The sequence below is a fragment of the Rhinolophus hipposideros genome (genome assembly GCF_964194185.1).
Source record: "Rhinolophus hipposideros genome assembly, chromosome: X".
Classification (NCBI taxonomy): domain Eukaryota; kingdom Metazoa; phylum Chordata; class Mammalia; order Chiroptera; family Rhinolophidae; genus Rhinolophus; species Rhinolophus hipposideros.
The window spans coordinates 89,062,984-89,184,879 of record NC_138046.1 but is presented as its reverse complement, the minus strand read 5'-3'; the positions used below and the strand labels follow the sequence as shown (position 1 = coordinate 89,184,879).

The following is a 121,896-nucleotide window of genomic DNA, read 5'->3' as shown; positions in this document are numbered from 1 at the left end:
GCCCCAAACAGAAAACTACCGAAATGCCCATCAACATTGGAACAAATGAAGTGTGGTCTGTTCATACAACGGAAAAGAGCACAGCTATGAGGATGGACAAACTACTGATCACATAAGAATGTGAACCTGTCTCATACCACCAAGCTGAATGAAAGAAGCCAGGTACTAAGTGAAATGAGTCAGACTGAGAAAGACTAATACCATATGATCTCACTTATATGTGGAATCTAAAGAACAGAATAAACAAGCAAACAAAACAGAAATAGACTCAGAGATACAGAGGAAAACTTAATGGTTGCTAGATAGGAGGGAGTGGGGATGGGGGAGAAGCTGGAAGGATTAGGAAGTACAGATATGTCGTCACAATATAGTCACGGGGATGTAAAATACAGTGTGGGGAATATAGTCAGTAATGTTGTAAGGTTCATGTAAGGTGCCAGATGGACACTGGACTTACCAGGGGGGGTCACATCATAGACTGTGTAGATGCCTGACCAATGCGCTATACACCTGACAGCTGAAGTAGAATAATATTGAATGTCAACTATAACTAAATATATAACTAAAACGGGATGTGAAGTACAACATAGGGAAGATAGTCGATGGTATTGTAACAGCTATATACAGTGTCAGAGGGGTAGTAGCTTGGGGGGTAGCTTACTACTTTGTGGGGTGTAAATGTGTAACTATTGCATTGTTTTGCACACCTGAAACTAATAACAACATATATTTAAAAAAGAAAGTCAGGTACAAAAATGTATGGATGCACTCATATTAAGTTCCAAACCAGACAAAACTAACCTATGTTGTTACAAGTCGAGAGAGGGGTTACCCTCGCAGCAAGGAGGGTGGACCTGAAGGGAGCTTTCCGGAGAGAGAGGCCACCTGGAAGACTGAAGTGCCAGGCATGTGAGTGAAGACGCCATCTTGGACGTCCATCCCAGTAGAGCTTTCAGGTGACTCAGTACCAGCCACTGTCTGACCTCAAGAACCACTTAGCTGAGCACAATCACAGGACCATGAAAGATGACACTAAATTGTCATATTAAGCCACTAAGTTTTCGGGTATTTGTTACACAGCAATAGATAATTGGAACACCCAGAAAAGGCGGTGGTGGACCTTTTAAGGCCTGACACCCCCACTCCCACATCCCCCTTACAACAAAATCAACACCAGCCAATCAAACTTTCAGTCCCTTTAATTAGGTGCTCTGAGGAGAAGGCAGAATGGCAGGCAGGGGGTGGAGAAGATGGTGTTTCTTGAGCCCCACTCAGCAACCAGTCAGTCCTCATCCTCTGGCAGCTGGATCTTGCTGGGGTCAAAGCAGTTGGATTCCATGATGGGGAGACCATTGGCCTCTCGGTATTTCACAAGCCTCTCAGCTTCCCGGCGGGCCCACTCCTGCATCCTGGAGGCAGCAGCGTGGGGGGAGACATGAGGGAGCCTCACTGGACACCAATCCCCACCTTAGCTCCCCATTCCTCAATGGTGTAGGACAGGATTCCTGGCAGAATTCCCTTCAACCTCCACCCCTGCCTTTGCCCACACCCCTCCCATTCTCTTAGACACCCCATGGACCTGTAGTCAGGCAGATAAGCCACAAAGGTGGTGCCAAGGACCAAGACGATGGAGAAGCCAAAGAAGAAGACGACTCGCATGTTCCAGACGTCCACAACAGGATCCTTGTCGTAGCCATGGGAGTCTGGGTTCTGCGGAAGGAGAAGTCAATGAGGTTTCCTGCTGCTCCACAAAGCCTTATGCTGGCCCTGCATAAGCTGGCTTCTGATTGGACCAATCTCCTCTCTGTCCCTAAATTCCTCTCATTCTGTTCTTGGGACTTGTCAAGCCCTTCCCACCACAGGACCTTTGCACTAGTTGTTCCCTCTGCCTGGAAAGCCTTTCCCCCCAGATTTCATGGCTGGATCTGCCTCTTCATTCCAAGTTTTGGCTTCATCATCACTTCCTTTAGGAGGCAGTCCCTGGTCACCTTGTTTATTAAGTTGAACTATAGGAAATTGTCATTTTCATAGGTCAAAAATGGTTGAATATTGGCAATATCCTACGGTTCAACCTAATAAAATTACTCCCTAACCCCAAGTCACTCTCAATCCACGTATCTTGCTTAACATTCTTTCTAGCATTTATTAGTTTATCAAAGTAGCATGCTCCTAGATCGTCTGTATCACATTATCTTATATGATCCATTACATACTCTATATTACTATTGTCAAATATTTTACATATTTATTTTCTGTGTTCTGCACTATCATATAAGAGCAAGGGCTTTATATGATTTCCACACTGCTGAACCCCTAGGGCCCTGAACTGTGCCTGGCACACAGGAGGCCCTCAATACGTATTTACAGAATGGATGAATGAGCATCCTATATATCCAAGCCCCTCAACCAAAGGTTGGTATTAATGAAGAACCTCTTATGTGCCAGGCCTTTTCACATATACAAACTTCACAATATCCCAGTGAGATGGAAAGTGGCAATAATAAACACCTTCTAATGCTGAGTACTTACTAAGTGCCAGATGCTGTTCTGAGCATTTTAATTCATTTAATTACACAAGGCAGGTGTAATATTTTATTTTTTTAGAAGGTGTCCTAATATTTTCCCCATTTTACAAAGAAACTGAGGCACCAACGGGTTGTTACTTGCTCAAGGTCATTCAGGTGAGTAATTGTCAGTGCCTGTATTCTAGCCCAGGTATTCTGATTTCAGAGGCTCTGCTATCAAGAGAGCACAGCAGACGTGGTAGATCCAAGTTCAAATACCGGTTCTGCCACACATTCAATTATGCGAACTTGGGCACGCCACTGGACATCTCTGTGCTTCAATTTTCTCGTCTGTACAATGGGTTTAGTAAGAGTTCCTGCTTCAAAATAGGGTTGTTTTGAGGATTTAGATGAATTAATGTATGTAAAGTGTTTAGAACACTGACACCAAAAAAAGTCCTATCAGTGTTTAGTATTATTATTATACTATATTGCTTCTAAGTGTTTTGAGCACTGCCCACTTCAGGCTTGGTACCTGTCTGCAACATAAGGCCAATCGAATCTCTGGCCCTGAACAGAAGATATCACCAGACAAAAGAGGAAAAGAAGCTAGGCAAAATTCCCAAGTCTTCAAGGATTTCACCAGCTGCGCAATCCTCAGCCACCTAACAACGTCCTCTATGGCGCCCCATCCGCTGGTCCCCGACTGACCCTTTTGGCGTCCCGTTTCCCCTCCCTCTCACCTTCTCATAGAGGTTTTCGTCCTCGACATCTGGGTCCTCCTGCCAGCGCATAGTAGGTTCTGGTGCCCGCTTTCCCACCACAGCGGACGGGGCGATCACAGCCCTGGAGGAGCTGGATTCCCAGCGAAGCCAAGCAGCCGGGCGCCCTCGCGTCGCGGCTGCTGCCAAAAGGCGGCGGGCGCACAAACCTAACAGCCCAGCCGCCATGACAGGTTGTTCTGCAGACTCTCAGGGGCGGGGACGGAAGTGCGACTCTGCGCAGCTGCAGTTGACCCCAGCGCGATAATTGTCGCTCTGCCCCCACCGCACTAAATAGGTCCCGAGTCTGGATTTTTTTCAAGCGAGTGAGGCGTTGAGCAGCCCCTTTCTCTCCCTCTGTCATGTCCTCAACGGAGCAACCATTTTCCAGTCCTCTCGATCGTGCTATGGCAGTTCTACCTGAGTGGTCCGCTCCTACCCTTGCTGAGAAGAAAGCAGTGACATTTGGGTGGATGCAGATCCCAGCCAAAGCACCGTAACTTCCCTTGCGCTCTGGGAGGAGGGGCGGAACTCTCATTTGTCTTTCATCTTCGAAGGAAACCAAGCTTCTAAAAAGCGGGCCTCGCCAGATTGGCCAATAGCTACTCCTTTTCTCGACTTGTGGGCGTTCACACAGGGAATGGGGAGGTGGCAGATGCTGGCCAATCAGAGCGGGCCAGGGCTGGCCGATGGCAGACGGCGACCAATAGACGAGGCCAGCCTGAGCGCGCTCCCTCGGTAGGTGGATGGTGGTCGAAGCGCCGGTTCCCTGCTCTTGGTCGCCATTTTGTGCTGCTGATTGCAGCCGACGGGGAGTAGGTGGCAGTTACTTTTGCGGGGAGGGCAGTGCGATTGGCGCTTCTCCCCTCCTCTCTCCCCCGCCTTTCTGTTTCCAGCCTCGGACTTGGTTGTCGCGCGGACCGGCTTCAGCTGAGTTGGGAGGGTTGGTGGCGGTGGCAGCGGGCCGAGGTGATGTCAGGGAGCCCTCCCTTGACAGCCCGGGCCGAAAAGGTGAGCGTCGACGCTGGTCGTGGGGGCGGAGGTAAGGGGCTGGGGGTGGTGCGTAGAAGAGGAGAGAGGGCGGACTGCGGGCTGCAACTGAGGGATGCATGCACTGTCTGAGCCCGGGATGGGTTGTCTTTTTTTAAAAAAATTTCCCCCTTTTGAGAGCCGTGGCGCGTGCGCGATCGGGACACTGGATAGGTGCACGCGGGTTGGGGGAAGGGAGGGACGGATGGGAGTGGGATACTGTGGCTTACTGTGTCTGAGACACCGAATTTTATCCGTGGAGAGGCGAGTGTCTGCGGCTTTGGTTTTTATCCACAGGAGACGGGCTGTGCTGTCTGTTCTGTGTGACTTTGTTACTTACCTGTTCGTGGGGGTGTTCTGTGGCTCGGGTCCTTAGTCTTGGAAGGAGGAGGAGTAAGAACGTTTGTATGACCCTTGTCTTTATCTTTGGAGTGTGTATCTAACTCTGGTCCCTATCCATAGGGAGAGTTCCATAGGGAGTCTTCTTGCGACTGGCTCTAACCGACTTAACTGGGTAGGGAGAGAATGCAAGGAATGTGTATGAGTTATTGCGCGTTCTTTGGGAAAGGGATTCCTATCTGTGATTCTGACGTTCATCTATTGAAAAGGGGCTTCGGTGTGTGTTTATGACCCATACTTATTGTGGGTTCCTGTCTGTGATTTTGGCCCAGAGTTATTTGGGGCACGTGTCTGTGACTTTGGTCCCTATCTGTTGTGGATACCAATGTGTGACTGGCCCCTTTGCCAGAGCCTACTGAGGGTTTTGTATCAGCTGTTATCCTCTGGGGCCCCTGGTTGTTCTAACTCTTACGCATCTGGGAGCAGGTAACTCTGGTTTCCTGTAGCTTGAGGAGGAAGAGAAAATTGGTGTGTGTGTATAAACGGAGGAAAGGTGTGGTGCTAACTTAGTGTGGGACAGATGGTGTTATCACCTGGACTTTCCTGATTCCTGTTCAGAGGACGAGACCTGAGGATTCTGGGATACTGTGTGGCGACCCCTGGCCAAGTCATGTGGCTTGGGAATTCCTTAGTTCTCATGGTAGCCCTGAGGGTTAGGTAAAATGACTGTCCTTGCATCCCAACAGAATAGGACAATGGTTTGGAACAGCCTCTGAAAGGGCTCCTTTTGCCCTGGGGAGAGAGCTGCCTTGGGACCTGGCTGCTCATAAGAGACAGGGTTCAGGGCTGAGCCAGTTGCCGTGTGAGGCCCAAAGCTGTGTTGGCCAGGAGCCCAGGGAGGCGGCAGCTGTCTCATTGCCAAGTTAGCCCCTTCACCCCCTAAGCCTTTCATGGTCTCCTGCTGTCTTATAGGGGGCAGCCAGCATCTTGTTGGGAGGATGAAATCACACCTTGGGGGTCCATGGAAGGAGACTGGTGGGTGTCTGGGACCCTTTTGTGAAGTCTCTCCTCTATGCCTAATGTGCCCGATCTGGAACAAGTCATTCAGCACCGAGAGCTCCCCCCTGGGCAGGTAGCTCCGGGCTTGAACTTGTCTACCAGTTTCAGATGGCAACGCCCTGATCACAGAATGGGTGGCACCACCAGTTCTCTCTGCAAGATGCTCCCTGTCTGCTGAAAGCCCTGCTCATTCTATTAGGGCAGTGGACTCCTATCTCACATTTGTGTGGGAAGGAAAGGAGCTGGCCAAGTAGTGGGGGGGGTTGGATGGGGGGGAGCAGCTGCCTTCCCGCTCTGGTCCTCAGGAGCACTAGGAGTTGGGAAGCAACGTCCTCAGGCTAAGGGACAGCAGGGAGCCTTAACAAGGAGGGTTTCTCAAGGAGGCCCTCTCTGCCCCAACTGCTTTGACCCCGTTTTTCCTTCCTCTCTCCCCAGAGTTCCTGCAGGAGGCATCACCCAGGCTGGCAGATCATGGTGGCAGCTGTGGGGGTGGCTGGGAAGTGAAACGGAGCCAGCGGCTGAGGAGGGGCCCCAGCAGCCCCCGAAGGCCCTATCAGGATATGGAGTATGAAAGACGGTGAGTTACCCACTCCCCCCCCCCCATCAGCAGCCTAGGCTTGTCCCCATCTCAGAACTGCTCCAGGAAGGTGGTAGGAAAGGGCTTCCAGGCAGAGCAAACAGTGCAGTAGATGATTGGTTTCTTTTCAGCAGCAGACATTTACTTGGCACCTGTTGTGAGCCAGGACCTGTGTGCTAGGCTTCTGGGAGTGCTACGATGAAGGAGACAGATAAGATTGCAGCCTTCTCCTTACTCAGGGTCTCACAAGGCAGGCCACACAGTTTACAGATGATTCCCAAACAGCTGGATGGGTGCCACGGCTGGTTGTGAGGGTGGGAAAGGATTAAAGAGAAAGGGGACAATAGAGGCTGATGCCCAGGTTTCCAATTTGGGTGACCCTGATAGGTATGTGGTGCTGTTCACCAAGGTTCACCAAGGTCCGGACAGCTACTGCAAGAAGAGAGGCAGAGACGGGTAGTGGGTTGTAAGTGCCTGTGGATTCTCAGGAGAGGTGTGCACTATAGCTTTGGGTTTAAGGGATGGAAGGGAGTGGTGCCTTCAGAGTTAGGAATTTGCCAGGCCAAGTGTGGGGCAAGCCAGGTCAGATAGTGGGAGATTTCAGGGGCAGGATGGGCTGAAGTGGGCATGATACTTGTCTTGGAATGGGACACTCTTGAACACTTATTTTTAAATTCTGGTCGAACAAGAAACAGTTGGGACACTTGATAAAATACAGAGATTCCAGACCATACCCTCACCATCAACTGGTGGATCTCCCCAGTTGATTCTAATGTTGGTGATCTGTTTCTGACATTTTAGGATTACATAGGAGAGCAGACCTAACTCTCCCAGAAAGCCTCTATTAAGAGTCAGTAGATTTTATAAAAGTCAGGGAGGAAATAATTTTTGTAATGTCTTACAAAGGGTTTCTTCTACCACCAGGCCCTTTTTAAAATGTAGAATTATAATACTTTCTTTTCTGAAAAGTGAGCCCAAATTTGAGATGTTGTCATAATCTAGTGTTATTCAGTCTTGACCTTCTTTAAAAATGTCTTTTGAAAGGCATTCAATTTTGGATGGTATTCACTAGAAGTACCCTGTGGCAGTTTCTGAGTTTGAGTAAGTGATATACTTTGCTTCAGACTTTATTATCAAATAAGGCCACTGGCTTTCTTTTGGCTTTTAAAGAACTTCAAGTGCAAAGGTTTAAGTTAATCATACTTTTCCAGTTCGTGGTGGGTTTCTATCATAGGTCAGTATAAAGGCCTTCTCTTGCCATATTTATTCTTTTCTTCTTTATTCCTAATTCCCATAGCCATAGGCAGTTTTTCTGTCATTTGAAATGTGTGCTTCTAAAATACGTAGTGTTGTTTTGAGCATCTGTGTTTTCACTTTACACAAATGACAGAGTGCTAGTCTTCATTCTGTTTCTTGAACTTTGTATTTCTAAGCCCTGCCTTTCCAAGATCTGTCTGTATGGCCGTGTATATTAGTGCTTTGCTTCTGATTGGTCCCAAGGACACCATGGGGTGTGCCTGTTGCCTTTGCTTAACAACTCTCCCAACGATGGATACTTGTTCTGAATTTGGGTGTGCTAAAATTCATCACTTCTCTGTCTTATAATCTGTGCTTTCAGAATTATCTCTGTTCCTATCTCTAAATCACAATGATCGTTTTCACTCTGTTGTTTTACCTTTCTCATTCAGGTCTTTAAACCCATCTAGAGTCCACTTTGGAATATGGTACAAGGTAGATTCTGGTTTTATTTTCCTCCATATAATGAGTATTTTCCCAGCACCATCTCCTAAATAAGTCTGTGCTTCTGTACTGATTCGTGGTGCGCCATCTCATTTGAAGTTCCCTCATGTATGTACATGGATCTGGCTTGAGTGATCTGATTTCTTCCATTGGTCTCTTTGCTCTTTCTTGTGCCAGAGCCTTAGTGCTTTTATTATTATGACTTCAGAGAATGTCTTAATTGCTCCTACTTTGCTCTTATTTTTCAAAGTTGACTTAGTTATTTGTGGAGCTTTATATAAAAAGTTTATCCAATCCCTCATAAACATTCTAGAATGTTTGTTGAGCTTGCATTGAATTTATAGGTTCATTTGGGGAGCATTGTCACCTTTGTAAGTGGTCTCACGTCTCCCAAGGCCTGTATGGAGAATATTTTTAAACTCATTTAAAGGACAGAAAAACCTGAATAAATAAAAGTATAGGTCTTGCGTATTCTTTGTTAAAGTAATTCCTAGGTACTCCAGTACTTTGCATTGACATCTTACTTTCCAAGCGGGTATTTGCTGGGGTAGAAGAAAGCTGTTAATTTTTATAAGTTATTTTATCCCTACTGCACTCTCTTGTTATTTCTAATCATTCATTGTTTTTTGTTTCGTTTTTTTTTTTTTAAGATTTTATTGGGGAAGGGGAACAGGACTTTATTGGGGAACAGTGTGTATTTCCAGGATTTTTCCCAAGTCAAGTTGTTGTCCTTTCAGTCTTAGTTGTGGAGGGCACAGCTCAGCTCTCAGTTGTGGAGGGCGCAGTTGCTGTTGCTAGTTGCAGGGGGCACAGCCCACCATCCCTTGCGGGAGTCGAACTGGCAACCGTGTGGTTGAGAGCCCACTGGCCCATGGAGTCAAACTGGCAGCCGGCAGCTCAGTGCAAGGTGCCGTGTTCCATCTTAGTTGCAGGGGGTGGAGCCCACCATCCCTTGAGGGAGTCGAACTGGCAACCTTGTGGTTGAGAGCCCACTGGCCCATGTGGGAGTTGAACTGGCAGCCTTCCGAGTTAGGAGCGTGGAGCTCCAACCACCTGAGCCACTGGGCCGGCCCTAATCATTCATTGTGATTCTGATGGTTTTTCTGAGTATTTTGTCATGTGGTATGCAAATCAATCCTGTCACTTCTCATTTCTTTTTCCTCACTTATAGTATTGTCTAGGACTGTTGGTACCATGTTAATTAGTATCAGAGATGCTGGGTGCGCAAATTAAGATACATTTTAGCAGGTTGTACTAGAACGAATAATGGCTTAAACAATGTAGTTTATTTTCTTTCACATAAAGGACACCTGCAGGTAGGCAGTCAGTCCAGGCCCCTTCTGCTTAGCTATCAAGTATGATGTGTGCTGTAGGCTTTTAGAAAGTAGGCTTTAATAAACCAAGAAAATTCTTTAATCTTAGTTTACTAATATTGTTCAGAAATGAGTATCGAATGTCATAATTACATGGTTTTTTTCTCCTTTTGTCCATTAATTTAATAAATCGCATTAAGTTATATTCTTGGCATTCTTGAGATATACCCTCCTTGATCATGGTATGAATATGTATGTTTATGAGTTCTTATTTTGAAAAAAAATTCAAATTTACAGAAAACGTGCAAGTACAATGAACTCCCATATATCCACTACCCAGAACCACTAATTGTAAACATTTTGCCACATTTGCTTAACCTAACCTACCCACCTACCCCGCTCCTCCTCTCCCTCTCCACTTCCCCTTCCCCTTCCCCTTTCCCCCTTCCCCTTCCTTTCTCTTTCTCTCCCTCTCCCCTCCTCCCTCTTCCCCTTCTGTCTCCCCTCCCCCCCAACATATAACATTCCCCCCCCAGTCATTTCAGTTAGTGGCAGACATGACCCTTAAGTACTACAGCATGTATGACCTAAGAACAAGGACCACAATACACTTATCAATATCAGGAAATTTAACACTGATACACTATTTTGTCTTATATAAAATCATGTTCAGATGCCATTAGTTGTCCCAATAATGTCCGTTATAGCTATTTTTCCCTAGTCCAGATCCAATCTAAGATCACACATTGCATTGGGCTGCTTTGTACTTTTAGTCTCCTTTAATCTGGAACAGTTAGTCAATCTTTTTTTTATCTTTTTTTTAATTGGGGAATATTGGGGAACAGTGTGTTTCTCCGGGGCTCATCAGCTCCAAGTCGTTGTCCTTCAATCTAGTTGTGGAGGGCGCAGCTCAGCTCCAAGCCCAGTCGCCGTTTTCAATCTTTAGTTGCAGGGGGCACAGCCCATCATCCCATGCGGGAATTGAACCAGCAACCTTGTTGTTGAGAGCCCGCGCTCTAACCACCTGAGCCATCCGGCCACCCCTTCAATCTTTTCTTATCTTATATGACCTTGATATGTTTTAAGAGTACAGGTCAGTTGCTCTGCAGATGATTCTCAATTTGTGTTTTTTTTTTTAATTGTAGTTGACATTCATTATTGTTCAGCTTCAGCTTCAGGTGTACAGTGCAGTGATCAGGCATCTACATCATCCCTGAGGTGGTCTCCCAAATGGGACAAATGTCCATCGGGTACCCTACACAGTCTTTACAACGTTATTGATTACATTTTCCAAACTGTGTTTTTTTAATGTTTACTCGAATTTTTGGCAGAAAAATTAAGCAATGTGTGTGTGTGTGTGTGTGTGTGTGTGTGTATGTGTGTGTGTGTTTTAGCAGGAGAAAATAACCAAATTTAATACATACATATGTATGGGAACCCTGCATACCTGAGAGCGTCAGAGACACCCACATGCACGAGAGATTCAGAGATGGAAAGGGAACAGGTATATAACAAGTATATTTTTAAAATACTTATATTTAATCAGATTCTGTATTATTTAAGATATTTGCATTCACTTCCATCAGTGAAGTGGTCTTATAATTTCCTTTTGTATTTATCTAGCACTGAATCAAGGCAGCCTCATGACATGAATTGGACAACTTTTTCTCTTTTTTTGGAGAAACTTGTATAAGAATTATCTGTCCTTTGAAACCTTGGTTAAACTCACCTTTTAAAGGGCAGAGTTTTTTATTATAATTGTGTCTACTTCTGCCAATTTTGGCATTTTATGTTTTTAGAAGTATATTCATTTTGTGGAGGTCCTCATATATTATGATTTAGTCCAGCTTCCTAGAAATGTATTATGAACAGGGTCTGCCTTTGGATGGTGTTTAGTCAAACAAAGTGCTCTGTGGCCAATGAAAAGTATGTATCCCTTACAATCTAAATATGTTCCCTTCCTGAATTTAGATAGCAAGAGTTCCGAATTTATTTGGTTTAGATGCTGAGTGGCAGAGAACTCAGGATTTCATCTGACCATTATTCAAATCTGTTTGGTTCGGGGCGGCCAGTAAGCTCAGTTGGTTAGAGCGCGGTGCTCTTACAAGGTTGCCAGTTCGATCCCCACATGGGTCACTGTGAGCTGCGCCCTCCACGACTAGATGGAAACAACCATTTGACCTGGAGCTGATGGGTCCTAGAAAAACACACTTAAAGTTTTTAAAAATAATGTTCAGTTCTTAAATTCTGATAACTAGAGTTCAAATGTTGAGGGATACCTATAGTAAGCAAACATGAAAAACATTGTTCATATCAAAAAGCAGTACTCGTGCAAGCCACCTCTTGTTGAGGCATTTATCATAAGGCAACAGTTTGGGTTCCAAAGCTGAGCTCACAAGGACGGATTTCATTTCAGTCACAGTGATATCCCCAGCACCTAGAACAGTGCCTGGCACATAGCAAATGTTCCCTTGCTATTTATTGAATAAATAAATGAATGAACAAACAACGATGAAAAATTAGAAACCGAGGTGGCCAGTTAGCTCAGTTCGTTAGAGCACGATGCTCGTAACACCAGGGTTGCCGGTTCGATCCCCACAGGGGCCACTGTGAGCTGCACCCTCCACTAGATTGAAACAGCTACTTGACTTGGAGCTGATGGGTCCTGGAGAAACACAAATAAATAAAAGTTTAAAAAAATAATAAAAGAAAAATTAGAAGCCAATGAAAATGACTGCAAACATTTTATTTTCTCTATTAATTATCTTTTAGCTTTCTGATTTTTCCAATATTATGAAATTTCAATCATACAGCAGAGTTGAAAGAATTTTACAGTGAACACCTCTAGACCCATCCACTAGATTCTACCATTAACATTTTACTCTACTTGCTTTATCACATGTTTATTTGTTTATGGTATTTTTTTTGCACTCGAGATATTTTTAAATTTTTACAAAGCCATATTTATGTTTTTTATTTTACGACTTCTGGGTTTTGTCTTGCTTAGAAAGCCCTGCCCCATTCTTGATCAATTTTTTTCTTATGTTTTCTTTCTAATATTTTTGTAGTTTCTATTCAGGGATTTAAATTTTTGATTCATCTAGAATTTACTTGGTTTAAGAAGTGAAGTAGATCAACAACTTCATTTTCTTAAAAGTCAAACTTTTTCTGTAAAGGATCAGATAGTAAATATTTTTGGCATTTGCAGACCATATCATGTCTGTCACGACTACCCACCTGAAAGCAGCCACAGACGATATGTAAATAAATGGGTATAGCTGTGTTCAAGAAAACTGTTTAGGTGACTGGATTTGGCCCACGGGCTGTAGTTTGCCAATGCCTGAGCCAGAAAGTTATCACAAGTAGTATTTATTGACTGATCGACTTTCCCCCTGTTCATTTGAAATCCAAGCTTTGGCTTATTCTAAATTTCCATGTTTTTTTTGTACTGTGGACTCTTCGGTTTCACTGATCTGTCCATTTGTGTTTCAAGGTCTAACCTTTATAACATGTTTTAATGTTTGGTGGGGCTCCTCTCCCCCTTGTTGGTCTTTTTTGAAATTTTTTATTACTTTTATGTACAGAAAACTCAACGGTGTACATTCAGCCCAATTTGGTAGCCAGTTATTTAGCCTTTGCCTTTTCTAGCTTGGCAGTGCGAGCCACCAGTTTTGGGCCCGGGACGTTGCCTCCCCAGTGATGGCAAATCTCATTGTTACCTATCGTTATGATTAGTCCAGATAGTTTCCACCAGCTTAGCCAGCACTCCTTAGCCTTCCGAGTTAACCTGTGTGAAGGCGACCGTGGTGCAGGTCTTCCTGTGGACTAGATGCCCCAGCCTGGCCTCACCCTTGATAATGCTGTAGGGAACCCCCATCATACGGCACAGGGCAGGCAGGAAGACAACCAGCCTGATGGGATCCACATCATGTGCAATCACTACCAGCTGAGCTTGTTCTCCACCAAAGAAGTGACAGTATTAACCCCTGCTCTTAAGGACAGGTGGCGTCTTGGTGGGAACATCCTTTTGCTGGCAGTTTTTTTCTTGGGCCAAGCCAACAATCTCTGCTGCTTCTCTGGCTTTGTCTCTGGTCTGTACTTGTGGGTCAGCTTAAGCAGTTGAGTAGCTGTCTGGCGTTCCAAGGCCTGGGTGAGCTGGTTAATGGCAGGAGGCACTTTCAGTCGCTTATAGAGAATAGCCCTTTGCTGCTGCAGCGGAATGTAGCAGGGCCATTTGACAAAGCAGGTGAAGTCCCTTTGGGCTGAATGTCCTGTCCAATGCCAAAGTTCTTGGCATTTTCTCAAACAGGAGATTTACCACCTTCTTGGCCTCCGTTTTCATGACAGCAGGGGCCGGCGCCACCTTCTTCCCCTTTGCCATCTTTCCTTTTGGCATCTTGGGCAGAAGGAGGAGAGCTCATTAGTCTTTTTTAAAAACAATTTTCCTGATCCTTCTAAGTTGTTTCTTGGCCTTTGCTGTTATACACAGTGCTGCAGTAAATAACGTTTTTGTACATGTGCAAGCGTATCAGTCCATTAAATTCCCAGAAGGAGAATTGGGGGTCAGAGGGCATATAGATTTTTAGTTCCCCTTCATGGGGATTGTTCCATTTTCGCTCCTACCCGCAATATGAGAGTGCCCATATAGTCTTGCCAACAGTTTGTTGTCAAACATTTGGACTCTTGCAGATCTGTTGAGTCAAAAATGTTCTATCTTTCATCAATGTCTTACAGTTTTCAGTGTAGAGAGCGTTCACCTCCTTAAACTTATACCTAATATGTTTTAGTTCTCCATGCGATAGTAACAGAATAGATTTCTTTATTTCTTTTTCAGAAGTTCTGTTGTTAGTATATAGAAATGCTACTGGTTTTTGTATATTAATTTTATACCCTGCAACTTTACTGAATTCATTTATTAGATCTTATATTTCTTGGTGGAGTCTTCAAGATTTTCTACATGTAAAATCATGCTATCTGCAAATAGAGAGATTTTTACTTCTTCCTTTCTGATTCTATTACTTTTTCTTTTCTTTTTCTTGCCTGTCTGTTCTAAGAATTGTAATACTATTGTGAAAAGAAGGGAGGAGAGTGGGCACCCTTGCCATGCCCCGGATCTAAGACAAAACGCTCTCATTCTTTTACCACTAAGTATGATGTTAGCTGTAAACTTGTTACATACTGCCTATATTATGTTGAGATCTGTATCCTTGATGCCTAATTCATTGAGTTTTTTATCATGGCAAATGTTCAATTTTGTCAAATGCTCAGTGTCAATAAACACTGAGGTGTTTATTGACATAATCATATTTTTTTTCTTTCATTCTATCATGTATCATATTGATTGATTTGCATATGTTGAAACATCCTTGTATCTCAAGAATAAATCCCACCTGATCATGGCGGATGGTCCCTTTAATGTGCTGCTGAATTGAGTTTGCTAGTATTTATTGAGACTTTTTTTGCATCTATATTTATCAGGGATGTTGGTCTGTAGTTTTCTTTTCTAGTAGTGACCTTTTCAGGTTTTGATGTCAGGATAATGCTGTTCATAAAATGAGTTTGGAAGTGTTCACTTCTCTTCAGTTTTTTGGAAGAGATTGAGAATGATTAGTGTTAATTCTTTAAATCTTTGGTAAAATTTTTAGGTGAAGTTATATAGTCCTGGGCGTTTCTTCATTGGTAGTTTTTGATTTCTGATTCAATCTCCTTACTAGTAATTGTTCCATTCAGAGATTTTGTTTCTTCCTGATTAAGTCTTTGTAAGTAGCCTCTTTTTACAATATTCCCCTTTCTTTTAAGTTGTTTGGCATATATCATAGTTGTTCATAGTAGTCTTTTATGATTTTTAAATTTCTGTGATTTCAGTTGTAATATCTTCTTTCTTATTTAAAATTTGGTTGATTTGGGTCCTATCTCTTTTTTCCTCGGTTAGTCTAGCTATCAGTTTCTCAATTTTGTTTATTTTTTTCAAAGAACCAACTCTTACTTCAGTTAATCTTTGCTGTTGTTTTTCAGTACTCTACTTCATATACTTCTGCTCTAATCTTCTTATTTCCTTTCTTCTGCTAATTTGAGCTCAGTTTGTTCTTCTTATTCTAGTTCCTTAAGCTATAGATTTAGGTTGTTTATTTGGGATCTTTCTTTCTTCTTAATATAGGTATTTATTGCCATAAACTTCCCTTTTACAACTGCCTTTGCTGCATCCCATATATTCTGGTATGTTGTGTTTCCAATTTCATTTATCTCAAGAAACTTATTATATTTTCATAAACTAATTTATTAACCTTTTCCATTACCACATTATAGAATTACTATATGATGCCAAATAATGTAAAGTTTCCCTAATGTTGTCTTTTTTAAATTGATATACTTATCCCTATAGCCATCCACTTTGATGTTGTCAGTTAAACAATGTTATATTTATATTATGTCCTCTGTTACATATAAAAATATGGGATTTTTTCTGGAATTTAACTTAAAGGAAAACTATATTAAGACAATATAAACCACAATAAAAATCACTCTAAATAAAAAAAAATGTTCTATCCCAAATCTTCCTTACAGAAGAATTCCAAATAATATATGTAGATACTCCCCACTCCAGGAGATAGAGCTTAATTCCTCTCCTCTTGAGTGTGGGCTGGTCTTAGTGACTCGCTTCTAAAGAATAGAGTAGAAAAAGAATAAAAAAAACTTTGTAGCAGAGAAACTTGGCAGACCCCACCATAACCAGATGATCAAGTTCAATATCACTAGTGCTAAGTCATGTTGCTGTCGTGCCCCTCGCCCCATACAGTGCGATCAGAAGGGCTTGTCTCTAATGTAGTCTTCTCCCAGAAACTCCATCACGTCAAGTCTAATCACAAGAACACATCAGACAAACCCAAGTTGAGATACAAAATATCTAACCAGTGCTCTTCAGAACTGCCACAGTCATAAAACAAGTCAAGACCAAGAAACTTGCACAGGCCAGAGGAGACTCCAAGGGGGCATGATGACTAAATGCAATGTGGGAGCCTGGATTCGATCTTGGAACAGAAAGAGACGATAGCAGTGGAAAAACTGGTGAAATCCTGGTAAAGTGTGTAGCTTAGTTCACTTCTTAGTTTTTTGCTACCCTGTTTCCCCGAAAATAAGCCCTAGCCGGACCATCAGCTCTAATGCGTCTTTTGGAGCAAAAATTAATATAAGACCCGGTCTTATTTTACTACAATATAAGACTGGGTCTTTATAATATAGTGTAGTATAATATAATACAATACAATACCTGGTCTTATTACTTTTTGCTCCAAAAGACGCATTAGAGCTGATGGTCCAGCTAGGGCTTATTTTGGGAGAAACACGGTAAAATGGAACACAGTTTGGCAGGTCCTCAGAAAATTAAATATGGAATTACCATATGATTCAGCAGTTTCACTCCTTGGGTATATACCCAAAAGAATTAAAAGCAGGAGTTCAAACAGATACTTGTACACCAGTGTTCATAGCAGCGTTATTCACAATAACCAAAATAATCAGTAGGTGGAAACAACGCAGGTGTCCATCAATGGATGAATGGATAAACAAAATGTGGCGTATATCATACATACATACATATTCAGCGGTAAAAAGGAATGAAATTCTGATACATTCTACAACATGGATGAACCTTGAAAACATTATGCTAAGTGAAATAAGTCAGACAAAGGGACATACATTTTATGATTCCACTTAAATGAGGTCCTTAGAATAGGCAAATTCATGGAGACAAAGTAGAATAGAGGGTGTGAGGTGGGAAGTTATTGTTCAGTGCCTGTGGAGTTTCTATTTGGGATGATGAAAAGGTTCTGGAAATAGTGGTGATGGTTGCACAACGTTGTGAGTGTACTTTGTGCCACTGAATTGAACACTTAAAAATGGTAAACTTTTACGTATATTTTTACCACAATAAAAATGATTTAGAAAAATGTACAAAAATAAATTTTAAACATTTATTTAAAAATGGTCTATCTAGTGTAGTTTTAAATTTCATCTTTCAAAAATAAATTCATCTTTCATTAGGATTGAGACAGAGCATCTTTATGTTTCCTTACTGTGAGTTCCGTTCCTTTCCTTTTACCTTTTCCTATATTTTTTCCCAGTTAATCATTTGTCTTGACTTACGGTGGGTTTTTTTTTCTTCCAAGCAGGTATGTTTTATTTTTATGTAGTCAAATTTAATAACCTTTTTTTCCATGGCTTTTGTATTTGGGTCATAGTTTTCCCCATTTCGAGATTATCAAGATTTAATCCCGTGTTTTCTTCTGCTTTTATGGTTTCATTTCTTCCATTTAAATCATTGACCCATTTCAAATGTATCCTGCTTTATATGTGCGATGTGTAGTCATAAGATCTTGCACATGTCCAGGTAATTATACTTGGGATGTTCCTATTTTCTAAACAGTGGCTCTCTAAATACAGGCAAGGTATTTATGTCTGAATATTAATTTTGTACCTAGCATCCCTACTGATTTATTATTTGTTATCATTTTTCAGTTGATTCTCTAAGCTTTTGTAAGTATATCCTCATATCATTTACAAATAATGGTAATTTTACCTTTTCCTTTCCAGCTTTTAACCTCTTTTCTTCATTCCTTTATTTAACTATTTCAGCCAGTGTCTTAAAATAATGTTCATAGTGGTGTCGATAATGGACATTCTAATGTCGTTCCTGCCAGGATTGGGCCCCTGCTAGTCGTAGTCTCGTATGGTGCCTGTTTTTCCTTGTTTTAAGTCAATGTGTATTAGTTGCTTTTAGAATACTTTTGTAATCACTATTTTATTACAAAATAATTATTGGGTACCTACTGAGTACTAGGCACTAAAGTAAGCTTTAGGGACTAGGGCAGTGAACCAAACAGCTGTGGTTTCTTCATTTCCCAGAACTCACGGTCTAGTAATTTTTTAAATCATTAAACAAATTGTTATGTTAAATCAACTTTAAGGTAATTATTTTACAATTGTTGCAATAGGAGACATTTTAACAAAACAGCTGCTAGTGCTAGCAAGGTAACCATGAGCCACAGGGGCAGGGTGGCACAGTACAGGGCGAGGCAGAGGGAGAGAGGTCAGCAGGGAACTTGGCCCGCAGGACCCAGCAGACCTTATAGGACCTTGGTGAGCTTTTCGGTGTTTCACCCTGAGACTAAGGGAGCCACTGAAGGGAGCTATACAGTTGGGCTTGATTGGCTTTGCCTTATAGAGCACTCGCTTACATTTGGGGTATAGAGAAGGAACTGGGGTGGGGGACCTGGGAAGAGGTCAGGAGGCCACACCCAAGGGCCCAGTGAAGGAAAATAGCATGGGCTGGAGGTGGGGGGGGCGGGAGAGGAGAGAAGTGGATTGGGTTTGCGAGAGAGGCGGGAGCCTGCTCACCGCACAGGGTCAGGATTTAGGGACCCGTCGGGGGTGGGGCTGAGGGTCTGGAAGGAGTGAGTGAGGGGAGTCAGCCTCACCTCTTGCAGCTTTCAGAAAGGACTGCGCTCTTCATGCCTCCCATCCTTCTTCCCCCAGAGGTGGTCGTGGAGACAGGACTGGCCGCTATGGAGCCGCTGACCGTTCGCAGGACGACGGTGGGGAAAACCGCAGCCGGGACCACGACTACCGGGACATGGACTACCGCTCATACCCCCGCGAGTACGGCAGCCAGGAAGGCAAGCACGACTATGACGACTCGTCCGAGGAGCAGAGTGCAGAGGTGAGGGCAGGAGGGCCAGTCAGACCTGGGTGGGGGGGGTGGCTCTTGCAGGGCCTCTGGCTGCAGGTAGCTCTCAGCTCCTGTGCCTTCGGACTGTGCTCAGTGGCTTTGCCTAACCTGGAGGGTCTGTCCCCACGCCCCCTCTGAGGGCGCTCCCAAATTGGGTCTCCCTGCTTGGCTCTGTATTTGTGAGGGCCCCTGGCCACCACCTCTCTCCCTCCTTCCCCAGTGTTCATTTTGGGTCCATGGTTCACTGCAAGCCCTGTAACTGCCTGCTCCCAGCCAATATGGGGCCCTTCAAGAGCCTCTGATATGACTCCCAGAGTCTGGGGTTGGGAAGGCAACTGGGAGACTGTATGTCACCAAGCAGAGCAGCTCTGCGAGTCCAACTCTGGGCATTCCTAGTGGTGGCAGAGCTCTTAGACAGAAGGCAAAGACCCTCTCAGGCCTCTCCTCTGAGTTCCATGTTGGGTGGTTAGCCCTAGCCTGAGGAGGGAGGCATGATGCTTACCAGCAGGGAGCCCCCGCTGAGGGGAAGAAGCAGCGTTGTCTTAGGAGAACCCTGCTTTGAAGTGGTGGTCAGGGCCATGGTCCAAGCAAGTCGGCAAGTCTCCTATCCAGTGGGGTGGGAAGGGGATTCTTGCAACCTCAGCCCTGGAGGGGCAGAATGTGGGCCCCTGGCCTCCCTTTGCGGGGTCCAGTGCAAAGACCCCGGTGGTAGACAGTTAAGCTTCCCCAGTGGCAGCTGGGTTGGGAAGAATAGGAGTGGAGCACTAAGTTATCTGGTCCCTGTAAGGGCGAGAGGGGTGTGGACCCAGGCCTGGCCTGCTTAGTCCTGGAAGAGTTGGTTGGGCAACAGCCAAGAAGCCAGCGACCACACCCTGTTAGGAGGGAGCCTGGTGCTAATGGAAGACTGGCCAGGCAAAGGACGAGGAGCCAGGGGGCAGTGCTGTTACCCTTGCACACTCACCGGTCCCTGCTGGCTGGCTCTAGCCAAGATCTTAAGCTATTCCTATACCCACAATTGGGTTGCAGGGCCCAGGCCCAGGCTGGGAAACATAAGCAATGTGTGTAGCCTTCTGTGGCACAAGGAACAATTGTACACATACTAGCTGAGCTGGCAAGGGAAGAGGGGAGAGAAACGGAGGGCAAGGTTTAGTGTGCCAACCCCAGACCGTCTCTTCCCAAGGTTTAAGCAGTATCTGCTCACCTGTCTGTGGGAGTTCCTCCCCAACACCAACACTGCCACTGGCTTATCCCCACTCTACCAAGGCAGCCCCCAAAAGCGTCCCAGGGAGAATTTCCAGCCCCAGAAGTGTTGCAGTCCAGGGCATACCCACCCTGCCTGCCCGAGCCTTTAGCCGGAGCCCGCCCAGCCCTGGCTTTCAGAGCCCACCCGCCTCAGAGAGCCAGCGGCCAGCCCCTAGGCCCGCCCCAGACTGACTGCCCGTCTGGTGTCTCTCGTCTCATTCTGTCGGCCAGGATTCCTACGAGGCCTCCCCGGGCTCCGAAACTCAGCGTAGGCGGCGGCGGCGGCACAGGCACAGCCCCACTGGCCCGCCAGGCTTCCCCCGAGACGGCGACTATCGGGACCAGGACTATCGGACCGAGCAAGGGGAGGAGGAGGAGGAGGAGGAGGAGGAGGAGGAGGAGGAGAAGGCCAGTAACATCGTCATGCTGAGGATGCTGCCACAGGCAGCCACTGAGGATGACGTACGTGCCCCCCATGGCCCCGGGCAGGTGGCAGAGCAGGAGGCCAGGCTGGGTCTCCTCCAGGGCCCTCAATTTCTCCCTCAGCCCTGACCTCAGCGCCTTTCATCCCTTCTCCCCACCGGCTCCTGTCCTCCAGCACTGATCTGTCCTCTGGGCACGCCTTGTCGCCTTCTGGTCTAGAAGGAAGGAGTGTCCAATAGGCTGGCTTGCCCAAGGGGCTGCCGGTGGCGGCTGTGGGAGGGACCAGAGCATTCCTCCTGCACGTGCCACATGCTGGCCAGGCCCAGTGCCAGCCCCAATGCTGGGCATGCTGATGGCGGAGATGGTGCGGGTGGGGAGAGTCCTCGTGGGATTTTCTGAGGTTTTATTCTCACCTCCCCTCACCCTCTTTTGTCACCAACATCAGATCTCCTCACTGGCCTGGCCACAGAGCCTTGGGTTTTTCTTCGACTTCCTTCGCTGCTGCTGACAGCCTCCCCACCCTATTTTCCTTCCTGGCATTCCTTTCCATCTTCCTTCCTTTTCTCCTCTTTCCTTCTCCTACAGACTTACCTTAAGGAGCCCCAGTAAAAGCCCAAAAGGGCCACTAGAGTAGCCTCCCTGATTATCCTCCTTCTCCTCCCCCCACCCCCATGAATTCTCTGCTCAGCTCTCCTCTGAAATCTGCCAGCTGCCCATTTTGTCACAGAGAAAAACCCACTTGTGTATTTGCAACCTTCTCAAGTCTGATCCACCTGCCGTGTTCAGGGTCAGACAGTAGCTGAGTGCTGACACTTCTTGAGGATTTATCATAGGGTGGGCCACACACCACGTCTGATTTAATCTTCACAGCCCCCCCCACAGGGAAGGTACTCTTTGTATTTCCATCCTATGGATGAGGAAGCCAGGCCCCAGCAGTGAAGCAACTTGCCCCAGGTCCCACGGCCAGTGAGTGGCAGAGCAGAGTTTGTGTGTGACACTGGACAGCTGGGCCCCACAGCCTGCATTCTTATTGTTTCCTGAGCCCTCCCTGTGTGTGTGGGCCTAATAAAACTCCTTTGGCTAACTTCGTCCAGGAAGCTTTCCAAACCCCACAACCACACTTTTCTGTCTCCACCCCAAGTTACTGCCCCACTCAGGGTCTGGGGCACATGGGTTGGGTTTGCTCAGACCCCAGTCCTTCCCAGTTTCGTATTTGTGTCATGGGTCTCTTGATGCAAGCAGAGGGCAGCCTCTTTGTGAAGGGCCAACATTGCTTCCCAGCTTTCCTCGCTTTGTGGCTGCACCAAACCTGTTGGCAGACCGCCCCTGCCCACCATTCTTGACGCGAGGGCTCGCTTGCTCTCTTACTGTTCTCCATCCCCGAGGGTCATCACGCCGCCATGCTTCACCTTACACCGTGCCCCTTTCTTTATTTGACTCGCTCTGCAAGTCTGGGGCCAAAAGCTGAGACTAGGTACTGGTGCGAGTCTGGGGCCGTGGTCGTTCGGCGAAAAGCCCTGAGAGAGAGAGGAGACAGTGTGTGCATGTCACCAATGGCCCCTTGGGGCCCTGGAGGCCTCTGGCCGGCTTCAGCTACTCAGCAGCCCCTTACGCTGAGCCTGCCCCACTCTGTATCTCCCCGTGCAGATCCGTGCCCAGCTGCAGTCCCATGGCGTCCAAGCCCGGGAGGTCCGGCTGATGCGGAACAAATCCTCAGGTGAGCTTTCGTTCCCAGTGCCCTCCCCTTCCGCTGGCCAGCCTCTGCTCCCAAGTCGCCCTCCTGCCTCAGTCTCCTCCACACCCTCCCTACCCTGCCTTCCTGCCACAGCTGGGAATGGGCAGCTTGGGGATACCCCTCTTTTTCTCTCCCCCGTCATCCCACTCTCCTCATAGCTCCAGCCAGCAGCCTCTTGTGCGGGGCTGTTGGGGAGGGGGTGCGGCTCTGAGCTGAGCTGAGCGCCTCCCGGGGGCAGGGCCAGGGCCAGGCTCCGGGGAACCTCCTCTCTGGGACTCTGAGTATCTGAGATGGTAACCCCCCATGTGCTCCCTTCCCTCTCCTTTCTTCTCCTTCCCCTGCCCTCACTCTCCCCTATATTTTTCTGGTAACAGCCTCTAATCAGAAAGTAGGTCTGACACAGCCCCCCATGTATCCCAAGAGGGGAGGCAGGTGATGGCTCTTGTCCCAGGGCTCATCCCAAGGAGCAGCCAGGACATCTGGCCTCACTTGTCACCTCCCTCCCTCCCTTTTGCAGGCTGCTTGGACCTGGCCTGAGGGTAGCAGGGGGGTGGGGGGAGAGCGGTCTCTGCAGGATCTCTGGCCCAGGCTCCCCAAGGCAGGCACAGTGGGGCCTCACTGCCTGGGCTTCTCTCTCCATTTCTCAGTCTCTCTCCTCCCCACGCCTCCACCTCTCTCTCTCTCTCTCTCTCTCTCTCTCTCTCTCTCTCTCTCTCTCTCTCTCTCTCTCTCTCCATAACATTTCATCCTCCTCTGCACCCTAACAGTTCTTTTAGAGATCAAGCATGCAGCCCTAAGCCCCGCCACATCTAAGCCCTCCCTGTGTACACCTCCCAAGGAAGATCTGCTTCCTGCAGCCTCAAAGCCCTAGGTCCCTTTCTCAGTCCTGGCCAGGCCTGGAGTCTCTCTTGGTAGCATGCAGGTCTTGCTCTGCTTCACCCTAGCCAAACCAAATGTTGCCAGGATTGTGGTCTCTCTCCCCAAAGCGGTATCCCAAGTGCAGCCCCCTCTGTGGCCCTGGGTGCTTCTCTTCTCCCAGACACCCACTGATTCTGTACTCTAAGGTCCTCCTGGCCCCATTCTCCTGCTGTGTAAGAGTATCTGGACTGTGGTTGGCTATACTCTTCCCAGCTTGGCCCTGAGGTGGCTCCCTTATGACGCCCGTCTCTCATGCACTGTGGTGAGGCTGAGGTGACATTGTGTCCCCAACTCCCCCTGTTCCTGATGGGCCTGGGGACTTCCTAGCCTCACTGAGCTGCCCAGCCCAGCTTCTTTTGCTTCATTGATAAAACTCCTGTTACAGGGCCCCTCCTGGGTGCTCCTGGGCTTTGTGCTGGGCCCCGCCCTTTGGCTATTTATTTTGGCCCATGTGGAGCCAGTGGACTGCCCATCTGCCCTCCTTCCTTCTCTGGAGATAGACCTCTATTTGTGCCCTTTCTGTCCCAGCTCCTTCTCTCTGTCTCTGTCACCCCAGGCTGGCCAGGCACATCTGCCCAAGCCCCATCTCTCTGTCTTTCTTCCCAGCTGGCGTGTACGTATCTCCCTCCACCCACCCACCTCCCTCCAGGTCTGTTTTCCTCCCTTCCCCTTCCCTTTCCTCCCTCTCCCGGCCATCTTCCTTGCTTCCCACTCCCTGGTCTTTCTCTCTGATTGCTTCTCTCTCTTCCTTTCTTCCTTTCTCCTCTCCCGCCTTCCCTCTCTGCCCCCATCCTCTCCCCTCGGGTCCCGCCCCCGGGAACGCCGTGTGTCCAAAGCTGTTGACTAACCCACTGCGTCTGTATCTGAATGCTGTCTCCAGGTCAGAGCCGGGGCTTCGCCTTCGTCGAGTTTAGTCACTTGCAGGACGCTACACGATGGATGGAAGCCAATCAGGTTGCTTTGCCGCACTTGAACCCCCCCCCAAACAAATACTACTTTGTAATCGAGCGCTCCCCATCGCCTGATTCTTATGGACACAGTTCCCTGCCCTGTGGCCCTGTGTCCCATCCCCCCGCCCTTATCTCTCCCCCTTCCTGACCCTCACTATCTCCTCTTCCCATCTCTCATTACCCACTGGGCCGCCCATCAAGAACCCACACTCACCACTAGCTCTGCCCCTCCACCTCTCCCGGCTGAGCTTTCAGAGAAAGGGCTACCAGGGGGGTCTTCCACCTAGGTTCCCACACCCCAGGGGACTTCCCTGCTCTGGGGTTAGGCAGAGTGAGTACGTCATTCCACTCTCAGGCACTGCTGGAAATCCAAGCACAGGGGAACTTAGCTGTTGGCATACTGACTAGCAAGTCCAATTTTGCCAGCTCGCCCTCGATGTGAGTTCGGCCCTTTGATTCCCACGTAAGAGGCCAGCACTGCTCTGTTGATCTCAGGTACCAGTCAAGTGTCATAGTTTCATTCACCAGGACTCACGTGATTGCCCCATCCCGCCCACTCCACTGCACCTACCCCCCGCTGGTATCACCACTCACCCTGCTCCACTGGGGGCATGCCTGCCCTCTCAGCAAGGAGCCATGCCACCCGGAAGGGCCCCTGCTCCCCCAGTCTGGCATGGTCTTTCAACCGAGCAGCTTTGGGACCTTCAGAGACCCAAGGACCTGGTCTGCTTGCCCACCCAGAGCCCCACGCACTGGTGTGTGGCACTAAAGGAAAGCCTCGGGAGGAGGGGCAGATGTGCTGGAAGGGGGCTCAGTAGGGCCGGCCCTGGAGCTGTCTCTGCCGGTCCGTCGGCTAGTGCCGTGGGCCAAGGACCCAGCCAGCCACAGGAAGACAGCCTCCCAGCAGGAACTTCCATCTTTTCAATATGGCTCTTTCTTTTTCCCCTTCTCCAGCACTAGTGTGCGTGCGCTCTCTCTCTTTCTCTCTGTCCCTTCCTCTCCCTCCCTTCCCATCCCCTCTCATCCCAAATGTCGCCTGTATAGTGCTGGCCTTGGGTGTGGCCTGGCAGTATCAGGGACGAGTGGGGGGTTTTCCCCACTGTCTGGCAAGCATCGGTCAGCCGAGCACTGTGTGCCTGGTGGCGTGTGTTCACGTGTGCGTGCGCGTGCCCTGAAAGGCAGCAAGCAGCTGCGCCCAAGGGCTGTGGCGCTTTCCCTCCCTCCTTCCCTTCCTTTTTCCCTTGTCAGTTCTCCGACCTCCCTCCGTTCCCTGTCCCTCATCCATCCAGCTGAAGGGCTCGCTCACTCTCTTCTCCTGTGCTGAAACGGTGCGTGGGGCACTGCTGCCTGGGCCTCACTCAGCTCTGCTTTTTCCCGCAGCACTCCCTCAACATCCTGGGCCAGAAGGTGTCCATGCACTACAGCGACCCCAAGCCCAAGATCAATGAGGACTGGCTATGTAATAAGGTACAGGGGCAGTGGGCAGCACTTACCATGAAGTGCGACAGCAGCAGTGATGGCAACATCTCTGTCTCCCTGGGGCCTCTGATGTGGCGTGGAGGACTGGCTCGGCTCCCGGAGCCATGGTTCCTTGCCACCCACCCACCTACCAATGTGCTCTGAGCTTCCGCTCGGTTGCAGTCTCTGTCCTCGTGAAGCACTGTCTTGCCTGAAGCCCCAGTAGACGGTCAACAAATACTTACGTAAAACTTACGTAAATGACTCGCTCTTGACAGTGGAGGCATGACGTGGTGTGCAAAATGCAGAGCTCAGAGGCAGACTGGTTGAAATTAGACTCCCCTAGATCTGCATTGATTTTCATCAGGGCCCTGAACCTCTCCCTGCCTCGCTTTCCCATTTCTAAAATGCAAATAGTAACGACACCTCTCCCCAAAGGTGGTTGGGAGGATTAAAATGTGGGGATGAGAGGGTGACGCTGCGAACAACAGCTGGCCCACACTTAGCACCATTTAATGGCAGCTGCTATTCTGAGGGAAAGCACAGGATGTTCTGCGAGCCTATGTCAGCTGGGCCAACCTTGAAGGCCATACTGACAAAGTTCTGTCCACCTGAGACAGGGTAGGAGCCTATAGGCTCTTACAATCATATTCCCAAAGAGGAAGCTGAGGCTCAAGGGAGGTGGAACCGTGGGGAGCCATGAGCCGTAACTTGCACCTGATCACAGGGGCCATGGGTGCCACCACCATGGGTTCAGGGCTCCCCTGGGGCACGGCCCCATCTGCAGCCCGCTGGCAGTCCTGAGACCTAAGCGTTGGACTGAGAACTTGCTGAGGCCCCAAGAAGAACCCTGCCTAGCAAAGGGAGTGACACCTGTGTGTTTAAAAAAAGAAAAAGTAATATCAGAAGGCGGGAGTCCACTGTCTCTGGAGAGGTAGGGACAAAGTGACAGTGGAACTCCATCCCTCCTGTATTTGCTATATTTTCAGATTCTCCTCGAAACCAGGGAATTCTCTGCTTTGCCTTCCTTTACCTCCCACATCCTGTTGGTTGCCAGGTCCTGTCACTCCCATCACAGAAATGCCGCCCTGGCTATTCCCACCGTGCAGGCCAGTCTTCACTCCCTCCCCCAGGCAGTCACCTCAGACCCCTCTGTGGTGTGCTGGCCTCGTGCCTCTTTCTCCTGCCCTGTCACTGTAACATTGCTCGAACCACCTCTGACGGTGTCACTCTCCCTCTGCTTAAAAACCCCCACAATGCTGAGCTTAAGCAGGATGGTCCTTCATAATCTAGCTTCACCCTCCCTCCCTAGCACTGGCTTTGGCCTCTCTCCTCACCCTCCTACATCAGCTATGGAAAACCTCTTGTTCCCTCTGTTAGTAATCGCTTCCCAGCAAAACCCCACCAACCCAGACTTCTGGGTCTCCCAGATCGAACGTCCCTGCTGACTGTCCCCAGCCATGTGAGCGGCGCCCCTCTTGGCCCACTCCTTTTCCCGAGTCCCTGTCGGTGACCGTCCCCACAGACTAACCTGTCCCTCTGTGCTATAACTGCTTCCCGCTGGTTACCCATGAGGCCCGAGGCCACTTTCTGGGCATGCAGAGCAGAGCCTGGCACAGGAGTAATGCTCACGCAGTATCTGACCTTAGAACAGCCAGAAATGTGGAAACTGGTCTTTGGAGGCTGGAATATCCACGGCAGATTTCTCGAGAGCAGCAGGATCCAACCCAGTCCCCAAGACAAAGGAGGGGTGGGAGCCTGGCGAGAGAGGGACTCCTGGCTTTGAGGGATAGAAATGTTGGAGGTGTTTGAACAGGGAAGCAAGTTTTGAGAAGAGGAACCTACTAAAGGAACATTGTTCGAGGCCAGTCCTGAGAGTTGGTACCACAGAGGAGGCAGCAGTTGTAACGAGTGGGGAAGTTGTCGTTGATTCCTGAGATGAAAAGGTAGCGCTAAGGACAAATCTGAGACCTTGTAGAGGGGAGAGTCACAGGCCTGAGAATGAGAGCCAGAACTCCAAAGCCCCCTGCTGCCCCTGACTCTGGAACCTCCCTTCCCTGGGGCGTGGCTGGGTTCCTTTGGGGGGGGTCTATGGATCCAAGTTTGGGGGGCGCCATGGAAAGCCCCACCCTCTCTTGACGGCCTGGCCTGTGCCTCACAGTGTGGCGTCCAGAACTTCAAACGCCGCGAGAAGTGCTTCAAATGTGGTGTGCCCAAGTCAGGTGAGGCCCTCATGCCGCTCCTCTCCCTGGGGCGTTGTGGGTTGTGGGAGAGGGGAGAAGGGTGAGCAGCCAGTGTTCTGGGAGGAGGGTGAGCAGCTGGGAGCCTCCCCTTGATCACCAGCCTGTCCTTTGCCACCCCTGACAGAGGCAGAGCAGAAGCTGCCCCTGGGCACAAGGCTGGATCAGCAGACACTTCCACTGGGTGGACGGGAGCTGAGCCAGGGCCTGCTGCCCCTGCCACAGCCCTACCAGGCCCAGGGAGTGCTGGCCACCCAAGCCCTGTCACAAGGCTCAGAGCCAAGCTCAGAGAACGCCAATGACAGTGAGTCAGTTCCTTCCTTCTTCCTTCCTGCCCTAGGGTGTCTGGGCTGGGCTCTCCAAGGCCAGAAAGATGGTGGTGACCAAGACAGCCCTCCCAGGGCTCTCCACCTGGTGGGGTGACAGACAGGGAGAGCAGGGAAGGAGCATAACCCAACTCGACTTTGGGGGGGGGTGTTGGGAAAAGTCTGAGCAGGTGAGCAACTGAGCTGGGACTTGGAACTGGCAAGCAGTTTGTCCAGGAAGAAGTGACAGGAAGCAGCAGGTGCAAAAATGCGGAAGCCAGAGGAGAGGGAGCAGTGGGGAGCCACCAGAGGGTAGGGTTGGAGCAGAGTTCAGGGGTGACCCCTAATGCTGGGCCCCTTCCCACAGCCATCATTTTGCGCAACCTGAACCCACACAGCACCATGGACTCCATCCTGGGGGCCCTAGCACCCTATGCAGTGCTATCCTCCTCCAATGTACGCGTCATCAAGGACAAGCAGACTCAGCTGAACCGCGGCTTCGCCTTCATCCAGCTCTCCACCATCGTGGTGAGGGCGGCACAGGGGGGGCCGGGCAGCCAGGGTCCCGGCCCCCGGGGTGGGGAGGAGAGACCCTGACTCCAGCCCCCCCACCGCGGCCCCATGCCTGGCAATGGGGCAATGGAGCCGGGGACCTCCCCGGGCCTGACCCTTCTGCCCCTGCCTCCCCTCCTCCCCCAGGAGGCAGCCCAGCTGCTGCAGATCCTGCAGGCCCTGCACCCGCCGCTCACCATCGATGGCAAGACCATCAACGTTGAATTTGCCAAGGGTTCTAAGAGGTCAGAGCCCCACCTGTGTCCCTTCCCGGCTTGTCCCCCAGCTGGGGGCCCCCCATCTCACTCCCAGTCTCTGACATCCTCCCCAGGGACATGGCCTCCAATGAGGGCAGTCGCATCAATGCTGCCTCTGTGGCCAGCACTGCCATTGCTGCGGCCCAGTGGGCCATCTCACAGGTACTCAGACTCCCCTCCTCCCCAGCATCCTAATACCTGCGCCGCCTCAACCTTCCCGCACTATCTCTGCGAACAGGAGGACTGGCTTGCTGTTTTGGCTTTCTGTGAGCCCAAACTCCTCACCGTGACTGCCATGAGCTCTGGGGGCCTCGCTACCGCTCCCTTCCCAATCACCTCATCCCAGGCTTTCATTTTCAATGCTGTTGTGGCTAATTTTCTCTCCTGTTTGGTGGTTATTTTATTGTCCTGAGTTGTTAGATCTTCTTTAGTGAAAAGGCATTTATAATTGGCTGAAAGAAAATTGGGAGATGAGACTAAAGAAGGGAAGGTGGCATCTCCCTTGGTCTGATGCCCAACACACGGGCCACATGGCACACGGACTAGTGTCCGCCCTGGGAGCGTTTTGGCATGTGTCTTTGTTCCTGTCTTGTTTTTGCTGCCACCCTGCTCTGCTGTGGCCAGGCAGCCCTCGCGTCTCCTGTCTGAGGGCTGCATGCTTTCTGTCAGGAGACAGACTAGCCTCACCTGTGGGCAGTTGCGTCTTAGGTTCCCCTCCCCCAGCACGCCCTCCTCTGCTAATGAGCCCCTCCCACCTGCCCCTCAGGCCTCCCAGGGTGGGGAGGGTGCCTGGGCCACCCCCGAGGAGCCACCGGTCGACTACAGCTACTACCAACAGGATGAGGGCTATGGCGGCAGCCAGGGCACAGAGTCCTCCCTCTATGCCCATGGCTACCTTAAGGGCACCAAGGGCCCCAGCATCCCTGGAACCAAAGGGGACGCAGCCGGAGCAGGTAAGCCCAGCATCTCCTCAATCCCGTGTGGGGGCCGCCAGTCAGAGGGTCCTGGGCCCTGTCATTCACAGGCATTCTCCCTCTCTCTCCCTCTTTACAGGTGCTGAAGCCTCCCTGGAGCCTGGAGCGGACTCTGTGTCACTGCAGGGTTTCTCCCGTGCCCAACCTGGTGCCACCCCTGGCATCTACCAGCAGTCAGCAGCCGAGGCAAGTAGCAGCCAGGGCGCTGCTGCCAACAGTCAGGTGAGGGAGCTCAAGGGAGATCCTGGAGGAGTGGGCACAGTGGGTATTGGCAGACGCTGAGCCCTGTTCCCTTGTCTGGCCCCATGACCAGTCATACACCATCATGTCACCTGCTGTGCTCAAATCTGAGCTCCAGAGCCCCAACCATCCCAGCTCTGCCCTGCCACCGGCCACCAGCCCCACTGCCCAGGAGTCCTACAGCCAGTACCGTGAGTAGCCCCGGCCTACAGATGTGTAGGTGGTGGGGAGTTCCTTTAACAAAGCAGGGAGTGGTGTGACCCCCCCGCCTTCTTACTCCCCAGCTGTTCCTGACGTCTCCACCTACCAGTACGACGAGACGTCCGGCTACTACTATGATCCCCAGACTGGCCTCTACTATGACCCCAATTCCCAGGTGATGAGGCAGCCCGGGGGGCAGGTGGGGTCTGCAGTTCCCCTTCTTGAGGCCGTCCCTCATGCCCCCTCTCCCCCCACCCCAGTATTACTACAACGCTCAGAGCCAGCAGTACCTGTACTGGGATGGGGAAAGGCGGACCTACGTTCCTGCCCTGGAGCAGTCAGCCGACGGCCATAAAGAGACAGGGGCACCCTCGAAGGAGGGCAAAGAGAAGAAAGAGAAGCACAAGACCAAGACAGCCCAACAGGTGAACACTGGGGTCTAGCAGTCACCAGCTCGCTATTCTGTGTCCTCTGATGGCTGCCTTTCTGTCCCCTGTCACCGCCACTGCTGAGGGAGCAGTGTGGGGACTGGATGTGTATATAGGCAGTAACTGTGCTCAAGGGAGACCAGGCTTTGCTCTTTACTGCATGACCTCTTCGGTACGGGGTCACATCTCCCTGAGGTGGCCAGTGCCATTCACATGAGCCCCGTTGGCTTTTCTGTCCTCTACTGAGAACCCTCATGCTGCTGCTGGGAGTGTGGGCTGCTATGGGCATGCCTGAAGCCAGGCTAGCCCTGCCTATGGAAACAAGTGGGCGTGCAGGCTCCTTTGGGCCCGGAAGCCCACTCATGGGCGTGTGTCCATGTCTACAGAGAGCTTCTCGCAGGCTCAGCAGGGGGCGGGCAGGACAACAGCCCCTGCAGTATTCTGTGGTAGTGGGCAGTTGGGGGGAACCTCAGTGTGTGTTGGTAGAGGAACAGAGCAACAGTCTGGGTGCAGCCTCACAAGCAAGAACTTGGCGACCAGGTAAATTCTAAAAATGGTGTTGTGCCTGGGGGGGATACTGAATATAATATGGAATGTGACATAGTATCACGCATGTAAATTAAAATTATTGACAGAGAAAGTCATCTTACATGTTTCAGAATGATAAATGAAAACATATAGAGAACAGAATAGTGTGGGTGCCTGTCAGGAGAGTGAGGTCACAGCCAGAGAGGGGCTTGATGAGCACCAGTGACAGTATGGCAGAGAACTGGGCGCTTTCACCACTGCCTCTCTCACCTCTGCTTGAGGTGCAGGGCGTGCGTGGTAGGCTGCGGTAAGGGCGGTGAGGCAGTAGAGTTGGTGGGTTCCTGAGATCCTCAGCCCCACTCCTCGCCCCTAGATTGCCAAGGACATGGAACGCTGGGCCCGCAGCCTCAACAAGCAAAAAGAAAACTTCAAAAACAGCTTCCAGCCCATCAGTTCCCTGCGAGACGATGAAAGGCGGGAGTCGGCCACTGCAGATGCCGGCTACGCCATCCTGGAGAAGAAGGTGTGTTGTGGCCACCCGCTCTCATCCCCCACCCCAGTCTTGTCATCCATCCAGTCCCTCTGTGGAGTCCCTGAATTTCTGTGTCCCTCCACCCCAGGGAGCACTAGCTGAGAGACAGCACAGCAGCATGGACCTCCCAAAACTGGCCAGCGAGGACCGCCCAGTGAGTGCCGAGGGCAGAAAGAGGGGCACCGGGGAGGGGAGGAGGGCTCTGATCTTGCCAGGCCTGATCTCCCACCTTCTGCAGAGCCCACCTCGGGGGCTGGTGGCAGCCTACAGTGGGGAGAGTGACAGTGAGGAGGAGCAGGAGCGAGGGGGCCCAGAGCGGGAAGAAAAGCTCACCGACTGGCAGAAGCTGGCCTGTCTGCTCTGCCGGCGCCAGTTCCCCAGCAAGGAGGCGCTCATCCGGCATCAGCAGCTCTCCGGGCTCCACAAGGTGACTAAGGGAGGCTTGGCAGGGAACCCTGGCCCGGCCCGGCCCGGCCCGGCCCGGCCCAGCCCAGCCATTTCACTCTTCCTGTCCTCTTGCAGCAAAACCTTGAGATTCACCGGCGAGCCCACCTATCAGAAAATGAACTAGAAGCACTTGAGAAGAATGACATGGAGGTGAGGTGTGACCCTCTCCTGGCCTCCATCCCCTCAGGCAGCTAGTGCTCAAGTTCCTCAGCTGAGTACAGCCTGGCTGCCGTTAGCCACGTCCAGTCCCTGCGAGGCTTCTTCCCAACGCCCCACACTGGCTGCTGGTACCTATGATGTCCTGCCCTCAGGACCTCAGACCTGTTAGCCAGATCCAGTTCCCCATGGGACCCCCCACTACCCATCTGTGCCCATATTTCCTGCCAGTAGTGACCAGCTCCCCCATTCTCTCACACACACAAACTTTCAGCAAATGAAGTACCGGGACCGCGCAGCTGAACGCAGAGAAAAGTATGGCATCCCTGAGCCACCAGAGCCCAAGAGGAGGAAGTATGGTGGCATGTCTGCAGCTTCCGTGTGAGTTCCCAGGGCCAGGTGGGGGGTCTGAGGCTGGCAGGCCAGTCACTCACGCTGTCCCACTGTCCCCTGTAGGGACTTTGAGCAGCCCACCCGGGACGGGCTGGGCAGTGACAACATTGGCAGTCGCATGCTCCAGGCCATGGGCTGGAAAGAGGGCAGTGGCCTGGGCCGAAAGAAGCAGGGCATTGTGACGCCCATTGAGGTGAGTCTCCGTGATCCCATCTCCATCCTCCAGTTCTCTCCACTGCAGCCCTGCCTCACCCCTACCCCCCCTGACAGAGCCTTCCTCCCTCATACAGGCCCAGACACGGGTGCGGGGCTCTGGCTTAGGAGCCCGAGGCAGCTCCTATGGGGTCACCTCAACTGAGTCCTACAAGGAGACACTGCACAAGACAATGGTGACCCGCTTCAACGAGGCCCAGTGAAGAGCTGCAAGAGCTACTTCTATGTCTGTCGAGTATAGAAGTAGTCCTGCCCCAGGCAGGAGAGGATGAAATGTGAGGTGGTCTGAATGGGGCCCTGCACCTGTCTACCAGCCAACTCCCCAACCAGAGAGGCCCTGACCAAGTCAGACTTTGAGTTGGTGACTTCTGTGGGAAAACTGGGCTGAAATATGTTCTTCTTTTTGTAATAAAAGCTGAAAAGTCCGCATCTTTCATGTCTCTTTCTCACGTCCCAGCATGGTTTGTGGCCCAACACAGGGACATAAACACAAACAAGGGGACTTGTCAGGCCAACGTAGGTGGCTGTGTTGGCATTCCCAGTGTCTGGTACATGGTGGCTAGCCACTCAGTGGGGGTGGGGGTGCAGAACATGGGGTTCTGGCCTGTGCCCTAACCCACAAGATCCTGGTTACAGCTCATCACCATTGTTGGGGCCAGCAGGTCATGCTGTACCAGGAAATCCAGCACCACCAGAGCACCACTGGGCTTCAAGTCCCCCTGGGGCAGAGCCAGGATTGCGAATACGCCATCCCCTCACCTCGCCACCTCGCAGCGGCACTTGCTCTATAATAAATAGCAAGGCTCAATTGTACTTGGCCCTCCCTGGGCCTGGGGACCGTGCCCTGGGACATTTCCAAGTGGACAACAGTGGGCAATCTGGCACCCGTGGGCGCTGCCTTGTGCCCTTAACGGGCTGATGACCCCGAGGGAGGGGTGGAGAGAGAGAAGCTCGGCCTGCCAATCCCAGGCCGCGGGGATACCAAGACCATTTGGGTCCACCTCTGTCCCCATCCATTCCAGGGCTGTTACCACAGGGCCCCAACAAGGAGCCCTCATACGTGGTCACCCGTAGTAAATGGTACAACCACTCTGGAAAACTTTAGCTGTTTTGTATAAAGGTAAACATATGCTTATCCTATGACTCAGCAATTCTATTCTTAGATATTTACCCCAAGTAAATGCAAATATGTCAACAAAAGGACTTGTCATATGTATATTCATAGCAGCTGTATTCGTAATAGCCCCAAACTGGTAATAATCCAAATGTCCAACAAGAAGACAATGGATAAATTATGGTCTATTCATTTAATGGAATACAACTCAGCAATAAAAAGGAACAAAATACTGATACAAATGACATGAATGAATCTCACAAACATGTTGAGTGGAAAAAGACACAAAAGAGTGCAGACTATATGAGTCCACGTGTGTGGAGTTCTCAATCAGATGGAACGTATTTGTGGTGATAGCAGTCAGCAGGGTGGAGTGGGGAGGTTGCTATTCACTGGAAAGAGTTGCAAGGTAGCTTTCTGGAATAATGAAAAAGTTCTATATCTTGACTCGGGTGGTCACACAGGTGTGCCTTTGGTAAAAATTCAACAAGCTGTATAGTTAAAAATCTGAGCATTTTCTCATATATAAATTATACAAGAAGTTGGAAAAAGACCACTAGAGAAAACTTCAATAAGAAGGAAGAAAATAAGAGCAGAAATAGATGAAATAGGGAGGGGAAAAAGCAGAAAAATAAAAACAGGAAAGCGGCCTCTGGCAAGACTGGTCAATTAAAGAAAATAGAAGACACAAAAACCAAAACCATAATAACATGGCTTTTAAAGGCAATGGAAGTAGGGAGGCGGCTGGTTAGCTCAGTTGGTTAGAACGAGGTGTTCTTAACAACAAGGTTGCCGGTTCGATCCCCGCATGGGCCACTGTGAGCTGCGCCCTCCACAACTAGGTTGAAACAACTACTTGACTTGGAGCTGATGGGTCCTGGAAAAACAAAAATACATTTAAAAAATTTTTTAGGGGTGACAGGTGGCTCAGTCGGTTAGAGCGCGAGCTCTGGGCAATGGGGCTGTCAGTTCAATTCCCACATGGGGCAGCAAGCCGTGCCTCTGCAACTAGAATGAAGTCTGAGCTGCCACTCAGCTCCTGCGTGGCCAGATGGCTCAGCTGGTTGGAGGTGGTTGGAGCGTGGGCTCTCAACCACAAGGTTGCTGGTTTGACTCCTCGACTCCCGCAAGGGATGGTGGGCTGTGCCCCCTGCAACTAGAAAACGGCAACTGGATCTGGAGCTGAGCTGCGCCCTCTACAACTAAGACTGAAAGAACAACAACTTGAAGCTGAATGGCATCCTCCACAACTAAGATTGAAAGGACAACAACTTGACTTGGAAAAAAGGCCTGGAAGTACACACGGTTCCCCAATAAAGTCCTGTTCCCCTTCCCCAATAAAATCTTTAAAAAAATATCGTAGCTAAATGAACCCAATAGTATATGTTTTGATCAAATAGAGTTTATCCCCGAAACACAAAACAGGTCAACATCAAGAAAACTACACTCATATATGTAGTTCTCTACAATAACAGACCAAAAGTAAACAAACATATAATAATCTCAACAACAGAAAAAGCATTTGATAAAGTTCAAGAATCCATGAATCTATACTTATATAAATCAATGAATAAAAGAGTAAATAAATGGAGAAGAGAAAGAGCTTCTTTACAGTAAAATGTCAATAATTACAGAATGATGATGGAGTTAGAAAATCTAGGGCTGCTAAAACTAGTGGTTACACTTTATTGAGGAACAGTGTATGTTTACATAAATCCAAAGTATTTCCCATGAGATAAATGTTAATTCCAAAGGGAGAAAAAATAGTATCTCACAGTAGAGAAACCTGGCAGACACCATTTTAATGAAGGGAACAAAGTGAACATTATCAGTATTAAAATTATGAGCCATCAGATAGGATGAAATGAGAAAGACAGCACATCCAAGCTGCAGAACCTAAATCTAATCATGAGGAAACATCAGATAAAGCCAAACTGAGGGACATTCCACAAAATTCCTGGCTTGTAATCTTCAAAAGCGTCAAGGTCATGAAGGTCAAGAGAAGTACGAAGAACTGTTCCAGACTGAGGGAGACACGGCTTCTGAATGTTCAGATGTCACCTCCCTAATGAGGCCTGCCCTGACTACCCCATTTCAAATTCCAAAGCCTCACCTGCCACACTCCCTATGCCCCGTTCCTTGTCTTACTTTTCTCCGTAATACTTCTCACCTTCTCAATTTCTAACATACTACTATGTATTTCCTTACTTTTCTATATTGCTCGTCTCCTTCACTAAAATAAAAGCTCCACAAGGGAAGGTACTTTTGTCTATCACGTGTCTATCTTGTTCACTACTGTGTCCCTAATGCCTACAACAGGGTTTGGCACATACCAGACCTTGGCAGCATGAACAAGTCACACACCACAACTGTTTGAATCACTCTCATCCTCATCACTCTCGTCCTCAAGCCTCCATTTTTATTTTTATTTTTTTACTTATTTTATTTATTTATTTATTTTTTAAGTAATTGCGGTTTTTGCAATTATTTTTAACCTTTTAAACTGCAATTACTTTTTTTTTTTAAGGAGGGCCCAACTCACAATGGCTCATACAGGGATCGAACCGACAACCCTGGTGTTACTAACACCACTCTCCAACCGAGCTAACCAGCCACCCTAAGCCTCCATTTTTTTAAAAAATAAAGGCTAATAAACAGTTCCTTAAAAATCTATTAAGTACAACCACCCAATAGAAAATTCATAAAGGACATGAATTCCCAGAAAAGAACTGCAAATACCTTTAAATCTATGAAGAGATGTTTAAGTTCACTCCCAGGAAGAGAAATGCAAATTATAATTACACAGGATTGGCAAACATCCAAAGGCACTTTCCTGCTGGAGGCAATGTGAAATGGTACAACTATTGTGGCCCCCACTGTCCCCCCTTACTTTCTCCACATGCTTTTGCTCAAGCTATTCCCTCCCACTGGAATGCCTTTCCCTGTCACTTGGGAAAGTCCAAATCCTGCCTCAATTACTCCCACTGATCCATTTGAAGGCAATCAATTCTTCAAAGAAGGACTTGGCTTCAGTTGGCTTCAGTTGTCACCCCTAATGGTCTTCATATCTCCAGCCCAGATTTCTTTCCACCCCCTGAATTTCAGATCTGGTCCCCAACTGTTCACCCAATGGACACATACCAGACCTTGGATGTCTAACAGACATCTCAAATGTAACACAGCTAAAAACAAACTCCTGATCTTGCTCCATACCTGCTCCTAATAGAGTAGTTCCCTTGTCAGCTGATGACAACTCCATCCTTCCAGCTGCTCAGACTAAAAACCCGGGAGTCAGCCAAGACTCTCTGTATCTCCCTGTATCTGATCCCTTCGCAAATCCTGGCGTCTTTACCGTCAAAATCAATCCAAGATCTAATCCTTCCTCACCACTTCACCACTTCCACTTTTACCACCTTGGTCTGATCCCCTCTCATCACTTCCTTGACTCTTGCAGTAGCCTTTACACTGAGTTTTCTGCTTCCCCCTTTCCCCTTACAGTTTGTTCTCTCATCACACAGAGCAGCCAGATTGTTTATTCTAAAATATAATTTATAGGGGGCCCGCCCCGGTGGCTCAGGCAGTTGGAGCTCCATGCTCCTAACGCGGAAGGCTGCCGGTCCGATTCCCAGACGGGCCAGTGGGCTCTCAACCACAAGGTTGCCAGTTTGACTCCTCGACTCCCACAAGGGATGGTGGGCTGTGCCCCCTGCAACTAACAACAGCAACTGGACCTGGAGCTGAGCTGCACCCTCCACAACGAAGATTGAAGGGACGGCAACTTGACTTGGAAAAAGTCCTGGAAGTACACACTGTTCCCCAATAAAGTCCTGTTAAAAAATAAATACATAAAATAAAATATAATTTGTATAATGTGATTCTCCTGCTTAAAATCCTTTTATGGCTCCCATGGATCGTAGAATAAAAAACATTTCAGCCTGGCTTGCAATGCCCTATTTGACATGGCCTAGGATCTCATCTCGCAGCACTCTCCCTTCCTCACTGCTTTCCAGCTACAAAGACTTCCATGCTCTTCCTCAAACATGCTAAGAACTTCCAACCTTAAGGCTTTGCACTGGATGTCCCCTCTATCCAGAATGCTTTTCCCCACATTCCATGTGGTTTGCTTCCTCACTTTTCACATGCCACCTCTGAGAGGCATTCCCTGACTACATGGGGTATGTTGTGCGGGAGACCCAGCTCTCTGCGCCATTTGTCGTGTGAGATGGCCTGCGGGGTCTTTAGACCTGCTCCCCAAATAAGAACGCAGGATATGGCTAGGCCAAAAAGGAACACCCATGGAGCCATAGGTGGGGGGGGTCATACCACTAGTCTCACTGGAGGCTGGATCCACACGACCTGCAACCTGCTGTCCACTTCTCTGCCTGCCAATCAACAGACTTGACTCCCTCGACTCCACTCACCAGTGCAGTCGTGGCAGTTATATCAGTGGCTAATTGGCTCACTGGTTACAGCTGACGGCCAATTAGCCACAGCTGACGGCCATCTACTACCTGAGCCAGCACCTTTCTACGTGAGGCCCAGAGCCTGGAAACTGCTCTCTGGGACTCTGTCCCCACAGGTATTAGGGCAGGTCTCTCTGAGATGAGGCAAAAGATAAATAAGGAAAAGATCTGACGGAAGAGAGGTCTTGACTATTGCAAGGGCAGTCTCCTTGTTATGTTCTCTGTAGTGTTCCCAGTGCCCTGCACTTAGTAAGTGTAATGAAGGGTCTCAGCTCCCACTCCCCACACAAGAATGCAGGATACGGTGAGGCCAAAAAGGAACAACAGGGCCACAGATAAGGGAGTCACATCACTATATTCTCGATGGCAGCTGGTCGAGACACAAAAGCAAACATCTGCCAGTACCCCAAGGGGGTCTTCCTGCACCCCAGTCTCACTGGCAGCCAAGTGAGATGCAGGAAGTAGGACCCACATGATCGATCTGCAATCCTCTTATCCACCACGCTTTGTAACCCCCCTTGCTAGCCTCAATCCGCCATCCGCTTCTCTGCCAACCAACCAACCCCTCTTGCTAGGGTAGCCAAGGCAGTTATATCAGTGGCTCATGGCTAACTGGTTACAGCTGATGACCAACTAGTCACAGCTGATGGCCATCTATTACCTGAGCCACCACCTTTCTTTTTTTTTTTTTTTGTTGAGAGCCCACTGGCCCATGTGGGAATCGAACCAGCAGCCTTCGGAGTTAGGAGCACGGAGCTCTAACCGCCTGCGCCACCGGGCCGGTCCACACCACCTTTCCATATGAGGTCGAGAGCCCTCTGCTCTCTGGGACTCTGTCCCCACAGAAGGCATTCAATAAATCTTTTTCAAATGAACAAATTTGGAGGTTGTTGACAAAATATGAAATACATAATTTGGGATAAGATGTTAAAGGCATTTTGTGTTAAACACCTTCGCTCAAACATCTTCTCAGCGAGGCTCTGTGGGGACAGAGCCAGGAGTGCAGTTTCCAGGCTCTTGGCCTCATGTGGAAAGGTGCTGGCTCAGGTAGTAAACGGCCATCAACTGTGATTGGATGGCCATCAGCTGTGGCTAGTTGGCCGTCAGCTGTAACCAGTGAGCCATTGGCCACCAATATAACTGCCGTGGGTACACTAGCAGAAAAATAGGGCTTAGCAAAAAGATGGTGGTTGAGCTAGCAAGCTGCGGAGTGTGGATTGCGGATTGCAGAGAGGCGGATTGCAGCTAGCAAATGGGGAGTTGGTCGGTTGGCAGAAAAGCGGACAGCAGGTCAGACGTCGTGTGAATCCAGCCTCCAGCGAGACTATAGTGGTATGACTCCCCTACCTATGGCTCCGTGGGTGTTCCTTTTTGGCCTAGCCACATCCTGCGTTCTTATGTGGGGAGCGGGACCAGAGACCCCGCATGACACCCCGCGTGACACCTTCCTTGACCCCACTGTTCCCCAAATTTCGGCTTACCTTGTTCTATTTTTCTCCATAGCATTTAGGAGTTATATATACAACACACATTTGCATACATATTTAATTACATATTCACATGCAAATATAGAATATACACGATGTATTAAATGGAAGACATTTATTATATACAGATGTAAATTATTTACATATTGACACTAGCTATCATGTTATGTAAACTATGTAGTATTTATATGCACATTGTATTATATAATTTATATTATATAGTCACATGTATCTATTATAATACATATTTATACGCGAAGCTATAATTTTTACTTATGTGTTATGTTTATGGTCTGTCTCTCTTGCTAGAATGTCAGCTCCGTGAAGGCAAGAAAGTATCCCTAGCGCCTGGCCTACCACTTGAGCTCCATAAATGTCAAATGAATGAACTCCTTTGGCCATCTGAGCCTCAGCTTTCCCATCTGGAGGATGGGTGTGTCTTTCCATTTGGAGGTACCCCAGTGTTCCGCTCCCTTTTTTCACTCCCAGAGCACTGCTCCCGGAATTCCACAGCCCAGGTTTACATTTTCCCATACCCTGGCCGCTGATGCCCACCACGTGCACCAGCCACTGGCCAGACCGGACTACCACCCCCAGCATGCCTCGCGCTTTCAGGAGGGACCACAACCCGTAGGGGTGTCTGGGTCTGACACGGGCTGCCGAAGGCGCGGGAGCAGGGGCGGGCGCCCCTCTAGCTAAGCGTTTGTGGTACGTCCCAAACCAGGGCCCTCCAAGTCCCCGCGCTTCCGAGCTCCGCGCAAACTCTGGCTCTTCTTGTGCGACGGAGGTGGTTTGCTCTTCCGTTGCCCCGTGGCTTCGGCTCATCTCCAGCAGGAAGGCGAGGCTTCCGCCCGGCGCAGGGGGTGAGCTGGAGCACGGTGCCCCCAAGCCCCTGGACAGAATTTGAGGGAGGGGGCTCAGTTTCGGGGATCCCCCAGTGGGCATATTTGGAGGCTCTGGGCCCGGGATGGCTTTTAGGGGTGGCTGTTTTTGAGGGACCCTTAGGAAGTGGCTTTTGGGGACTCCGGGGTGGGATGTGGGAATCTGTTGTAGGAAATATCCCTTGGAGACAAGGTTTATATACCTCTCGGAGACAGGGTTTAGGGGGATGTTTGGGGAAACCCTTATGGTCCATGAATGAGTACTCTGTCCATGAGGCAGGATTTGGGGTGCTTCCCAAGGGGAGAGGCGAAGTTTGAGGTCCCTGAAGTCAAGGCGGAATTTTGGGAGGGCTTGTTTTCAGGAGACGTCCTGGTGACGGTAGGAACGTTCAGGACCGACGTGGCATTGTGAAGGTATTTGTGGCCTTTGTGACCTCTGCTTATATGATGCGGTCCCCCCTCCGTGCTTGATTATTCGGGGCGGGGAGACTGGACAGGTCGGGGCCCACAAGTTGTTATGGAAAGGAGCCCCCAGTCCAGGCTGTGGAAGGGACGCCGGAGCACAGCTTGCTACGCGGTTCCCGAGGGGACTGGGTGCCACCCGGCCTTCGTTGGCCGCGGCTTTTTTCATTATTCATGAGGAGGTGGGGCTATGAGGAAGCCCATTTTTTTGCCTCTTTCGCACCTGGTCCGCTGGAAGTATCGGCTTGTGAATTATTCACGATGGGGCGGATCAGCGTGCTGAAGGGGCGTTCTACAGTTTGCCGGGCAAACTAGACCTCATTGATTAATCGTAAAGGTGAGTAGCGCCCAAGTTTTCAGCGGCTTCTCTAGAGGCGTTGTGCATAATTCATGAGGGGCGTAGCTTTTATGGACTCATGCGTGATAGATACACTGTTAGCTTTTATGGATTCATGCATGATACACTGTTAGCTTTTATGGACTCATGCATGATACACTGTTAACTTTGCCTTGTAGGCTCCAGGGTTTAAGCCTCGTGCATGGTTCATTTCTTAAAGCTCAGTAATCTCAGATTATCAACAAAGGGTCTAGATTCAAATCGTATTGATTCTTTCCAAGCCGTGTGATCTTTGTCAAATCTTTCCGTGAGCCTGAAAAGTGGGCATGGGCATAATGATGATCAGATTAATTTACACTAATTTAGCACTTTAGTAGCACATTTAATCCCCACAACAATCCTAGGAGGTAAATTATTATTATCCCATTTTATAGATGAGGAAACTGGGACACCGGGAGGGTAATTTGCCTACTCCCAGTCAGTGAGTGGCGGAGCCTGCATTCAAACCTAGCCAATCTAGTTCCAGAGTCTGTACCCCCTAATTTAATGGTACTATTACTGTTAGTTAAATAGAACTATGTGCCAGGCACTGTTCTAAGCCCTTTCTACATATTTATCCATTTAAAATCCATCATAAGGTAGGTTACTATTCTCATTTTATGGGTGGGGAAGCAGTGGCCCAAAGAAGTGAAGTGTCTGGCCCCAGGTCACAGAGCTAGTCATTGGTAGGTGGAAGAGATTTTTGTGAGGGTTTAAGAACTCTCTAAGGAGGTCACCTTTAAGCCGAGACGCGAAGGACAAGAAGAAGGACAAGAAGAAATCGATTTCCTGCTCTGCATTCCTGAGATCAGTGGCACAATGCCGGGAAAGGAGACACCACATCTGTTAATGGGATCTATTATTATTCGACAGAAATGTATTCGGTGCTTGAGGTTTATCGGTTTATCTCTAGTGACCTGGCAGTCAGTCCTACCTATTTAATGGACGTTGGTGGCCTTAGCGTTCTGTTTTACAGTGTCCTTCTGGGAGGGTGTTTGAAGGCATTATTTTTTAAATAATGTCCCAAGTTGGGGGGCTTCTCTGGTGGTTGGGTATACCCTCACACACAACTAATTTTATATTAATATATTTACATATTACCTTTATAGTAATATACACACACATATATATATATATATATATATATATATATATATATTTTAAAATTTAACAGTGCCCTGTGCCAGCACTACACTGAGCTCATCCATAATTCATATTCTCTGATTTTGATAACATTGCCTTATGAGGTAGATGGGTTCTATTGCTATCCCCATTTTACAGTCATGGAAATTGAGGCACTTGCCAGAGGCATGTAGTGCATCTGGATTTGGTTGGAACAAGGCAGCCCTGTTTCACGTGCAGTTAGTCAAGGGTGGGGAGGCGGCTGCTACACTTCCCCTGGGTTTCCCCTGTGGCTCTGCAGCATCGGCTTTCATTATTCATGTACAGGAAGGCGTGCCCGTGTTGCCAGGGCTGGATGACCGTAATCCCTACTTGCTGGGAGGGCTGTCCATCCAGTCCCATGCATAATTCATAATGAGTGAGTGGGACCTTTCTTGACCTCTCTGAGTTTCCAGGTTGAGCTGCTGCAACATTGTTATTCATTATTCATGAGTCGGGGAGAGTATTTTTTCCTGTAGTAGCCTTATTTCCCTGCTTAGAAGTATTAGATGCTGCACTAGGTGGGCCTGCCCCTTTTGTTCCAGCCCACGGGGCCTCATGCATTATTCATAAGAGATGTAGCCTTGGTCTCCTTGGCTTCCGGGCTGCCTCAAGATCATTCATTATTCATGAGCAGTGGGGCGTGGCATCCATGTTGGCTTTCTGGTCGCAGAGTGTTAGTGAACCAACCACCTGGGCGTATACATAATTCATGACCAGGAAGAGTGGGCTTGAGGTCCTTTCTTGGTTTCCATGGCAGCCTGGCTGCAGCAATATATTCATTATTCACGTTCCTCTGCTTTCCCGGTTTTCCTAGTTAGTGCCATAGTAGCCACCAGGTGGAGCTATTCCTCTTAAAATGAGTCCCTGACATTCAGGGATCAACATTCATGATTCATGAATGGGCGCGGCTGCTTGCATCCGGGTTCCTGGGGGTAGGGCCCACGGTTTTGTTCCGGCCTTGGGCTCAGCAGCCGCCATCTTGTGTCGGTGGCGGAGGTGAAGGAGGCTACAGGGACAGCGCAACCACTACGGCCGGGGGAGGAGAAGGCGGCGGAGGCGGCGGCGACGACTCTAGGCGGCCCAGGCGGCAGGGAGGAGGAGAAAGAGGAGGGTGGCTTGGCTTCGTCTCCTACAGGAGTTGGCGGCGGCGCGACCCGGGGAACCGGCATTGGTAACAAACGGCCTCTCAGCGCCTTGGCCGGGGTTTCGGGATGCATTGTAAGGGACAGGGCCGGCGCTGGGCCAGGCTGATGTCGGGGCGGGCCGTGATAACTCGGAAGCTGGGGTTCGGTGGCTGGGGGGGCTGCAGATCTTGGGGCGGGGCCGACATTTCCCATCCAGGTCCAGCCCAGTCCCTCGGCCTCATAAATCTGACCTTGGGGTCAGACTCTCAGGATCTGTTTGTAAAGACTCCGGCCCAGTATCCCTAGTCTGGGACTGACCCGGTCCCGAACCTTGCACTGCAGATCAGAACTGCCCCTTATCACCAATAGAGCCTTACCGGGTTGAGACTCCTGGCCAAAACCTCCCACTAATGCATATCGTTAAAGACTGTCCCTAGTCCCTCAGTATTTGCTCTCCAGGAGGGGCCAGACCCCGGGGAGGGTTCATATGGCTTTCATTTCTGAGAGTCTTTTCTAGCATCTTCAGATCCTCCCAACACACACAAAATCTGCCCTCAGATGTTCCAAGTAGACTAGACCCTGTGAAGGCCATCTTGGCCTGCCCTCCATATCAGAGACCCCTCCACATCTCAGGTCTCCCAACCCCACCCTGCCCTTAGCATCTTCCATTAGAAATCCTCTGGACCAGCATTTCTATTCAGAGGCCCCTCTCAGCATTTACTTCCAGAGACTCACTTCAATTTCTAGAGTCTGCCCTTAGAGACTGTCTCTAAGTGAATGCCCCCCCTTTTTCATGCTCCCAGTATTCTCTTCGGAGACTACCCCTTGCAGGCATAGCTCCCTCATCAGGCACCCCTAACCCCCAACATCTTCCCTCAGAGCCTCCCAGGGTAACAGGCACCAGAACTGTTTGGAAACAGTCCTCCATCAGGAGTGGACGCCCCCACCACCGCATCTGCCCTTGCAGACCCTGTTGGCTCCTAGCCTCCTCCATCTCCCAGACTCACCTCTCAAACCCCAGCCTTCACTCAACCCCTGCCTTTAAAAGCCAACCAGCGGTCCATGGTCTCTCACAGATCCCTTAACCTCACATCAGGTTTCCGAACCTGCCCTCGGCCTTTCAAGGTCCGCAGCATCTTCAGTCACAAGTCCTCAGCTTGTTTTTAGCTTCCTAGGACCCTCCCATCATTATCAGATGTGCCTTCCCCCAACAATCCCAGTTGTCCTCCAACCAGAGCAGAAAACCCCCTTCTCAGCTTCTGCTCTCGGCACCTCCATAAGATCCCCCCTGATTAGAGAAACCCAAGCCCACTAGGGGACCTAGCCAGGATCTGCTTGCTGAACATCTCAGGGCCAGAAATATCTAGGCTCAGCCTCCCCTTTCCACCCCCTCAGAGAAGCTGCAGTCCCTGGTCTGTATCAATGAGCTCAACACAAGGTCTTTGTGCTCCGGTAGAAATCCCTCCTCAACTCTACCCTGGGCCTCGGCATCACCCTCATAGCCTCCTGGGACTCTGGCCTCAACATCAGAGACACCTCTCCCCCTGCAAGTCCCTGTTTTCTTTTGTAGAAAAGATTTATCTCTGCCACCAGCATCTGTCCCCAGGGCCCTAGAGTCCTCCTGACGAACAACAGCCCTCCCCCCAGACCCCAGCATCTCCCTGCTGCCTCCTTGGGTACAGAATCCCCCACCCATTCCCTGCGCAGCTTCCATGGAGCCCAGCAACTGCCCTCCCACCTCGCAGCCTCCTGCGGTGTAATTTCCCTGCCCTTCCCTAAAGGAGCCTTTTCCCGACACCCTTTGGGAAGATTTAAAAGTTCCTTTGCAAAGATTAGAGTCTTAATCAGCCTTACCAGGCTCCACCCTGCCTGTCCTGCCCCACCGGCCCCCAGGGCTTTGAACATCCCCTTTCCTGCCTCGCTCTGAGCCTCCCTGGACTCAGACAACTGCCTCCTGACTCCTGTTTTTTATGTTCCCAGGGACTTCTCAGTTAATCCCTCCCAGGAGGCTTGACAGGCCCCAGCATCCTGTGCCCTAGCCTCTCCATCCTGATAACCTGACCCCCTCAAACCTTCTCCAGGACTCCTACCTCAAACCTCTGGTTTGGGTGGTAGAGAATGCTCAGGCTTCAAAATCACCAGTTTGGAGACCTAAGGCAAGTTCTGAAACTCGGAGCCCCAGTTCAGCTTTGCTGAACAGCTGGTAGTGTATGCACCCTAAGTGGGGCCTGAGTATATGTTGAGGGAGAAGGTATCAATTTTGTGCTGGGGGTGGAGGATCTTGAGCTCCTCTGGGACTTCTGCCCCACACCTGTTCTGCATTGCCTTGAGACTGGCCTGTTCCAAACCTCTGTAATTGAAATTTACTCTCGGAACACCAACCAACACCTGCTTAGACCCTTGCTGCCGGCACTAGGGGTCCAGAGGCGAAAGGTACAGATATTAAAGATCTCTCTGGCCCTGGATCATCTCTGACTTAGGGAGTGGAGAGATGGTGTGTCCCAAACAGGCAACGCAGTGACAAGGCAAGGAGATAAGGAATGGAGGCCACTGCAGGTGCCCAAGCAGGAGCTTACTCGCGTTCTCAGATTGCTGAGTTGTAACCTCAGACCTTGATTTTTTTTTTTTTTAACTTTCCCAGCTACCCCTTGAGGATAGTTCCATTTGCCTCTGCTTTTGGAGAAAATGGGGCTAAGAGGAAATGAGATCCCTACCCAGGTCAGAGAGCCAGTAAATGGAAAAATATGATTTGCCTTTGTCTCCCTAATTCACCAAGTCTCTTCCTACCTAGGTTGGTTCCTAGCTTTCCTAGTAATTCAGCTGGCTGACTCCGGCCCTAGCCAGCCATGAGGCCTCCTGGGTCGTCCTCTTTTACCCCTGATCCCTTAGGCCTGTGTGTTGGGCCCTGAGCTGGGTCCTGACTCTAGTAGTTTCCCCAGGAGGCATTTGGCAAACAGTCCCTCACCAGCTGCTTCACTCCGGGCAAGTGACTGGAGTTCCCGGGGCCTTTGTTTTCTTATTTATGGTGTGGGCATAAGGTTATTTGGTCGTGGACATTGCTGGGATTAAACAAAATCCATTATTCCAACTGATAGGCAGTAAGCCCTTGCTAGGTAGGCAGGGAGCTCCTGTCATCTTGCTTACTGCTAGAGTGTGACAGGTGCCAAGATGGAATCTGAGGTACTTGGTGTGATTGGGTTCAGTGTAGAACAGAGGCCTAAAGGAGCATTGGCAGCGAGGAGATGATTCCGGGTCCTGTTGTCTCCAGTGTCTGCATCCAGTCACCCCTACCACCACCCTCAGATTTCACTTCCACGGCACGCTGTATTGTTCTGTCTCTGGGACCTAGTGTGTGACCCTCGGCGAGTGAACGTGCCCTCATGAGCTCAGGTTTTCCCACTTGTCTGGCAAGGACGCTCAGCCCTGCCTTGCATTGAGCGGATGACACCTGATCACACACACCGGGAGGCGGCCTGGGCTTCAGGCTCAGCCAATCCTGGTCTGAACCCAGCTCGTCACTCTGTGGGAACCTCTGTCAAGTCAACACGTCCCTGAGTGAAGTTTTTTCCCTCCACTGTGAGTTGCGGGGTGTTATTGATAGTAGTCCCAACCCCATGGGGTTGCTCTGAGGACAAAGTGAGGCAAGGCTCAAAAAGTGCTTAGTAGGATGTCTGGCCCAGGGCGGACTCCTAATAAACACTCACTTATCATTGTTAACCTGCTTAAGGGCCTCCACATGCAGATGAGGCTTGGAAGGTGTGTGTGTGTTCTCTCTTCCCTGGCAGCTCTTATTGGCCTGGGTGTTCTCCCCTACCAGAGCTGGGGTGGGAGGGAGGGGACGGGGGTGGGGCTTTGTAAAACCCCTCCCTGATCCCCGCTGGGACTGGGTTCTCTGCCATCACGCCACTCTGATGGATGTCCAAGTCGCGTTTCCCTCCCGCACCCGTGTCGCAGGGGTTAAGGGAGAGGAGAAGGGCTGCTCGTTATTGCTCACCTGCTCTGTGCCAGGCTCTATGGTCTGTGTTCTATCTCATCACTTCAGCAACTCCACGGGGTAGGTAAGTGGTATTATCGCCCCGATTTTACAGCTGAGGGAACTGAGCCATAGGGGTTAATAGATCTGCCAAGGAGTGGCAGGCTGACCTGAATCTCTGTCCCTCGTCTGACTTCCCCACAAGTACATTCTTCTTGTCACTCCTTTCACCCTACAGGATTGGCGTCTCTCCCTCATTATGCTGGGCTGGGGAGAAAGGCGAATGGCCTAGTGGTCAGCAGCATGGATTGCAAGCCAGACCACCTGGGTTCAGATCTTAGCTCTGACAGCTCTGTGACCTTGGGCAAGTCACCTCCCCTCTCTGTACCTGTCTCCTCTTCTGTAAAATGGGGATACTAGCCCTTAAGTCTTCCCTTCCCCCATAGTCGCCACTAACCAACAGAAACACCCATGCGCCGCAGGCTCACCTCTGACCTTCCTTTTTCCCTCCAGATGTCCAGCTCGCCGCTGTCCAAGAAACGTCGCGTGTCCGGGCCTGATCCAAAGCCGGGTTCTAACTGCTCCCCTGCCCACTCTGTGTTGTCCGAAGTGCCCTCGGTGCCAACCAACGTGAGTGCCTTCCTGGATGCTGGCAGACAGGGTGGTGGGTGGGAATATCTTTTGTGTCACTGTCCATTCGTCCACACCTTACTCATGCATATCTCCCCTCCATTCCTAGGGAATGGCGAAGAACGGCAGTGAAGCAGACATAGATGAGGGCCTTTACTCCCGGCAGCTGTAAGTGGGGCCAGAGTCGGCCAAGAGGTGGGAGAGGGGCTCTGAGAGGATGTGGGCAGGAAGGCCAGGCCCTGACCCAGCATGCCCCCTAACCTGACAGGTACGTGTTGGGCCATGAAGCAATGAAGCGACTCCAGACTTCCAGCGTACTGGTATCAGGCCTGCGGGGCCTAGGCGTGGAGATTGCCAAAAACATCATCCTTGGTGGGGTCAAGGCTGTCACCCTACATGACCAGGGCACTGCCCAGTGGGCTGACCTCTCTTCCCAGGTACCTCCTCCTGGCTCCCTTCTCCCCTGCCGAGGGACTAGCCTTCCCAGGCTCTGCAGCCACTTCACTTTGTCCCCTACCCCCCTTTGCAGTTCTACCTGCGGGAGGAGGACATCGGTAAAAATCGGGCTGAGGTCTCTCAGCCTCGCCTCGCTGAGCTCAACAGCTATGTGCCTGTCAGCGCCTACACTGGGCCCCTCGTTGAGGACTTCCTTAGTGGCTTCCAGGTACCTTGGGCGTGGCCCAGCCTCCTGCCCAATTCTCTCAGAGCCCGTCTCTGGTGTGTTTATTTGTTCGGTATTTAATGGGCTGGCCCACGTGCCAGGTTTCATACTGGGGGGTGCAGCTAGGGAATGCAGACAGGATTTAGACCCTGGACCTGCCTGCATTCCAGGGCAGGGAGATGTGAACAGGCAGACAATACAGCACAGGGGTAGGAATACAGACTGGAGCCATATTGCCTTGGCGTGAGTTTCTGCTTCTACCGTGACCTCGGGCAGGTCTTAATCTCCTGTGCCTTACTCTTTCCTGTTTTGTGTGTGTGTGGGGGGGATACCGACCTCCAAGAGTTTTTGTGAGGGATAAGCACTTAGAATAGCAACTGGCACATGATAAAGGGCCATCTGGTTGTTTGTTACATAAAAATTCTGGGCTGGAAAGAGTAATTGGGAGCTGAGATTCTGCCCTGGTGTGCCCCAGCAGCCAGGTATTGCCGCCAAACCCTGAGGTAGGGGTAGGAGTTCACCCGGGTGGAGAGCGGTGCGCAGTCAGGCAGAGAGCAAAGTCCCAAGGGTCGTGGCTGAGCAGGCGTTGTCTTGAAAACTGGGAGCAAGTGGGTGTGGTAGGAATGAGCTCAGACTTTGGCTGGGGACAGTTTTACCTCTTCTGTGTCTCATAGGGCATGGCAGGGTTGTGGGCAGGCAGCAGTGGGTGTTGGCAAATGAATGAGTCAGATGTTCTCCAGACTCTGTCCTCTCAGCTGCCTCTTTACCTTGCCTGCCATGGTCTAGCGTCTAGAGACTCATAGGGATACAGTTTCTCTTCACTGAGTTCAGGGGCTCTGAATCTGATACAAAGTAGATACTTCGATACTTTGTGTCTATGAAAGAGCTGAATCAGCAAAGCCCTCAGGACTCCCTGAAGCCTCACACCAACCTTCCTCCATTCTTACCCTGAGCCTCCTCCACTCTCCACAGGTGGTGGTCCTCACCAACACCCCCCTGGAGGACCAGCTACGGGTGGGTGAGTTCTGTCACAGCCGCGGCATCAAGCTGGTGGTGGCAGACACACGGGGTCTGTTTGGGTGAGTATCCCCTCCCTTTTCACCCCGACCCCTGCCAGGCCCAAGCCAAGACCCCCAAGGTCTCACTGCCCTCAGCCCCCCTCAGCCACCTGGGTTTTGGATTCTGTGTGTTCACCTCTCCATGTGGCATAAGCCATCTGATTCCCAGCAGGGATGGGCTGAATTTGCTCAGCAAGTATTTGCTGCATCTTAAGGGACACATGGGGTCCCTGCATGCATGGGATTTGGGCATCACCCCTGTTGCCCCCTCTACAGGCAACTCTTCTGTGACTTCGGAGAGGAAATGATCCTCACTGATTCCAATGGGGAGCAGCCGCTCAGTGCTATGGTTTCTATGGTCACGAAGGTGAGGAGACCAGCCTCAGGGGTCCTGGCAGGCAGCAGCAGGCCTTCCTGTCTGCTTGTGGTACCCTGCGCTTCGCTTCTGAGACTCACTCTTCCTTTAACCAGGACAACCCTGGTGTGGTTACCTGCCTGGATGAGGCCCGACACGGGTTTGAGAGTGGCGACTTTGTCTCCTTTGCAGAAGTACAGGGCATGGTTGAACTTAATGGAAGTCAGCCCATGGAAATCAAAGTCCTGGGTGAGCTAGGGCTGTGGGGGAATTGGGAGATGGAAGGTGTGTCCCTGGGATCTGAGGGAGGGGAGACACACCCTGGGTGTTGGAGATGAACCAGGGGCAGACTCCCCAGGGGTCTAACCAGAACTGGTGGGCATGGGGGAGAGGTGCTGTCTTGTGTCTGAGCTGTTCCTGGGAGAATAGATTGCTGGTGTCTGTGCTGAGGGAGAAAGGTCTCTGACGTTTGAACAGAGCAGATAGTGGATCCACTTGTGTCTGAGCTGATTTGGACAAAGAGCCAGGAATGTGTTTCAGTGTAGACTTGGGGCCAGGGACACAGGGTCTCATGGGTTTGGTGCTGGGGCTGGGGCAGAAAGCGGATGGCTTCTGACACCAGGTGGAACCTGGGATGGAGAGGAGATGGCTCCTGATGTCTGAGCTGGGCCAGGCACGGATTTGTCCTTATCCTGTGGGTGTTGTGGGTTTTAGGGGGAGGGTGGGTAGCCTGACAGCTTCCTGTCTTCCCTAGGTCCTTACACCTTTAGTGTCTGTGACACCTCCCACTTCTCCGACTATATCCGCGGGGGCATCGTCAGTCAGGTCAAAGTACCTAAGAAGATCAGCTTTGTGAGTATGGGGAGTAGTAGGCTGTGGAGGTGGTTCTGGGCATTTCTAGGTTCTCCATTTCTTTCTTATGGTTCTGATGCCCTGCCCCCCACAGAAATCTTTGCTGGCCTCACTGGCAGAGCCCAACTTTGTGATGACAGACTTCGCCAAGTTCTCCCGGCCTGCTCAGCTGCATATCGGCTTCCAGGCTCTGCACCAGTTCTGTGCTCAGCACGGCCGGCCCCCTCGGCCCCGCAATGAGGTGGGTGGCTGGCCAAGCCAGCCGGGGCAGATGACCTTGGTACTGAAGGCCCACCATGCCTCTCTACCTGTCCACCTTTCCCCCCACCCCCACAGTGGCCTAATAGGTGTGCCCTTGGTTCCTTCTGCCCCACCAGGAAGATGCCACAGAGCTGGTGACCTTAGCCCAGGCTGTGAATGCTCGAGCCCGGCAAGCGGTGCAGCAGGACAGCCTGGATGAGGACCTCATCCGGAATCTGGCATATGTAGCCGCTGGGGATCTGGCACCCATAAATGCCTTTATTGGGGGCCTAGCCGCCCAAGAGGTCATGAAGGTCAGCGTGGGTGGAGAGGGGCAGGGGAGGCGGTGGGCCAGGCACGTCCCCGGCCGCATCACTTGTCCATCTATGTCAGGCCCCCATTAACCACTGACCGGTTCCCCTTTCCTCCCCAACCTGTAGGCCTGCTCCGGGAAGTTTATGCCCATCATGCAGTGGCTATACTTTGATGCTCTGGAGTGTCTCCCGGAGGATAAACAAGCCCTCACGGAGGACAAGTGCCTCCCGGTACGTGAGCGGGTCCCATGGGTAAGGTGTCATTGGGGGCATTTTTGGCAAGCCCCTACTGACCCTCCTGCCTTCACGTTCCCCAGCGCCAGAATCGTTATGATGGGCAGGTAGCTGTATTTGGCACAGACCTGCAAGAGAAGCTGGGCAAGCAGAAGTACTTCCTAGTGAGTGATCCCCTTGGACACCTGGCCTCTGGCCACCTCTTCTGGGTCTCCTGCCTCCTGAGGCGGAGGGTCTTTTGGTTCTCCTACCTCTACTGCATGGCTTTGCCATTTTCTTTGTCTTGAGAGAAAGACTGGGGCACCTTCTGTTTGACCCCTCTGTGCCACTTCCCTCGGATGACTGGTTGCTTGTTTCTTGTGGCCCTGGGACTTGAGGATGGGGCACTACATCCTCTTCCTGGCATTTGCTGTCTTCAGAGGGAGTAAGGACTGATGCTAACCTGCATTACCCCGACTAGCCTCTGCCTTTTCTTGCATGTTTCCTAGGTGGGTGCAGGTGCCATTGGCTGTGAGCTGCTCAAGAACTTCTCCATGATTGGGCTGGGCTGTGGGGAGGGCGGAGAAATTGTCGTCACAGACATGGACACCATTGAGAAGTCAAATCTGAACCGACAGTTTCTGTTCCGGCCCTGGGATGTTACGGTGAGTGAGGGGGTGGGATGGAGGGTGCTTTGTCATCTCACTTTGCTCCTGTCTTCCCATTCTTTCTGGAAAGGAGGCCCTTCCACCTTTTTCTCTCCTTTGTCTCGTAATCCTCAGTTTTTCTCTGTCACTCATTCAACAAACATTCAGTGAGTACCCTTCCATTGACTCCACCATTTTTCATCCGCCTTTTTTTCCCCTTGACCTCTTATCAGTGCTGTTAGGATAGTGTATTGGGGGGGTCTCCCAAACCACCCCCAAGTTCAGTGATTCGTTAGGAAGACTCACGGGACTCAGCATGTAGTCAGTCATATTCACGGCTGTGATTTCTTCCAGCAAAGGATGCAGAGCAACATCAGCGAAGGGAAAAGGCATGCAGGGTGAAGTCTGGGGGAGACCAGGCACAAGTTTCCAAGACTCGCAGTGGAGTCACAGAGGACATGTTTAATTCCCCCAGTAGCCAGTTGCAACGACATATATGAAATGTTGCCAACCAGGGAAGCTTGTTAGAGACTCAGCACCCAGGGTTTTTACTGTGGGCTGGTCATATAGGCACCCTCTGCTGGGCACGTACCCAAATTTCAGATTCCCAGAAGGAAAGCAGGTGTTCAGCAGAAACCACGTTGCATGTATAAGCAGTCTAGGCCGAGAGAGCCATCTTTACCAGGTAAGGAATGGTGAGAACACTCCCCAAATCCAAGTTCCCAGACATTAGCCACAGACCAGCCTTGCAAGCAGGCCTTTGCTTGGGGAATGTTTTACGCCTGCTAGGTTCCCTCTTCTCTGCACAGATGCAAGCTGGGTTGTACAGGAATCTAGCTGGGAAGCCTTCTGTGGGGAACAATGTCAGTTATAGTTAATGTCCATGATAAGTGTTCTGCTAAGGAAACGGCAAAAATAAGGGAAGTTGCGTGGGTCCGGGACACGGGTTTGCTCTTTGGATCACAGTGGATGAGGAAGGGTCTGCAGACTTGGAGGGTGTGAGCGAGTATAGCCCCCTCTTCTGGGGAAGAGTGTTCCAGGCCACGATCCAGAGGTGGGGGGACAGTAGGAGATGAGCCAGAGGAAACGAGGCCAGTTCCTTTTACCCTCGGTGGAGGTGAGAGCCAGGCGACAGTTCTGAGCAGAGGAGGGACAGGACCTGACTTGAGGCTTTGAGAGGATCCTGCTCGTCTGTGTGCTAAGGTCCTGTTTTGTTTGAGGGAATTGGCCCCAAACCTGGGAGCTGTTACCTGAAAGAGCAATAGATGTTGGGTAGGCAGAGGACCAGATGGCTGGCCTGTTGTCGCCAGTCGGTGTGTGGCCACTGCTTCCCTTTCCGCGGAGCCCCTGCCACGTCTGTCACAGCCCTCTCCGTGCTGCACTGTCACAGGCTATCTCCTGCTAAACCAGCAGGCCTCCTGAGGTTGGTTGACTGAATGCACGAAGAACTGAGCTCTGTTTCCCTATCCTCACCCTCACCCCCTCTAGAAATTAAAGTCTGACACCGCTGCTGCAGCTGTGCGCCAGATGAATCCCCACATCCGGGTGACAAGCCACCAGAACCGTGTGGGCCCTGACACGGAGCGCGTCTATGATGACGATTTCTTCCAAAACATGGATGGCGTGGCCAATGCCCTGGACAACGTGGATGCCCGTGAGTTTCAAGGCGGGTGAGGAGGTCGGGCGCGTGCATGCATTTTCCCTCTGCCTCGTTGCTGCCTGTCTCCCTGTCTTCGCCTGATAGCCTACCGCCCACCCCCAGGCATGTACATGGACCGCCGCTGCATATATTACCGTAAGCCGCTGCTGGAGTCGGGCACACTGGGCACCAAGGGCAATGTGCAGGTGGTGATCCCCTTCCTGACGGAGTCGTACAGCTCCAGCCAGGACCCGCCTGAGAAGTCCATCCCCATCTGCACACTGAAGAACTTCCCCAACGCCATCGAGCACACCCTGCAGGTGACCAGCTTTGGGCGGTGAGGGAAGGGAGCAGGAGCCCCGCCTCTCGGCCGCCGAGCCCCTGGTCTGCGGGTGTCGCAAGCCTATGCGCCGGATGCGCCGTTTATCCAAACCTTCCTCCCTCACTTCCCAGCCAGCAGCCTAGGTTTCTAACATGGTTCATTCTTTGGTTTTGGACATTTTCCAACGTGTAAAGAAATATAAAGAGGAGGATTGTGAACGCTCCAGTACCACTCATCACCTAGAGATTTAACAGCGGTTCCTGTTTTGCCGCACGTTCTTAGTGTGTATTTTTCTTCATGCTGAAGTGTGTCACGGACATCGTAACCCCTCACTCCCTGATACGTCAGCATACTTCTGCAAAGGGAGGGCGTGTTCCCAGATAACAGGATCTCTTCGCTTTGGCCAGATATTTCTTTGGCGAGGGAGTAGGAGATGACCTGTGCAAACTCACTAGTTTTACCACTGCCCAGATCAAGTTCGTTGGCTTTTAAATTGAGGTGCTGGGGTGCTGGGGTGGGTGGGAGAGTGCGGAATGTTAGGAGCAGTGGTTGGGGGGCTGCCCTTCTCCCAGAGCATTTGTGTTCTTCCTACTTGGTTTGTTCACCGATGTCTTTCTAATGTCTCTGGAAACCCACTTTGTCAGCCATCACCCCCATGTAATTCATTTATTCTGTCCTTAGTGGGCTCGGGACGAGTTTGAAGGTCTCTTCAAGCAGCCGGCAGAAAATGTCAACCAGTACCTCACGTAAGTAACCAAATGCCCCCTCACCCCATCCCCTGCCTCCTAGCCAAGGCATCCTGTCTGCCTTCCTCACCCTTGTAACATCTAGTGCCAGGCACACTGAAAATCAATCAGTGAATGCTTGGGCCTCATACCACTGGGGTTGAGGACTAGCTTTCCGTGGAGAAAGTGGGGTTGCCCTGGAGCCCATTTCTGGGGCTGCTGTGTAATCCTGCTCCTTTGATCTCTCTAATTCCTGATAGAGACCCTAAGTTTGTGGAGCGGACCCTGCGGCTGGCTGGCACCCAACCCCTGGAGGTGCTGGAGGCGGTGCAGCGCAGTCTGGTGCTGCAGCGGCCACAGACCTGGGCCGACTGTGTGACCTGGGCCTGCCACCACTGGCACACCCAGTACTCTAACAACATCCGGCAGCTGCTGCACAATTTCCCTCCTGACCAGGTAATACCCACTTGCCAGGTCCATTTGGCAGAAACCGAAGCAGGAACCTGCTGTGGGCTCCTCCCAGTCACTAGTCCCCCTGTGGCAGGTGCCCTGAGGCATGGGGTCACAAAAGAATGAAAGCTAACTATTTTACTTGTTCTTGTACTCTTTAAATTTTCTAATGTGATGTCTTGTATACAATATTTTATATTTTAAATAATAGTAGAAATAAATAGGAAAATCCATAAAATAAATTACAATAAAAGAAAATAAAAAAAATAAAAGAAAATAAAGAATGATTAAACCTGACTTATCCTTCCCTTCCCTTCCTTTCCTTTGAGCAAGAGACTTCATTTCCCTTCCTTGTGCTATGGGCGGAGTCATAACAACTCCCAGGCTATAGGGATTGTGCGGGAGAAATTACGGCGTTAAAAGCACAGGAATCGGTGTGGGTTCAAATCCCAGCTTCATTTGCACTTGGGCAAGTCACATGACTTCTCTTTGCACCTCAGTTTCCTCATCAGTGAAGTAGAGATAATGGTATATCTACTTCGTGGGGATTTTTTTGTGGGGCTTTATTGATCCTTACTAACATCAAGTTCACACAGTGCCTGGAAGTCCGTAAGAGTTTGTCGAATGGCTATATCTTGCGCAAAGCGATTGCCCGGGAATTGGTGGTAGTTTTTTCTGAGTGATGTCCCTGTTTCGGCCTGGCATCAACTTCCATCTATAGGACCCTACAGTCTGAGTCTTTCATGGTTGACTCCAGCCTGCTGTGTGTGCCCAACCATAGTGAGTCAAGGCCCATCCGGGCCCATGGTGAGGAGTTAGGATTGTTAGACAGGCCTCCGCTCTCTGGTCCTGCTCCTCAAAAATCTCCCCACTCCTTTAGCTCACAAGCTCAGGAGCTCCATTCTGGTCTGGGCCCAAACGCTGTCCACACCCACTCACCTTTGATGTCAACAATGTAAGTCTCCTCCCTGGAGTCTCCTAGGGTCGGTGGGTGGGCGGCCAAGACTCCCTAGACGAGGACTGATGTGTTCCCCCTTCTGGGTCCTGCCTTCTCCCAGCCCCTGCATCTGGACTACGTGATGGCTGCCGCTAACCTGTTTGCCCAGACCTATGGGCTGATGGGCTCTCAAGACCGAGGTGCCGTGGCTGCACTCCTCCAGGCTGTTCAGGTCCCTGAGTTCACCCCCAAATCTGGTGTCAAGATCCACGTCTCCGACCAGGAGCTGCAGAGCGCCAATGCCTCTGTTGGTGAGAGCGTTAGGCCGATCAACCACAAGTCACCTCCTCACTTGTCCCCTGCCCAGCTCAGCCTCCGCAGCAGTCCTCGGGCTCTGCTCTGCAGTCCCAGAGCTCTGCTCTGAAGCTTCCCCGCACCTTCCTTTGAGTCTCTCTTTCTCTGAAATGCAGGTGGTCGGTGGGGGCAGATTCTCTCCCTCACTCCCACTCTCTAGCCCTCAGGAGAACTAGCTGTTTGTTTCTCTTGCTCTGCGTATCTGCCTTGAAAGAAAAACTTGTGTTTCTTCTTGATCCATCTGTCTGCGGGGTATGATCTCCACCAGTTCCCTTGATATCCACCTCCATCTTCCCAGGACCCCATGTTCCTTCACGTGCTTCTTCACCCTAGTATGCCCTCCATGTAACTGTTCCTTTCCCTCTCAACACTCCCTCATCTCCCTCTCCATATCTTCCCTACAGTTCCCCCGTCTTTCTCCATCTTTTTCTCCCAGTTCATTCTGTATATCATGGGTAAAGGGCCAAGTATTATAGTAACTCTTAACCGTGTTTCCCCGAAAATAAGCCCTAGCCGGGCAATCGGCTCTAATGCGTCTTTTGGAGCAAAACTTTATATAAGGGCCCGGCCCAATGGCTCAGGTGGTTAGAGCTCCATGCTCCTAACTCCGAAGGCTGCCGGTTTGATTCCCGCATGGGCCAGTGGGCTCTCAACCACAAGGTTGCCAGTTCAATTCCTCAAGTCCCTCAAGGGATGGTGGGCAGCGCCCCCTGCAACTAAGATTGAACACTGCACCTTGAGCTGAGCTGCCCCCTGGATGGCTCAGTTGGTTGGAGCGCATCCTCTCAACCACAAGGTTGCCAGTTCAATTCCTCAAGTCCTGCAAGGGATGGTGGGCAGCGCCCCCTGCAACTAAGATTGAACACGGCACCTTGAGCTGAGCTGCCTCCCCCCCTGCAACTAAGATTGAACACGGCACCTTGAACTGAGCTGCCTCCCCCCCTGCAACTAAGATTGAACATGGCACCTTGAACTGAGCTGCCTCCCGGATGGCTCAGTTGGTTGGAGTGCGGGCTCTCAAGTACAAGGTTGCCAGTTCGATTAATTGACTCCCGCAAGGAATGGTGGGCAGCGCCCCCTGCAACTAAGATTGAACACTGCACCTTGAGCTGAGCTGCCCCCTGGATGGCTCAGTTGGTTGGAGCGCATCCTCTCAACCACAAGGTTGCCAGTTCGACTCCCGCAAGGCATGGTGGGCTGTGCCCCCTGCAACTAGAAAATGGCAACTGGATCTGGAGCTGAGCTGCGCCCTCCCCAACTAAGACTGAAAGGACAACTTGAAGCTGAACGGCGCCCTCCACAACTAAAGATTGAAAGGACAACAACTTGACTTGGAAACAGGCCTGGAAGTACACACTGTTTCCCATAAAGTCCTGTTCCCCTTCCCCAATGAAATCTTTAGAAAAAAAATTAATATAAGACCCGGTCTTATTTTACTTATAGTACTTATAAAAATAAGTACTTATAGTACTTATTTTACTTATAGTAAAATAAGACCGGGTCTTACATAATGTAATGTAATACCACACCACACCAATACAACACAATACAATACAATACAATACAAGGCTGGGTCTTGTATTAATTTTTTGCTCCAAAAAATTCATTACAGCTGAATTTTCTGGCTAGGCCTTATTTTCGGGGAAACAGGGTAGGCTCTATAGACCATACATTATCTGCAGCTTTCACCTTTGCAGTTGAAGCACAAAAGTAGCAATACATAACAGTAAGTGAACAAATGGAGCTGTGTTCCCATAAAATTTTGTTCCATAAAAGGTGGCAGGCTTAATTTGGCTCATGGGGACCTGTGGTCTGTGTTCATCCACTCCTTCCCTTCCATCTCTCTTCCTCCATAGATACTGAATGCATCTGTAGTTATGTAACTCCCCCTGCATTTCCCTTCCATCTTCCCCTTCCTCTCCATGTCTTCCCCCATCTCCCTTGTCATCACCCCATCTTCCTTCCTAAATATCCCCTCATGTTCCTCTTTGTATTAGGTTGGCGCAAAAGTAATTGCGGTTTAAAGATTGCGGTTTTGAAAAAAAAATTGCAAAAACCAGTTATTTTTGCACCAAACTAATACATTTCTTTCTATCTTTCCTTCACCTCTCCCTTTATTTCTCTCTCTTTTTTTTTTTTTTTGAAGATTTTATTGGGGAAGGGGAACAGGACTTGATTGGGGAACAGTGTGTACTTCCAGGCCTTTTTTCCAAGTCAAGTTGTTGTCCCTTCAGTCTTAGTTGTGGAGGGCACAGCTCAGCTCCAGGTCCAGTCCTTTATTTCTTTTATCCATATGTTTCTTCTATCTCAAATATGTGTATATAGTATATGTAAGATGTATGTAAAAAGTATATAATGTATATAAGGTATTAATATGTATAATATATATAAAATCTCCCACCTGTCTCACCCCCTTAAATGCCCCCATGTTCCCATTTTCATGTCTTCTCTCTCCCCCTCCATATCTTTCCTCTATATCCACATTTGCATATTTCCCCCCAACTTCTCCTTCACAAATCTTTTTCATCAGCCCTTCCCCTGTATCCTCCATGTTTCCCCACCTCTCTACATCATTCTCCCCAAGATCTCCAGCTCTCCCTGGATCTCTCTATCTCCACTTTCTCCTAATGGCATCATTTTGGTGCCGTAGTGTCTCTAGAGATGCTTGATAACCCCCTCTTCTTGTCTTCAGGTTTGTGGTCTATTGCCCTGTCTACCTCTCCCCCTTGCCCCTCCTCCTCCCAGGATGGCTTTCCTTTTCAAATCCTTTATCTACCTGAATACCTTTTGGCCCACCCCAGGCTCCCGTTTCCATTTCAGACCCTGGCCTGGGATTTAAAGGGCTCATGGTATCCTCTCTTCCTGCAGATGACAGCCGTCTAGAGGAGCTCAAGGCCACGCTGCCTAGTCCCGAAAAGCTCACTGGGTTCAAGATGTACCCTATCGACTTTGAGAAGGTGCTGGGTGGGAGCCCTGGGCAGGCAGGGGCGTGGGTTAAGCATGGATGGGCTGGACAGAACAGATCTCTGGGGATCTGGAGGCAGCCCCAGGCCTTTGTGGGGATTGGATGATGGACCTACCATGTGGCCTTGAACGGATAGGTGTTCCCAGCCATGCCTTTGTGATCTGAGAGAGCCCGGCAGGTAATGGCAGTGTCCCTAGAGACCAGGCATCTTCTTCCTCCTCTTATTATCTCCCCACCCTGCCTCTCTCCCCCAACTCATTAAAGGATGATGACAGCAACTTCCATATGGATTTCATTGTGGCTGCATCCAACCTCCGGGCAGAGAACTATGACATTCCCCCCGCAGATCGGCACAAGGTGAGGGGAATCCAGACCTAACGTTCACCCCCTCCTGGGCTTGACTGAGTTCCCCACATTCCGTCCCTCCTGTCGACTCGGAGCCACTTCCCCCCTTCAACGCAGCCTTCCTTGATGTCTCTTGTCTCCCAGAGCAAGCTGATTGCAGGGAAGATCATCCCAGCCATCGCCACCACCACAGCAGCTGTGGTTGGTCTTGTGTGTCTGGAGCTCTACAAAGTAGTGCAGGGGCACCGACAACTTGACTCCTACAAGAATGGTTTCCTCAATTTGGCCCTACCCTTCTTCGGCTTCTCTGAACCCCTTGCTGCACCCCGTCACCAGGTGAGGGCCTGCATCAGGGGTGAGGTGTTTGTAGACGCTGGCTCTAGTTTGCTTCGTAGACTTGCACCACGTGAGGGCTTCTGTCAATGTGTACCTACTCCTTTTGTGCACCCCTTGTTCATTTATTCACTCATCATATTTTTCGAGTACCTTCTATGTGCTAAGCCCTGGCATGATTCTGCCTGTGGAAGCCCTCAGAAAAGATGGGAAGTTGAATTGTGCCCTAGAAAATTGTTAACTACACAATAATAGCAACCGACATTGATTAGGTGCTTACTATGCTAAGTTCTTCTACTTGCTTCGTTTATTAATTTATTCAAATATTTATTGAGCACCTGCTATGCCAGGTACTCTTATAGGTGCTACAGTTATATTAATGAGATAGATTAAATAATACAATAAGTGATTTTGGAACCCTGAAAAAAAGAATAGGCTACGGGGGACTTGAGAGTACCAGGTGGCAAAGGGTGGGTTTGGGATTTTAAATATGGGATGGTCAGAGAGGCTTGTGATCTCACTTAACATGTCTCTGCATGAGTGTAGGTGGGAGAGTGATAGGGCTGGACCCTCTGGTGGCCCCCACCCCACTGACTGGCTTCTTGTCCCGCAGTACTATAACCAAGAGTGGACGTTGTGGGATCGCTTTGAGGTACAGGGGCTGCAGCCTAACGGTGAGGAGATGACCCTCAAGCAGTTCCTTGACTACTTTAAGGTGAGGCCCCTTCCTCGCTCTCACCCCACCTGGGGGTGGAATGTGCGGGTGACTGGCCTGTCCACCCCCGTGACATTGCCATCCCCTCTCCCTCCTCCAGACAGAGCATAAATTAGAGATCACCATGCTGTCCCAGGGCGTGTCCATGCTCTACTCCTTCTTCATGCCAGCCGCCAAGCTAAAGGAACGATTGGATCAGCCGTGAGTTGGGTGGCAGGGAGCCTCGGCTTGCAGTTGGCCCAGTCCTCTTCCCTGCCCTTCACCTCGTCGGCCCCCACCCACCTGCCCTTCCGCTGGGCTTTCTGCCTTCCTGACCCTCTGCTCCCCTGCCCCCAGGATGACAGAGATCGTAAGCCGTGTGTCGAAGCGAAAGCTGGGCCGCCATGTGCGGGCGCTGGTGCTTGAGCTGTGCTGTAACGACGAGAGCGGCGAGGACGTTGAGGTCCCCTACGTACGATACACCATCCGCTGATCGCGATCCCTTCCCGTAGACTGGTCCCAGCCCCCGTCTCGAGACCCCCTCCAGCCCAGGGCTCCCATTTGACCTCTGGCAGTAGCCCAGCAAGCCAAGCCTGGTGTTCCCTCCCCTTCCCCCTACTTGAACCCCTCTTGCCATTGCTTCTTATCTTGTTCGGAACCTGAATCCTAATAAAGAATTATTAACCCAGACGTGACATGCCCTGCTGGTTCCAGGGAAGGAAGGGGCTTCCTGGTTCAGATGGTAACCCAGAGGGCTTGGCCCCACCCCAGTTACCAGTTTCCTGGGCAGAGAAAATGTGGGAATTGCCACCTTCTTCCTCCTGCCCTCCCTGCTTAGGAAGAAGTAGAGGCACCAGTGAGGCCATAGAGAGCAGCTACCTGGGTCCAATTTGTTTGAGCTGGGTTACAGTTCCTCCTTTTCCGCCTCCTTATTCCCTGCCATATTGATGTTGGGTCAACATGGCTTATATCCTTGGGGCAGATACCTTTCAGCCTGGCTCAAGGCACTCAGACCCTGGACATGCCTTTACCATCATGATTCCCAATGCCAAAAATGCCTGTGATGCCCTTAGTTCAACTTCCCTGCTGCAGGGAGGCCTAAAGAGCTCTGCTGGACTGAGGAATGCTGGTGCCTGTGCGTACTTCACAGTTTTTATGAAAATATTTAGCTGAGAACACCTGTAGAGAAAAGCCCCTTTCCCGCCCCAACTTACCCCCCCAGGGCCTGGTCTGCCTGTCCTGAGTGACGCCAGAGAGGCAGCTATGGGGGCTGGGGGTTGTGATTGGTCAGAGCAGGCAGTGGGAGCCTCACCACAGGCCCCAACAGGACTGTATGTTCCATCTTTAGTCTTGGCTGAGCACTCCAAACAGTTGAAAGCACCAGTCTGGCCACCTGGTTCCTGAGGATGCCATTTATACCTCTGTCGCCCAGCCACTTAAGACTCCTCATCCCTTCACTCAAACCTGGGTCCTGGGAATAGCACAACCTACCCTGGAACCTGACCTGACACCCATCACAGCCTGTCCCCACATCCACTGCCTCCTGGGCCAGCTTCAGACCCCAGACACCATGTATGCCCTGGCCTACCTCCCTCGTGACCTCATCCTTTCACACTTTTTATTTTCCACCAGGACACTGGACTGAGGTGCTTTACTTTTGGCATCTAGTTATTGGTGATACTAGCTGTCTAGGTTAAGTGCAGATTTTCCATTATTGCTGCTCTAGAGTACTCCAAACATTCCACACCTCTGTCCACTGTTTCCACCGTTGCAGCATCTGAGGCTTGCGCACACACTTAATTCCTCTGCTCCCTTTCTCCACTATCCCAGCTCCTTGGGTACTCTGTAGACACTTCCTTCACTGGATCTTACCCATTTACAGCTCCTGATTCTCCAGATACTTAGTTCCTTGCTTCACCACCGCAGCTCCTGGATCGCCTTGCTACTTGATTCACACCTGACCCTTCATCAAGAACCCATAATTCCAGCTTGCATTTTATTTCCCCAATACATGCCATTGTGCTTCTCTGTCATGTTTGTCTACCCTTGTAACACCATAACACCAGCAAGATAGGAGACCAGGGCTCTGGGCATGGGTTGGGTGGCTGCATTGAGCCCCCTGCACCTAGCAGGCTCCAGGGGCAGGATGGGACAAGGTGGTTTCCTCATGTCTCTGCCTAGGGCTATTTGCCATTCAGGCATTCAACAAATATTCATTGAGTACGTACTGTGTGCCAGGCACATCCTAGGCATTGGATCAAAAAGATCCCTGTCCTGGGTGGGGGTGGAGGGTTATGTTCTAGTGAAAGACCCAGAATAGACAAACAGCAAATTGTATGTTGGAAGTTGATAGGTGCTATTCAAAGGTCTGTAGAGCTAAGTCGAGATCTGGAATGATGGGGCAGGTAGGCATTTTTCAAATGACAGTAAGAGAAACCTTTGTGAAGAAGGTAACATTGAAGTGAAGAAGGTAACATTGGAGCGAGAAAACACTGAAGTAGAAGAAGGTAACATTGAAGCAAGACAACTGAAGTGAAGAAGGTAACATTGAAGCGAGACAACTGAAGTGAAGAAGGTAACATTGAAGCAAGAAAACATTGAAGTGAAGAAGGTAACATTGAAGCAAGAACGTGGAAGAAGTGAGGGTGAGGCCTGCGGGTATCTGGGGAAAGATCATTCCAGGCAAAGAGGACAGGAAGTGCAAATTCCCTGAGGCTGAATTGTGCTTGCTTTGTTAGGGAACAGCTAGGAGACTGGTATGGCTGGAACGGATTGAGAGGAAGAAGGGTAGGAGGTGAGCGATCAGATGAGTGATAGACATGATTGTGGAGCCCGCAGTGGACTTCTGTCTTTGTCAAATACAGTATTTCCACTCCCATCGTGGGTAAATCGCCACTAGCATAAACCTTATTGAAAAACTAACTGGTGTGACCAAGGCTGCCATAAAGGAAAGCACGGAAGAGACGGGGGAGCTGGCTTTGGACTGGGGTGCAGTGTAAAGATGTCCCGGAAGGTCTGCTGAACGCTGCGGCCATTTGAGCTGTGCTTGGTGATACCGTAGTGTAGTTTTCCTGGCAGAGGGGCGAGGGATTAGGTCTGCCTGACAGTGTTGACACACAACAGGCCCCCAATAAAACAAAACAGAACTGCAGAGCCAGGGGAGCCACGGAGGGTTGTGGCGGGCAGAAAAAGGTAGTTGAGAAGTGACAGGAAAACCCAATTCAGGGTGCGTACCCAAAGCTCAAGTGAAGCGGAAAAGAGGCCCCGTCTCCTTCCCCAAAGTTCCAAGCATGCGCAGTAATGCCTCTAAAGTTCCGCCTTTCTTCTCAGCCTAGGCTCCACCCCGTGAGCATCCTAAGGGATGGGCGGGGTTAAAAGCGGGACCAAAGTAGATTGAACGCTCTTTTGACCAATTATCTAGCGGGATATTCGGCCTTGGGTGACAGGAGCTCAGAACAGAAAGGAGGGCCCGCCCCCTGACGGTGAAAACCAATAAAAATCAAGCAGAGGCGTGGTATGGCGGTGAAATCACGCCTCTTCGGTCCAGCCACGCCCTTCATTCTTGCACTGCCTCACCCCAGGGAGCAAATGCGATTGGCTGGGTGACAACCTCACAGGGCGGGGCCGCACACGTTCACAGTGGGAATGAGCTAGCGGTGTGGGAGTGGGGGGGTGGGGGGAGAGCAGAAGGGCGGGGCTAGACTCTGCCCTACCTAAGGTGATAAAGGCCAATGATTCTCCCGGCCGCCTCTCCTAGAAAAGTCATCTGCTCGCGAACCTTTAAAATTCCTGCCTACCGAAGCACCTCAAGCAACTAGGACTGACTGCCTCATCTTTTTCTTCCTTGCAAAAGTCCCGTTTGCCACCATGGGGGATGTACCAAGTGAGATCGAGTAGGGGGAGCGAGTGGTGACCGGTACGCCGGTTATTGAGTGCTGCCCACTTCGGCGCTAGCAAACTTGTAGCAAGATCGGAACTCAGTACTAAGCAATATCTACACTTTGCTCTGGCGCCGTTCCAGGGCGGGCGCCACATTCCCTGGTGGGCGCGCAATGGCCGCGTCCCCTCCCGTTGCGGACGGGTCTTTTGGTACGTGCAGTCCGAGGTGAGTCCCCTCCCTCCACTTCACCCAGTCCAGCGCGTGCGTGCGCATGCGCGGAGCGCGGCGCGCGCGGCGGTTGGGTCTTTGGCAGTTCGGCCCTGGGATCCGCCGCGTCTCCACGGGCAGTCGGCTCTGAGCCGCGAGCTGCTGTGAGCTCTCGGATTCGAGCCGGCGCCGACGGGTCCGGGGGCGTCGCCCGCAGCGGCCAAGCTCATGGCCGACTGAGCGGGACGCCGCCTCCGCCTCAGCCACCGCCGCCGCCGCCGCCTCCTCCTCCTCAGCCGGCGGCGGCCCGGGCCCAGCAGCCATGGCCGAAGACTACTGGGACGGGCGCCTGCGGCGAACTGGAGGAGGAGAAGGAGGTCGCGCGGCCTCAACCCGGGCCGCCACCCCAGGCGCCTCCGCGCCGTCCCCGCGGCGTTGAGGTTGTTCGCGCGCCCCCGCCGGTGAGTGCGTCCCCGAGACGTGGGGTGGAAGCTGCCCTTCCTCCTACAGAACCAACCCAGGCCCCGGGCGGTGCCCAGGGGTCTGGACTACACCGCTGGCATGGGCCCCCTCCCTCCAGCGAATTGCCCAGAATGCACCGGGGCAGGGGGGTCATTCAGGGCCTCCCTGACCTTGGCCCCGCCCTGGGCCGGGTCTGGGAGCTGGGGGTGGGAAGTACTGTGGGTGCTAATGGGGAGCGGGGTGATCCAAGGACCAGAGGGTGTGGAAATGGGTGGCAGGGTGGTGAAAGAGTCGAGATTTGCTAATGGGGGCCTGAGATGTGAAGGGGTCGGAGCATGTGGTATAAGTCTTAACCGCTGTGTAAGGTTTGGGGCCCAGTGTGTGCTAATGGGGGGGGGAGGCGGTGGAGGGATCCAAGCGTGTATAATAGCAGACAGGATGTAAGAGAAGTGTTGGGATATGTAAATGGGGTTCTATTTGTAGAAGGGCCCTCTGTTAACGGGGGAGAAGGTGGTAGAGGTACCAGAAGATACGCATATAGGATCAGGGCTCTGAGGCCCTGCGTGTAGCGATGAGGGTCGGGATGGTGCTAATCCTGTGTATTTGTCCATGAGGGACCACACTGGGTGAGGGTCTAGAGTGTGCTCAGGGAGGGCAGGGTAGCAGAACTCGAGTGTTGAGAGTGTGCTAATGGGAGTCATAGCTGTGGAGAGTATGTGCATGTGGTAATAAAAGTCTGGGTAGTATGAGCCCCAGTCTGTGCTAATGGGGGCAGAGAGGTGGGAGACCTGAGCCTGTGCTAATGGTTAGAGTTGTGGATATATGGGAGGGAAGCGGGCAGTGGTGACGAAGGTATCTTAGCACTGTAAAAAGTTCAGTGTATTCAGGATCAAGATGGTGTGAGATCAGTGTGTGTCCATGAGAACAGGGGATGCGGGATTCTAGGACGCAGTAAGGAGAGGCAGGGTAATACGTGAAGTTCGAGTAACTGCAAATGTGGGTTTACAGCCATGGAGGTGCTTAAATGTGTGTCAGTGGGGGGAGAGTCAGATCAGTATGAGGTCTGGAATATATGCTAATGAGACTCAGAACATTGTGAAGACACTGTGTGCTTGTGTCCATGGGGGTGGGGGAGGTTGGGATGTGTTGAGGTTACAGGGAGTGCTAATGGGGCATAGAACTGTGGAGGGTTTCAGTGTGCAATAAGGAGGCTCAGGGCTGGGACGGGGTCCAAGTGTGAACCAATAGGGGTCATAGCTGTGGACAAGTTGAAGCCAAGGGAAATAAGGAATAGGAATATGTGAAGGTCTAGGTGTGCTGAAGTGGGTTAGAGAGCCCTGGATGGCTGAAGTGTGTACTAATGGGGGTTCAGGCTGAATGGAGACCTGTATGCACCAATGAGGGTCAGGCCATCGTGGAACAGTGTGTTTGTGTGTCCCTGGGGATAGGGCTGAGTAAGGGTTCAGGGTGTGCTAATGGGGAGGCACTGTGAGGCCCAGTGGGTGCTCATAGGGGTCCGAGTGAAGTGAAGGTTCAGCTTGTGCTGATGGGAGGTGGCAGGGGCAGAGCAGTGGGAGGACCAGAATGTGTGTTAATGATGGTCATAGCTGTGGAGGGGTCTGAGCGTGGGCAAAAACAGTCAGGTCAGGAATCTACAAGGTTCACTTTGTGTTAATGGGATTTAGGACACAGGGAAAGTTCACTGAATGCTAATGTGGGTCAGCTGTAGAGGGTCCCAAGTGAGTGTTAATGGGGAGTGCGTGCTGTGGAGAAGCTAACAGGCAGCTGGGCCTGAGAGGGGCCCAAGAATGTGCTGGTGGTAAGAGTTAACTTAGAAGGTTCTGGTGCTGTGTTGGGACTTTGTGTGCTGATGGGAGTTAGAGATAAATGGAAATTGCAAGTGCTGATAGCAGTTAAAATACAGAGAGGCCTTCTTGAGGGTCCAGTGTGTACTGAAGGAAGAGGACACTGAGGGTCCGGTGTGTGCTTATGGGGGCCCAGACAGGCTGTGGATACCGTGTTCCTGTGGGAGTTAGTGGAGTGCGATGACTGTGTCCTCACTGGTCAGTGTGGTGTGAGGTGGTGGGTGTCCTTCGGTATGAAAGTATTCAAGTTTTACTACATATCAATGTTCAATTGTCTCTGTTCACAGGGGCCCACACAGGGCCCTCCTACTGGGAGTGTTGCATGATACAAAGATTTTGTACCCCATCTTTCTAACATCCCCCAAAAAACTGTCCAGCCCTTGGAGTTTCCAGTTAGAGGTCATGGACCCATGGCTCCTTCTGGCTCCCTCATCATCCATCCATCCAGCCCTACTTACAGTCTTCCCCCACACACCGCGAAGTTCCCCATTCCCTCCCTCAACAGACAGACTGTGTATCATACCGTATGGACATAAGAGAGTCTTTGGGGGCTGGTTATGCTCCATCCTCCTCAGCCTCAGGTCCAGTGTTCAGCCTTCTGGGTCAGGATTTTGTTGTTGTTTTCCTGAGTTCTCTAAATGGACCTCATCCTCTTTACTGAGGTTTTTCTACTAGACTGGCCCCTCTACCCCTCCTGAGGGTGGTGAAGTCAGGCAAGCAGAAGTGGGGTGTGGGGACTGCTGGGTAAGCACCTGATTTCAAGGTAACAGATGACCCACTTCTCTCCTCGAATCCAGCCCCAGCCACATCCTCGACCTCCTATCTAGCTTCACTTCCCTTGGGCCCAGGGCCATCTTAGGCCCTGCTGTGAGTCCAGATGGTTCCTGGGCCAGGTCTTACCCCCTCCTTGCTGGCCCAGAGCCCAGGAGGAAGCAGAAGACGGCCGGCCTAAGCCTTTGGTGGCCCCATTCCCTCCAGCAGCCCCATCTAGGTAGGTCATCTTCCTGCCGATGCCAGCGTCCCTGGGCCACCTTGTCGGGTTGTTCAGGAGTAGCAGGGACTCGCCCTGGTAGAGGTTGGCCCTAGGCCCTCAGCCCCCTGCTTCATTAATTTCTGCCATAAGCACTTTTTGAGCATCTACCCTGTGTCAGTCACTGTTCCAGGTCCTCAGGATATAGCCGTGACCTAGACAGACAGAAATGTACCCTGGCGGAGCTGATCTTATAGTTATGGCGCTGAGGAGACAGACAGTAAAGAATAAAGAATCCAATAAGTAGATGGTGTCATTTCTGAGGAAGTGATGAGTTCTGGGGGATAATTGGCAAGGTAAGGGAGCTCAGGATGGCTGAGATTTTAAATAAGGTTATTTGTAGAGGGTTATCTATGGAAAAAAGGTAATATTTGAGCAATGGCCTGAAGTGGGTGAGGGAGTGAGCTGTTTTGGAAACCTGAGGGAAGGGTGTTACAGGTACTGGGAACAGCCAGTGCAAAGGCCCTGAGGTGGGACTGCTGGGTGTGATTGCAGACCAGCAACTAATACCACATTGATTAAGGGGGAGGTGAGGCCAGAGAGGTAATAGGGGTGAATGGAGTAAGAACTTGTGGGCCACATTGAGGACTGGGAAGTTTATTTGGGGTGGTAAGGGAGACGTGGTGCATTCTCAAGTAGAAGAGAAATGTGACTTGCCTTGTAAAAAATCTAAGTAGGCCCTATAGGTCTCAGCCTGACTGAACCTTTCCAGGAGTCCTCAGGACAGCTGGTGTGCATTGAGACCCACCCCACCCAGTCTGGGCAGGACCACCACCCCCCCGCACCCCCCACCTGGGGAGACCAGTGGAATAGTCCACTAGTCACCGTGACAGTGGTTGCTAGGGGAGGTGGGAGATCCTAGTGGCCACAGAGAGCAGTCTGCCTTGGCAGTTGGGGACAATGTGGGGCTGGTGCCAGCGGAACATGCCATTCTGTGGGCATGCCCAGGGCCATGTCAGTGGTCCCGAGGTCCTGAGCGAGCCCCCCGTTCCACCCATGGCCAGGTCTATCACTGCCGCTGCACCCGAGAATATCTGCTGTGGAGCCCTCTGTTCCCACAGTGAGACTGCCCCCATAGAGACCAACATTCCATCGGTTGGTCCCTTACCTTCAGCCAGTCACCCAAGCCTCAGTACCCAGGTGGGCTTCTTAGGATCAGGGTCCCCAGGAGCTGGCCATAGGTGGGCAGGCACTGACAAGGGTCCCCATCCATGCCAGGTATCCAGGAATCCTGAGTGGTTCCAGGGCTCCACAGTGGTTGGGTGGACACCGACACAAGTTCGGTTCAGTGTGTTTCACTAGATTGTCATGGGTTTTAGGGGGCCCATGGTAGTCAGGCAGATGCTAACATGGGACCTGTTCCCATCCGTACGCCCTGCTCAGGTCGCCATGGATCGGATGAAGAAGATCAAACGGCAGCTGTCAATGACACTCCGAGGGGGCCGAGGTGTAGACAAGACCAATGGTGCCCCTGAACAGATAGGCCTGGATGAGAGTGGTGGCGGCGGCGGCAGTGACCTTGGAGAGGCCCCCACCCGTGCCGCCCCTGGGGAACCTCGCTCTGGACGGGGACCACTCACCTCTGCACCAGGTAGGTCTACTGACCACTCTCACCCCTAGACTGGTCCCCAGGTGCTGCCTCCCTGTGGAGTTCCTCTTAGACTTGTGTTCTTTTCATTTTCCTTTGTCCATTTTCTCTCTCTTCCCTGCCATCCCCTCAGCACCCTCTCTATCCATCTATGCCCCTTTCGCTGGCTTTGTGCCCAGGCCTCAGGGTAAGGAAGGGTACCCTGCCTGCCAAAGCTGCCCCAAGCCTCCCTTTGCCCTTCTCCTGCACTCCATAGTGGCCTCCTCAGGCCTCCTGGTGCCTGCCTGCCCTGGGCCTGCCTTCCAAGGACCTTTGGCTACCTCTACCTCTGCCTGCCCCCTGGCCTCGGGCCAGCCGGCGTCTCAGCTCACCCCTGGTACCAGGTGCTTCACTAGGTGACTGTTCCCAACCTATCCTGACCTGTCTGAACCTCCCTGGGCCTTGCCACCCTCTCCCTGAGGGCCTCCAGGTTGCTCTGAGGGCCGTGTGCACACCTCTATGGTGAGGGAATGTATTCCATGGGGGCAGGGGTGTCCTGGGGCTCCTGACTCCACCTGGCCTGCCCTCCCCCTGTCCGCACCACCAGAGATTGTACACGAGGACTTGAAGATGGGGTCTGACGGGGAAAGTGACCAAGCTTCAGCCACGTCCTCGGATGAGGTGCAGTCGCCAGTGAGGGTGCGCATGCGCAACCATCCCCCGCGCAAGATCTCCACTGAGGTGCTGAACCCCCTGTCCGGGTGCTGATGGGGCTGGCAAATAGGGTTGGACCTGGGGAGGTGGAGCTCATGGTCCTCTTTCTCCTGTGTCTTACCTACTAGGACATCAACAAGCGCCTGTCACTACCAGCTGATATCCGGCTGCCCGAGGGCTACCTTGAGAAGCTGACCCTCAATAGCCCCATCTTCGACAAGCCCCTCAGCCGTCGCCTCCGCCGTGTCAGCCTGGTGAGCATCTTCTTTCCTTTCCTCTGTTCCCCTTCCTCCTCCTCGCCACCCTCCTCTCCTCCTAAGTCCCCTCCCCTGAGCCTGCTTCAGCCTGCCTCTTTTATCCCACAGTCCGAGATTGGCTTCGGGAAACTGGAGACCTACATCAAGCTGGACAAGCTGGGCGAGGTGAGGGACAGCCAGGAGGCCCATGATGGCGATGGCTTCAGTGGGAACTCCCTGCAGCCTCGAGCTCCTTTTCTGTCTCTCCTCCTCACTCCCCAGGGTACCTATGCCACCGTCTACAAAGGCAAAAGCAAGCTCACAGACAACCTTGTGGCACTCAAGGAGATCAGACTGGAACACGAAGAGGGAGCACCCTGCACCGCCATCCGGGAAGGTACAGACATCCAGGAAGATGCGCTCCAGGCTTCCTGGGCTCTCCTTCTGGTGCACGCGCGCACGCACACCCACACACCCATAGTGAGATCAGATCCTGGGGGTTCTGAGACTTCCTTCTGACACTCGGGGCTTCCTGAGAAAGTACCCATTACCCGTATATCTAGGTGTAATAATCAACGTAACCAGGAATCTGTTCCTGTTTGGGCGCAAGAGGGAGATGAATTGGAAAGCAAGATGCTTGCTTTGGTTCTGAGAGCTTCCCTGAAAGTGCTCGGCAGTTTACTTGGTACAACAGTTCGAGTCAGAACATCACTTGCATTGAATTCTAATTACATAGAAACTGAGTACGCAAACTCAGTGTCACGTGAAGCTGCAGGCCTGTGTACTGAGGATTGGAGCAAGGCCCCTTTCCAGAAACCAAAAACTGGTTGTGAAAATGTAGTGTCACATAAACCTGGGGCTGCAATCCCAGGGTCTTTCGTACTCTTAATTTCCATACCTGGAACGTGAGAACACACCTGCCTGGCATTGGGTGGGTTAGAGCCAGTGACTGTGAGCCACCACCCCAAACTACACAGGGAAAAGAGGAAACCCTGGGCTTGTCACTTTCTAGTCCTCGTCTCTGTCCTGAGGGTGGGTCCCTGACTCTTCCCTCATCCCACCCCCATGCTTCCTGCAGTATCCCTGCTCAAGGACCTCAAACATGCCAACATCGTCACGCTGCATGACATTATCCACACGGAGAAGTCCCTCACCCTTGTCTTTGAGTACCTGGTAAGGTTGGCTGGCAGTGGATCCCAGGGGGAGGTGGGGAGATGGCCGGGAGCCAAAGAATGTGACCCTCTTTCCTCTACCTGCTCTTCTCTCCACAGGACAAGGACCTGAAACAGTACCTGGATGACTGTGGGAACATTATCAATATGCACAACGTGAAAGTAGGTGTGGGGCAGGAAGCAGGGGCACAGAGGGGCCCTACTCACCCACTCCACCCACAAATCTCCCAGAAATGACTCTTGCCATTTGGCTTTTCGGCTGGGAACCCTTGGAGGGCATTGGGGCCCTGTCTTCTTTTGTGAGAAAAGGCCCTGGGCTCAGTGTCTGTGTTTGGGAGGGGGAGCAGTGCCTGCTGGGAGTCAGGCTGCTGGATACTCGCTGACCTCTGCCTGTGGTTCCTGGGTCCACAGCTGTTCCTGTTCCAGCTGCTCCGTGGCCTGGCCTACTGCCACCGGCAGAAGGTGCTACACCGAGACCTCAAGCCCCAGAACTTGCTCATCAACGAGAGAGGAGAGCTCAAGCTGGCCGACTTCGGTACCCCCGACCTCTTCCTTCTTCCCAATGATCCCCAGCCTTACTCTCCCAACCTCTCCCTTCCCCGTGACCACCTAGCCTCAGGTCCCTTCAGCCTTGCCAGACTTTGCTTAGGACACCCTCAATTTTAACTGCCCAGGACTTGAATTCCAGCTGTCCCTTCTCTCCACCCTACCAGGCCTGGCCCGGGCCAAGTCAATTCCAACAAAAACCTACTCCAATGAGGTGGTGACACTGTGGTACCGGCCGCCCGACATCCTGCTTGGGTCCACGGACTACTCCACCCAGATTGACATGTGGTGAGTACAGGTGGAAGTGTGGCAGGGGCTGTGGTGAAGAAAGTAGCTTGGTCACAGTGGCCAATCAGCCAGCTGCCTCCCTATTCATTCACTGTGACCTCCCTGCCCAGGGGTGTGGGCTGCATCTTCTATGAGATGGCCACGGGCCGGCCCCTCTTCCCCGGTTCCACGGTGGAGGAACAGCTGCACTTCATCTTCCGCATCTTAGGTGAGGAGGCACGAGCCCCAGGAGCTGTGGGCACATGCAGGGAGGCCCTGTGCGATGCTTAGGGTAGTGCCTCTTCCTGACAGGAACCCCAACTGAGGAGACATGGCCGGGCATCCTGTCCAACGAAGAGTTCAAGACATACAACTACCCTAAGTACCGCCCTGAGGCCCTTTTGAGCCACGCACCCCGGTGAGGCTGGTGGGTGGCTGGGTTGGTGTCAGAGGCCAGAGTGCCCAAGCTCAATTTAAAGCAGGTTCTTTTGTCCTTACGGTAGACTTGACAGCGATGGGGCCGACCTACTTACCAAGCTGCTGCAGGTGAGACCACCTTGCTGGGCCAGCCTTGGGGACAGGGGGAATTTCAGGTGTGGGGATATGGGGAGCCCCAGGAGTAGGGAGGAAGGGAGGCCTGCTCTGTGAAAGTGCCAGGCCTACCTGCCCTCCTCCACTCAGTTTGAAGGTCGAAATCGGATCTCCGCGGAGGACGCCATGAAACACCCATTCTTCCTCAGTCTGGGGGAGCGGATCCACAAACTTCCTGACAGTGAGTGACGCTGGGGAATGCACTAGCTGGTGGGCAGTGGGGAGCAGGACTGCTGCGAACAGCTGGGCAGGTTGGCTAGAGCTCTGGCTCAGCCACCTCTGGGGGGGGGGGGGTGCACCCTTGTTCCCATATGTGATGTGGTCATTACAAAAAAGTTACTTAAGTTTTCAGTTCCTTTTACCTCTCATGGAAATTTTAAAATGTACATATAAATAGATAGAATATTACTGTATCTTTTTTTGAAAGTAAACATTTCCTTGTAAATTATATACTGAGAAATGCACAGATCATAAGTATACTGCACAATGAGTTTCATGTGTTTACAGGTCAAGAAACTGGATGTAAGAGGTTCTCCTGAAGTGCCCTCTCGATTCTTTAGCTATTCCCCGCCCCCCGCCGCCACCCCAAGGGTTAACATTAGTTTGACTTGTAGTGGTATGAATTTTCCCTTTCCTTGTACTCTGCAGAAATGGAATCAGAGGGGGTGTTTTCTTTTTACGTCTAACTTTAAAACGTTAACATGGATATTTAAAAATTCAGTACGTGGGCCGGCCTGGTGGCTCAGGCGGTTAGAGCTCCATGCTCCTACCTCCAAAGGTTGCCGGTTCGATTCCCACATGGGCCAGCGGGCTCTCAACAAAAAAAAAAAAAAGGAAAAATTAAAAAAAAAAAAATTAAGTACGTTTATATATTAGACCAAATAATAGGAGTCCCCAAGCACTACAACAGGTTATCAACTCATGGCCGATCTGGTCTTATCTATTAGGTTGATGCAAAAGTAATTGTGGTTTTTGCAATTATTTTTAACATTTTAAACCACAATTACTTTTGCACCAACCTAATATATTCCCTCTGATTATTTTGAGTTAGATCCCAGGCACATCATTCATCTATACATAATTTCAGCATGTATACATAAAATATTTTTTTACACATAACAACATCATTGTTGCACCTAAAAAAATTGGCCCACTTATCTCTCCACTGGACTAATATAAATCAAATCCCAAATACCATCCATCACCTAGACTTAACAGGTGGTAATTGCAATACCATTATTACACTTGATAAAATTAATAATGGTTTCTTGGTGTCATGTAATAATCCATATTCCATTTTTCTTATTTGTACTTGGTTTGTAGGATTATTTGACAGGTGAAAGTCAAGTCTCTCAAAGAAAAGGCAGTTTTATTCCCCCCGTGGAGCCATATGGCAAGTGGTCCTGGATGGCCTTGTAGCTCATTCCCTACTTCTGTCTCTCCTCCACCCACAGCTACTTCCATATTTGCACTAAAGGAGATCCAGCTACAAAAGGAAGCCAGCCTTCGCTCTTCGTCGATGCCTGACTCAGGTAGGTGTGGCTCTTACCCTCTTCCCTGCCCCATCCACCTACCTGCTTGTCCACCAACAGCCATCCGCTCTGCTTTTGCCCACAGGCAGGCCAGCTTTCCGTGTGGTGGACACCGAGTTCTAAGCCGAGTTCTAAGCCACAGACCCAGGCCCCAGCAGGCAGCAGCTGGAGGGATGCCATACCCCTCACAGGGCAGCCCCCAACTGCATCCTCCCTGCTTGCCACATGCCTGACTCATGCTCACCTGCCCACATGTCCCCTGCTGCCTGTCCAAACACCCGATCATTGGCCTGTCAACCCATCCATTGGCCTGTCTGCTGGGTGCTAACAAAGCTCTCAATGCTCCTTCGCCTGGTCTGTTTGTCTCTTTCTCTCTGTCTCAGTAGTTGCCGGCGGACAGCATGGCCGTGCCAGCCTCCCACATTGAGGCCAGGCCTGTACCCCTCCCCATCATGCCCTCCCCCAGGACCACTCACTACCCCATGGCCAGCCAGGGGGCCAGAGCTAGCCCAGGCAGGGGTTCTCGACTCAGACAAGATGTGGCGATGCCTTGGGTCTGAGACTTTCCCTGCCTGCTTTCCTGCCTGCCCCACCTGCCTCATGTTTTGTGGGCCGTTTGTTTGTTTGTTTGTTTCATTCATTGTTGTTTTTTAATTATTTTAAATGAGGTTTTCATTTTTTAAATGCAATATCTCTGTATACAGACTGGCTGGGCCCCACCCCCTGCGTGTGGCCCTCCCACAGTATTTTGTGCAATGAAGCCCCACTCCCAGCCTTTCCAAGGCAGGGACACAGCCCCTATTCAAAACCCTGACCATCACCAGACCCTGGGGTCGGCTAAGGGAAAGCATGCCTCAACTACTCGCCTTCCGACCCCCGCCTGCCATCCCCAGCCACAGGGGTATCTGGGCCCTACTGGAGACTCTGGGAGATGGACAAGGTGGGGGGCCCCCACTCTTTCCCTCTTGCAGTCCCATAGCTGGGGTCTCTTTCCTTCTCAGGGTCTCCCTAGCCCAGCCCTCCTGCTCCCATCCCACTTGGTGCTGTTGAGTAGGGGCCCTGCCAGGAACTGACCAACTCAGTGAGGAGCCATAGTGTATATGTGCACAGGCAGGGACGGGGGGCAAAAGGAGGGGTTGTGCCCAGTCGTTAGCCCCTAACCCCTGGGGAGGGTGAGGCAGGGCAGGGACAGTCTCTGGGGTCAGTCCCAGATGGGTGGTTACCTCCCCTTCCTCCACTCTAAACCCTGGGTCCCTCAAATGGGGTGGGAGGGCAGGGGTGGGCGCCCTCCTAGTGGGGTTTGGGGGGTTGGGTTCCTGAATGCACCATAATCGCTGTATGAAATATTAAAAAGTCTAAAGTGAAAAACGTGATTGAAAGTCCCTACAGGGGTGAGGGTGGGCTTGACCCAGGGTGAGTGCTGGGACCACGGTGAATTCATACCTGGTCCCCATAGTGTAGGAGAACACGGGGAGTGGGCCAGGGACACGTCACAGCTATGAAAAAGGCATCAGGGTTTGCTCACACACCAGTGGAACACTGAAGCAGGCAAGGCAGGCTGGATAGAGGATGGGCTAAGAATCAAGCAGACAGAGGAGTTGGATTTACCCAAGAATATGAGGAAGCCAGCTAGAGGGTAGAGACAGGAAGGTGTAGGAAGGCTGTTTGGAAAACACGTGAAAGGCCCAAAAAACCAGGAGGTGGGGAGATGAGGCAGCAAGGCCCAGTATGACCACCACGTGTCTCACTGGGACACCATAAGGCAGGCCAGTTGGAGAAGGAATATGAGAAAAGGATAGATTTTGGACCACTGAGGGGGTAGGGGAATCCTATAATACGTGCATTAAAATCAGGAGTGAGTCCATCAATGGAATTTGAAGTTTGGATCATTATTGTCTAGGAAGTAATGAAAACCACAGTGAGACGTGGGTGAGATAACCCTGGGAAGGATGCAGGCGTTTGTGAGAGGCCACAGGTCGAATGGCACAGCCTGGGGCTTTGCCTAAGGTGTGAGGGTAGCTGAGGCTTTGATTCTCTTTGTCCTGAGAGTTCTAGCCCCTGTCCCACAGTTTTGGGCAAAGCCAAGAATAGACTTCCAAGCAGAAGAGGTGCTGTGGGCAGGGCCAGGTAAACAAAGCAGGTAATAGCAAGTCTAACTATGCTGGTTACTGAAATCCAGCGGCAGGGGCCCAAGGGCCTCGAATCATTACACTGTGTTCATGTGTGCACTTTGGTTATATCTCAGCTTGCAGCCTCGCGGTGCTATGATGGCTGTCATGGCCCTAGAGGTGGGAAAGCAAGCAGGGAAAACAGGGCACCCTCCCTCCCTGTCTGTTTCCTTGAAATAAACAGGGCTGCAACTTCCTGTGCCATCTCTTGGCTAGAACAAGATAAGGAAGTTGTCCCCCTTCCTGGCAGCAAGGGAGGCTGGAAAAATGAAGACCTTGCAAAGGGGGACAAGATTGCCAGGCCAGACTTAGAAAGGCTAGAATTCACACAACTGCTCTGGGAAGTGGTAGGGTCACCGGTGTGGGCAGAGGTGGGCTTCTGGAAGATGGAGAGAATGAGTCCAGCGCTGGGGAGAGAAACCTTTTGGACTGTAGGAAGGACTGGCCACCCAGGTAAATGGGGAGGGGGAGTCTGCAGAGGGGCAATGAAGAGAGCAGCTGGGCTTGAAAAGCAATGTGCTATGTGCCAAACCCAACTTGAATGCCACTATGGGGACCCCCAGGTGAAAGGGCTGCTCCCTTCCTCAGAGATTATGCAGCTGAGATGTTACCCCTCATCCGGGCCAGGTCTGGGCTGGGGTCTGGAATTAGTAATAAAGACACTCCCTGCCCAACAGAGGTCAATTATGAGATCGTGTATGTGGGGCGGGGTTGAAATTGTGCACAGAGGGGGTATCCTGGACACTCCAGGCCCAGGGCCCTGTGTGCATGCATGGGCCTAGAGGTGTGGAGAGGCGAGGTGTGTTCTTGCCTGTGGGAATGGGCAGTGAAGTGAAAGAAGTCACTGAAACAGACCCAGGATCCCGAGCCTGTCCTGGGGAGTTTGTGGCATGGTCAGATGGGGATAACCAACAGACAGGTATGTAGATACAGGGAACCAGAGGGAAATACTACTGTTATCACTAATAGGGAGGGTGGGGAGCCCTAGCAGAGAAAAGAATGGCATAACCTAGTGCAATGATTCTGAATTGGAGATAATCCTGCCCTGCCCCCAGGGACTTTTGGCAATGTCTGGAGACACTTTTGGTTGTCCCAACTGGGAGGCGCTAACGGTATGTGTAGTGGGAAGAGGCCAGAGATGCACATCCTGCACTACTTCCCAAAACAGAAATGCCAACAGTGCAGAGATTGAGAAACCCTGGCCTAGTGTAACGATTCTCAAACTTTTAGTCTCAAGCCTTTTATATTCTTTAAAGTTGAGGACATCCAGAAAGCTTTTGCTTTTGTCACAAAACCTCTGAAAAATTCCACCACACGTGCAAGGGACAATAAAAAAGTATTGTGAAACTAGTTTTGACTTTGTGAACCCCCTAAAGGGCTTCCTGAACGGATTGAAGGCTAGGACCACAGTTTAAGTATCTCCAGCCTGGTGTTGAAGGTCACAGCTCGAACTGGAATTCCTTTATTCAAACCACAGCTCAGCCACTTACTGGCTGGAGCAAAGTGAACTAACATTTCTGGTCCTCAGCTTGCTCCATTGGTGCCCATGGGCTACTGATATTATCTGCTGCCTAAGGCTACTATTTACTGCAATAAAGCACTTAAGGCTATTACTAGTTATCATTGCTGTAACTCCGATGAATACACAGGCCCTGGGGCTGACTTCCATTCAACACTCTTATGGAGAGAACAAACCTAGTTCAGACAGGGAAGCAGTCGGCAGGCCTGGGTGGTGCTGTGGAGGTGGTGACCTCTTTTGCATTGGATTTTGATAGACGAGAAGGGTAGTGCATTGAAAGAAGGGCATCCTGGTCCGGCTAACAAAAACGCCGCTCCCAGGGAAGGGACCCGCGGTCCCCAACAGAGAACCGAAAATACCCGCTACCTTTGTGTGTCCTCGTGTACCTCGGGGACCTCTGCCTCCACCCTCCACACAACCATTTGAAGGGACTCAACATGGCGTTAGGATCCCACAAGGCACCTACCTTTGTCTTTCTTAGCTCCCAACTGGAGGTTTGACCCCGCCTATTAGTCTCAAACATCACCACCCACGGTCCAATGCCGGCCTAGCGCTTGGACGTGTCCCACCGTGGGGCCCATTTCCAAGATTGGAGGAGACCCCGGCTGGTTGGGGGGCTTCGCTTCCGTTTCCGGTCCAGAATCCGGAAGTGGAAATTGACGGGGGCTCCTCTATCCCCCTGCGAGGGCTGTAAGAGGAGGACGAACGGCGATGGCGGCGGTCGCGGCGAATCCTTCGGCTACGGCCGAGGACCCAGAGCCACAGCGCGAAGCGGTGCCGGGCCTAGAGAGCCAGCGGCGCCAGATCGAGAACGGCGAGAGTGGGCGAGAGCGTCCACTACGGGCCGGCGAAAGCTGGTAAGACTGGGCTGCGAGCGGAGCCTTGGCTAAAGGGATAGTGGGGGTGTTGGTGATGGTGGAAAACTTGGCGCCCAGGTTCGCCGTTCGTTGGGGGCGGGGGTGTGGCCTGTGGGACGGAGAACGAGCGGGGCAGAGGGGCGGGAAAGTGCCTGTGAGTGATCGCTCGGTCTGGGAAAGAGGCGTGGACCGGGTGGTGGAGCCTAAAGCCTGAGAACCAGATTGGGTTTGTTATGGAGAGGTAGGAGGTGGGGCCTGAGAAGAAACGGCCTTGGGGATGGGCCTGGTCCTGCGTAGAGGAGCTTGGAACCTGGGAAGGAGGAGGTCCGGCGGCGGAGGTCGGGGGGCGTGGTTTGCGTGGAGTCACGTAAAGCTGGGGGCGGGGGCGGTTGCTCCACGGAGCCTGAGAACGAGGCAAGGCGGTGACGTCAGGGAGAAGAGCGAAATCCGAGCTGTGGGCGGGAGAGGGGGGCCCGCGCTTGCCAACGACGTGCGTGACGTGCGCCGAGGGGCGTGTCCTGAGGCTAAGGAAAGACTGCGGCAGAGGGGAGGTGGTGCTAGTGAAGCAGAAAATGGCGCCTGCGAGTGAGCGAAGTTTGTGACGCGGCGAGGTTTTTGCTTTGGACGAGGCCTTCCCAGGTCGGAAGAAAGTGCAGGTGATTGGCGCGGGGAGGGACTTTCGATGTTGTATTTGTTTTCTGTTTTAGTACTGTTATTTTTTTCTCTTCAGGAAAAAAAAGAGCTATTTTTAAAATGTTAACGAGTATCTTGATAAGTAGGGTTGTTTTTTACTGATTTCATGGCTAACCAGTTTTTGAAATCTACTGTTTCTGAGTTCAGTTTCTTTTTTGCCGAATTGTACCTCCTTTTTTAAATTATGAAATACGTAAGCCTTAAACAAATTATATAAAACGTTTACGTAGCTCGAATTGATGGACATTCTATAAAAATAAACGGCCGTTTTGAATAAACGGCTATTCAAAAATTTCAAGGTCGTGAAAGACAAAAGATAAACTGTTCCAGAATGAAAGAATTAATGGGATTGAACAAGTATGGTAACCAAATGCAACGTGCGATCCTGCATTGGATCCCGGAGCAGAAAAAATAAGTAATTGAGAAATGAGGCTTTTTTTCCTCATAAAATTAATTTTCTCTTTTTCACCGTAAAAGATGTTAATGGGAAAACTGGTGAAATTTGACTGGGTCTGTAGATTCGATATTAGTACTGCTAATTTCTTGCTTTTGATAATTGTATTGTGGTTATGAAAGAGAATATCTTTGAAAGAAGAACATGCCGGAATATTTAGGGGTAAAGAATCATCAGCTTACTCTCAAATGGTTGAAAAAATAGGGTATATAAAAGTGTATTTAAAGAAACAATGGTCGAGCAAATGGGTAAAATGTTAAATTTGGTCTTCTGGATGGGGGGCATACGTGAAGTCTTTGTATTACTTTTGCAGTTATTCGGAGTCTATTTCAAAGTTAAAAAAACAACTTAAAGAAAGAACAATAAAACAAACATTTGTGAATTCACCACTCGGGTTAAGATTCAGACCGTTACCTTAAGAAAGCCTTCTGTGCTCCTCCCAGATGAAAATCCGCCTCCCTGTGCCACAGGAAACTGTTATCCTGAATTTTTAATTTTGTTAAATGTTTTTCCACCACTGTATGCATCCCAAAATAGTATTTGTGGTCTGAGCTTTAATTTTATGGAAAATATATATGAAACCATACTGAATGCATACCGTGTGCATTGTATCAGGTGGTGCATGGTATCCACATGACGTCATTTGTGACGTTAGCCTTGATCACGTAGTGAAGGTGGTATCTGATCGGTTTCTCCACTGTAAAGGTACTATTTTTCTCTTTCCATGCACAGTAATTCTTTCAAAAACATAATCTATGTCCATCTGTACCTCAAAACATTTTAGCAGCTTCCCACCTCTTGCAGTGTAAATGGTAAAATTGTTAGTGGCTTGCAAGGCTTTATGATTGTGAGGCTGGTCCCCAGCTCTGATTTCTTCTCAGATCTCTCTGATTACCCTCCCCCTCACCTTCTCCAAACGGCCATATTGGACTCTTGCTGTTCCTCTAAGGCCACGAGCGGGCTCCCACCTCGTGGCCTCTACAGGGAGGTCTGCCCATCTTACAGAGATCTTTAATCACAGTACTGGTAAAATACATATTCCTGTTACTGGAGAGACACGGTTGAGATTCCCTAAATCCGTAATACGAAACCAAACGCTTTTTTTTTTCCCACACCGTTAAGCTATAGCTCTCCAAGGAAAAGCCTCAGTCCATCCTGAGAATAAACAATAACTGGAACGTATTTATGGCCCTTTTAGAGGTGTTCAGGGTTTCCTTTCCGGGCGGATTGAAAATGTTTTGGGACTAAATAGAGGTTGTGGTGGCACAACATTATGAATATACTAAATGCCACTGAATTGTTTGCTTTTAAAATGGTTCGTTTTATGTTCATTTAAAAATTTTTTGTTATATCAGTAAAAAAGTTAACCCAATGTTGGTTCAGTATTGAAGCCAGTTTACCTCTGCTATTGTGGATAATATCAAGAAGCGTTTTTCCTTAACTCCATTTTTTTATATGCTTATCTATTTAGGTAAGAGCAAAGCATCTCAAGGTTCTTTAATTTGCTGCCTATTTTCTAGGGGTTTCCTACAGTGGTCAGGAAATTTGTGTTTAAAGCATTTTGAAGTCATGAACTAACCCCAAAATCATATACCTCGTATCAATATTAATATTTGTACCTTCTGTCTTTTGTCAGCTGGTAGATCTGGGCAAGGGCAACTGATTTAATTTCTAGGAGAAGCTTATATTTTAAATGAGTAAATTCCAATCTATGCTAGTTTAGCTTCTTCGGCAAATTGCAGTTTTTCTTTTTGAGGACGAACCATCTACAAACGTAATTAGGGAAAGTGGAGGGAGTCTCTAGGTCTGTGCAGGGTGTGGGGTAGTTTCCTAACAGAGGTAAGCAAGTATGGGGTTCTTTGTTCAGGTAAGAAGGAGGATGGTTGGGTTCAGTGTTGCAGAATGGATAATGGTGTGTAAAGGGAGAGCAACAGTTAGGTTTCATTGAAGGTTAAGGACTAGCCTAGAAATATTGCAGGTTTTCTGTTGATGTAGAAAGCCGCACAGCACGGGGAACCATTAATTTAATGAAGACCGTAGAACTAAACGGAAATTTTCACATGTTTCTTTGGGGATTGCTGCTGTAGCTCTTCACAACATAGGATATGCCTTAGCGACTGGATCTAATGAAAGACTAAAACGATAGGTCTCTGACAAATCTTTTGTAACTGAGTCAGTATTCCTAGTGCTTGTTCAGACTTTTTATGAACCAAAAAGGGAAAAGCATTTCTGAATCTAGAATCCTGGAGGGGGGAATCTTTTGGTAGAGAGTTACTGTACCAGTCTTGTTGCTGGAACATGGGTAGTATGTGTTTTAGCTTGAAAAGTTTGCAGTTATTGAAAGATACTAGCATATCTAATTAATATATGTAACCATAATCAACTTAGGAAGATAAACTTTCATTTTGTTATTTTTTTAATACTAAGTTTGAAAGATGAAAGGGCTTTTATAAAAAACCTAATTAAAATTTGGATAATTTTAGGTAAACCTAATTATATGCCTATTATTCTTTTTAGAGGGGGAAGTAGCTACCAAAACTATCCCAGAGATAGTTTAGGGATAAAAGACCATTTTAATAGTGTTATTCTGAATTTGGAGCCTGAATTTTGGAAAGATAAATCAAGAATAGTTGTTGGGGTTCTTTTTTGTTTTGTCCGTTTTAAATAAAACGACAGCAAGAAAAGAATAGTTGTTAGAAAAGACAAGATATTAGTTGAAGTAAAGACAAGAAATGTAGTCAACTTTGTAAAACCAGTGATAAACGGCAAAGATTATTAGGAGCTTAACTTTTATTTTTAAAGCAAGGAATCTCTTTTACATGGGTTAAGGCATTTTTTAAATGAGTTAAGAGGATCTCAGAAAACACCAAGAGTTAACAGTAATTTGGTGACGAAAAAAGAACTTCTAATTTGGGCATAAATTAATGTGGTCAGTTTACAGAAAAAAGCCCAAATTCTAATTTTCCTTCTTTGATACTACATTATTCGTGTAACAATTTACAGGAAAGGATTTATTTATATGCCTTTATATATGTATTTAGGCTTATGCGGATATGTAAATAATTTGAAACTGTCATATTTGCCATCTGAACAAGCTAACAACCTTTTAATAAACAAGCAGGAAATCATCTCTTAATTTATATCTATTTCTATTTCTCGGTAATTGTATCTAATATAATTAACGAATTACGTGACTTATCTTAACCAAAATAACCAATGTTCTTTTCTCCAGACACAAGCGAAAACTACGGGACAGAAAATACTGTTTAGTAACTTATTTCCATAAACACATACTTTCTAGCATCTTAACAAGTTTGAGGAAGCGTAAGGAAACGTAAGTGACTTCAGCAAGATCAGTTGTACTTCTATATACTGGCAATAATAAATTCATTTAGGATAGCATCCCCAAAAGGGGGGGATGGCATCCCCTCGTAAATGAATTTATTGTAGCCAGTATACAGAAGTGAATATAACAATGCAGGTGCTTTTCAAGTGTCTTTGAATTATGGTTGTAATTTGTTTATGAAACTTCAGTCTTCTATGGAGCCTTCAGAAATAAAGGTTGTAGCCAGGTCTGTTTGTTTTGCTTACCAGCTATAAGGAGTGATTTTAATGTTAATTACTTAAAAATCTGCTTTACAAAAGTTGAACAATGCTTCTTTCGCCTTGAATGCCCCATTGAGGATACATTAGCTTACCTGAATAAAGTAACCTCCTAGACTGTCAATGGAGACAATAAGAACCATGAAGGGGGGTGAAGGATCAGGGTTGGGGTCTTCTAGATGAGTGATGGAAGGTGTGTGGTACGAACCACCAGAGTGGGGAGAGTGTGTGTCCCTGCCATGAGTGAAGTGCAGGGTCTGTGGGGATCAGTGCAGCCTCCCCCCAAAAAACCCACAGAAATCTGCCTATTCAGGCTACTTGTGACAATTGCAAGGTTTTTCTATTCCTCCACCACCCCCCACCATCTCGCTCATAATCCTTTTATAAACTATAAACAAAAGAAAGTCCGTTTTAAAAGAATCCCTTTTATTGGGTTAAATTGCTGGAAAAGTAACCAATACAATATTCCATATTTTTCATCAATTTTGTAGTTGTACGGGGGGGGGTGACAAAAAATATATATACGCATGACTTGTATGCATCTTTTGTTACCGGTATATATTGAGTATTATAATTTTAATGCAGTTTTTTTTCTTAAAATGTGTATGCTTTTTTTTTTTTTGCACCCTCTGTATTTAGTGCAGCCTTCTATGTGTCAAAAATTGCATAGCAGAGCAGTTTGTGTGTGGGACAGGCATTGTACATCTGTGTGTATGTGTGTGAGCTTTTGTGTTGAATCCCTGGGATCGAACAGTAACAGCTAACATTTAGCACTTAATATATGTCAGTTATTTTCCAGACTTGAGAATTTCTCATGACATTTTACAAAGACAGATTTCAACAGTCCTAAATGTTTATCCCGGTCGTACTTGTAAAAGTTTCTCCTTTAAAAGAGTCAGGCAAGCTGTACACTTAAAAATGGTTCAGATGGTACATTTTGTGTTGTTTTTTTGCCGCAATTTTTAAAGAAGAGTGAGCTAGTCAACATAAGCTCAGAAATTTATATAAAGCCAAAATAAATGCTAAATATAAAAATGATGAAACATGGCAGTATGCAGTCTTTGAAGGTAAACCTTACGATTTTAGTATTTTAAATTCTTTCCTGTTTCTGAGCAGATTTCAGAATTTAATAATCCATTTCTTAGCTGAAGATTTTTGCCTCCATTTGTATGTCCTTCATACAAACACTGCACATTTAACGAGTGGCTAAAGCTTTATAACATTAGCTGCAAATAACTGATATTTTGAGTCTTAATTGAACTGTTATACCACAGACTAATGCAAGTGAGTTATTTATTCTACAATAAAACCTCATGTTCCGTGGCACTGTGGGTGTGGGTTTTTTTCCCCTTTATTGAGCACATTTTCTGCTCTTAATCAAATCTTTTTTAGTATTCTAAGAAGTTAGGTAATCTATCCAAATCTGAGTTTCACTGAATTAAGTTTTGCTCCTGATTTATTTTTATATGATGCTGAAACTTTTCTTCATGTTGAATTCTGGAGAGAGTTGCTTTTTCTAATTGAGATAATTGACACATAACATTGTCAGTTTTAGGTGTACATGAAGCTTGACTTATAATGTGTTGATACTTTTTTAGTCTCATAACTTTGGGAAGTGGTAAAACTAAGCCCCAGATAACCATGTGACACCCGTTACCTGTCTGGTCCAGGTTCCTTGTGGAGCAGCACTGGTACAGACAGTGGGAAGTGTACGTGCAGGGAGGAGAGCAGGACTCGAGCACCTTCCCCGGCTGCATCAACAATGCTAAGCTCTTTGAAGGTACCAGGCCTCTGCCTCCCCACTTCAGCCTAGCCCTGGAGTTCTTGTCCCTTCTGTTCTTACAAAGGATCGTAAGCCCCTTCTTTGTGCTAGGTCATTGGTGGGATGGCCAGCTGGCGCATCGCTTTCCTTCCCTGATTCTTCTCTCCCACCTCCCCCCATCCCCCGCAGACCAGATAAACTGGTGCCTCAAGAAGGGATTGGTGGAAGGAGAGGACTATGTGCTGCTGCCCTCGGCTGCTTGGCATTTCCTGGTCAGCTGGTATGGTCTAGAGCAGGGCCAGCCGCCCATTGAACGCAAGGTATGGTGGGTGGGAAGGGTGCTGGGGGGTAGATTCTGTGGGGCGAGGGTAGGAGGAAGGCCTTATAGGCTCCGGGTGGGTCCAGACCCGAGTGTTCGCGTGTCTCCACAGATGCTGTGTAGACACATCTGTGTCTGCACTCCTCTCCCCTCATAGGTCATTACACAGGTATCTTGGTGTGTCCCCCGTGTGTGTTCGCCTGTGTATATGCTCCTCTGATCTCAGACCGTTGTGCTGCGTGGTGTATGCTATGTGGGTGTACCTGTGTGTGCGCCCGTCTTCTCTTCCAGGTCGTAGAGCTGTGTGGCACCCAGAAGGTTGAAGTGTACCCAGTAGAACTGCTGCTTGCCCCCCACAGTGATATGGGCACACCCCACAGTGCTCAATTCAGCCAAATAGATTCTGTTGGTGAGTCTAAGGGTCACAAACGAGTTGGCGTTTCCCAGCCACGGGTCACAGCTGGATGACCTAAGAGTGCATGGGGTTCAGCTGTGGTAGACTGAGAAGGCCTTGGTCAAGTTAGGTAGAGGCCCCGAGGTGTTCTCTAGCGTCCCAGGGGTACGTGAGCCGGGTTGCAGCGGCTTTGCTGGGCGGCTTCTCCAGTCCTGGGTGTGGCTCAGCTGTTGTGGGTTCATCAGGGACACGAGGCACTGACCAAGTGTGCAAGGTCGGGGGGTGGGGTGTGAGTGGTGTCTGGTGCTGAGGGGGGTCGATTATTCAGGGCCCCAGGGCAACCTTGAATGTGTTCTTTCGCCCTCCACAGACCTAGTTTTGCGTGCCGCTCGAGAGAAGTTTCTGGTCCGCCCTGAGAAAGAGACACGACTCTGGCTCAAGAACTCACAGGGATCTTTTGAGAGGTTGTGCAACCCACGTGTCACAGTGCTTGACGCTGCTCTCAAGTCTGGGCAGGTAAGGATGGGGAGGGCTTTTCTGCTCTCTAGCAGTGCTGAGGCTGGGGGAAGGGAGCTAGGCCCTCCACGAATGCCCGTCCCATTTTCCTCTCTCTTCCTCCAAGCAGTTGGTGGTCATGGAGACCCGAAGCAAGGATGGCACTTGGCCCAGCGCACAGCCGCAAGCTGGGTAAGCCCTTGAGGTGTCTGGTCCAGAGCCGGGTCCCACAGCAGGCAGCACGATGGAGCCTGAGAGCACAATTTCCCCCGCATGGAATACGTGCTCAGCTGATGGTTTCTCATCCACCCCAGGAACAAAGCATTGAAGGAGGATGAGGACTTCCAGGGCCAGCCAGGCATCTGTGGTCTCACCAACCTGGGCAACACTTGCTTCATGAACTCAGCCCTGCAGGTGGGGCCATTAGGACTGACTGGCACAGCCGCAGAGGTGGCCTTGGAGCAGTGGGGGTTGGGGCAGAGCGAGGGGGCCTGCAGGGCAAGGGGTCAGGTTAGAAGCTGGGACCCCACAAGGCTGACTTCACATGCCCATGTTCCTTCCTGAAACGTCACTACCTTGTCTACTGGCCCCCTGCTTTCCCTTTTCTTCTCCCACTTGTCACCATGTTGTTCTTCCTTCTCCTGAAATACTGCTGTATTCTCTCTCCCGTTCCTGCACCTTTCCTTCCCCTATCCCTCTGCCCCTTCTCTCTTTCTTCCCCCTCCCCCCTCACTTCCTTTTCTGTCCCTACCTCGGCCACCTTTCCTCTCCACCTCACTGCCCTGGCCCTGCCCCCGCAGTGCCTCAGCAATGTGCCACAGCTCACCGAGTACTTCGTGAAAAACCGCTACCTGGAGGAGCTCAACTTCTGCAACCCGCTGGGCATGAAGGGGGAGATCGCAGAGGCCTATGCAGACCTGGTGAAGCAGGCCTGGTCTGGCCACCACCGCTCCATCGTGCCCCAAGTGTTCAAGGTGTGACTCAGCCCTGAGCTGCCCCTACCCCGCTCCCCCACTTCTCTTGACTCTCCTAACTCCCTCTTGTGCTAATGGTCCTGCCCATCTTCTCAGACCAAGGTCGGCCACTTTGCATCCCAGTTTCTGGGCTACCAGCAGCATGACTCACAGGAGCTGCTGTCATTCCTCCTGGATGGGCTGCATGAGGACCTCAATCGTGTCAAGAAAAAGGAATATGTGGAGTTGTGCGACGCCGCCGGGAGGCCAGATCACGTAGGTGCTCCTGAAAGCCCCATTAAAGCCTCTAGGGCCTCTGCCTCGGGGATGGTCTGGCCCCCCTGGGCTATCCCGTACCCCTCCCCGCCCCTGCCCTCACCTCCAGCCTCAGTCCCAGCCTTGGCTCCAACACATCTGCCTCCGCACCCACCTCAGTCACTCTCCCCACACAGCCTGCTGCCCCAAATAAACCCCAAGCCTGCCAGTGAGCACAGTACCCAGACAGCGCTCGCTGTAACTCCACCTCCAGACTGGACCAGTGGCCCTCACCTTAACACGAACCCCATGCACATCCACCCCAAAACACGGTCCTCCCTGCGCTGGGCAGGCCCCACCACCTACCATGACACTGTCAACAGGAGGTGGCTCAGGAGGCTTGGCAGAACCACAAGCGGCGGAACGATTCTGTGATTGTGGACACTTTCCACGGCCTCTTTAAGTCCACGCTGGTGTGCCCTGATTGTGGCAATGTGTCTGTGACCTTCGACCCCTTCTGCTACCTCAGTGTCCCGCTGCCTGTCAGCCACAAGAGGGTCATGGAGGTCTTCTTTGTCTCCATGGACCCCCGCCGCAAACCAGAGCAGGTACGGGGCATAGGGACGTTGGGGACACGAGGGACACATAGTCAGAGCTAGTTTGATTATCCCTCCATGCCTCAGGGTTCCTGCACTAACTCAGCTGCATGCCCTCATTCTCTTTTGTGGACACTTGTCTCCCTCAGCACCGGCTCGTGGTCCCCAAGAAAGGCAAAATCTCGGATCTTTGTGTGGCCCTGGCCAAACACACTGGTGTCTCACCAGAAAGGGTAAGGCTCTGGATGGAAGGAAGGTGCGATTCAGGGGCAGGGGCCGGAAGGTCCTGGGGAGACCTTGGCGACTGACCAGCCCGTCCCTTCTCGGTATCCTGTTCCCAGATGATGGTGGCCGATGTTTTCAGTCACCGCTTCTATAAGATCTACCAGCTGGAGGAGTCTCTGAGCAGCATCTTGGACCGAGACGATATCTTCATGTGAGTGAAGGGACTGGAGAGGTCAGGGTTCCCCAGGAGCCTCCTTTGCTTAACCGCTCTCCCTCTCCCCTTGCCCAATTGACAGGGTATCTGCCCTGTACAGGCCTCAGCCGTGTACCTTAGCAGGGCAGGGGTTTTGAAAGTCTTTGAGTAACTAAAATAGAAAGTGCTTCACGAGTAGAAAAGTTCTTTGTCAACCAAGCAGTGTTTTCCAAAAACAAAATGGTTTCAGATCCCTTTGTCACTAAAGGTTTTTGTTCACCCCGTAAGTGCTTTAGAACTCCAAAGTACTTTATAAAACATCACATAAAGATTGTGCCGTGGAAATCATCTAACAGTTTGCAAAAGCACAAAACACGGGGTGACTCTTCAGACCCTTTAAAAAAATATTTTCAGGCTGTGAGGGGTGAGTGGATGGAGCAACTGGGGTGGAGTCTGAGAGCTTTGAGGTGTCCTGATCAGGCATGACCCGATGTCCACCCCCCAGATATGAAGTGTCAGGCAGGTCTGCAATCTGCGAGAACTCCAGAGAGGACGTGGTGCTCCCTATCTACTTGCGTGAGCGCACCCCAGCCCGGGACTACAACAACTCCTACTACGGCCTGATGCTCTTTGGGCACCCACTCCTGGTGTCAGTGCCCCGGGACCGGCTCTCCTGGGACTCCCTGTACCACATCCTGCTGTACCGCCTCTCGTAAGTGTGAACTCACACCGGGGTGTGTGGCTGCTTGGCTGCCACCTCCCTCACACGGCCACGAGACAGCTCAAACAATATGGCCGGAGAGGAACATGGAGCCTTTTTCTTTCTCTCAACCTCTGGCTTCGCCACTGCTTCTCCTACGTAGGTGCTGGGCATGCAGAGGTGAAGGAAACAGACGGAATACAGACAGCTTCACCTTGTGCCTAAGTCTCTCCTCGGAAAGGCTTGCTCATTCGTAGTCTGCCCAGTAGATTTATAGTGGGCTTAAAATCCAGAGTCCTTCCTGAGGCCAACAGCACTGCTGTCCGGCTTAGTCTCCCTGACGTCACACTTACAAATCCACTCCTCAGGGGCCTCCCCTGCCCGAAACTGACAGCACATGTGTGTCTGTGAGCCAGTGGCTTATCCCCCCTAAGGCCCACGCGCCCTAACTGTGGCACGCCGGGCCCTCCATTGTCAGGCTGCGTCTTCATGCATTTCTGGGTCGTTGCCTGAGACCTTCTGGGCTCCTCATTAACAACCGTCTGTGTGGCTTCCGTTGTGAGCAAAGTAGAATCCCGGGCTCTACCCTCCCTGCCTTGTGCACCCGCCCTTGCCCCAAGAGTCCCTTGTCTCTCCGCAGACGCTATGTGACCAGACCCAGCTCGGATGACGAGGATGATGGCGATGAGAAAGGTGAGGAAGAGGATGGACAGGGATGAGGGTCTGTACAAGTGCTTCTGAGGGTGGGGGGGTCTGTGTAGGTCTCCCCCCCACAGGGTCCACCTGGATGGTCATTGCCACACCCCGTGGGGCTGACACAGACCCACCTGTGACGTCCTCCCCTGTCCTAGCAGACATGGCAGCTAAGGACAGCATCCCCAAGCCTGGACACGTGGCTGGGGGCAGCTCCCAGAACCCGGGGCCAGAGCAGGCTGGGCCCAGCTCTGGAGTCGCAGGCGGGAGCCGCGCCCCCGTGAACAACTCCCCTGGACCATCTCACTGGCCCCAGAGAGCACGGCGCAAGCACCTGTTCACCCTGCAGACCGTGAACTCCAACGGGACCAGCGACCGCTCGAACTTTAACGAGGATACTCACGGTGTTTCCTCCAGCTGGGAGGCGGGGTTAGGGAGGCGGGGAGGGCTCTCCTGGGCCGCAGGGCGCATAACCACCCCCCTCGCCCCCAGCCCAGCCATACATCGCCATCGACTGGGAGCCGGAGATGAAGAAGAGGTACTACAACGAGGTGGAGGCTGAGGTAAGCGGGGTCCCGGGGTGGGGGGCACTTGCAGTGGCGCCCCTTCAACTTTTCACACCCCCCTCCCAAGTCCTCCAAGCTGTGACCACACAACACAGCGTCAAGTCTCAGATTCCTGCCTTCAAAGTCCATGCTGTTAAGCACTCACCGCTGCCCCCTTTTATCCACACCTCCCGGGCCCAGGGCTACGTGAAGCATGACTGCGTCGGGTATGTGCTGAAGAAGGCTCCTGTGCGGCTGCGAGAGTGCATTGAGCTCTTCACCACTATGGAGACCCTGGAGAAGGAAAATCCCTGGTGAGGGACCAGACCGGGGCCTCTGTGGCTCCAGTTAGGTGGGACCACCCACCCAGGTCCCTATTACATCTAAATACACCTCCTCCTCCCTTCCCCTTCACTCAAACCCTCCTGTCACTCTGGCCACCAGCGTCCTAACCATGTCAGAGTCTTTACCTGGGCTGTCCCTCCTCCCAGGAATGCTCTTCCTCCTGTTCTCTGGCAGGACTGCTTCGTTTTGCTCAGGTCTCCGACCCACTGTCACCCTATCAGAGAGAGATATGCTCCTAACAGGGTTAAAAGTCGCTCCCCCCCAGCTGTCACCTCCCAGGGCTTTTTCTTCCTGGCTGACGCCGCTGGGTGTCACATACTAGGTCCGCTTTTGCACCGTCATTTATCTCCTCCGTTAGAGTAAGCCCCTCGAGTGAAGACTTGAGTGTTCACTGTGTGTCTCTTCTCACTGATTGTAAGTGTGGGGGTATGCAGTAGGCACTCAGATGCTTGCAGAGTAAATATAACAAAGAGAACCGAAAAGATAAAGGTGGTCTCAAAAATAAGAGCAATAGAAACAGAAAACTCAGCAACATTTCCGTGCAGCAGGAAGGGAGCAGAAATACAAAATAGCACCAAAGGAGTCAGCAGTACGGTTAGTCACTACCTAGTAGGTGGGTGACGGAAGCAGGCAGAGAAAATGAGAGCGCCAAGTGTCTTACGGACCGGAAACTAGTACAAAAGCATATCCAGAAGGCAATCGGTGAGCACTTGAATGAAAAGCGCGATTTTAACGTGTGAAAAGCAAACTTAGAGGAACGAACGGGCTAGAAATAAGAGCAGCATCTGGACAGGTCAGGACCCACAAAGGCCACCTGGTACAGAGCATGCCCAGAAAGTGTCCGTAGTGACTCGGGCTCTGTCTGCAGGTTCTGCCCCTCCTGCAAGCAGCACCAGCTGGCCACCAAGAAGCTGGACCTGTGGAAGCTGCCGGAGACACTCATTATCCACCTGAAGCGCTTTTCCTACACCAGGTTTTCCCGCGAAAAGCTGGACACCCTTGTGGAGTTTCCTATCCGGTCTGTGGACGGGAGGGTGGCTGGGGGTAAGGCAGGGAGTGGGGAAGGGGCACGCGCTTGTGTTAACCCTCCCCCCACCCACAGGGACCTGGACTTCTCGGAGTTTGTCAAGCCGCAGAACGAGTCGGCCCCAGAGCTGTACAAATACGATCTCATCGCGGTGTCCAACCATTATGGGGGCCTGCGTGATGGACACTGTAGGTGGCAGCCCTGGGGTGGGGAGGGTGTAGCCACGGGCTGTGGGCGCCTGTGGTGAGGACCTCACGGTGGGAGGGTGACAGTGAACCTGGGCACCTCTCGGGGGCTAGAAGGTAGCTAAGGACAACTCCCCCTCTCTTCCAGACACTACATTTGCCTGCAACAAGGACAGTGGCCAGTGGCACTACTTTGATGACAACAGCGTCTCGCCGGTGACTGAGAATCAGATCGAGGTCTGACTTGCGTCCTACCGGCTCCCCTCCTCCTGCCGCTCCCCTCCCCGATCCACGCTAACTCCTGTCCTTCCCCACAGTCCAAGGCAGCCTACGTCCTCTTCTACCAGCGCCAGGATGTGGCTCGTCGTCGCCTGCAACCCCAGCCGCCCTTATCTGACCCTCCAGCACCTCCTGCCTGCGCTCAGCCCCCCAACCCCGAGTTCATGGATGTAAACTGAGCGGGCCCGGGCCCTGCCACGTTACTAGAAGTTACCTCTGTTCCCTTCTTTCCCCTCCCCAGCCGCCCCCCCACCCTTACCCTCTTAACCGCCCCTTTAACTATTCTCTTAAAGGTGTTAGGTGCCCCAGTGCCAGGTGTTGCAGGCTTAGTTGTGGCTACTGTTCTCCTGTGCCGCCGTATTGCTGTTTCCTGGGGAGCAAGAGGTGTCTCTTCCCGGCAGTGTGACCCTGCCTGTGTTTGCCCCTTAGAGCATTAACCGTCCCTTCTAGTCTCTATTTATGGTGTTGCCTTCCCTCTGTCATCAACCTGGGCTGTTCTGCATGGGTGGTGGTGGGTACACCCGAACACAAGAGTGTATTTTCTTATTGAGACCCTGTATCTTTCTCTGTGTATACATAAAGTGCCAGTGTGTTTCTCGGCAGTGTGGGGTTTTGATTTCACGTCGTGCGCCTGTGTGGTTACGTGCTTATGGAATGCCAGGTGTATGACAGATGCCGCTCTGAGTGCTTGTCGAGCACCAGCTGTGTGCAGGTGCTATTCTGAGTGCTCCTGCCTCACGCTCTGCGCGCCACACACAATTCCCAGTACTAAGTATTTTCCGGAGCATTTTACACATTGAATCCTCTCAACAGTCTCACACAAGAGTTGTCATCTCGATTCAGATGGGGAAACTGAGGTACAGAGGTCAAGCAGTTGCTCAAGTTCAGTCGGGAGGTCAGCACACCTCATCGTCAGATACACCGCTGTCGGTCTGTTGGGGAGGGGGGGTGGTTGGACTTTTCTGTGGACGGGAGCCGCACTACAGCTGGTGTTGCCGGGGTGGGGGGTTCACCTGGAACAGGCATCCATGTGGGTAAATGCATGGTTTTTGGGCATAAAGGTACTATCTGGACCAGCTCACAGGCCCCCTGTAGTGTCCTGAGGAGAACTGCAGAGGAGGTACATGGCCCAAACCAGCCAACCTGGCAGGATACGATCGCTGTGGCTGTGTTGCCCTTGGACTTAGCCCCCTGCCATCATGACCCCAGCTGTCGCACCGGGCAGGGTCCCTCCAGCCTCATCCCAGAGAAGAGGAAGCTGTCGCCCCCACCACAGAACGGCTACCGCATCGGAGGCCATTTAAGCACTGAACGTCCCCCACCTGACCCCTTCTGTAGGTGCCAACTCACCTCTGAGAAAGGCTGTGGGGTGGAGTGGAGCAGACAGATGTGTAGTATGGACATAAGCCTCTAGTTCTTCACACTGAGGAAGGGAATCCTGTTCGGTGGCCATTTTGAAGGGACCATTCCCACAGGGTCTCGACATTACCCCCCAGCCCACTGCCCTTGTACCAGACCTGGCAAGACCCACTTGGGGGGTCACTCGGCCCAGCATTACCACCCACAAACCTCCCAGTCGCGCCGTGACACAGACAAAAAATCGAGGTAGCTGTGAGGAACCCAACTCAAACCGACTTAAGCAAAATGAACAAATACTAATTTCAGGTCTAACTAGATGCAGGAATTCAAAAGCTGTCATTTAATCCTCAGGTAGACTGATTTAAGTATTACTACCCCATTTTGCAGATGAAGCAGGCATAAAGAGCTTGTTCAGAATGAGCTGTCAGGACAGGAAGACCTTACTACTTAGGAACGCTCAGTCCTGGACAAAGCCCTCCCGAAGTGCAGTCATTTAAAGTAACTTCCCAGTTCTAACCAAAGACGTCTTGAAAAGAGCTTGCATAGCAATCAGAAATAGGAGACAACAGATACAGTTACACAAACGCCTCAGATTGGAATTCTCAGACATCAGTGTAAAAGAGCAATGTTTTCTCTGGTCACGGAAATAAAGATGATTACAAGTGAACAAGAAATGTAAAACTTAAAAATGAGTTGAAAAAGGAGTGATAGACCTGAGAGAATTTAAGTCGATGAGGTTAACGTCATTGAGGAGGGAATTGGTGAATTGGATATATTTGAAAGCGTATTGAGGAATACAATGCATCTTAAGAGATTTTCAAGTAGACTAATGTATTTTGATAAGATACGGGTATCAAACTGAAAAATAGAAAAAGTATAAACTTCAAACAAATGAGGGAAGGAAATGGTAATCAATCCAGAAGAAGGCAAGAAGAAAGGAACGTGAACAAGGTGCACACAATCAGTTTCAAGTAAGGTCTGCTCTGTCCCCTGCAGTGCAAGGGAAGGGAGTGGGAACCTGGCTGCAGATTCCAGACCTTGGCCGCGACTGAAACCTCAACTGCCAGGGCGCCAGAGGATGGGGCGGGGACAGGTATGAGTGTCACAAAATGTTTCTGTGATTTTGAACATGGCTTTTTCTTGTTTGGATGCTTGCTCAGTCGCTATAAACCTTTCCCCACGATTTTTCAGAGCTCTGACAGTTGGTTCTGATTATTCCTTTTTCATTTCTGTTGGGGAATGAGAGCTTGGAGCTTTCTAGCCCGGCATTGTGCTGATGTCACTCCTCTTGTGTATTGTTTTAAGTGTGTTTCTTAACACACTTAGGTAGCATGTAGTTGGGTTTTTTAATATAATCTAATCTGACGATACCTGTTTTAATTGAGGTGTTAGATCATTTAGTTAGTGTGAGTATTGATATATTTAAGTATGAGAAATCTAGCTATTTGTTTTCTATTTGTCCTTATGCCCTCTTTTCCTCTTTCTGCTATATTTTGGATTAAATTTTTTTAACGATTCCACTCTATCTCTTTTGTTGCCTTATTAGCTATAACTCTTCGTTTTATTTACTGATTGCTTTAAAGTTTACAGTATACATCTTCAACTTATCAAAGTCTACTTTCAAGTGATGTATACCACTTTGCATATAAGAACTTTACAACAGTGTGCTTCCATTTCTCCCTGCTCAGCCTTTATGCTGTTGTAATTGTGCTTTTTACTTTTACATATGTTATAACCCCCCCAAAAATTGCTATTTTTTTTACAGTCAATTACTTTCATGATATTTAGATAAGAAAAGGAATTGTGTATGTTTACCCATGTAGTTGCCATTTCCAGTGCTCTTCAGTCTTTTGTGGAAGTCCAGATTTCCACCTGGTATCGTTTGCCTTCTGCCTGAAGGACATCCTTTAACATTTCTTGTAGTTGAGGTGTGATGAATTCTCTCAGCTTCTGCGTATCTGAAAAAGTCTTTATTTCACAATTTTTTTTAAACAAAGTTTATCGGGGTGACAATTGTTAGTAAAATTACATAGATTTCAGGTGTACAATTCTGTATTACATCATCTATAAATCCCATTGTGTGTTCACCACCCAGAGCCAGTTCTCCTTCCATCACCACATATTTGTTCCCCCTTACCCTCCTCTCCCATCCCCCACACCCCCTTACCCTCTGGTAACCACTAAACTATTGTCTGTGTCTATGAGTTTTTGTTTCTCATTTGTTTGTCTTATTCTTTTGTTTTTGGTTTATATACCACATATCAGTGAAATCATATGGTTCTCTGCTTTTTCTGTCTGACTTATTTCGCTTAGCATATTTCACCTTATTTTTTGAAAGACATTTTTATGGGTACAGAAATCTGAGTCAACAGTTTCATTTTTTCAGTATTTTACAGACATTAACTCCACTGTCCTGTTTGCATTGTATCCAGTGAGAAATCTGCCATCTTATCTTTGTGCCTGTATGCGTAACATGTCTTTTTTTGTCCCTTGGCTGCCTTGAAGATTTTTTCTTTAGCACCATTTTTGAACAATTAGATTATGATACACCTTCGTGTAGTTTTCTTCTTATTTCTTAAATGCTTGGGTTTCTTTGAACTTCTTGGATCTGTGGATTTCTGGTGTTCATCAAATTTGAGGAAAGTTTGGCCAGTATTTCCTCAAAAACATTTTTGCTGAAGCTCCCTTCTCTCTCCTCCTTCATGTGCTCCAATTACTCATGTATTACTGTGTTTCCCTGATAATAAGACCAGGTCTTATACCGTATTTCCCTGAAAATAAAACCAGGTCTTATATTAATTTTTGCTCCAAAAGATGCATTATGGTGTATGTTCAGGGGACGTCTTATTTTTTCATGTCCAACAATCTACATTTCTTCAAATACAGTCATATCTTCTTCTGGAACATTGTCATAATGTACTAAATGCATCTCTCTGGCTGACGATCTTAACTGGGGCTTATTTTCGGGGTAGGTCTTATTTTCAGGGAAACATGGTAGGCTGCTTGGAGTTGTTCCACAGCTCACTGACGCTTTCATCTCCTTACTCTGTGTGTTTCATTTTCAATAGTTTGTACTGCTGTGCCTTTAAGTTAACTAATATATACTTCTACAGTGTGCTGTTCATCCCATCTTGTATATTTTTCAACCAATACATTGTAGCTGTTCGGTTTGGGTCTTTTTTATATTCTCAATGTCTCTACTTACCTTTTTGAACATATGGCATACAGTCATACAAATGACTGTTAATGTCCCTCTGCTAATTCTAACATCAGTGTCAGTTCTAAGTCGATTTTGATTGATTGCTTGTTCTCCTTATTATGGGTTGTGTTTCCCTGCAAAGATATTTCTGGCAATCTTTGGTTGGATCCCAGACATTGTGAATTTTACCTTACTGATTGCTGAATATTTTTGCCTTATAAATCTCCTGGAGCTTTATTCTGGAATGCATCTAATTTTCTTAGAAACAGTTTGATCCTTTCAGGTCTCGCTTTTATGATTTGTTACGCAGTTCCAAAGAAGTATTTATTCTAGGGCTAATTATTCCCTACTACTGAGTTCTCTAGCCAATGACCTGTGAATTATGAGTGTTTCCAGCCTTGTTGGTTGGATTAACCACTGTTTCTCACCCTGTGTGAGCGCCAGGCATTGTTCCCTACAACCCTTGTGGACGGCTTTCTCCTCCCCAGTCTTGGGCAGTTTCCTCGCACACATAACACCAATTGATACTCTGCTGACTGTTTAAGCAGGCCCCTCTGCAGATCTCCAGGGTCCTGTGCAGCTCTGTTCTCTCTGGTACTCTGTCCTGTGGACACTAACCATCCTGGTCTCCATGGGCTTTCAGCTCTGATGCTCCAAGTCAAAGGGTCTTCCAGATTATGCCTGGGGTTCCCCTCACTGAGCTGTGGCCTGCATAATCCCTTCAGGCAGTCAGCTGGGGAATTCATGGGGCTCACTTCATTTGTTTCCAGTCTGTTGGGGATCACTGGCCCTCATTTTTTGATGCGCATTGTTTTGAAAACTGTTGTTTAGTGTATTTTGTCTGGTTCTATTGTTATTTCAGGCAGGAAAGGTTAACTCTTGTCTTGGCTGGAAAGAGAAGTGCTTTCCCTTAACTTTGTAGAATTTACTAGCTGTTCTTTTTCTAATTTCTTGAGATGGAGGCTTAGCTCATTAATTATTCCAACTTTTTGCATTGATACATTTATAATCTTAGGTACTAAAAGACAGAAATATGCTTTGTAAAAACCCCATATACATAGATTTATTATCTTTAATACTATTGGATTCTTTAAATTCTTTTAATCCAAAACCAGCAATACATTTGTGATATAATTATAGTTTTTTGTGCCGTTATCGTCGTCATCTTGAAAAAACTTTCCCTAACAACTGGTCAAAAATGGATGTGAATCTGGGTGTCTGTATATTTTTAAAACTTTTTCTTATAGTACCTTTACAACATTGTACATTCTTTCAGTGTAATAAGGAGTTAGGAGAGAGAGCAATCTGGAAGTTAAAAAGAGATATGGAAGGCAGAAGGAAGCATGGAGAAGGGGGAGCAGAAAGGAAGAGGAATGAGGAGCACGTGATGAAGTGTATAGTTACAGTTTCCATAGAATGCAGTGCGCGCGCGCGTGGTCACGGCCCACGTCTTTGCCAGCCACCCCCACTGAGCTGGTCACTGCCGGTGTTAGCTACTCCATGAAGTGGAAAAAATACTAGAGAAGAAAATTGTGAATAAAGCTTGTTGGTGTTGTTAAGAATTAACAATGTCTGAAAGCAGGGTTCCATAGGAACATCTTTGTTTTTCATTGCCAAGGAAGATCCATGTCCTAATCTCTGAGCAACTCTAGAATCTGGCTTCTTTCTATTCTAGAACCTGACAAAATCTTGATTTTGGTGTGCTCTAGCAGTTACACTTGCTGAGGAGCCCTCTCTCTATGAGTGTCCCTGAAGGTGAAATATGTGTTTTAAAATAAAATCTGTTTTCGAATCTATCCTAGAAACAAAAACTCTTCAACAATTGTTAAAAACTGTAGTGCGTTAATGTCATAAAAACAATAATGCAGATGGGACTTCAGAAATTATAAAAGGCTTCCAGATACATTTGCATTTGCCCTCTGTGATAACACTGGGCTGTGGTTATCACTACCATGTTGCAGATGACAGAGCTGCTGCTCAGGAGGTTAAGCGGTTTGCCCTTGCCCAAGGCCATGTAGCAAATAAGTGGTACTTCTCTTTCTTCTTCTAACTTTCTTCTTCTATAAGTGGTACTGCTCTACTTCTTCTAACATGCTGAAAAATCCATTTTGTTTCTTTTAAAAAAAGTACTTTTCCGTTCTCCTAATGAATTTGATCATGTGTGTAAGCTTTTCTTTACAAAAAAAAAAAAAAAGAAGAAGAGAAAAGCAAGGAAATCTATCCCTATAATGTGAAGGAGTGAGCCATGTTGGTAGGACCAACTCTAGAGATCAGTTAATCATTTTAGATTATCTCATTCCTTAGCTTTACCTGTGGGCGCCCAGCTTTACCTGTGGGCGCCCAGCCACGGTGGGATTAATGCTGTCCTGGTTTGTGAAGGACTCTCCGTCACAGGGTGGGCAATGGAGGGGTGACAGCTTCATTAGGATTGCTACTTTCTTAGTGGTTCTGACATGAGGTTTAAAAGCAAGCAGTTTAACATAGCTGGCTTTCTCTAGAAATTTCCCCGCCCCCCCCCCAATTTCATCTATTTGTGGTAGGTCTTTGTTTTAACCCAGAATCAAAAAAAAGGAGGTGGCTGTTTTGTTGCCCAAGTAGAGACAGAATATCACCTGCTTTGACTATTTGCATGGCTCCGTCCCTATCTTTGGCATGCTCTGAGGGCTCCACAATGGAATGGCATAGGGCTGACTCTTCATTTTTACAGGAACAGAGACAACAGAAGCTTCAGATTTGCTGTTGTGTAATTTTGAAATGAAGGTGAAGTAATTTCATTTACAAGAAAACAAGTCAAAAGAGATAATTTTGTGTTTTTGGAGAATGAAAATAGTTTATAATAACCATAGTCCAACGCTTACCTCTTTACTGATGTTAAAACTCAGCAGAGGGTAACTGACTTTTGCGGGGAATCACTTTGCAAGTTCTATAAGTGTTTGACCACTGTGCTATACACCTGAAAATAATATAATACTGAATGTCAACTATAATTGAAAAAATTTAAATTAAAAAAGAAAACTCCAACAGAAAGTATTTATTGGAGATAGGCCAGGGAACCACCCAGCAGAGTTAGGCACATTAAGTAAGCTAATTTTATTGGGTTTATAGAATTAAATAGATGATAAGGAAATGTATTAAGTGCATGTATTACTTGTTGTTGACTACATTTGAAGCCCCAAAGCCCTCTCTTTTTTAAAAAAAACTTTTCTTTATTTTAAGTGTGTTTTTCCAGGACCCATCAGCTCCAAGTCAAGTAGTTGTTCCAATCTAGTCGTGGAGGGCGCAGCTCACAGTGGCCCATGTGGGGATCGAACCGGCAACCTTGTTGTAAGAGCACCGCGCTCTAACCAACTGAGCTAACCGGCCGCCCTGAAGCCCCAAATCTCTTAGCAAAGAGGTCTGAGCCTGGAGGGCAAGTGAGTGGTGAACCCACAGCTGGTGTGTGTTCTCCTGAGAGCTTTATTTTTTTTATTCCTTCCCCCCCAGTTTTATTGTGATATAATTGACATATAACATTATATGGGTTTTAGGTGTGCAGCATGGTGATCTGATATATGTACATATTGTGAAATAATTAGCACAATAAGTTTAGTTAACATCCATCACCTCACATACCAAGATCTTTTTGGAGGAAGAATGGACATCTTTAATTTCTTATTGGGATGCTGGGATGTTTATTATTTTTCCCATGGTATCCTTCTAACACCCCTCCTTATCCCCTCCCCCCATGTTTTCTCCAACAGTTTCCTAAAGTAGAATTTGTGGAAAACCTGCTTCGTTTTGTTTTTTTAAGTTGGAATTTTATGAGCCAACCCCTTTGTATGATAGTATTCCCAAGAAATCAGGAGTTACGTGTCTTTTTTGGAAGTACCATTTTTAAAACTGCAGCAGTCACTCATTAATTTCACCCAAAATGTAGCATCAAAAAGTGATAGTTACATTTTTAAAGCGTAATTAGATGATAACATTTGAGATAAAGGAATAATTCACATTCCACAGCTTGGTAATGTCCCCAAAATAGTGCTTTGGGTATGAGAGACGTTATTCTCCAATGTCAAGGGTGCCTCCTTCACCAGCAGGTAGGATTTTCCAGGGAGCTCTCCCATGCCATCTTACTTTAAGGACATGGAGCACACTGGGGGTCTAGTCAGAAGCCTGCTCCCAACTCCCATCTCAGGCTTTGACCTTGTTCTCTACGTCTGCAAACACAGTATGTTGGATGGTGTTCTAAACACAGCTTTTGCTGCTCTGAGTTTCCATGGTTCCAAGAGCACAGATGAAATAACAGCATAAACTAAATTGTGTAGGTATGTGTTGCTTCTCTCTCTCTCTCTCTCTCTCTCTCTCTCTCTCTCTCTCTCTCTCTCTGTATTCTAGGAAGAATATAATTATGGTGGATGCCTTCCCGAATAATAATAAACAATAAAACTGGGAACAATATGGCTGACCGTCTCTATGGTAACCTCCATTAACTATATGTATGCATATTTTACTCATTTTGGTAATTCATATTTTAAAATATAAATGATTTTATGTTCACCATCATGCATTTGTGACCATCAATTACTTTTGATGGTAGTGATTATTGACTATTGTTTCTACTCCAGAATCTTAAAAGCTGTGGAGGAGGTGGGTGGAGGAGACACAGAGAGAGAGATGACTCATTTTAATTTTTGCTGGAACAAACAAGTGATTACTTCAGAAAAAGATGATGCTAGCTAGTATCTACTCCCCCGCCGGCCACACACACACACACACACACACACACACACACATTCCCATACACCTTTCCCACTGGTCTATCAAATGCCTTTCTGCATTGACTTTGTCCTTCAATCACTGCTGTCAGGCTGGGGCTTCTTTTCAAGTGCTATGTAGACTTTAGAGTACTTTGCATTTAAGTGAGGCTGGGGGAATCACTTCAGCAGAGATGCTTGGTTGTCTTATGCATGTGAGGACAGCTCTTTGAGGTCCTCACTTGCTAAAGTCTCATCATGAGAACTTAAGAACTACTACAGACCATCTTCATTGGCTTTATTAGACGAAATGGCTGAACAAACCAACTGTAACACGGCGACCTTGAGGCTTCTCAGGGTCATTACTAAGACAGCCAGTTATATATTCAGACCATGACATCTTCAAGGCAGATGCAGTTGATAAATCACTTCTCTGTGTGGCCGCCTGACAGTTTTCATTATGGTATTAGAAATGTACCAATATTTCCTGATGAATTTGCCAGCTTCACTGTCATCTCTTTCGTGAGCTGTGAAAATGCATATTAAAAGAAGGATCCACAAGACAAATACCATGATTTCACTTATATATAGAATCTTGAAGAAAAAAAAAAGAACAAACGAAACAGAAACTCATAGACACAGAGAACAAACTGGTGCTCACCAGATGGAAGGGGGTTGGGGGGCTAGGTGAAAAAGGGGAAGGGATTAAGAAGTACAAACTGCCAGTTATAAAAATAGTCACAAGGATATAAAGTACAGCACAGGGAATACAGTCAATAATATTGTAATAATTACGTATGGTGTCAGATGGGTACTAGGCTCATGAAGGTGATCACTTTGTAAAGGTATATAAATGTCTAATCACTATATTGTACACCTGAAATGAATATAATGCTATTGTGTATCAACTGTGATTGAAAAATAAATTTAGAAAAAAGAAGGGTCCAGAATAAGACAGGAGTCCGTGATCCATGTTGGTCCCAGGAAGCATGATTTTATTTTGTTTTTGTATTGCTATGGACCAGGGCTTACGTTAACAGTTGAGTGGCCTGAACTGTTGTCACTGAAGGTGGTGTTTCTTAGAGGCTTTCTTTCTTTCTTTTTTAAGATTTCATTGGGGGAGGGGAACAGGACGTTATTGGGGAACAGTGTGTACTTCCAGGACTTTTTTCCAAGTCAAGTTGTTGTCCTTTCAGTCTTAGTTGTGGAGGGCACAGCTCAGCTTCAGGTCCAGTTGCCATTGTTAGTTGCAGGGGTCGCAGCCCACCATCCCTTGTAGGAGTCAAACCGGCAACCTTGTGGTTGAGAGCCCACTGGCCCATGTGGGAATCGAACTGGCAGACTTCGGCGTTAGGAGCATGGAGCTCCAACCGCCTGAGCCACCGGGCCGGCCCGAGGCTCTTTTCTTATATCATCTGAACAATCATGAAGAAAATGCTAATTAGCTACTCTCCAAAAATATTTTGTTTTAAATAATGCTTTGGGTTTGAATGCCCCAGCACAGATTTCTTCTCATCAAGAAACCCTAGCTGTTTCCATTTTAAATCTCCCATACTTCCCCGAGTAGGGCAACCAGTCTTCATCAGTCTCAAAGGCTAGCAGAGCTTTTCCTCACAGAGAACTATGGTCACTGAAGTGTTCAAAAGCAAGGATAGCATATTCAAGATTCTTCCTTATGGCTGAGGTTTCCAGCAAATATCTCTGCCATCCATCTGCCTGCTTTTTCTGTTACTCCTGAAATCCTGACAACCATGCCCATGGTAAAGCCATACGTGGCTATTCAAATGGGTTTTCTTGCCTTTTCTTATTCACTTTCTGTTTTTCACACTTCTGTTAAACTCAGCTTCTTATTCACAGTAATTCTTTTAGTGAGAATCAATAGGAGGTTTTGATTCTCAAGACATACAACCCGATTTGTTTTGTTTGTTCTGACATATTTTTCCCTGTTCTTATGACTGTACTCAGGCCCAGAGAGGTAACATTTTCTTCTTCATTTGTAAACATTTCTCTTTCCCCCTCAAAGATATTTCACCACTGTTGGTTACTTTACCAGATAACATGTAACATGTACCATACATTCCTTAGTCCTTGAAAATGATTTTCAGCTGTTGTTATGCTATATTGTTATCCCCAGCTACCTTTTTGGAACTTGCTACTCTTTTAAAGGCCATAGTGATTTAAAAAGACCAAAACTTTCTTTTTGTCACCCCAAAAGCCTTAATGCATCCAACAAAGAAATGGCCAGAAAGTAATAGAGCCTGGACACCTGCAGCTCAGCGAGATTGTACCATACTTTCTTAGTTGTGAGATAAAGCTTAAATTATATTCAGATTTAGTGTTATATTTTTCCATTCAAATTCTTTGAAAAAATAATCCAAGTGTGGTATGAAGGGTAGCATTTTATTAGTAATCAGATTAGTGGGCTGCCAGGTCCCAATATTCTCCACTTTACCAAATACAAGAGCTTTCTATAGAATTCTGCTAAACCAAAATAGGTTTTTCCTCTGAGCACTAATGATAAAGTTGTCTAAACATGTGAATTGCAACATTTTTTGTTTTCTGCAAGTAAAAAGTTGAAAGATGAGTTGGAGGAATTTGTGAACATACTTTTTGTTTTTTAATGACTACTTTGCCAGATAGAGAGATTGGGTGACTTGGCTGCTCTGAGAGGTGGTGTAACCTATTGGGTTACAGCCCTCTTTTGCTGGGTTTTGAGCGAACAGTCAGTGAATGTTTCTATGTAATGGGTGTTAAAGTACAGTTGTAACACTTTTGTAAATTTTAAGGTTAGCTTTTGGAACATTTGGATTTCATAGAATATAGTAATATGGTTTGATTTATAGGATTGATCTACGTTAACCTCTATGGAGTAAATATCCACCACCACCACCCCATTTTTGACGCTACAGGGTGCTATTTTTAATTGAAAGTTCCCCTAATGGCAATTTCACTCACCCATAACAGTGTACAGTTATGTAACGGTGGAAACGTGTTCAGAATAAGTCTTTCCTTTTATGTTTATATTGTGTGAACACTATGGACTCAATCAGTTTCTGTTGCTATCATTGATAGCAACTTTTCATTGATGGTTTTGCCAGTTACTATGCACTTAGCATAGTGTAATCCACTTGAGCACTGGAGTCAAGAGAACTGGTTTGAGTCCCAGCTTACCATCTAGGTGGTGCTTAAAACACAGCAGGGAGCAAAGGGCCATGGAAGCCAATTCTCTGAAGTTGGTGTGTGATGTGTTAATTTATAGCCTAATTCTCCTGTTGACTTCCCCTCAATTCACTGTGCCCTAAAGATTTTAGCTGTAACTGGAATCTTTGGGAAAAATAAATAAATCCAGAGACTGATACTTTCTTCATAATTTCCAGAGTTTTAATATGCAGGGGGTATATGTACATATACATATATACATATACATATATATATATATGTATATATACGTATACATATATATGTATCTATATGTATACATATATTTGGGTTTCATATTATAAACGTTACATATGACGCATATGGCATACATATGACACACACATAAAACATATGCAAACTTCAGTAATTCATTTACAACTGTCACTACTTTTGCCATATCCATATACCAAATGAACGTTCTTAATATGTTTAAATTAATGCATATTTCAAACTTTAAATAATATGGTGCTCAGTCTTAAGTGCAGGGCACACTTACCACTGTTGGCAATGATGGACACAGCAGTAAATAAGAGTGAATCAAGGGCAGGGAGAGGGCACCTTCCCCCAGGCTCTTTCAGCCTCTGTGAGTATCACAGGTAGGTCTCAGGTTGGAACTTTGTTCGTCTCTCTCTTTCTTTTTCTTTTTTCCCCCTCTAGTTTTTCAAGTTGGAACTTTTGACAATAGAAGAGCGGGTCTCAGGCCCAGCACCTCCACCAAATTCTACTTTAGCTTAGTAGGATTTAGCTAAAATTCAGTAACGTTATTTTGTTTTTGTTGTACTGACCCCAGTATATATAGGGGGGAAAGCAATAACTTACAAAACATTTTGTGATCACATAAACCTTCTCCTTTAAGAACATAAATTATTGGGGCGGCCGGATGGCACAGTTGGTTAGAGCACATCGCTCAACAAGGTTGCCACCTCAGTTCCCGCGCGGGATGGTGGGCTGCGCTCCCTGCAACTATGATTGAAAAGGGCGACTGGACTTGGAGCTGAGCTGTGCCCTCCACAACTAGATTGAAGGACAATGACTTGACTTGGAGCTGATGGGCCCTGGAGAAACACACTGTTCCCCAATAAAAATTTTATAAATAAATAAACAAATTGTTAAATAAGTTAATTTGATTTAAAAAGACAAAGGTGAACATGTTAGAAGTTAGCATGTAACTACTACTTTAATTCAATCAAAACACTTCACAATGAGATTGTAGGGATTTTTTATTTTAATTTTAGTTTTTTAGGGAGGGCGCAGCTCACAGTGGTCCTCGCAGGAATCAAGCGGCAACCTTGGTGTTATTAGCACCACGCTCTAACCAACTGAGCTAACCGGCCACCTCTGGGATTTTTCAAATAGCCACAGTAGAACTCAGAAAGGAAACAGGAATGCCAGGTAAAAAAAGCCAGATCTTTCTAGTATTTTGCTTCTTACTTCAATATTGAGACTGTTACATAACTGCCCATAATTTGCTATGTAACGACGTATAGTGCAATTATAAGTTTGATTAATACATATAATCAAAAACTGCAAACAAAATAAGCTTTTGAATCCAAACATAACATCTGAATATGCAACAGGTGGGGGTGGAGTGACAGCCTCAGAACAGACGATGGGTGACAGCCTCAGAACAGTGCAAGGGCAGCCAGGTCTCCTGCGTTTGGAGACAGAAATCACTCCAAATGCAGGAGCACCAGTGTGCAGGCAAAGGGTGTTCTTTATGTGTGTGCCCTGTGAAAAGACTGTGGCTTGCACACCAATCCTTGCAAATCCTACAAACACTACTGGTGCTATCGATTCGTGTTGGTGATGTTGCCAGAACCCTCCATTTAGTCTCATTTGTAAGGTATGCATTTTTCCATAAGGGTGAACATTTTCATCTATTTTCCTGCTTTAAGATTTTGTTTAATGTAACACTGTGCTTTAACTTTTGAAAGGGGAAAAGAACTGCAAACTAAAGAGTAAGAACATGTAGTGGGTTGTAGCTGTCAGTGTTTGCTCCAGTTCTTATAGCTTGTGTAAGCAGCCCAACTTGAGGTGGAAGAAAGGGACACTGTCAGTCCCAGCTCCATGCCAGAGATTTTGGGCAGGCCACCTTCCAGTTTACTGTTGCCATTTGCTGCCCTGTAAGACAGGTACACTGATAGGTGCCCATTTGATGTTGGCTGTTGTTGATGTAACTAATTTCCAAATACGCTTTTCAACTGTAAAAGGTCTGTGATCTGTGTTTTAAGATTGCACAGATGAACTTATTTCTTTTCATTGGGATTTCTTCTAGAAAATTACAGTCATGGTTTCCTGTCTTCCCTTTTAGAATCTCTTCGATAACTCTCCATATCGTAGCTCCTGCGGGCTCCCAATGGCCAATGCCCCATAGAGTTCCACACTCCTCACAGGTGGCCATGCATCAGGGCAGTGTGAGCGGACGTGGACAACTGTCAGATGAGGTGACATTGGGAAGATGCTTCATCAAATGCCAAAAGTGTGCGAATCATACCCTCCCTCGCATTTCTGCACATATATGTCACTCACTCAAGCAGTTTTTAAGCAGCAGTGTGGTGGCAGCTGCTAGGCTAGCTTGTCACATGTCCATGGATTCAGCCAGAAAAGAGACCATGAGCCCAAATGCATTCACACTGCATATTACTTACAGAGACAGCACAAGTAAGACCAGCGTGGTATCAGCTCTCATGTCCCTATTCCCACAGGATGACACTGCACAAGAGGGGCCTGATGACAGGCAGCACAGGTGGTAGGTCACTCTGTCACTGAAAAGCCAACTCTCAACTACAGCCAAGCAGTCGTGTAGACTTACACAGGAGCCTGCAGCTGTACCCTGAGTGTGGTCAAGTGGGAAGTCCCAGCCACACCAGAGCTGGGGAGATGGATGAGAAACTGCCTCATGGTGGCTCCTCATCAACCTGCATGTCTTACCATGCCCCAGGGAAAATCACAGGACCTTCTGCCAACACTCGTGTCAGACTTCAGTCAAGTCTGTATGGTCTGCATGGAGACGTTCAAGGTCACCATGGTGCCAAGCAGAGCTGTTCTGCTCTAACTAGTAGATACCCGTCATGTATCTACTAGCTAAGAATACTTTTCAGAAGCACAGCTACCCCATCGGTACCCTATCAGTGCTGTACCCTATCAACACTGTACCCTGTCAGTACTGTACCCTGTCAGTACTGTACCCTGACAGTACTGTACCCTGTCAGTATTGTACCCTGACAGTACTGTACCCTGTCAGTACTGTACACTGTCAGTACTGTACCCTGTCAGTACTTGTACCCTGTCAGTATTGTACCCTAACAGTACTGTACCCTGTCAGTATTGTACCCTGACAGTACTGTACCCTGTCAGTACTTGTACCCTGTCAGTACTGTACCCTGTCAGTACTTGTACCCTGTCAGTACTGTACCCTATCAGTACTGTACCCTATCAGTACTTGTACCCTGTCAGTACTGTACCCTGTCAGTACTTGTACCCTATCAGTACTGTACCCTGTCAGTACTGTACCCTGTCAGTACTGTACCCTGACAGTACTGTACCCTGTCAGTACTGTACCCTGTCAGTACTGTACCCTGTCAGTAATTGTACCCTGTCAGTACTGTACCCTGTCAGTACTGTACCCTATTAGTACTTGTACCCTGTCAGTACTGTACCCTATTAGTACTTGTACCCTGTCACTACTGTACCCTATTAGTACTTGTACCCTGTCAGTACTGTACCCTGTCAGTACTTGTACCCTGTCAGTACTGTACCCTGTCAGTACTTGTACCCTATCAGTACTTGGACCCTGTCAGTACACAGAATTGTACTGATAGAGACTTAAATGAAGTCGTCTCTTAGGCAAACTTCAGAGATAGAGCTGGTTTGGTTCTTGACCACCACAATAAAGTGAGTATCACAATAAAGCAAGTTGTAATTTTTGGATGATGGAGGGTCTTGCCTTCAATTTGTAAAACAAACAAAAAATGCAACATCTGTGAAGCACAATAAAGTGAAGTAGCATAAGTTATGCCTGTCTTTGTCTTGAGTGTCATCACATGGGAATGACCATGGTTATGACCCCCAGTAGAATGATCAGACCCACCTGGAGGACAGACCACAGCTGGGCTCCTGGTCTGATGCCAAGCCAGCTAAATATATCATTAATCCCTGTGCAACAAGAGGTATTGGCAACTGCACGCACCCTGTGTCGGATGGCTGGCGAGGAGACTAGGGCAATGGAATTGCCCATCATCAGTCACACTAGAGAGTTTAGACTGGTTTGTGTGTGGCAGGCAAGTACAGCCCTGGTGTCCGTGTTAGAAGTGGGCCCCCTTAGGGCATGAACTGCAGCAGGACTGGAATCATTTATTACTACAAGAATAAACCAATTTGCGTCCGTCATGAGAGACAAACTCTTTGAGTGGAGTTAAGCTGTTCCCACAAAGCAAGATGGAGTGGTTCTGAAGAGAATAATCAGGCTACCCTCGCTGGCCCGGCCCCTGCCGCCACCTAATCAGGGGGGGACTGGATTTTGCTAATAGGTTTGTAGCAACTTCAGCAGCAGCATTTTGTTGACTTGAGGTCTAGGACAAGGTTACTACAGCATTCTGAGGTGACAAGACAGGTTAGGTGTCCTGCAGGCAAGAGGCAAGAGAGCCTAATGGCCCCCCACCCACCCCACTATGCTAAACCCTTGGGTCTATGGTGTTCCTTCCCCACCCGCCCAGGTTTCACTCTTCTTCTGTGGCCATGTGGTTTTATGTCCAGTCTCCGAAGCACCCATGTCTTCTGATCTCCCCCACATCTATACCACACTGTGTGTCTAGACTGATACAGTGGTTTGTTTTTTGTATATCTTGTGCCTTCCTAGACCATCTCCCACCCCCAGAGGTGTGCACCACTCCACGACCAATTTAGAAATTGTCACCTTATACCTATGATCATTGTCATCGGTCTCCAGAACCGCCCAGACCAACTGCCTAACCAGGCGGGAAGAGAAACACCAGATTAGCGTCTCCTAACTCCCATCTCTTCTCAGCCACTTACCATGTCCAGTCTCTCAGCTTCCTGCAGGTAGGCATGGAAGGAGGAAAGGCAGAGTAAAAAGGCCTCCCTGTGTGGTCAGGGTCTCTTATGGCTAGTCTGGGCTTCTTCCCCTTCCCCCCAATTTCAAAAAGAACATTGTCCTCAAATGTGGAGAATTTCCACATCTACAGTCCATACTACCTGTTTTAAATGTGTGCCCCACTAGGAGCTGAGCCCTGATGGACCACTTACCTTTCTTTTTTAGTTTTTTTCTTTCACGAGCCCATTTTATTTTGTAATGGCATTTGCTCTTGCAGGTGATATAGTGCAAGAAATGGCCAGCGAATGGCCCCCTGCCTTGTAATTTTTGGTAAAAGGCAGCACCACTTGGTGATGATTAGATGTGTTCAGGGAATTCAAAATGTAGCCCACTCCACTTAGGAGTCCTTGGACACCATGTCCCCACCAGCTGTGTAGACAGGGTAGCAGTGCCATGCCCTGAAGGCACCTACTGCGGTCAGTGCCAGCTGACCTAAAGAGGAAGGGAGGGAAAGAGGCTAGAGGGTCTGTTGTCAGGACTGGCCAGGTCCAATACCCTGGGTATGTGCCCTAAAGCTTTCTTTGTCACCTGACTATGTAACTGGCAGTCTCAGTACATTCACCAGGTTTCCTTGGTTTTGTGTGCTGAAATCACTAGACCTTGTTCCGGAGCCCAGCCCTGAGTCGCAGCTGGGTTACTGTACTCTGTGCGGTACTCTGTCCCGGTGTCCATGGTCCTTCCCCAGGCAGTGCAGGACTAGCCAGCTTGTTGATTGTTGATGGGCATCCTGAAAAGGTCCGAGACCATAAGCATCAGTCCATATGAGCCACAACCCGGGGGGGGGGGGTCTTGTACGATCTACTGCCATAACGCTTGTTCCCATACAGGCTGATACTTGATCAGCCTTGCTGCCGGACTATTGTCCATGAGTCCAGGACAAGCTCCCCAGCTGGCAACTCTGCCCATTGAGCACAGCTCCCCTCTCCATGCAGTGTTGTTGTTTTTTAACTTTTAATTTTGAAATAATAATAAACTCCCGTGAAGGCGCCAAAAAGTAATACAAAGGGATCCCACATATCCTTTACTCAGCTTTTGCATAACTACAGTACAACATCAAAATGAGGAAATTGACATTGGTACAATCTACCAACTTTATTCATCGCCTTTACACGCACGTGTGTGTAGTGCTATGCAGTTCTGCCACATGTGTACATTCATGTAACAACCACTGCAGTCAAGACACTGAACTGTTCCGTGAGCACGAAGAGCCCTGCTAAGCCTTCATAGTCCCCCTCCCCCATCCCTGTCCCCTTGGCAACCAGGAATCGGTTCTCCATCTCTGTAATTTGTTATTTCAGGAATGTTACATACTGAGATCTCAAATTGCTTCTGACCTTTCATAAAACAGTTTGTCTTCAAATAAATTTATTTTGTAATAATGCAAAAAAAGAATGTTACATAAATGTAATCATACAATACAAAACCTTTTGAGACTGGCTTTTTCCACACACCATGATTTCTTTGAGACCCAACTAAGTTAGTATTTATCAATAGCTTGTTCCTTTTTATCATCAAGTATACTTCATCATATGGATGTACCACCATCTGTTTAACCATTCATTCACTGAAACATGTCTGGGCTGATTCCAGATTTGGGCAGTGGAAATGTAATGGCTGTATGCGACCCCTCTGACATCGCACACAGCCGTTACATTTCCACTGCCTCTATTCCTAATGCTGTACTCCACTTCTTGTAACTATACATATATATATATATATATATATATGTATATATATATATATATATATATATATATATATATATATATATATATATAATTGTAGTTGACATTCATTATTGTTCAGCTTCAGGTGTGCAGTGCAGTGATCAGGCATCTACATCTTCCCTGACGTGGTCTCCCTAATGGGACAAGTGTCCATCGGATACCTTACAAAATCTTTACGACATTATTGATTACATTCCCCCAAATTGACTTTCATATCCCCGTGGCAATCTTGTGGTTACCTATTAGAGCACAATTCTTGATATATTTTACATATAAGTCCTTGGTCTGATACATATTTTGCAAATATTTTCTCCCAGTCTGTAGCTTGTCTTTTCATTTTCTTAAGAGTCTCTCCTAGAACAAACATTTTTAGTTTTGACGAAGTCCAATTAATTAATCACATTTCCCTATCATGGATTATGCTTTTGGTGTCATGAAAAGAACTCTTTGTTTAACCTGATGTCCTGAAGATTTTCTTCTGTTTTAAAAGTTTTAAAGTTTTTACATTTTACATTTAAGTCTGTGATCCACTTTGAGTTAATTTCGTACGAGGTGTAACTTTTAGTCCAGGTTCACTTTTTTCCCATTGATGTCCTCTTGTTCCCGCACCATTTCTTGAGTAGGTGTAAAGAATAGACTATATGAAGGTCTGCCTGGGGACATTTGGGGATGTAAACTGTCACAGTGACTTGGATACGTGCTTGGCCTTGGGAGGATTGGCTACCCTCCCAAGGACAAAGAAAACAGGATGTGGAGCTTGGCCTTCGCCTTAGCGTAACTGGGCCGAGCTCCAACACATCTAATCTCATACCAAGGACTGGCCCCGGCTCCTAGCCAGATCCAGGACCAGGTCCTCGTGTTGCTGACACGTATGCTTGTTGGCTCCTTGCCACTGTTGTTAGTGAAGTCCTTAAAACCCCAGAAGAACAGGGGCGGGCACGGTTGTTCCCCGGGCCGCCTCTGCTGCTGCAAGATATTTCGCGGGTGCTGATGAAGGGCCGGTGCTGCTTCTGCGACTCCAATTGACTGGGCCCTGGTGGTATGATGCACTATCCTCTCATTCTCTCCTTTTCTACTGTCACTTTCTGTTTGTAATAAACCTCTCAATTTCTACATTCGGCTTGTGGTGGTGTGTCTTGCGTATTGAGCCCCTCTCAAGTAGTCCGTGCACGGCAATCGATATTATTAATTATCGATACAGTAGGCTGACCTTCTTCCATTGAATTGTTTTTGCTCCCTTGACAAAACTCAGTTGAGCATATATGTCTGTGTTCTGTGTTCTGTTGCATTGATCTGTGCGTCTATCACTCTGCAAATGCCCCACTCTCTTGATTCCTGTAGCTATGTAATAAGACCTAATATCAGGTTGAGTAGTTCCTCCAGCTTATTTCTTTGTTTTCCAAAATGGTTTTAGCTATTTTAGTCTTTGCTTTTCTATGTTCATTTTAGAAAAAGCTTGTCTATATCTATGAAAAACTTTTGCTAGTATTTTCATAGTAATTGCAGGAGAATTGACTTTTTTTTTTTTACAATGTTGACTGCTCCAATCCATAACATGATACAGCTCTCCATTTATTTACAAAAAGAAAAGAGAAAAATCATTTCTTTGTCAAATTCATTCTGCCATTGATCCTTTTGAATGAGCTTAAAATTTCACTTGTATTTTTCAGTCCAATCATTCCCATTTGGTTCTTTTTTATATCTTATATTTGGTGAGAATTTCTACTTCATTTGTTTCAAGTTGATTTGTAATTTCTTACTGAATCATTTTTATGATAACTACTTAAAAATCCTTGTCAGGTAATTCCAACATCTGATTAATCTTGGTATTGGCTTTTGTTGATTGTTTTTTCATTCACATCGTAATTTGGGGGGTTTTGGTATGACACCAGATTTTTATTGTGTCCTGGATATTTTGTCTATTATGTTAGGAAGCTCAGGATTTTATTTAAATCTGTCGTAGCAGTCAGTCATCCTGTTTAGGTTTAGTATGCAGGTCCTGATCTTTTCGGGCTGTGGTTCCAATGACAATTTGGTTTTCAGACACCTTGCAATGTCATTCTTGTCTGCTTTGTTTGCCTGGTGCCAACTGAAGGACCATCTCAGTCTTTGCCGGTGCCAGAGATGTATGTTGCTTCCCTGGTCCCGTCCCGTGCCTGTGGGTGTGGGATGGGAGGTGTGGATTGGGAGATGGGTGCACTTGTTTTCCCTTTCCCAGTGCCTCCTGCTCCATCTGTGCTCATGCTGCCCTCAGTGGAGCAGCTTCCTTCCCTGGGTCTGCAGGTTTCGTGCAAATTTTAAATAGGTTTTTCTTGGTGGTTGCACTGCTGGAAGTGGCCCATGGTACCCCATCAGACTTTAACTTAGCTTATCTGTCCTTGAATTAGGTCCAGTTATCCTCAAGAATCTTAATGTATCAAGGCAAGTGGCATGTGTAAAACCACAGGGAGACTGTGGCCTAGTGGCAACTTCTTATTGCCCCAGGCTCCAGTCTGCATAATTGTCACTCACTGACACTTGTATTTCAAAAGGCTCACTAGGCCTGACTGGCCTAAGTGGGAGGGCAATCTGTTGGATATTTTCAAAAAGTACTGCCACCTCCATGAGGTGTTTAATACAATGATCAGCCACCCCTCCCCTTCTTGTGTTATTTTAGTGACACGAAATAGTGGGTTGGGAAAGCCAGGTGGACTCCTGGTTGTCTTACCCCACTGCTACTGTTTTAATTACAGAATTTCTCCACTGGAAACATCCCACACAATCAGAAGAAGTATTATGTATACTTAAAACTGTTATGCCAGTGCTTGTAACAACATCCGTTACAATCATTTGGATGTGTGTCCATCAAGTCAAACATGACACAATTGCAACATATATCAACTGTGGTGAGGCACAGCTGGTAACCTGGAAGGGTGTCACAGGTCTGATGTCGCTCTCCTAGGAGCAGGTGCAGCCAATGCCCAGTGTAATGGGGACTCTTTAATCACAAGACTTTGCCAGAAGTGATAGGCTGGTATGCAGTGATGGTTTCCATATGAGAAACATAGCGGGGCCGGCCCGGTGGCTCAGGTGGTTGGAGCTCCATGCTCCTAACTCCGAAGGCTGCCGGTTCGATTCCCACATGAGCCAGTGGGCTCTCAACCACAGGTTGTCAGTTCAATTCCTCGAGTCCCGCAAGGGATGGTGGGCTCCGCCCCCTGCAACTAAGATTGAACACGGCACCTTGAGCTGAGCTGAGCTGCCGCTGAGCTCCCAGATGGCTCAGTTGGTTGGAGCGTGTCCTCTCAACCACAAGGTTGCCGGTTCGACTCCCGCAAGGGATGGTGGGCTGCGCCCCCTGCAACTAGAAACGGCAACTGGACCTGAAGCTGAGCTGCGCCCTCCACAACTAACACTGAAGGGACAACAACTTGAAGCTGAACGGCACCCTCCATAGCTAAGATTGAAGGGACGGCAACTTGACTTGGAAAAAAGGCCTGGAAGTACACACTGTTCCCCAATAAAGTCCTGTTAAAAAAAAAAAAAAGAAAAAAAAAAGAAACATAGCGTTCTGTACTTTGTAGGAGACAGTAGGTTTTGCTCCTTGGCTTCCAGAGGGACTGGGTGTTGTAAATCCACCCAGGTAGGTCTAAAAAAACCAATTGGCAATCAGGACTCTGGATTTTGCTGGGGATGGTCCGATATTAAGGGGTACCCTTTTGCCACCCCAAAATATGTCTTTTGGGATATTGATTCTGGTTATTTTTAAGAAATGAAAGACTCAGAAAAATCTTTTCCCCTTGCCCCTAACTGCCTAAAAGGAATTTAGATAGAGGGCCTGCTCCAGGAAGGGAGCGATCACTGTAGATAACTATAGTTTAATATGAACCAAAGGTAATGGACAGGGAGGCACCTGGCAAGGCCCGTTTGACCAAAGTCCCTCTGTGTCCCATTGTGAAAGGTGGCCCAGCAAACATTTATTTACCAGACATTTGCTTTTCCATCTCCAGGTGAATTGTCTTCCTGCCCTTTGAAGTCCCAAACCACGCCCCCCCATCCCTTAGTGAAAGATGGCACTTAAGCCTTAACTGTCTGATCTATCCTCAGTTCCCATGTTCTCAGGGCACTCCTGTGTGTACATACATATTAAATTGGGTCATTTCCACTGTTAATCTGTCTCATGTTAATTTGATTCTCGGTCCAGCCAGAACTTAAAAAGAATAGAAGGGAAAATTATTTTCCTTCCTCATGACACCATAGTCAGGGCTGCTGAGAAGGCTTTTGACTTGCCAACCCACAGGGCATTGTCTCTATAGTGAAAGCTTTGGACATCAGAAGGTAGAGGTACTTGCGCTAATCTTGACTTACCCACTGGTGACAAATTGTGTGGGGGACTGTTCCCCATGAGTGTTCTTTACAGATGGCAGTGCCCTGAAAAGCATAAGAGCGTGCACTGCCAGGTCACAGGGGTTCTCCTCATATCCCCTAACTTGGCCTGCACGGTCCCTGTGTTTTCTCCAAAAAGGCATTGTGACTATACTGGCCCCACGTGGGGTACCAATTTGTCAAGTGGTTAAGCAGTCCCTAAGCAGTAGTGCAGTTCAGTTGGCTTGCCATGTTTCTATAGATTCAGCTGGTAAGGAAACAATGAACCATAAGGATTTACTACTTACAGACAGTAAAAACAAGGTCCGTAGCGTGTCACTCCCCATGTGCCTAGTCCCTACAGGATGACACTGAACCACAGAGGCGGACAACAGAAAACATGTATGGTGGGTCACTGTCATTGAGAACCCTCCTCTAAACTACAGACAAGCAGTTTTATAAACTTACACAGAAGCCTACAGCTGTACCCTAAGGGAGGCGTCACAGCAGAAAGTCCCATGCCTTACTTGAACCAAAGGAGACAAGTGAGAAATGGCTTTGTGGGAGACTCCAACAAGACAGCAAGGCTTCTGGGAGATATGGAGGCTTTGTGACAGCTTCTTACAAGACTCCCATGTTCCAGAGGAGGATTGCAGGGTGTTCTGCCAGGACTCAGGTGATTGGGGTCAAGCCTTGACTACGCGACCCATGTGGAGAAAAGCAATGTGGCCAGGGCACCTGTGGGAGCCATTTGCCTTCAGTTTACATATGAACATGCAGGCTTTGTAGCTTAGAAACTTATTAGCATTTTAGAGAAAATGACAGTCCAAACGTGAATGACTAGTGAATACAGAATTTTAAGTGGTACCATTCGCTGTAAGTTTCTTATTAAATCTTGGTTAATGTTGTTCATATAGAAAATATTTTGCTTAAAATATTAGAACACAAAAACAAATGTTTTCTATTAGTCATATGCCATTATCACAACTTTGGAATTCCCCTAATAAAAATGTAGAAGCAAATAGATAAAATTGGAATATGTATCAGCAAAATAAGGGCTCCACATTGAGCTCCAGTATTATAAAAGGATAAGTGTAAGGTTAAGTCTTTATGCTTCTGGATAGAGCAATCTTATACATTTAAATGTAAAGGTCCTTTGCATTCTGACATTTATCCTTTACATAGTTGCTGCATATTCATAGCCACTTTTTGTGACACCTCAAGTGGTGTAAGTAAAACAGCTTTCTGTTGCTAGAGACATATATATATATATATATATATATATATATATATATATATATATATATATATATATATAATATTTTATTGGGGAAGGGGAACAGGACTTTATTGGGGAACAGTGTGTATTTCCAGGACTTTTTATTGGGGAACAGTAGTGTGTTTTTCCCAGGATTCATCAGCTCCATCCAAGTCAAGTTGTTGTCCTTTCAGTCTTAGTTGTGGAGGGGGTAGCTCAGCTCCAGGTCCAGTCGCCCTTGTTAGTTGCACGGGGCGCAGCCCACCATCCCTTGCAGGAGCCCAACCAACAGCCTTGTGGTTGAGAGCACGTACTGCAACGGCCTGAGCTATCTGGCCACCTGGGAGCTCAGCGACAACTCATTGACTTCATTCTAGTTGTGGAGGGCGCAGCTCGCAGGCCCATGTGGGAATCAAACTGGCAGCCCTGTTGCCCAGAACTCACGCTCTAACCAACTGAACCACCGTCCGCCTCCAGAGACATATATTTAAATCAATATTACTATCCAAACATTTAAATTTCTTTTAACACATGGCTACCTGTGTACTTCTATATTCTTCTATGGCAGAGTAAATTCAGACTCTTCTCAGGTTTAAATTAAATTTGATTTTTTAAAAAACTGTGTTGCTGGTAACATTTTCATAAAGTGAAATTTTCTTATGATGACACATTAGAAAGCAGAGGGAAGGTAAAAGCTATGGGAGTAAGTAGGAAGAATGAGAAAAGAAAAAACAGGTAAAAGGAGAAAAAGGGAAGACGAAAGAGGTTTCATTTCTTTGTGTTTCGGGGAGGAATACACCAATTTTTTTAGACTGCTATTTCTGAAAAATGTTAGGATAACTAACATTTAAGAATCTTTTTTTTTGGGGGGGAGGAGGTGGTAGATGAGGGTAAAGGGGATCAAATATATGGTGATGGAAGGAGAACTGACTCCGGGTGGTGAACACACAATGGGATTTATAGATGATATAATACAGAATCGTACACTTGAAATCCATGTAACTTTAGTAACAACTGTCACCCCAATAAACTTTAATTTAAAAAAAAAAATCTTTTTTTCATACAAGACTATTTAATTCCAGTGCCTCTACTTGGTAATTGAAACTATTCTGCAGCTATCTTTCTATTTGCCTTAAGTTGAAAAGCACAAAGCAAAGAATTTAGAGACTAAAATAGGTTCCTACAATAAAAATATTTTAAAACGCTGAGCCATCTCTTGGCTGGTATTACTGATTATATTATTATAATGCTAACTGATATTCATCAGACCCTGAAAAACTGAGATACCCTGTGAAGCAAAAAAGACATCAAACTGTTTTGATGTGATGTTAACCTTAATCATCTTTTACTTTTGGAGCACGAATAACCCCTGTCCTCTTAACATAGCAATTCCAGATGAACTAGAATATTTATTCAAAACCACGCATTTCTTGCAGACTCTTTAAATGTGGCGACTGCGCTGTGGGAGGAGAGCTTCATGGTGGCTTCACTGGGAGGCCAACCAGGGGTTAAGTGTCAGTGCTCTCTCTCCCTGCTCTTCCCCAGCTGAGGAGCTTTGGGTGAGTAATTCCCCATACCTTTGTTTTCCCAGCTCTGAAAAAAGAATAAGGACACCCATCTTTCAAGGCTGTGGAGGCTTGGAGGTAGCACCAACAACAGCTGTGTTTGAGGTGGTTCTTCCTTTCTTTTCCTCTCTCTCTCTCTCTCTCTCTCTCTCTCTCTCTCTTTTTTCTTTATTATTAGTTTCAGGTGTACAAAGAAATGTACTAGTTAGACACTTACACCCCTCACAACGTGATAACCCCCAAATCGACTACCTCTCTGACGGGGGCATATAGCTGTTACAATACCATTGACTCTATTCCCTATGCTGTACTTTACATCCCATGAATACACAGAGGGTGCCAAAAAAATGTATACACATTTTAAGAAAGGAAAATTGTATTAAAATTGTAATGCTCAGCCGGCCCAGTGGCTCAGGCATTTGGAGCTCCGTGCTCCTAACTCCGAAGGCTGCCGGTTCAATTCCCACATGGGCCAGTGGGCTCTCAACCACAAGGTTGCCAGTTTGATTCTTCGAGACCTGCAAGGGATGGTGGGCTCCGCCCCCTGCAACTAAAATTGAACACGGCACCTTGAGCTGAGCTGCCTCCGGGATGGCTCAGTTGGTTGGAGCGCATCCTCTCAACCACAAGGTTGCCGGTTCAACTCCCACAAAGGATGGTGGGCTGCGCCCCCTGCAACTAGCAACAGCAACTGGACCTGGAGCTGAGCTGCGCCCTCCACAACTAAGACTGAAAGGACAACAACTTGAAGCTGAACGACACCCTCCACAACTAATATTGAAAGGACAACAACTTGGAAAAAAGTCCTGGAAGTACACACTGTTCCCCAATTAAAAAAAAATTGCAATGCTCAATATATACCGATAACAAAAGATGAATACAAGTTACGTTTGACTTCTGCAACTACAAGAGGTGCTCAAAGTGGTTACCATCAGCGTCCAGACACTTCTGATTATGGTAAACTACTGTTTGGGCAACGTTGACCAAAGTGTCCACTTGTATACATTTTTTGGCACCCTGTAAGCTAAAAACTGAAAATACATCTTATTACC

The 121,896-nt window shown here is 48.8% G+C and overlaps 5 protein-coding genes and 1 pseudogene across 32 annotated transcripts; 4 read left to right on the top strand and 2 right to left on the bottom strand.

The window, feature by feature from the left end:
- Positions 1-1,181: 1,181 nt before the first annotated feature.
- On the bottom strand, positions 1,182-3,886 carry NDUFB11 (NADH:ubiquinone oxidoreductase subunit B11). Its single transcript, XM_081041803.1, has 3 exons — positions 3,248-3,886; positions 1,580-1,710; positions 1,182-1,409 (listed from the first exon to the last, which is right to left on the bottom strand). Exons 1-3 carry the CDS (start codon positions 3,452-3,454, stop codon positions 1,283-1,285), a joined length of 465 nt encoding a protein of 154 aa, XP_080897929.1. The 5' UTR covers positions 3,455-3,886; the 3' UTR covers positions 1,182-1,282.
- Positions 3,887-3,968: 82 nt separating this feature from the next.
- On the top strand, positions 3,969-33,666 carry RBM10 (RNA binding motif protein 10). 9 transcript variants are annotated; one of them, XM_081041797.1, is made up of 24 exons: positions 3,969-4,276; positions 6,128-6,269; positions 18,854-19,037; positions 20,520-20,750; positions 22,359-22,428; positions 24,245-24,318; positions 25,695-25,781; positions 27,934-27,994; positions 28,140-28,316; positions 28,685-28,842; positions 29,017-29,114; positions 29,201-29,288; positions 29,965-30,079; positions 30,180-30,322; positions 30,414-30,531; positions 30,625-30,716; positions 30,802-30,966; positions 31,871-32,020; positions 32,118-32,183; positions 32,268-32,456; positions 32,552-32,626; positions 32,907-33,013; positions 33,089-33,218; positions 33,316-33,663. In XM_081041797.1, exons 1-24 carry the CDS (start codon positions 4,012-4,014, stop codon positions 33,439-33,441), a joined length of 3,111 nt encoding a protein of 1,036 aa, XP_080897923.1. In that variant the 5' UTR covers positions 3,969-4,011; the 3' UTR covers positions 33,442-33,663. The 9 variants fall into 9 exon arrangements, with proteins under 9 accessions (XP_080897923.1, XP_080897920.1, XP_080897922.1 ...); XM_081041794.1 differs by having other exon boundaries at positions 3,984-4,276; positions 28,685-28,845; positions 29,893-30,079; XM_081041796.1 differs by having other exon boundaries at positions 3,987-4,276; positions 28,685-28,845.
- On the bottom strand, positions 12,926-13,718 carry LOC308494704 (large ribosomal subunit protein eL8-like; annotated as a pseudogene). The gene has a single exon. The product of its transcript is annotated as a large ribosomal subunit protein eL8-like (transcript).
- A 7,278-nt stretch (positions 33,667-40,944) lies between the features above and the next one.
- Positions 40,945-62,710, top strand: UBA1 (ubiquitin like modifier activating enzyme 1). Of its 9 annotated transcripts, none has more exons than XM_081042906.1 (29): positions 44,140-44,356; positions 46,290-46,465; positions 48,264-48,367; positions 48,521-48,646; positions 48,796-48,912; positions 49,022-49,080; positions 49,181-49,349; positions 49,442-49,576; positions 50,546-50,652; positions 50,908-50,998; positions 51,103-51,235; positions 51,741-51,838; positions 51,933-52,079; positions 52,216-52,392; positions 52,519-52,623; positions 52,710-52,790; positions 53,115-53,270; positions 54,741-54,906; positions 55,015-55,211; positions 55,895-55,959; positions 56,199-56,394; positions 57,269-57,343; positions 57,447-57,636; positions 60,548-60,636; positions 60,909-61,001; positions 61,134-61,325; positions 61,936-62,037; positions 62,138-62,238; positions 62,374-62,710. In XM_081042906.1, exons 5-29 carry the CDS (start codon positions 48,796-48,798, stop codon positions 62,507-62,509), a joined length of 3,177 nt encoding a protein of 1,058 aa, XP_080899032.1. In that variant the 5' UTR covers positions 44,140-44,356; positions 46,290-46,465; positions 48,264-48,367; positions 48,521-48,646; the 3' UTR covers positions 62,510-62,710. The 9 variants fall into 9 exon arrangements, with proteins under 9 accessions (XP_080899038.1, XP_080899037.1, XP_080899032.1 ...); XM_081042909.1 differs by lacking the exon at positions 48,264-48,367 and adding an exon at positions 46,951-47,027; XM_081042910.1 differs by having other exon boundaries at positions 44,172-44,403.
- Positions 62,711-65,695: 2,985 nt separating this feature from the next.
- Positions 65,696-77,448, top strand: CDK16 (cyclin dependent kinase 16). Of its 6 annotated transcripts, none has more exons than XM_081043360.1 (16): positions 65,696-66,564; positions 70,844-71,051; positions 71,635-71,768; positions 71,870-71,995; positions 72,107-72,163; positions 72,260-72,374; positions 73,056-73,150; positions 73,249-73,311; positions 73,561-73,684; positions 73,863-73,983; positions 74,094-74,191; positions 74,275-74,380; positions 74,466-74,508; positions 74,644-74,734; positions 76,008-76,085; positions 76,171-77,448. In XM_081043360.1, the coding sequence occupies exons 2-16, from the start codon at positions 70,850-70,852 to the stop codon at positions 76,206-76,208; spliced, it is 1,491 nt and encodes a 496-aa protein (XP_080899486.1). In that variant the 5' UTR covers positions 65,696-66,564; positions 70,844-70,849; the 3' UTR covers positions 76,209-77,448. The 6 variants fall into 6 exon arrangements, with proteins under 6 accessions (XP_080899486.1, XP_080899485.1, XP_080899484.1 ...); XM_081043359.1 differs by having other exon boundaries at positions 66,159-66,564; positions 76,472-77,448; XM_081043358.1 differs by having other exon boundaries at positions 66,159-66,564; positions 76,469-77,448.
- A 2,520-nt stretch (positions 77,449-79,968) lies between these two features.
- USP11 (ubiquitin specific peptidase 11) lies at positions 79,969-94,947 on the top strand. 6 transcript variants are annotated; one of them, XM_081043627.1, is made up of 21 exons: positions 79,969-80,629; positions 87,050-87,159; positions 87,331-87,461; positions 87,752-87,869; positions 88,225-88,370; positions 88,477-88,541; positions 88,664-88,763; positions 89,150-89,323; positions 89,420-89,578; positions 89,941-90,165; positions 90,303-90,386; positions 90,495-90,589; positions 91,077-91,283; positions 91,912-91,964; positions 92,126-92,368; positions 92,457-92,527; positions 92,711-92,823; positions 93,723-93,872; positions 93,957-94,069; positions 94,215-94,303; positions 94,384-94,947. In XM_081043627.1, the coding sequence occupies exons 1-21, from the start codon at positions 80,484-80,486 to the stop codon at positions 94,522-94,524; spliced, it is 2,733 nt and encodes a 910-aa protein (XP_080899753.1). In that variant the 5' UTR covers positions 79,969-80,483; the 3' UTR covers positions 94,525-94,947. The 6 variants fall into 6 exon arrangements, with proteins under 6 accessions (XP_080899753.1, XP_080899754.1, XP_080899755.1 ...); XM_081043628.1 differs by having other exon boundaries at positions 80,416-80,629; positions 88,480-88,541; XM_081043629.1 differs by lacking the exon at positions 79,969-80,629 and adding an exon at positions 80,989-81,285.
- The last annotated feature ends 26,949 nt before the right edge of the window (positions 94,948-121,896 follow it).

Bases quoted from the DNA above. Each gene is read 5' to 3' on its own strand.
- RBM10 (XM_081041794.1), top strand. From the start codon at position 4,012: ATGGTGGTCGAAGCGCCGGTTCCCTGCTCTTGGTCGCCATTTTGTGCT. The intron at 6,270-18,853 runs GTGAGTTACCCA...TTCTTCCCCCAG, and splicing joins GATATGGAGTATGAAAGACG to AGGTGGTCGTGGAGACAGGA. The intron at 32,184-32,267 runs GTGAGTGCCGAG...CACCTTCTGCAG, and splicing joins TGGCCAGCGAGGACCGCCCA to AGCCCACCTCGGGGGCTGGT.
- CDK16 (XM_081043355.1), top strand. From the start codon at position 70,850: ATGGATCGGATGAAGAAGATCAAACGGCAGCTGTCAATGACACTCCGA. The intron at 71,052-71,634 runs GTAGGTCTACTG...CCGCACCACCAG, and splicing joins ACCACTCACCTCTGCACCAG to AGATTGTACACGAGGACTTG. The intron at 74,381-74,444 runs GTGAGGCTGGTG...AATTTAAAGCAG, and splicing joins CTTTTGAGCCACGCACCCCG to GTTCTTTTGTCCTTACGGTA.
- NDUFB11 (XM_081041803.1), bottom strand. From the start codon at position 3,454: ATGGCGGCTGGGCTGTTAGGTTTGTGCGCCCGCCGCCTTTTGGCAGCA. The intron at 1,711-3,247 runs GTGAGAGGGAGG...CTCCTTCCGCAG, and splicing joins ACGAAAACCTCTATGAGAAG to AACCCAGACTCCCATGGCTA. The intron at 1,410-1,579 runs GTCCATGGGGTG...TGCTGCCTCCAG, and splicing joins GCTTATCTGCCTGACTACAG to GATGCAGGAGTGGGCCCGCC.
- USP11 (XM_081043627.1), top strand. From the start codon at position 80,484: ATGGCGGCGGTCGCGGCGAATCCTTCGGCTACGGCCGAGGACCCAGAG. The intron at 90,590-91,076 runs GTGAGTGAAGGG...TCCACCCCCCAG, and splicing joins GACCGAGACGATATCTTCAT to ATATGAAGTGTCAGGCAGGT. The intron at 94,304-94,383 runs GTCTGACTTGCG...CCTTCCCCACAG, and splicing joins TGACTGAGAATCAGATCGAG to TCCAAGGCAGCCTACGTCCT.
- UBA1 (XM_081042912.1), top strand. From the start codon at position 48,796: ATGTCCAGCTCGCCGCTGTCCAAGAAACGTCGCGTGTCCGGGCCTGAT. The intron at 50,999-51,102 runs GTGAGGAGACCA...TCCTTTAACCAG, and splicing joins TGGTTTCTATGGTCACGAAG to GACAACCCTGGTGTGGTTAC. The intron at 62,239-62,373 runs GTGAGTTGGGTG...CCCTGCCCCCAG, and splicing joins AAGGAACGATTGGATCAGCC to GATGACAGAGATCGTAAGCC.